The sequence below is a fragment of the Sminthopsis crassicaudata genome, chromosome 4, assembly GCF_048593235.1.
Source record: "Sminthopsis crassicaudata isolate SCR6 chromosome 4, ASM4859323v1, whole genome shotgun sequence".
In the NCBI taxonomy this organism is placed as follows: Eukaryota; Metazoa; Chordata; class Mammalia; order Dasyuromorphia; family Dasyuridae; genus Sminthopsis; species Sminthopsis crassicaudata.
The window spans coordinates 322,286,013-322,387,030 of NC_133620.1; the positions used below are offsets into that span (position 1 = coordinate 322,286,013).

The 101,018-nt window shown below is 36.3% G+C and overlaps 3 protein-coding genes across 10 annotated transcripts; 1 reads left to right on the forward strand and 2 right to left on the reverse strand.

Moving 5' to 3' along the window:
* Positions 1 to 15,155: 15,155 nt before the first annotated feature.
* On the reverse strand, positions 15,156 to 36,815 carry POLG2 (DNA polymerase gamma 2, accessory subunit). Of its 3 annotated transcripts, XR_012481120.1 has the most exons (9): positions 36,129 to 36,815; positions 34,248 to 34,374; positions 33,663 to 33,768; positions 27,751 to 27,924; positions 22,704 to 22,844; positions 22,289 to 22,366; positions 20,989 to 21,069; positions 16,970 to 17,070; positions 15,156 to 15,358 (listed from the first exon to the last, which is right to left on the reverse strand). XR_012481120.1 is itself a non-coding variant. In XM_074260537.1 (8 exons), exons 1-8 carry the CDS (start codon positions 36,682 to 36,684, stop codon positions 15,193 to 15,195), a joined length of 1,452 nt encoding a protein of 483 aa, XP_074116638.1. In that variant the 5' UTR covers positions 36,685 to 36,815; the 3' UTR covers positions 15,156 to 15,192. The 3 variants fall into 3 exon arrangements, 2 of the variants coding, with proteins under 2 accessions (XP_074116638.1, XP_074116639.1); XM_074260537.1 differs by lacking the exon at positions 22,289 to 22,366; XM_074260538.1 differs by lacking the exons at positions 22,289 to 22,366; positions 22,704 to 22,844.
* A 3,295-nt stretch (positions 36,816 to 40,110) lies between these two features.
* On the reverse strand, positions 40,111 to 47,864 carry DDX5 (DEAD-box helicase 5). 3 transcript variants are annotated; one of them, XM_074260533.1, is made up of 14 exons: positions 47,595 to 47,864; positions 46,852 to 47,020; positions 45,467 to 45,632; positions 44,999 to 45,095; positions 44,784 to 44,917; positions 44,551 to 44,616; positions 44,093 to 44,234; positions 43,829 to 43,989; positions 43,574 to 43,746; positions 43,271 to 43,381; positions 42,733 to 42,794; positions 42,582 to 42,641; positions 41,093 to 41,317; positions 40,111 to 40,818 (listed from the first exon to the last, which is right to left on the reverse strand). In XM_074260533.1, the coding sequence occupies exons 2-14, from the start codon at positions 46,893 to 46,895 to the stop codon at positions 40,415 to 40,417; spliced, it is 1,845 nt and encodes a 614-aa protein (XP_074116634.1). In that variant the 5' UTR covers positions 46,896 to 47,020; positions 47,595 to 47,864; the 3' UTR covers positions 40,111 to 40,414. The 3 variants fall into 3 exon arrangements, with proteins under 3 accessions (XP_074116634.1, XP_074116636.1, XP_074116637.1); XM_074260535.1 differs by lacking the exon at positions 47,595 to 47,864 and adding an exon at positions 47,345 to 47,484; XM_074260536.1 differs by lacking the exon at positions 47,595 to 47,864 and adding an exon at positions 47,371 to 47,472.
* CEP95 (centrosomal protein 95) lies at positions 47,211 to 93,707 on the forward strand. Of its 4 annotated transcripts, none has more exons than XM_074260529.1 (23): positions 47,211 to 47,985; positions 49,796 to 49,924; positions 50,842 to 50,949; positions 54,370 to 54,480; positions 59,793 to 59,901; positions 64,990 to 65,105; positions 67,802 to 67,909; positions 68,597 to 68,796; positions 68,998 to 69,079; positions 69,528 to 69,557; positions 70,536 to 70,591; positions 70,802 to 70,923; positions 71,130 to 71,259; positions 72,925 to 73,048; positions 74,753 to 74,841; positions 78,952 to 79,044; positions 79,730 to 79,880; positions 80,583 to 80,752; positions 80,894 to 80,968; positions 86,507 to 86,659; positions 92,354 to 92,500; positions 92,978 to 93,049; positions 93,330 to 93,707. In XM_074260529.1, exons 1-23 carry the CDS (start codon positions 47,964 to 47,966, stop codon positions 93,504 to 93,506), a joined length of 2,574 nt encoding a protein of 857 aa, XP_074116630.1. In that variant the 5' UTR covers positions 47,211 to 47,963; the 3' UTR covers positions 93,507 to 93,707. The 4 variants fall into 4 exon arrangements, with proteins under 4 accessions (XP_074116630.1, XP_074116632.1, XP_074116631.1 ...); XM_074260530.1 differs by having other exon boundaries at positions 47,627 to 47,985; positions 71,133 to 71,259; XM_074260531.1 differs by lacking the exon at positions 78,952 to 79,044 and having other exon boundaries at positions 47,609 to 47,985.
* The last annotated feature ends 7,311 nt before the right edge of the window (positions 93,708 to 101,018 follow it).

Here is a 101,018-nt window from a genome sequence, read left to right on the forward strand (position 1 = left end):
TAAATATATTGATGGATTCAAAGCCATCACCCTCCAATATGATCTTTCCTGGGGGTCCTCTTCCTGTACCATAGAGGAGAAAAGGCGAATCTGGGATTTAGCTCAGAAATTCGGGGACAATATGGCTTCCTCCTCCCCTGCTAGGTACCAGGCAGGGGCTGTTGCTGTACCTCCATCAGACCCCTCATGGAACTATCAGGAGGGAAGCAGGGATAGAGAGAGGAGAGACCACCTACTAACCTGCCTCATTGAGGGCATGAGGAAAGGAACCAAAAAGCAAGTCAATTATGACAAGCTCAGGGGGATCACTCAAACAGCTGAGGAGAATCCCGCTCTCTTCCAAGGTCGATTGGAAGAGGCCCTGAGAAAATGCACTAATCTGGACCCCACTTCTCAGGAGGGTATCACAGTTCTTAGCATGCATGTTATTAACCAGTCTGCCCCAGATATCAGAAGGAAGCTACAAAAATTATTAGAAGTTGCTTTTGGGGTGTTCAGTAATAGGGACCAAGCAGCAGCAATGGAGAAGGTTCGCAGGGCCAGAGCCAGAAATAAAGAACAGGCTCAGCTTTTAGCGGCCACCATTTCTAGAGATCAGACCCATTCGTGCTTTATATGCAAGAGGCAGGGTCACTGGGAGAGAACATGCCCCCAGAAAAAGCCTCCAGGTCCTTGTCCTACATGCCACAAGGAAGGACACTGGAAAAGGGACTGCCCAGAAAGGGGTAGAGCCACCGCCTCAAACCTCGCCCTCCAGTCCTCTCAGGGTTCGGCGAGGCCCCACCTTTCTCCATCAGCGCAGCCGAACCCGGGGTGACTCTAGACGTGGCAGGTAAGCACATTAATTTCCTATTTGATACTGGGGCCTGTTTTTCGGTTCTATTATCCCACTCTGGTCCAACGTGCCCTCCCCCCCCCTAAAGTAATGGGGATTGAAGGGAACCTCCAGAGCTGCTTGGAAACTTTTCCCTTACCTTGCAGATATGGAGATTTGCTGTTTCCACATTCCTTTTTAATTATTCCTTCCTGTCCCACTCCTCTATTGGGTCGGGATTTAATGCAGAAGCTGGGAACCCAATTCTCTCTGCTCAAATCTCCAAGTGATATATTTGTGCTCCTTCTGAGACCGTCCCATGTTCCTTATGAAATCTGGGAGGACATAGACTCTTCCGTCTGGGATCAGGGCATTCCTGGAAGGGCGACGCATGCTACACCAGCCCTTGTTAAGCTACGGGATCCTACTGTGTTCCCACATAGACGGCAGTATCCAATTAAGCAGGAGGACAGGATCGGGTTACAGCCTTTGATTGAGAAGTTCCTTAAGTTTAAACTTCTGGTCCACTGCCTAGCTCCCTGTAATACTCCTATCCTTCCCATTAAGAAAGCAAATGGGTATCGTATGGTACAAGATTTAAGGGCAATTAATGAAGCAGTTATCCCAATCCATCCCATAGTGCCTAATCCCTATACTATACTTACCTAGATCCCAGGAAATACTCAATGGTTTACTACCCTGGACCTAAAAGATGCTTTCTTTTGTATTCCTCTGCACGAGGTCTGCCAATTTCTCTTTGCCTTTGAATGAGCAAAGCCAGGTGGACTTCCTGGCCAATTAATCTGGGTGGTCCTCCCTCAAGGTTTCAGAGACAGTCCACATCTATTCGGGCAAGCCCCAGCTAAAGATTTGAGAGATCTTGAGCTGCCCGGCAGCAGCCTTATTCAATATGTGGATGATATTTTGCTCTGTAGTCCTACTAGGGAGGAGTCTCTGGCAGCGACTGTAAAAACCTTGAATTTCTTAGCCTCAAGAGGTTACAGGGTCTCTCTACCCAAGGCCCACATTGCCACCAATCTGTCCAATATTTGAGTCACGATCTTACCCCCACCTCTCGCTCTCTAACTGAGGAGAGGAAGCAGGCTATCTTAGGTATCCCACCTCCTGTTTCTAAGAAACAGCTGAGAACCTTCCTGGGTATGAGGGGCTTCTGCAGAATCTGGATTCCAAATTTTGGGATTATTGCCAAGCCCCTTTATGGTTCTATTCAAGGTCCCGATAACCTTCCTCTCGAATGGGGACCTGAGCAGGCCAATGCTTTCAAAACCTTGAAGGCTAAGTTAACCTCTGTCCCTGCTCTCGCCCTGCCTGATTTACAGAAACCTTTCACTCTGTATGTAGATGAAAGGCACGGGCAGACTTTGGGAGTCCTTACTCAGTCTCTGGGACCAGATCCCAGGCCAGTGGCCTATTTTTCAAAGAAGCTGGACTCAGTTTCTCTAGGATGGCCTTCCTGCCTTAGAGTGGTAGCTGCGACCACCCTCTTAATAAGGGAAGCCTCTAAATTGACCTTGGGGTCGCCATTACAGGTTTTAACCCCCCACAGGGTCCAAAGCATTCTAGAATCCAAAGCCCATCAGTGGCTCTCAAGTGGGAGACTTACTAAATACCAGTCTCTCTTACTAAATACCCCTGACCTGACTCTTCGAATTTGCCACACCCTAAATCCTGCCACCCTCCTCCCTGACGTCTCTCAATCTGGAGAGATTGTCCATAATTTCGAGGACATTATAGACTGTATACTCCAGCAGAGCTGACTTGAAGGAAATTCCTCTTGAGAACCCAGATGAGGAATGGTTCACGGACGGGTCTAGCTTCCTCAAGGATGGGGAGAGAAAGGCGGGTTATGCAGTGGTATCTCTTTATAGCACCCTGGAAGCTAAGCCATTGCCTCCTGGCACCTCGGCACAGAAATCCGAACTTATAGCATTAACCAGGGCTTTAGAACTGGGGAAGGGGATGAGAGTCAATATTTACACTGATTCCAAATATGCTTTTCATGTTTTGCATGCTCATGGAGCTATTTGGAAAGAAAGGGGCTTGTTAACAGCAAGGAATTCTCCCATTAAACACTCGGGAGAAATTCTACATCTATTACAAGCTGTCCACGAACCCAAGGCGGTCTCGGTTATATTTTACAGAGGGCACCAGAAGGGAGAGTCACTTCAGGCTAAGGGAAATAGGCTGGCGGATGCAGCTGCTAAGGCGGCTGCCCTTACACCTCTATTGACACCTTTAATTCCCCAGCTACCTGAGTCTTTTACTCCTTCCTATAGCACACAGGAGAAAGCTCTGGCAGAACAAAGGGGGTACAATCTTTCTCCCTCTGGTTGGTACCAGACTCCTTCAGACCACCTCTTAGTTCCAGAGGCAAATCGGTGGAAACTGATCTCTGGTCTGCACCAGGCCACGCATCTGGGGAGGAGTGCCCTCCACTCCTTGGTTGAATGCATTTTCACTGGCCATAAGCTGGGGGAAACGATCAGGCAAGTCTGCCAGGCCTTTCCAATTTGTGCCCAGGTGAATCCTGAGGGTAGAAGCATTTCCTTGCAGGACTGAGAAAGCCCATTAAACGAAATCATACCTCGCTTTGGTTTACCTGAGAGTGATAACGGGCCTGCCTTTATTTCTCAGGTGACACAAATTGTAGCAAAGGCTCTTAAAATTACTTACCACCTTCACTCTGCCTGGAGACCCCAAGCCTTGGGGAAGGTGGAGAAAATGAACCACACCCTTAATCAAGTCCTCACTCGAGAAGATTGGATTAAAAATCTCCCTGTCGGGCTTCTTAGAATCAGAATTGCCCCCAGAAAATCTGTCAAGCTCAGTCCATTTGAGCACTTGTATAGAAGGCCTTTTCTAACAACCGACATTCCTGTCGACCCGGAACAGCATCTGGTCACTCGATTTGCTTCACAACTTGGTGCAGTTCAGAAGGCCCTTTCTGAATATGCAAACGAGCATCTCCCCAAACCCACAGATGCTCCCACTCAGGTCAATTCCCCTGTCAATCCCGAGGATATGGTTTATTTAAAGAGCTGGAAAGCCCAGGGGTCTGACCCCCTAGGCGTGAAGTGGAAAGGCCCATACAAGGTCATCTTAACTGCTCCAAATGCAGTTAAACTGGAAGGGTCCCCCAGCTGGACTCATATTTCTAAGATTAAACACGTTGCTTCTGTTTCAGATAATCCATTTTATTCCTGTGAACCCATAGAGGACCTGAAGTTTCTCTTTCACAAGACGCCGGGGAAAGACGCTGGAGAAAGAAGCTTCTCAGACTAATCTCCTTTCTTTCTCCTTATGAGGACTCTACTCTTGATACTTTCTCTCCAGCTTTCTTGGTCTTACTCTGTGGGTCCTGGGAAATGGGGTGACAACTTCCTAGTCAGACTCAGGAACTCTGTGGGGAAGGGGGTGTCCAGGACTGCTGGGTGTGCCATCACCACCCTCAGGGTGGGTCCCACATGCGGCCTACCGCATTCTTTGCAAAGGCTCCGTTCCCACAGGCCACCAGCTCCTCAGTAGATGCCACCCCTTTTGTACTAGCCAACCCCCAGGGGAACTACTCTGACCCTGCTTTCTGGCTGGGAAGGATCTCATATCTACCCATCACCACACCACAGAGAGAAAAGGCTGGCTGGATGAATGACATTCAAGAGAAAATCCTTACTCCTCCCGATTCTTCCTCTGGGTGGGGCCCCTGGTTCTTAACCCCCATCCTAACTCTACTTCTAATAATTGTCTTGTTACTCATATTTGGTCCTTGTATTTTCAGACTACTGGTGGGAGTCATTTCTTCTAGGCTTCGAGCTTCAAACTTTCAGCTGCTTCCACAGCCTGCAGACTCTGGGACTCAAGGAGACACACACCCTCTAGACTCGGCTGCTGCCATCTTCAGATCCCGTGTTTCCCTTCCTGACATGGACCCCCCCCCCCCCCAAATGAACTAGGGACATCTCTACCACCATTTCCAGCTTGAAGAAGCTACAGAAGATGAGACTTTCATCCCTTTTCCCCAAAAGAATTTGGTGGGACTTGTCTCAGGGGGGAATCTGACGAGGGAAACTGAGGCTGGAGACTCTAAAAAGAATCACTTTCCAAGTTATCCTGACCTAGAAGCCAGCCCAACCCCACCTCTGTTAAGGACCACTAATTTATCTTTCTATAGAGTTCAGCTAACACTACCCAAGTTAAGCTAAGTACCCCTACTTAACTTTCAATAGAACTGAATTAATGTTAAGTACCACCACTTAAGCTCTATACAATTTGAACTATCACTAATCAAACTTTCTATAGCCTTACTGAAGCCTATTCAAACCCAAAAGCTCTGTATTGTCTCAAATCTTATATAGGAGGGTGGGAAGAATGGGCAGGTGGGCAGAACAGACAGAACTCTAATTCCATCCAAGAGTTTTGCTCCTTTGAGATCTCTGGATGATTCATAATAAACTTTTACTTCTACTTTTACTTATAATTTAGTAAATTCTTTTACTTCACCCACGCCTTGTCTCGTCAAAAGCCTGCATATCCCCAACATTGGGACTATGTGTTTGTGAACATGTTTATTCTGGTATAAGATTTTAGAAATGTGTGTGTTTATATTGAAATATTGCTAGAAGTTTAAAACGATTGGCCATTAGATTACATTTAAGATCTGAATCCTATAAAGATATTAGACCAGAAGTTTGGGTAGAAAGTGTTGTGCCACAATTCCCTTTTATTGTCCTGCCTCAGTTTCCCTAAATTGTTCTGCCTCAGTTTCCCTGGTTGAAACCTCCCTTTTCTGCCTATTAGAACTGAAATAATTAGGGCTGCAGAGATAGGACATCTGGAGTTTTATCTTTTGGAATGTCATATCTCAGATACCTAATTGGATTGTTTATAACTCTTTAAGTTTCAGATCTCCTGTCTCTAACTGGACACTTCTTTAACTCCCAGTTTGTAAGAATTTATGGTCCTACCCCACAACTTGTCAGTACCAGATTGATGGAACCTACCTGTAGATTCCAGCTCAGAGTTTGGACTCTACCCCTCTTTGTGTACCTGAGCTTGTATATATTTCATTGAGAACTCACATTCTGGGCTGCATGCTTTGGACATCAGCCCTAAGGGCATCATGCCCCCAGCACAATCTCTCCCTTTCAGAAATCCAAATAAAATATTAAAAACTCTCTAATCTGTCTTGCCTCAGTTTCTCCAGCATTACAAAAGGAATCAGAGGGGATGAAAGTTGACCCAATAGAAATTAAACTAAAGAATCCTCAGATTATAGCCTGTGTTGAAACAGTATCCTATTTTGATGGAGAGAAGGAAAGGGCTAAAGCTGATTATTGATCAACTATTAGAGGAAGAATCAGAGCAGTTAGAATGGTTAAAAAATGAGAAGGAAATGTTTCAACAGGTAAAAGTAGGCTCAGGTTATAGTCCCAATATTGGCCCTGCCTACCCTTAACAAACTTTTCCTTTTCTTTGTAACTATACATAAAGGAACTGCCTTGAGGATTTTAATTCAGTTGTGGGCTAAAGAAAGGCAATTTGTTGCCTTCTTATCCAAAGTCCTTGATCTGCTCTCTAGCGGATGGCTTGAATTTATACAAGCAGTAGCTGCAACTGCCTTGTTGGTAGGAGAAAGTCAAAAATTGACTTTTGGGGGAACGTTGATAGCAAGCATCCCACATCAAGTTAGGAACATCCTAAACCAAAGGGTAGGTCATTGGCTGACTGATTCAAGAATTTTAAAATCTGAACATTATTGCTGGAAAAAGATGACTTGTTTTTAAGCACTGAGAACTGTAATCAAATCAGGCAGAACCTGAACATAGTTATCTAAATGTAATAAACTTCCAAAGCAAAGTTAGATCGGATTTGAGTGATATTCCTTTTGAAACAGGAGAACGATTGGTTATGCAATTGTAAATGGGAAAGACTGGTCAGTACAAGAGTCTGATCTCTGCCAAAAAAAATGGTCAGCACAGACATGCAAACTCTATGCTCTTAAGGCCCTTAAGAGTGTAAAGAAGGAATAAATTCCAAATATGCCTATGGGGTAGTCCATACTTTTGGAAAAATTTGGGAGGAATGGGGCCTCATAAATAGTAAGGGAAAAGATTTGATTCATGGTGAACTAATCAAACAAGAGTTAGAAAATTTATTATAGTGGTGGTACAAATCAAACGTCACCAAAAGGGAAGCTTGCTAGAAGTGAGGGGAAATAGACTTGCAGATGAGGAAGCAAGGTGAGCTGGGGTAAGTGACTGAGAAAACCCCATGTTAGTTTTAATACTTCAAACAAATCATCCCAAAGTAATCCCTGCTTTTAATCAAAGGGAAACAAAAGAGTTGTCTAAATTAGGGGTTACTAAAGATGAAAAAGGATAGTGGGTACTCCCAAAATGTTAAGCAAAGAGATAATGAGAGAACTGATGAGAATTCTCCATAGGAGTCGTCATTGGGGAACCCTGGCACTGTGGAATATGATTCTTAAACAGCTTGGGTGTATTGGGATTTATACAGTGGCAAAACAAATCACAGATGTGTGATATGGCAGAAGGTTAACAAAAAGATCCGAGGAAATAAATGAAGGCAGGAAGTAAAGTGGGTTGTGCTCTCTTTAAGAAACTGTATTTCCTATTGATCTGTGATCCCTTTCAGATTCCCAGCCCCTCCTGGCTGAGGCATATCTCCTCCCCAGACAAGTTGCCTTTCCAGGATGCCAGAGCCTTTGATTCAATTACAAATCCTGGTCAAAAAGCATCCCTTTGAATTCCAATAAGAGATCCGGGCTTGATCCAGCCCCCATTTTGACTTGCTTGGGCCGCCCAACCCCCACTGATTCTGATCTGCTCCGGTTGTCTCAACCCCCACTAAGATACCCAATATAATAAGCTTCCATCAACTAAAGTCTTTGCACATGGATCTTGGCAGCTCCCTTTGCTATCAGGACTTTCTGTCCACTAAGAACTGCATTCTCAGTGCAAAATTCCATTTTTCATAGATCTGCCACTATAGAAGTCAGTCTCTGGGTAAACTGATTTCTATCTAACAATAAACTTTCATTTTACAACTAATATTCGGGAATGAGTGAATTCTTTCACACCTAAAACCTGCAGCCTATTTAATGGGGAGTCTTAATAACTCTCTTATGGCCACTAACCTCTAGATCACCAGGTTTCAACACTCAAATAGCATTAGAAGGAGAGGTTCCATTCTTTGAAGAATAGGTTTTTAAGAGACTATATACTAGCAATATCTATTTGTCTTTCAGAACTTTGATTGAAAGGACTTCTTGCTCAGACTTCACCTTTTGAATTCACTATACATCCATTCAAATCAAGTAGCTGGGTATTGATAAAATCTTGGAAAGGAGAAAGGTTACTTCCTAACTGGGATGGACCATTCCAGATTCTGCTAACCGCTGAGACTACTGTAAGAACTGCTGAAAGAGGTTGGACTCATCACACTAAAGTTAAGGGACCTGTTTCTGAACCAGGAGAATTGGAGGAAGTGGAAAAATCAAACAAATAAATTGTAACACTTGGAGGAATTCCTATGGGAAACCCTCTATTGGTAAAACTAAGGAGAGAGATTTAAAACAGAAAACTCTTCTGACTTAAGGACTTTCTAGGATGAATCTCTTACTATTATTAATGTAGGATTGTAGTCAATACTTGTTGGGGATATGTGATCCTTGAGAACTAAATTCACCTGAAGCTTTGATTGATGAGACTTGCTCTTTGAGATAAAATCTCCTGGAACTGTAGCTGATATTATTTAGTTTTGAATTCAGATATGATTGTCTAACAAAATCATCAAGGCAGTAATCCACCATATGATGTGTCACTATCTACTCGGAAGAATGTGATCTTGAACTGATGTTACAGATAAAGGTTAATATTTAGGATATAATGACTTGTATTGTACTCATGATTTCTACTGATCACTTATTCTGATTGCCATAAGAGGAAAAAGCTGGGACATGATTAATAATCAAAAACTGGTTCTTCAGCCCTCAGTCCGAGAGGATTATTCCCGAGTAGCTATAAGGTATTCTTGTTACTGCATAATTGTCAACTAGAAGACAAAGGTAAGGATGTTTTATCCTATCATATATGAGCTCTCAGACTGAGGCCTGAAGAATCAGTTTTTGATTATTAATCATATTCCAGTTTTTTATTCTTATGGCAAGCTTCTTTAATCAGAGTAAATGATCAGTAGAAATCATGAGTACAATACAAATATATAAAATCTTGAAGTTTTCAATCTGAAAAATATAGTCATTATATCCTAAATAAGTAGGTAAGTGAATATTTGGTCTAGTCAATCTATCTGTTGATAGATGCATAAATCTGTATGAAATAAGGTCCTTAAAGGTTTATCCTGTAAGATGAGTCAACTCTATGCCCCTTTCCAGCTTGAAGTAGTCATGATTCCTGTGGAAGACTAAGATCCCCGTCCCTTGTCCCCAGAATTTCATCACCCCAAAAGACAGACGAAGTAGGATTATGGATTCAAGCTGAAAACCATGTACATAACTAAGGGTTGTGGAATATATTATTGTTTTCTCTTCTTGTTTGTGCAAAGTTTATTGTATTCCTTTGTTAGTCTTATTCCTTTCAGGTTACAAGTTTTTAGTTTAAAGAGAAATGTTAAATTGGAATGGTTACTTTTGAGGAAGATTAAAATATAGATGAGGAATATAAAATGATGTTAAAAGGTTTGAAGAGAAGGCAACAGAAAAGATGTGGAAACCAAATCCTTATTAAAAAGGAAGTGGGGGAGTTGTGAAAAATGCTGAAAAGTTGGGTTTCGACGGTGTTGTAAACTTTGAGGTTGTGTGGGATAGTGGGTGCCACTGACTACGAGATTTTCAGAATGTGAGAGATTAAGGAAGATTAGGATTCACAGAACAAGTGATCAAATACAGGAGTTTATTAAATAAACAAACAAGAAACTGCGGGGCTAGGAAGGCACAGGTGGATTCAACCATCAGAAAATCTTGTGGTTTTGAGAAAACCTCAAACTTAAAATAATAGTGATCCAGTCCAAACTAGTTGGAGTCAATGACAGGACTTGACCAAATGACTACCGCATCTGCTAAATAGGCTAATTGAATATTAAATACCACCACCCAGAGGAAGAGTTTTCTGCCATTTTGGAACATGGAATGTTTTATACATATTAAGGGGAAACATGTAGTAGGTGTTATCAGAAAAAGTGTAACTGTAACCTGGATAAAACAGACCAATCTGCTTGCTGAAGGGAGGGACTATGCCCCACCAGCAAGTATAAAGGTTCCCCCATTTCTATACTCAGTGCTCCCTCTTTCCCAAGAGCAGTGGGAACCTGCTTCTGGCCAGAAACATTGATGATTCCTTAAAAGATTCTTCTTTAATAAATTTCCCTTGATATCTGATTTTCAGTGTCAAGAGTGTTATTTCTAACACACGTGTAGCCTATATGTGTGCCTTTCCACTATTGCATTCTGAGTTTGAGTCCATTTCTGTAACGTGCTATTGTCTCATTATCTCATTAGCACTTAGTAAGAACCTAACACATTTCTCATGTTTGCTGTATGTAAATGTGTCCTGTTTGTAGAGCAAATGCTTTGTAATTATTACTTGCCTATTTACTATCTTAGTAAATGCCTACTAGTTGATCATTAATGGGAAGCACACCAGTGAGGGTTCCTAAATTATAGCTTTATGAAGACACAAATTACGGGCCCTCCAAGAACTGAGAGTCATGGCTACATTCTGAAGACTCAACTCTCAAAGTGACTGCAAGATTGGAAAGTAACCCTGAGTGGGTGCAATGTATATCAAGCATTTGACAAACTTAAAGGCACTGCATACATGCCAATTATCATTACTAGTACTGTCTGTGAATCCATTATTAAACCCAGTTCAAAAATCTGAGGGAACAAAGCAGAGTCACATAGTTTAGTTCTCTTCTTGAGCACTACTTAGCCTGAAGGCTACCTTTGTTCCTTAGGGGATCAAAGAGAATTGTTTTTCCCAAGCCTGAATTCCACAGGTGTAAGCTGGTGTTCTTGGACCTGACATACATCACCGTGGCATTTCTACACAGGAAAAAGGAAGGAACTTATGATCTGTGTAGTGATGGCATCAACAATATTAGCACACAACCCACTGTCTGAGAAGAAAGAGTTCTGTATCCATAGCAATGAATAACCAGGAAGTGAGTGGGATGTGTGTGTGTGTATGTGTGTGTGTAAGATTATGAGAGAGAGGAGGAAAAGGAGGAGAAAAAAGAAAAAGTGGAAGAGAAGGAAAAGAGAGAGAAAGAGAGGAAAGAGCAGGAGAAAAAAAACAGAGAGAACATCATTAACCAATAATAGGATTTTTCCTTCCCTGCATTTGGTTCTTCTCAAACATATTTATAACAAATGAACTATTATGTTTGGCCCCTCTCCAGTTGAGTCTCCAGAGTCACAGGTAGAGGAAGAGAGATGGAGGTCACTAGCCAGATGGAAAACACAAATTGATAAACTCTCTCTATTGATAGCATAGGAAGGAAGGTGAGTTTTTTTTTTTCTTTCTTCCTCTTTAAGTCATATTGTACAGATGCCAGAAGGGGAGCTTAAAACTCTTAGAAAGGAATGAGGACAGCGAAATATAATTGCTAATTCCTATGTTTTATAGTATTTCACAAAAAAACCAAGTGTGTATTTGTTTGTATGTGTATACACACATTGTTTTATTTGACCCTCTCAATAATCCTATAAGCCAAGCAAGATTGGTATTATTACCTCCATTTGGCAGATGAAGAAACAGACTTAGAAAGGTAAAATTATTCAACCCCAGGTAATGACCCTGGGACTAGAATCCAAGTCTAACGCCTAGTTCAGTACTCTTTCCATTTAATGCTCTTCAACAAGCATTTGTTAAGCACTTGCTTCATGTCAGCTGCTATACTAAGTTACTACATCATAGGAGGAATATTTTTTTCTCTGAATACGTAACTAGATTAATGGAAGTCAGAGGTCAGATTGAAGTATTCAAGGTCTTCCTCATCAAGAACATAGAATGGGCATCTTGCCAATGAAGCCAAGGGAATGAGCTTAGAGCAACTCTATGCCAATAGTTGATTGACCCATCACATGCTGTGCCTTTACTAACACCTTATTCCCTTCAGGAAATGATAGTACAGACAAATCTAACTGCTGTCCACTGGTCTATGACTTTTTCTTTTTTTTTGGAGACCCTTAACTTTCCCACTTCTTTCCATGGCCTAGTTATCCATGTGTCAGGAGCAGTTAGCTACCCAGTCCTATTCCTATTCTCAGATTGTCATGCTTCAGGAGGAAAAAATGAAGCAAGAATCAAGAGAAAAATATTCACCACCACTACAATAATGTAAATAAAAATGACATAAAAATGCTTCCTAACTCATTAATTGCAATCCAATCTTGGCTCCAGGGAAAAGAAGAGATACATTTCCCTTCTCTCCCTAGAGGGGTGGGGCACTAATTAGTACAGAATGTTGCATGTACAGTCAGACATAGTCAAGTTTTTCTTAGCTACTGGAGAAAATTCAAGGTGAAAAAGGGAAGGGAACTGTATTGGGAAGATATTTTTAAAAGGCATAAATAAAATTAACTGAGGGAGGAGAAGCTATGAGCCTTGTTAATTATAAAGATGATAAGACTAACACAATTCTCACTCCCAAAGATCTTCAATACCTGATACATATAAAACAATGGGATACTACATAGTAGCTGGCTCTATTCTCTCAAGAATATCAATGACAATCAATGTGGTAAGGGGCTAGGCAGTGTAGTCACAAGTTTTCCTGACTCCAGGCTCATGAGACACTTTACTCACTGAACCACTTAAGCTGTCCTTGTGAAATTTATAGTATTAACATTTCATTCACTGAATGTTCTAGACATTTTAAATTCCATATGTTCAAAACTGAACACATATCTTTTCCCCAAAACCCTCTCCTTTCCTAGACTTCCTTATTTTGGTCAAAGTTACCATCATCCTTCTTCAGCATTTACAAGATACCGGGGGCACTAATATAAGTTCTAAATAAGAAAACAAAAGAAAGTCAAAAAGCAATCTCCCAGATTTGTGACTTCCCCAATGTCCCCTCTGTCTCATGTTTTTTCATCACTCCAGTCTGACTCCACAGTTGCCCAAGTAATTTTCCTTAAGCATAATTCTGATCATGTGATTCTTTTCACTAAATCCAGTGGCTTCCTATTGCTTCAATTTCTGATTTTGCTGCATATGTGTGTATATGTAACAAGGGCCTCAAATCCATTTGTTTTTCATTGGCCATACTCTATTCCTGTGTGAGGGGCAGAGATGTGAAGAGTTTAGTGGAGATGGAGAACATTGCCCTGGATTCCAGCTTCTAAAGAAGTTCTAAAGAACTTTCAATTTCTAAGTATCTAGAGATAGATACAGAAAAGAAAAAGAAAAATGGATAAATGGATGAATGAAGATATAACTACTACATACACCTAACTAGATATATACCTCTGTATGTACTAGGTACATATACACAGACACAAGTATAAGTTTATACATATGTCTGCACAAGAGTCTCCCTTTTTCTTTTTCATTAGACTAAGTTCCCTGTGAGAAGGGATTGTTTCTTTCTGTACTTGCGTCCCCAGAGTCGAGGGTCTGGTAAGAGCTTAATAAATTCTTGCTGACTAACTGATACTGAGCAAGTCATCCAAACACTCTGAGATGAATGGGGATAATAGTATTTGCCCTATCTCTTTCATAGGGTTGCTGGGAAGACAGATCGTTTTAACCCCACTGTGGTATAATTAGTATGCCTAGACCACTGACACCAATGGCCCTGGTCCACAGCTTGGAATAGGACACATATGACTCAGATTAGGGGAGCAGACAGATTCTGATACATCTCAAGTAAGAACAAGGTTTCACCAAGTAAGGAACAATCAGCAACTGATGAGAGCCATCTGCTGGTTCTTGAAGTAACTGCTAGTAAGTAAATGGGCAGAAGAAGCTCTACTTGATTGAACTAACAGGTAGCATTGTACTACTGATAGAGCGCTGGGTCTTCATCTTCCTGAGTTCAGATCTGGCCTCAGATACTTACTAGCTGTGTAACTCTGGGAAAGTCACTGTCCTGTTTGCCTCAGGTTCCTCATCTGTAAGACAGAAATGGTAAACCACTACACTTTCTTTGCCTAAAAAATCCCCAGAGGTCATAGAGTCAGACAAACTGAAACAATTCAGTCTCCCTTGGCCAGTTGCTTGGCTAGGCCCCAAGTGTGGCTCTGAAGAGCACATTTTAGAATCATAACATATAAATGTAATATGGGCTGCAGAGCATGCACCAAAATCTCTGTCCGCTGCATGAGTGACAGCATTCTGATGATCGTCCAGCCATTTGGTGGCACAGCATTGAAGGGACTGACCTTGCCTTGACCACCAGAAATAGAAATACTTTGTTGCTGAGGCAGGTAGTTCAAACCCTAGCTTGGGGGTTCCTAGTCTGGAGTCCATCTGATGGATTGCCCATTTAACCTGGATAGTTCTCTGGTAGAGGATATTCTCAATCCTTAGGGATCACAAACTGATTATAGTTAGTATAGAAGGGGTGCCTATTGAGGTAAGATCCTTTGTTGAAAGGAATGGAGAAAGGCCTGGTGAAAAAGGACTCTGTAACTTCTCTCTTGTGAAATGACTTGATTTGAAAGTATTCTTTTGTTTCAATTTTCTCTCTACTCCAGTCCTTTTACATGTGTACTAATGAAAAGATATTCTGTCCCAAAAGAATCCCCATCCCCATCCCAAGACAATGCAGATAAGTCCCTGTTCCCTCTCTTGAATCACAATAAACTATTCTTTCTCAAGGTTAGTTCAAATAACTAGTGAGGCAAATAACCACCCCTTGTGTTTTTGATATTATTTGTTCTAATTAATCAGGACTTATGAAAAGAGCATTATTTGGACTACAAAGAAATCCTCTCAACCCACTTTCTGGAAAGAAAATAGTTCCTTTCCTTAACCAACTTTTTTTTAATTTGAAATCTTTAAAAAAGATATTCATATATATCTATAGAATTAGGTTGCTAGAAATTAGGTCTTTCAAATAATACTTAGCATTTCAACATTTCAGATGCCATTTCATGTATTAAGCATGACTTAGTATGCTATATATTTTGATAACATGGGTAGTTTAGCAAGTTAGAATCATACAAAACTGGAGCTAAGGGTTACAAAAAATGAACCAAGTAAAGCATTTTCATCACAGATAAAGTTCTATTTTAAAAATGAAACAGGACACATATCTGAAATAAAGAGATATCCAATTCAAATGACAAAAAATATTTATTAAACTACTAATATCTATACATTTTTGGCAGCTGTAATATACATGATTAAAAAGTCCTTTACTTTAGATATATGCATCAATTCTTTCATTGTGGTGTCTCTACTTCTCAGATGTATTAATCCATTCTCCAAAGTGGTTTCAGTTATCAAAAGAGTAAAGAGTATACTCATTTCATCATATCTGTGAAAAAGGTAAAATCAAAGTACAAGCATAAATATTATATTGTTAGTCCAATTAGTTCAGATTCTCCCAGAGTCTGAGGAAACTGAGGAACAAAAATAGTAGAGTTTGGAAACTGGTCCAAAGAATAATATATTCTCAGAAATTATTTAAAATAATTGGGAAGGGGAAGTAGATAAAGGATGCTATGAGATTAGTTCAAAAAGAGGCTCTTTTAATTCTTTGATAAACTCCCTTGGATGAAGTCCAGAGAGACAAGCTATATTCTGATTGAGAGTAAACATCACATAATAAAGTTCCAATGTTTTATAAGTCTTTAATAATCTTAGCACTTAGTAGCTGAAATTTAATTTATAGGCTTATATACAACTTCATTTTAATTTAATTTTCACAATGCCATCCCATCCTCCGCACCCCCCTCCCCTTGAAGCTACATTTTCAGATATCCTCCCCATTCTGATGAGGAAACAAATTCAGAAAATAATTTCCATGTGGTCTCACACACAATGTTAGATACAGTTCTTGAACTTATTTTTATCCTGATTCTAAGATCTATGCTTTCCTTACTATATTATGCTACTAAACTGACTTTTGTCTGTCCATATCCTAGAAAACTGTGATTATATAAAATTAGAAGCAAAGCAAATATGCTTATAGGAGTCACCATGACCACAGAATTTTAGGACTAGAAAAGACCTAGAGCTCCAACTCATTCTATAGAAGAAGAAAAATGTAAAAAAAAATTTTCCACACTCCCGTTTATAAGTTATATGTTCCTATAAGCTACCAGAGGAAGCCAGCCTTTAAAAGACCAATATACAAAGATCTCCATTATGCAGGTGAATGGAAATGATGTGGTAAGATGATATAGGAACAAACTAAATCAAGATTGAACTATAGTTCTCTCCACCTGAGATCTGGTAGGCATAATGAAACTGATCAACTAAGAATGAACTTCCTAAATGTTAATTCAGTAACTCAATTTCCAATTAAAAATCTGTTGCCCACACAAAAGAGAAATTAATAATATTACTTCACATATATTGTGTAGACACTTAACATTTTGGGCCTAGACCTGCAATTGCATTGGAGTAGGGGATTTTCAATGAGGGGAAACTATGTCTACTAGCTGCAGATCTGAAACTTTTAGATAACTGAATCTTGGTTACCTGGAGACACAGAGATTAGGTGACTTCTTTAGTGTCTAATCACTAAGTGTCACAGGTAAGACTGAAATTTATAGGTAGGCCTCCCTGAGTCTTAAATCAGTTTACTATCCACTATACCAAACAACATTTACATCTGTAAAATGAGGGTGCTAGAGTAGATAACCTCTAAAGTCCTTTTCAGTTCCAACAATTTACGAATCTAAGAATTTCATTCTAGGAAGAACTGAATATCACTAAATAATTGAGGTTACTCTAGAACAACATACTTGTTTCATCCTTTTCATGTACCATTTTGTATTAGAATTATGTGTATCTATGAGTCATTATCTTCCTACTAGAATGGGAGCTCCTGAACCTCTAATCGTGTTCAGTATATAAGAGATGCTCAACAAATTTATTTAATTACAAATTAATCTTAATTAATGAGAACTTTTTTCCTTACTTTGAATAAAGCTGTTCCATCGAGGACTGCATGGTTTCCAAATACCCAGGCCATACAGAAATTCCACATTCTAGTAATTCATTAAACAGTCCTTGACAAACCTAGGAGCAAAAATCACCAAGTCTTGAAACATTATAAAATATGAGTAAGTGCTTGAACAGTTTCTCATTATGAATAACTGTATAAACAATTTTTCATTAATTTCAAAACAAAAGGCATTAAACTCTTATCAACCAGTTTTCAACTAAAAGAGACATAAAACAAAGAAAAATAATAAACTTAACAAGAAGGAAAAAAAACTTTTCACCCATAACAAAAGTAACAAGAAGCTACATAAGTATCTAACTTTATCTTCATTACCAAAGTTTTTTTTTAATTTACATTACCCACATTACCCACATACCCATGCCAGGTATGAACAAAATCGCGTTAACCCTGCTACGATTCTTTTTTCTACCAAAAAGCAAACAAAAAAAACCTCCTTTACATCAGATATATTAACTGTCCTTGTGATTTTGAAAGGAAATATTCAACTATTTTAAAACTAGCTTAGGTATGGTCCTTATGCATAAACATGTTCACAGGCTCTTGGTTGAGCCCCAAGGGAACTAATTTTAAGGCTTTTAGTATACTACCTGAGAAGTGCACTGAGATTATTTTGGGCTGAAATTATTTTCCAAAGTGCCTTATCACCTCTATCAAAGTGTTACCTACTGAATAATAGGTATCATGTGTTCATTACTGTTAAATAACAATTCAGATTTTTAAGTGCTTTAAAAGGTTTACAAAGGGCTTTTCTTACAAACTGCATGTATTATACACATTTTACATGTTCTATTAGCATCAAGATATTCAGATCTAAGCACCTGCCTTTCTCCAATGTGATTTTATATTATAATGCTCCATGCATTCTATTAGTCAAATTGGCCAATCTCTTCACAACAGACAACATTGCATTTCCTGTTTCTGTACAAGCTAAGTAATCTCCTCAACTGTTTCACAGAATACCTAGCTACCTTCAAAGCTCAGCTCAGATTCTCCTAATACAACAGGATTTACCTGATCTGCATCCAGTTATAAACATTATTATCCCTCTTTACTTTTTTGGTATTCATTAGTATATACTCTCTTTATAAAGTATATATTCTCTACTTGTGTATTATTTTCTATCCTTTAGGAAAATGTAATATACTTGATGGGAAGGGCTATTGCTTTTTTCCCTATCCACAATGCCTTAAATAAATGCTTATTTTTTTTAATTAAAGCTTTTAATTTTCAAAACATATACATGGATAATTTTTCAACATTAACCCTGTCTTTACCCACTCTCTCCCCTAGTTGTCAAATAGTCCAATATATGTTAGAAGAATATTAGAAATTATTAGAAGAATATTATAAGAATGTTAAAAATGTTAAATACAACACATGTATACAATTACCTTGTTGCACAAGAAAAATCAAATCAAACAAGAAAAAAAATAAAATGCAAGCACAAACAACAACAACAAAAGAGTGAAAATGCTTAGTTTGTGGTTCACACTCAGCTCCCATAGTCCTCTCTCTGGGTATAGATGGCTCTCTTCATCACAGGATCATTGGAATTGGCATCAATCATCTCATTGTTGGAAAGAGTCACGTTCATCAGAATTGATCATCGTATAATATTGCTGTTGCTATGTACAATGATCTCCTGGTTCTGGTCATTTCACTTAGTGTAGTGTCCCGGACTAGCTCTCTGTTTTTGTCTCCGTCTTCTGTGTCTCCTCTGTGTCTATGTCTGAGCTGGAGCTCAAGCACATACTCACTCGAGTCTGCTTATTTCAAGTCCTCTCAGCCCTTAAATATCTTAGTATGAATACATCACTATAGCATACTGAGCATGTGCCAATTGTACAACCATTACATCACACTAAATACTAAGTATATTCAAACTAGAGAACCATTATCTCATCAATCACACTGAGTAAGTACCCTGCTTTAAGTATTCTTGCTTCAGTAGAACACAGGTGGTCAGGTTCTCCTTGACTTCTCAGGAAAAGGTATGAACACCAAGATAAATGAGGAGCCAAAGCAGAAAGTCAGCAGGTTTCCTTTGGGCTAAAGGGTCTTATACCTTACCCAGAGTTCCCCTACTATCTTCGGCCCTCTACAACTTAGCATCAGTTTATGTAAGTCTCTCCAGGCCTCTCTGAAATCATCCTGCTGATCATATCTTATAGAACAATAATGTTCCATCACAATCATATATCATAACTTATTCAGTCATTCTCCAACTGATGGGTATCCACTCAGTTTCCAGTTTCTTGTCATTATAAAAAGGGCTGCCACAAACATTTTTAATGCCTAATTTTTGAATGAACAAAATTAATGTTGAGAACCAAACTTTAAACATTACTTTCACATACAACTGATGACATGCATATTTTTGTGAACAATGAAATGATGTCCTAACTGGATTCCTGCCCACAGAGCTAGCCAAAGTTAATTTTTCTTAAGTAAAAACCTGACCATGTCATTCCCTTAATACAGTAGTACTCTCTTTTTGCTGTTATGAGCTGTTTCACAGGAATTTGACTCTTCGTGACTTTATTTGGGGTTTTCTTGGCAAAGATACTGAAGTGGTTTGCCATTTCTTTCCCCACTCATTTTATAGTTAATGAAATTGAGGCAAACAGGGTCATAAAAGTAATAAATGTCAGAGGCCCATACTGAACTCAGGTCCCCCCTGACTCTAGGATCAGTGCTTTATCCATTGCTCCCACACAGCTGCCCATACTGTCTCTCTGGGATAAAATATTAACTCCTTCAGCTCCTAAAGCCTTTCACAATTTTGCCCAATCTATCTTTCCAGCCTCATCATACATTATTTCCCCCTTTTTCTTTTATTGCATCATTGACTCTTCATGACTCTATTTGAGAAATTTATTGGCAAGGATACCAGAATGATTTGCCATTTCCTTCTCTAGCTTATTATACAAATGAAGAACTAAGGCAAACAGGGTCTTGCCCAGGTCACAGTGTGAGGCCATATTTGAATTAAGTGCACTGAGCTTATTTTGGGCTGAACTTTTTTTTCAAAGTGTATTTGAATAATTTTTAAATCACATTAAAGTGATTTACACATTATTAGCAGACTTTTCCTAAGGATCACTTGAAGATATCCTTTTGAGAATGAGATCAATTGCTATGTGTCTGCAACGAGAGTTTATGATCTTCAAATTCCATTTCAACTCTAAAATTCAACAAACCAGAACATGAGCCTAATTACAGGCTGATCTCTGATTGCTCTGAATTGTATCTGTTGGTTGAGATTATGGTTGGAAATGCTAACCTTCATACCACTTTCTTAGTGAATGCCATAATTAGGAGGAGGAACAGTCTTCTCTTTATTCTTTAAAAAGATTAAAATTATGATTTACCCTACATGCAAAGCTGGAATGAGACCACCTTGACTCTTAAACCAGAGTTGAGCCAGAGAGACAGGAAATCAAAATTAAAAGAGATTTGGCACATCTGCTTTACTCTGAAGGTGATGAAAAGGAAAAATAATTCAAACCTAAGTGTGTATGTATGTGTGCATGTGTTCATGCATACACACATTCACAAACACAAACACCACTTTGGTTAATAAAGGATAATTAATTCTTGCAAGCATCCAGAAACTTATCATGATTGGGGGAAAGGAGAGTGAGGGAAAAGTTTGGAATAAAATTTAAGGTACCTGAGATCTGGGACTTTCATTTTTGTCTTTCTCCAAGAATCCAAAAGGATGCTTGATAGAATAGACATTTAATAATTCTTGCTGAGTGAAAGTAATTTATTTATCTTCATGAAAATAGCCTGTTCCAATAATACCAGCATTTACTAGTTCACTGAAAATTTGTGCTGAATAAAAAAATGTAAGCTTCATTAAAGTAAATAAATATAAATTAAAGCTAAATCATATAGAAGTAGTAGTAGTTGTTGAAAGTATGGGTATAATTATAACCATGAAATTAAACTGTATGTTAATAACAAACCTGTCTCAATTCCATTGCTGGACCTCTTCCCATATCCAAAGCCACCTTGATTGGAGCTAAGCAAGGGTGAAGTTTAAGTACCTAATACAATTATGAAAAAAAAAGAAAAAACTGATTGTATACATTGGTCAAATAAATATAGTTTAAGAAATACTAATAAATATTTAATAGTTAAAGACCCTTTAATCAAAAATGGAAACTAGTTTAAAATTGCAACATAATCAAATACTGTGGATTAAAAAAGCGTAACTTACAACTGTCAAAAATATTTCCATTTCAGACCAAGATGTGATATGTGACACAAGATAAAAGAATTAACTGTTTAATTAGAAATAATTCTACACAGATATTTTAAAAACAATTCTTCCATTAAGACCACCAAGCTCAGACACTTAAGAGAAATGAAGAGCAGCTAGGACTTTCTCTGCTTCTACTTTGATATGGGACTTTGGAAGCCCAGAGGAGAGAAGGTGGTACTTCTTCCCCTCTTCCTTTTTTTTTTTTTTTAATTTTTAGGCTGGGGTTAAGTGACTTGCCCAGGGTCACACAGCTAGGAAGTGTTAAGTGTCTGAGACCAGATTTGAACTCCCGTCCTCCTGAATTCAAGGCTGGTGCTCTATCCACTGCGCCACCTAGCTGCCCCCGATATGGGACTTTGGGCAAGCTGCTTCATTTTTCTCAGGATCTCAATTTCTTTATATGTGAAATCAATGGTCCTACTTTCTGCTAAAGTTCTAAGAGCTAGAAGGAAATAAGGATTAACTGTTAAGAAGTATAATGATTCATTATTTGAATTATTCATTTTTATCCAAGTAGTCTACATTAGAAAAAGATCACTAAACTATGGCAGAAAATATACCTATATAAATATCAACATTTTTACATAAAATCTGCATATATAAGTCCTTTAGGCAATAAAAACATAGCCTGAATGTATACTTTATTCTTAATGCAGAAAAAAAAAAGGTTCATATCAGCATATATTTGAACAGAGAAATACTGTCAGGCCCTTGATAAAAATTTTTATCCTTATTCTCATTGCCTAAAGCAGGTTGAGGTAGTTTCTCCAGCTTCATGCTTCCTCTAGTTCATTAGTTTTTATTTTCTTGATTAAAACTTTATTTTTCAAAACATGTATGGATAATTCTTTGACATTAACCCTTGCAAAACCTTGTGTTCCAATTCCCACACATACACACACACACACACACACACACACACCTTTCCCATCTCCTCCCCTAAATGGCAAGTAGTCCAATATATGTTAAACATTCACCATAGTTTTTAACTTCTGTCCTACCTTTGCCTGGCCATTGTGTCAGAAATTAGAGAAATTGCCATCACCAACTGGTCCTGTTCTCATGCTAGGGGATTGACTCTGTAATCAATTAATAATAGGGTCTAAGAGAACCTTTCTTCTGAAAATATCCAGGAATCTATACAGCTGCTGCAACTGCTAATTAACCTCCAGGTTAAACAAGTCACACTATATGATCAACCAGTTAAGTACTATCAGTACTAGCACAGAAAGTTAACTTTATGTTCTGAACAAATCATGAAAAATATTGAAATTCTTTGGCACCAAAAGAAATATAATTAAAAAAATAAACTTTTTCATGTGAAAAATTGCTGCCACAAACTTAAAAAAAATTGTATATAATTTTTGTTTCCTCAGTGCCTATGAATATCCATCCTTCCCATGTCTCTCAAAGTACCTTTCTCTGAAGATCCTTCTTTCCTATAAAGGATTTATCTGTTAGCTGAAGAGAATCATAGAGATAAGCTAACACTCCTTGGTCCAGATCTCCACTCACAGAAAGTACTTGAGGAACAACATTTTTCCTTCCATCTCGGCCCTTCAGAGATAAAAAAAAATAAATATTTGTCAGAAAAGCTGAAAAATGTCTCTCACTTTAAATTCCTTTGTTTAGTACCACTATGATACTATTAAATGATTAGGTTCTTTTATTAGCAAATAATTTAGGTTTATTTGAGAGAAAAAAGTCACCTAAAATATTGTTTCTTGTTGTAAATTAGCAATTTTGCCATAATATGCCTTGTTTTCCTCATTTCTTTCCTTACATCATCAAAATCATTAGGCAGTTTCACAAGTTCATTATTCTGAAAAGCATCTTCCTATAGTCCAAGGACAAATTCTTCATTCATACAAATGTATAAATCACATTTTCATATTATTTTTGTTAACATGATATTGTAAATTCATTACAATTATTCAAAATATAAAAAGCAATGTTAGTATCATATTTCAGTTATATGGTATTCTATTAAACAGAACACTTAAAACTTCCATAGATCAACACTACATTATAACAATTCATCATTTTCAAAATAATGCCTTCTTGAAGGTACTGCAAGATTTTGTGCTTTCTTCTGAATCAAAGAAAAAATAGTTAAGTACAGCTTTAGTGTTGAGTATTACACAGCATTCCAATTCTTTGAAACCTATCAATCTGCTTGGAATATGATATATGTGATAACTGCATTAAGGAGAACATTAGATTACCCCACTACAATAGAAAATTTACTATACCTTGTTATTTTTACTGCACACCCTGTTGATTCCTGTTTTCAATATTTTCTACAAGTTATCCTTCCAGAAACATACTTAGATGTTAATCGAAAATAACTGTTAAATGATGTCTTTATAATATTTTGGGTGTTACTCTTCCAAGTAATCCTGACATAACTAGATTAAAGCAGATACAAAGTAATCAAATTGGGACAAATTTTCTGAAAAGCTTACTAATGATTTATAATTGTAGTTAATATTTCTGTAGCATATCTCAAATTGTGAGACAACAGTATTGAACAGTAATTTCAAAAAAGAACATAGTTGACAGTAAGGAAGCTTTTACTGGAACAGTGAAAAGTATCTTGCCACGGTGTGTGGGTGTGTGTGTGTGTGTGTGTGAGAGAGAGAGAGATATAGAAGGGGGAACAGAATTTAATAACTCAAAAGAGACCAATTGATAACAACTCACTTTTTAATCTTTAAGATTCACAAAATAGAAAGATAATTTTTATTTCAAAATAAAATTGTAATATTTTTGTGTCAATTGATATCCCTGGTCCTTCTAGAGATGCAAAGACAGGATATATCCCTAACCACAATAATTAAAAATCTAATACTTAATTATGCAGCACTGACATGATAGTTATGAAATCCAAAAATGAAAATGGATCAAGGAAGTTTTGTGGGGTAGGAGACAGTGAGATATGATTAGCTTTTTTTTTTTTTTAACCTAGTCTACTTATTTTTAAATTATCCATTGAATATTCTCTAGTATATAGTCTTCAGTGTTTTCCTTTTTCCCTAAGAGCGAATTTTTTAACATCTCAAAGATAAAAAAAAATGGGCAGCAAATCAAAAATGTTACACTTTTGCTCTTCAAAGTAGTATCAGATTTTTCTTCTGCAGCAAGAGAATTTTATAAATATGTTTTATACATATTGGATTTAACAAATATTTTAACATGTTTAACATATATTGAATTGCTTGCCATCTAGGGGAAAGAGTGGGGGGGGGGAGGAGAAAATCTGAAACACAAGGCTATTCAAGGGTCAATATTGTCAAATTATCTGTGCATGTTTTGAAAATAAAAAGCTTTAAAATTTTACAAAAAGTAATATCAGAATAGGGGATAGGAATAAACAAAATAAGATCTACCCATAGTTATCATTATACAATAACCCAAGTGATATAACTGCCTTAAATTGACTCAATTTGTTTCTTCTATTTTATTATTCCAATTCTTCTTGTTTTAAAATCTTTAAAAGCATAAAGACCACTGTTTTTGTATCCTCAAGGCCAAACCTAGGGTCAAGCAAACAGGATGTATTTAATAAATGGTTGTTGAATAAAGGAAGACTTCTACAAAGTATAGTTACTCAAATCAAAATACTGTTTAATTCTAAATCTATTTTAAAAATAAATTTAATTATTACAAAGTACAGAAGGGGAACTAAACTGGAACAACCAAGGCTTGATGCTAGGTACAGAGTATAGACTTACGAGACTTCTTCCTTGTCATTCCTTGGCTGATCCTGATTTCTCATGGCCCCCTTTTAAAGGTCCATAGTTGCCTTCAGCCTGGCCTCTTTCTCAATAGCTTCCATTAGGTCACCTGGCCTGGGGCCCCAATCCCATGAAGGACACCTGGCATCAGCCTGACAAAAACACTCTGGGGATTATCAGATCAGGAAGAAAGACAGTACTTATTCTGTCCCTGTCCTAATAAAACTCTTTGGGGGCAGGGCCTATACCATATTTGTTCCTTGGATTTCCTAGTACCCAGCCTTGAGTCTTGGATAATAAAGCACCCAAAAGTTATCACTGATTATGATACTTGAGCTATTTCCTATTCAAAGTCATGCTCTGAACAAGACCCTGAACTACCCATAAAGTCAATTTTCCATAAATCATCCACAAACATTTCTTAAGCATCTAGACACACTGAAATGTCTACCAGCAAAGGCCTTATTTGAAGTGTTTTGTCTGAAATGAAGTATAAAAGAAACTAGGGAATGGAGAAGTGCCACTGATGTGGAAGTGCATCCCAGACATGGCGGAATAGCTCGGGAACCAGGAAGTCTGTTAGGTATGCAAAAATCCAAGTATAATATCTAAGTATGTGTAAAAAATCTGGGAGAGGACTTATGATATATTTGAATAGGGAGAGCTCAGACTAAGACTTATAAAACTTAATAGTCTTTAGAGTTATTTTAGGACAGAGAGGATAATGACTTTGTCCAGAGGTACACAGCTAATGTGTCAGAGGCACAACTATAACTGAGGTCTCTTCCTGACTGATACCAGCTCTCTATCCACCAGACCAAACTAATTCATAAAATATGCATAAAATAAATACAAGATAGCTTTGTTAGGGAAACACTAAGGCATAGCGAGTAGGAATCAGGAAAGATTGCAGGAGGTAAGATTTGAATTAAAGTTCAAAGGAAGCTAGGGACTACAGAAGTAGAAGTGAATTAACAATACATTACAGATAGGGGTGAATGGCCTCTGTGAAAGCAGAGAGATTGGAGATGGAGTGTTGTATAGAACAGACTGGAGTCAAGATATAAAGTGATTCCAAAAGTCTGTATTTGCTAACAGGGACCAAGTCAAACTAGCACTTTGGCAGTTATGTGGAAAATGGATTGAAATGAGAGAGATTAGGAGGGCTCTTTCAATAGTCCAAATGAAAAGTGATGAGGCTTGAACTAAACCAATGGCTGTGCGTATGGAGAGTAAGGAACAGATTAAAGAGCAACTGGAGAACTAGAACAGATAAGATTTGGTAACTGATTAGGGAGAGAGTGAGGAGATCTGGGTGACAGGAAGTGTGGTGGTGCCCTCCCCCCTCCAAAAAAAATCAAAATAACCCACTAAGAAAGATGGATTTGAGGGAGGAAACAGACAATGAGTTCTGTTTTGGACATATTAAGTTTGAGCTTCTTATAAGACACTAAGAAATGTCCAATAGATCTAGTTAGTGATGCAAGATTAGAGTTCAAAAAAGATGCTAGAAAATTCTAGTTCTACTAATCCCTGTACTTCAGAACCACCTTCTGCCTAGCCAGAAACTCCTTATCCCAAATTCTTCCCATCTTCACATCTCAATACAACTTAGCCCTAGCCTTTCCATTAGCTTCCCAATTTTTCTTTATGGCTAAACTCCTTTTCACTCTAAATCTCTTTTACATTCCATTTTCTGGGGTTTATAAAATCTATGTTCTTCCTGAAGAACTCACTTCTTGGCACCCATTCTGAAATTGGCTGTTCTTCCTTTCCCTGGAACACAGGACCAAGAGGAAGAAGTACTATACTCCTTGCTCAACGCCACTTTCAGACCTTCCCTCTACTATCACTCAACAACTTCTTTTAAAAGTTCGCTCTATGTGGATGCCCATCAATTGGAGAATGGCTGAATAAATTGTGGTATATGAGGAATATTATTGTTCTGTAAGAAATGACCAACAGGATGATTTCAGAAAGGCCTGGAGAGACTTACATGAACTGATGCTGAGTGAAATGAGCAGGATCATTATACACTTCAACAATACTTTATGATGATCAATTCTGATGGACATGGCCATCTTCAACAATGAGATGAACCCAAATCAGTTCCAAAGGAGCAGTAATGAACTGAACCAGCTACACCCAGCAAAATGAACCACTACATAGAATTCCCAATACCCCTATTTTTGTCTGCCTGAATTTTTGATTTCTTTCACAAACTAATTGAACACTATTTCAAAGTCCAATTCTTTTTGTACAGCAAAATAACTGTGTGGACATGTATACATGTATTGTATTTAATTTATACTTTAACATATGTAACATGTATTGGACAACCTGATGAGAGGGTGGGGTAAAAGAGGGGAAATACTGGAATAAAAGGCTTGGCAATGGTCAAATGCTGTAAAAATGCATATATCGTGTAAAAAAAAAAAAAAAAAAGCTATAATAAAAAAAAAAAGAAAGAAAGAAAAAAAAAAAAGTTCCCACTCCGTCCCGACCAGAAATCTTTGGGTACTCTGGCTCCTTTCCAGTAAAGTCAATGTCTGAGTTCCAGTCTTTTACTATCCCTAGAAAACTTCCTTCTATAAAGTAGGTACTTTTTTCTCCATTTGACTACCTGTTTGTCCCAAAGTGCATGTAAGTCATCATAATTTAGGACCCTTCCCACTCAAGTTATTATTGAAAAGATGTATAGTTCAAGACAAAGCAAATCATCCTACATGTAATTTAGATTTGTCTTCAGAATGCAACTGCAAAAGTTCATGGTCTCCAAGATTCCAGAGTGTTTCTATTGGCTCTTTTCCCCAGGGAAAACTGTAGAACAGCTTGCTTCCTTTACGTCCCTCTTCATTTTGACAGTCACCGCTGCTGAAATTGGATGGATTTACTGCAAACTAAAAAAGAAAAGTTCAGATGTTCATGTTTTGCTATTTTACCAAGTTTAAAGTTAACTTCATCTCCAATTTTAGAAATAAGAATTTAGAATAACTCTGGGAAGATGTAGAATAGCTTTTTTTAAAAGAGATTAGCTTCCCACCATCACACTAACAAAAAACAAAAAAAAAAGGATGAAATTCAGAAAATTCACCAATGCAGGAAGGACCCACTATAAAGTAATTTTTACAGAAAGTCACCAAAAATCAACTCATTAACTGTTATGGGCCAGAACTTGAAGCAAGGTGCTAAGTGGAATTGAGGAGACAATGGTTAAATCTAGTTTAGCATTGATTTAATCCTACAACAAATAATGATTTCCTAGTGATGTAATGATTGGTGTATACTCAGTGTATAGCATATAAGCTCTCTCAGGGCCAGAAAGGACAAGTGCACTAGAAGCTCTTGGAGGTTGAGGCAGATTCATCTTCCATCTTTATTGTGGTTGGAGGTTCAAACACAAACCCTTGGAAATCAGGGAGATTCAGAAGCCAGAGAAGGCAGGCAGGAGCTCAAGCTCTCGGAACCAAGGAGAGAAATAGGCCTCCAGAAAAACTAGCTGAGCCCCAAGTGAAGAACATAATAATTGGACCCCAAGTGAAGAACATAATAATTGGAAAGAGACAGTAAAGGATTTGGCCTTTAACACCTGGCTGCATTTGGTGTGATTACTAAACTGAAATGAAGGCTGCCTCCAGAGACTCCAAGAAAACCTCAACAGAGAAAATTACATTTTAGAGAAGATTATTATAATTAACCCATCGTTTTAAGCACTCCTAAAATCTCTATATTAGAATAGAGTAGCCCAACAACCCTTGTGAAAACTATAATTTTAGTCACCCAACTTTTAGTGTTAAAAGTTAGTACTGTCAGACAAAACCCTCTACACCAAAAATTGATAACCCATGAATTAGGTCAGGCAAGACCATAGAATAAAAATGGTAGCTGTATAGGAGAAGGGATAAATGTGAAAGATAAGAGGAAAGAGACCATAAAAATTAAAAATTTTAAAAGTAATTAATACAGCACAGGAAGAAACAAACAGCAGAAGGCAGAGAGAGTAAAGAACTAGCTTTGAAGCAGTATCACACCCCATCAAGGCAAATTCCCAGGACTAGCATAGACATTGAGGGAAGGGGTGGGAGGAGAGAGGGAAGAGAGAGAAACAGAACAATTGGGCAAGGATGGTTGGAACCAGATGAGTAGCACTGAGAAAAGGAAAGAATAACTGGCTCTACTATCTTCCACTCTTTTTATTGCCACTTCCAATAACTAGCACAGTGCTTTGCACACATCCAGTGTGTTTAATAAATACATTCATTCACTCACTCAGCGTTGCTCTCTGGCAATATCCCAAATAACCACCCCCTTTTCCTGAAGATAACTGACTCTGTTCTAATCCTGGTGGTCTGAGACAGCAAAGAACAAGTACAGTAAGCCACAATTTTTGGCAGGGATACCAAAAAAGTCAGCAGACAAGCCAATGCTGACTGAAGAGCAATAAAAAGCTTATATTCAAAGAAAAATTTCAAACTCAACTGGTAACACTTTCACAACAAAAGTAACCAAGTGGAAAATCTGCTGGATAAAATGGAGCTAACACAAATTCAGCAAGAGCTTTTGAAACAATAATAAATCTCAAGAACCTCCATCATGGCGCCTTCCCTCTGTAAACAATCTTGTATCTATTCTGATAGAACAGCAAACTGCTTTGAGAGCAGTTCTTTTGTCTCTGTATCCCTAAAGCCCTAACAGAGCATTCACTACATGACAGGTGTTTAAAAATGATTTTTGACAATATGACAAGCAAAGAATTCAGTGAAAATATTGGAGAAGGTTTCTTTTGCAATATGCCAGCAACTCAATTTTGCTTGGCAATTCCCAAAGAGGAAATTCCCTATACTAGTGTTAGTTTTCACCAAGTAACAGTCCTGAAGCAGCATGTGATGTCCTTGGTGGAAAAACAAAACAAAACAAAAACAAAACAAAACGAGGGCTTTAAGAGTCCGTTTCAAATCTTGCTTCATCTTTTAGTATCCCTAGCAACTGTTAAAATATCAAAGAAATAAGGACAGAAAATAAAGAGTTCTTAAGGAAATGTAACAAATCAGCAAATGTAACCACAGATTACAGAATTTTGAATTAAAGTAGTAGAATTCAGTGACTGATTCTCTGAAAAAGATGACAGACCTAAAATGTAAAAATGCAGAGGTAACCTAAGGGAACAGAGGTAAACTAAGGGAAACAAAAGTACAAGAACACTTCTAAGTCCAACAAAGCAAAAATACTGAATTTGAAGGTAAGATATGAAGAAAAAAAACTAGAAATCATAGATCTTTCAAAAAACAATATATACCTAAATACCATTATCTAAGAAGTTATATAGAAATTGCCCTTTCAAAGAATAATGAAAAAAAAATTGTTTTTACACACTTAGAGCTAGATAAGGACACAAATATGAAGTGTGTAAAGATATTTCTATAGTTTGATTTCCTTTAAAAAATTTGCACTATTCCTTCTCAAATGGAGAAAACAAGAGGGTAAAATAGGGATCTGAGCTATATAACTAATCAAGAAAAGAAAGAAGTAGAGAAAAAGCTTTCAATTTTCCCCTTGTTTTGGGGGTGATAAATTCAGGACAGTGGTAAGCAGAATACAAAGGAAGCAGCATTAGTTGCATACAACTAATAGAAAAGGAAAACCAGGTAACTGCATGAAGTGATGTCATAGAGGTGAAAAGGATAAGATATAAATCTGTTACAAATTGTAGTGAAGTGAGCTTTCCTTATCAACAGACTAGACACTTCAAAAGGACCTTAAATAACCTGCCTTGAACATCTGCCTTCTTCGAATGACCTTTCTCCAACTACTGATACTCTACATTAGGATTCATTTCACAATATATAGCTTATTTATACCTCCTCATGTTCTTCCTAACCCAGTGATTCTGAACCCCTGTTGCTGATCTTTGTTACAAACTTCATCTGTTTCCTATCTTATCTCCCTCCTATATCCCACTCTAAACCTGCTCCATCCATTCAACTGTGTCCTCTGGAAAACAAACTTGCTTTCAGCTTAATTAGCCTTTTCCTTTCTCATTCCTAGGCACTGAGACCTGACTCCCACCTTGTGAGAATGAATACTTGGCCAGCCTTTTCTGTTACTGGTTGTACTTTCACTCATATCCCCTTTTCATCAGTCACAGTAGGGAAGGTACTATACTCCTTTGTTCATTGCCACTTCTAAATTTTTTCACTAATACTCAGCAACTTCTCTGAGCTTCAAGTTAAATTTGCCACCCAATATAGATCCTGGTGACCATTATCTATTAGTCCTTATTACTCTCCTTCCTTTCTCAATGAATTCATTGCCTGGCTCAGTCTCTCTCCATTCAAAATCATGCTTTTTTACTAGGGCATGTCATCATAAATATTGATACTAAAATACACTTAACTTCCAAATTCTTCAATCTACTTAATTCATATGACCCTCCATTTCACCTCATTCAAACACAAAGATATTCATCTCGATCTTTTCATAACCCAAAAGTATCCTATTTCCATGTTCATGAACTCTAAAATTCCCTTATTTGATTATGATCTTTTAGGAATCCCATGGTTTTAGCACCCCCCTTATCCTTGTTTGTCAATCTCATAAAAACATCCACTTCACTATCCCAGGATATTACTCCTGTATTGGCTACACTCTCTTACCTTCTCCCCCCCCCCCCATCTTGACCACTTGGTAAACCAGTTCAACACTACTATTACTTACACTCAAGTTCCTTATGCTTCCCGACTCCCATCCTATTATATTGACAAACCTCAAATTCTGGATTACTCTTAGTATTTACTCTTCTGGCTTCTATTCATGTTTTACAAAGAACTGGAAGAAATCAATAAACCATGCTAATTGATTCACTAAAAATTTGTGTTACATTTAACTAGGCTCTAATTGCCAAAAGACAATCCTTTTATATCTCTCCTAATCGATCACTGACTATAGCTGTTTTTTAAAACCTTTTCATCCCTCCTCAAACCTCTCATGGTCTCATCTTCATTATCTCACTGGAAAAAAAAAAAAATTCAAGAAGGAATTTTCTTATCTCCCATCAATCAGATGCATTCCCCTACTTCTTTTCACTCATCTCACATTAGGATGTGGCCCTTCTCCTTGCCAAAACTAACTCCTCTATATGCTCAAGTGATCTATTTCCATCCTGTTTTATCCAAGAGATTGCCTCCTTTATCATCCCCACTCTTATTTAATCTCTCCCAGTTCTGGGCTTCCCTGCTCTGCCTATAAACATGCCAACAACTCCTCTTTCTCAAAAAACCTTTGCTGATTCATCTATAACCATTATTGTTCCATGTCTCTCCTCCCTTTTTCAGATACATTTTATGTCAGTTTACAATAAGTGCTTCCACTGCCTTTCTCCTCAATCTATGGCTTCCAATTTTGTCCTTCGACTAAACTACTCTTTCCAAAGGAACTAATGAGCTCTTGGTTAAAAAACCTCATGTATCCTGAAATTTCTGCAAACAGGAAGTTTACAAACTTTAAATTTTAACTCCTATATGTAAGAATGAAACCATTGAAAGCTTCTAGTGATCATTAAGTAGTATTGCTAAATAAAAAATCTTTTACACAGAATTCCTTATTATATGATGTAAGTTGTAATTGTTTTTACATGCATTAGCTGATATGAAATTACTATAGTTTAAGATAATTAACATTTGAAACAGGTTTTAAAGGCAACAATTCTAAAACTTTTCAATTAATTTTTTTGCATAGATTATTACTGGAAATATTAAACCTTGAATTTAACATGTTATACAAATAAACTAACTAAGCAATATCTAAATAAGTTCATTTCATGGATATGCCAAAATAAGTTTTTTTATACATAAATACATGAAAGTTATCTGTGATTGAGGATTTGAATCTATATCTCTGTTGAACATAAGCCCATTTCTCTCTATTATGCTATACTGCCTCCACTTAAACTTTTTTAATTTTTTTTAATTCAGTATCCTCCAAAACACTTTTCTCCTACCATCTCACATCTATCAAATTAGCTAAGATGACAAAATAGGAAAATGCTGGATGAAGGGGATGTGGGAAAAACTGGGATATTAACATACTGTTGGCAGAACTGTGAACTGATCCAACCATTCTGAAGAACAATTTGGTATTATGTCTAAAGGATTATTCAAACTACTCAGATCCATTGATTCAACAATACCATTGTTAGATCAATATCCCAAAGAGATTTAAAAAGAGAGAGAGAAAGGGTTCCTATTTGTGCAAAAATATTTATAGTAGCTCTTTTTATGGTAGCTAAGAATTGGAAATTGAGGGGATGCCCATCAATTTCAGGAATGGCTAGACAAGTTGGGGTATAATCACAATGGAATATTATTATGCTATAAGAAATGGTAAGCAGGAGACAGCTAGATGGTGCAGTAGATCGGCCCTGAAGTCAGGAGGATCCAAGTTCAAATCTGACCTCAAGACACTTAAATTTACTAGCTGAGTGACCTTATAATAGATTGTAGTCACTGAACCCCAATTACCTCCCTCACAAACAAAAAAAAAAATGATAAGCAGGATAATTTCAGAAAAGCATGAAAAGACTTTCACAAACTGATACAAAGTGAAGTAAATATAATTGGGGAAAAAATAAGTTAAATAATACCTTTCTCCACCACAAAAGTCGATGTCGTAACCAGAAATCAAGCCACTGGCCTGCAGTTCTTGCAGCAGTAAACCACACCAGGGAAGAAATGGTCTTTTCACCTATTCTTTAAAAACCAGAAAGCCAGGAATGCCTTTAAAATCAGGAAATAAAGCCAATTGTTTGTTTTCAAAGTCCCAAATCAAAAACAATGGTTCAGAAACATTTAGGTGCCAGCCTATTTTCCCAGCTTTAATTTAACTCTTGGCTCCAAATAATCTGTGCTCTTAAAATACATCCATTGTTTTGCTTCCCAAGCAATTCAACAAAGCAGCTTTTCACCCCTCCTAATCACTAACAGTGGAGATCCTGCTAATCTTTTGCCACCCATTTCAAATGCTTCCTTCTTCTATGAAGTCTTCCCTGTATATTTCCCCATTTCTCAATTCTCGATAGTTTATCTAAATATTTGTAACATCCAACTTTGTATTAGAGCCTTTTGCCCATGTCTTTTTTCCCTTTCAGTAAGCTATTTGAGGGCTAAGAGGGACAGAATCTTTATTTATCTTTGCATACCCATTAATAAATGCTTGCCTGAATTGATACCTTTTAATGGAATCACATGTCTGTCCATTATCACTAACATCTTGAAAACATACTCCAATCTGAGCAAGACCATATGGCAGCCTCTTGTTTACCAGATCCAAGCAATTAACATAGTGTTTCAAAGTACCTGTCAAAATATAAGCAATTTATCTTTCAAAATTTACATTCCGTAGCTTGACCTGTCTTATAAATTTACATTATCTTCTGATTTTAAGACAACATAAATGGTAGCAATGATGCCAAAGCATCATTAAAAAATAATTAATTTTGGTTCAGTATTTCTTGTAATTAAGTCTCTATTTAACAATTACTAAAACATTTTAAATCAATAGTTTTGGAAGATTCCCCTTAAAGTTGATGATTCAATTCAGAATTTTCACTTCTCTAATCACTTTAAAATCTATTGATTTAAAATGACTGTCAACTAATCTGATATTAATATTAAAGATATCCTATTTGGTTGAGAATATTTTGGTGCTTCCATCAAAAAAATTTAGTCTTTATAGATTTTTATACTAAGCATTATAAATCTTACTGAGTTCATAGTTAAAAAAAAAATTTAGATAGGACTAGAATTGATTACCAAGTGTTTTACACACAATATCTCATTTTAATCTCCTCAGTACTTTTGGAAGTAAGTATAGGTAGCACCATTTTACAGAAGAGGAACCTGAGGCTCAGTGAAGTTGTGACATGCCTATGGTGACAATTTGAAATCTACCAAGCTTCCAGACCTCCAAATGAAATGAGTCTGAAATGTTTGCTCCATCTTTGCAATCTTACATTACTACAAATGCTATCACGTGCAAAAGAAAAACTACACTTGGTTCTTGTTTATTATTTTACTCCACAGAAACCTGGAAATGATATGGCTTGGATTTTTAATTTAAAAAAAAAAACGTTTTTATTTAGAAGTATGATTCAAATTACTTACTCCTTCTCACCTGGTTACACTCCTTTGGCACTTCTCACTTTCCCACCACGCCCCTGAAAGCTTTTTATTGGGAAAAGCTCATCAGCCAGCAAGATCTCGTCATATTTCCCACCTTAACACAATTCTCGATTTTTCTACTGGACGTTGGAATCATGAACTTCCATTTAAGGAGCTCAGCTCGGGAGATCTCATTTCTCACCTAGCTGCACCAAAATAGTGCAGTAGTCCCAAAGTAGAACTTCGACTTTTTTTTACCAGGACCCCTGCGGTGAACATCTTCCCTGCTTTCTCCTCCCTCAAACCACAGCCACCCCACCTCCTTTCAGCTTCCTTTTGTTTTGTTTTCCTTCGTTAACTGGAGGGCAAGAACTGTCTTTTTCTTTACTGTATCCCCAGCCCTTGGCAGAATGCCTGGCAAACAGCAGGTGCTTAATAATTGCTTACTCACTGAAATCAACAAAACCATTTTTCTTTAGTAAAAGCGGATACTTCTTTGCCTCCGTTGGAAATAACCATTAGTATTTCACACAAAAAAGAGGTGACAGTCAAAGCACTGACTTTTTTTTTTCCCCTTTATCTCTTGAGTTGAACCTGTTGAAGCTCATTACACAGCAATCATTCCTCAGTGGCACGACTCTCTAGGAAGGGGGAAATGAAGGCTTTGTAAAAATAAAAGATATCAGTTTAGTTGACATTCTTGTACCGTAAAATATTCAGCGGCCAGTTTCCTGCGAACTTTATAGTTAAATGCCAGCATACTACTCTGGGAAGTAAAAAATTTAAAAAAAAACCCTGAAAGCTCAAAATTATCGCCCCCCCCAAATCGGAATTTTCTTTTTCTTCTTATGCCCCCCCAAAATCCTGTAACTTAAAATTAAAAAAAAAATAATTATAAGTCCCGGATAGACTCCTTCGGGCATTCTGAAAGCATGAAATGCCAGGCGTACCGTGATAGAGGTTCTCCCGTAGCGTCCCAGAAGTTTTTAACATGCTCTCCAGAGCGGCGACCAGCTGCTCCTTACTTAGTGCTACGTCTTGCATGACTGCCCGGAGCGCGTCAACAGGGGCCAGGCAGAAGCCTCGGCCCCTAAGGCTGCCAGGCCACGGCTCGTGGTGTGGGGTGTCCAGAGGGAAGATATGCTCCCTAAACGTCGCCAAAGAGGACCACCACTGCGAAGCCAGGTTCCTCCTGAGTCCCACGCCAAGGGGGCCGAAGTCGGGGTGGTGGCCGCTCCGGAGGGACTCCCTCCCGAACGGCAGCTGGGTCCCCACTAAGAAATGTCTCCTCTGACAGAGGTCTAAAAGGGCCTCACTCCACTCAGCACCGCGCCCGGAGGCAGGGGAATGGTCATCGCCCCCCTCGGGAGGCTTCACGTAGGTCCTCTGCTGTCGTCTCCTCTTCCTCTGCCGCGCCCACCCACCCGCTTCTAAGGGAGCCCAAATCCTGGGCTGTGAGCAATCCCAAGTCCTGCGAGCCATCCCAGCCACGGTAGCCGAAGCCATTTCACTTTGGAAGCCTCAGCTCAATAAACCGCCACAACCATTCGGGAGAAAGGTGCGCAGGCGCACCGGAAGTTAGGAGAGCCAAAGACCTGCATCCCTAAGTCTCAACTTAAGAGACCAAGTCACATATCCTCGCGACAAGCACCTTTTACTTCCCGGCCGCCTCGCCCGAAATAGCGCGATGTTTGCTTTCCAAGCCACGATTGTTTAGGGGGGTGAGCTCCACCCTTGCTATTTCCAAGCTTTGGCTGCTCCGCCCGCAGCCCTGCTTGCAGACGTTAAGTCCTCCAACACTTAATACTCCTCCCCTCCACGCAATATGTTCTTAGAGGTTACATTCTCGAGCAGCTGCTCCCTCCTCTTCCTGCCCTGCGGTTGTTGCCCACTTCCGCTACTCCTACCTCAGCTTTGCCCTCCGACACTATGTTCCGGCAGAGTCGGAAATGGCTTTGGTTAAGAAATTTTTAAACCAAAAAAATGTAAACTAGATTACTACATAAAATATATATTATTTCAAATATCAAATACGTGAAAACAGATACAGGTGTAGTCATTCTTTAAAGCATTTAAAAAGCCAAGGACTGCCAGATTATAGCCATCGCAAAGACCTTATTGGATAATATGAACTCTTCTAGGGGGGCTAATTTGCAGTTCGGGGAAGCTATTTACTAGCAACGTCTCCCAGATAATTTTAAGAAGCTGCATCAGATTAATACAAAATATATATATATATAATTTATATATATATATATATATATAGCAAAAAAATTTTTAAACCTAAAATCCCCTAGCCCTCCAGACATGGAGATCTCAACTTAAAGGCATTAGTTTGAGCTTGCTGTTCTTGCAGTAGCATGGCTGTTCTAAAATTTTGCTATCATATTTATCAAGCCGTTTTCGTTTCACATAAAGCTTTATGTACAATACTGTACAAAAGCCGGTCTTTTATGCTCCAATAATTTACAATTACAGGAAAACGGGCATGCTACTGACATTGAGACAAAAGCACTACCTATGTCAATTGGCAAGATAAGACTCCTTGCTAGGGTGACACTGAAAATAGTAAACATGTGAAATTTACAATTTTCGGGTTCCGATTAAAGTTGAGGATGAGAGCTGTACTAGTTAGGGAAGCTTTTTTAGAAGAAAATGGGGACTTTTAGTTAGGAGGTACAGCAACCGTAAGGGAACATGAAGTTAGGATTAGCACTGTACTTAAGTCTAAAACTCAAATAAGCAGAGGAGAAAATTCAGAGAAAAAAGGGGGAAGACTACAATTACAGATCCTGAAAACCAAGCAAATTTACGGGAAAGTTGAGTCTAGAAGACAATGGAATAGGATGTAAGTTAGTTCAGTGTAGGATGAGGGAAGCAGGAAAATGATAGCAAGGTAGTCAAAAAAAACTGCATTCATACATGCAAGGTTCCTGTTGAGGAAAAACATTTACAAAGTAACAAGTTCACAACAAAACGGCAGATATTAAATCCTACAGGAATATTTTTAAATAACCACTTTTGTCTTAAGAAATCAGAAAAAGCCAATAATGGAGCACTCGGCATTTTCAGGACTTACTCTATTGAAGTCTTAAATCTAGAATTAGTAGGGCCCAGGAAGGTTCTATATATAATATAGGTAGCTTTTGATCCAAAGACTACTCAATTATATACCAAGGACTAGGATTTGAATAGGGCTAAAAATGAAGATAATTTGACTAAAAACAAAAACAAAAAACTGAGGCTGTCCCCAGGATTATGGAAAGATGATCTTGTTAAAAACTAGTTCAAAAAATCATTTAAGAATCCTTTAGTCAGCTAATCTTTACTTAGACCCATTTCCTTATGATAAAAAGTTTGCTTTTTCTGTTGGACCACACTTCATGTTAGTTTGGGGTTAACAGCTACTTCCCTTTATTGATTCTATATTTATCCCCACTAAGTGACACAAATCTCAATTTGTTTTTAATAGCCAGTATGTCCACCTTCAAGACTTTTATTAAAAAAAAAAAAAAAAAAAAAAATCCCTTCAAAATGTTTAGGTATCTCTTAGGCACATGTAGATTTACAAAGACCCACCACCCACATATTCATTAAGACACCTGTAACCAGAGGACTCAACCTTAAAAAAGGTCTCATAAAAATACAAAATTGTCTCTGGAGGAAATAAATGCATTTATTCCTTTATATTTAAGCACTTCACAAGTAGAAAGCACAAAGTTTCATTAGTCTGTGGGAAGTAACAGATTAAATATTTGATAGAAATGTTGTGAGAGGTAGCTCTGAAACAATGGGAAACTAGAAAGTTAAAAGTAATTGGTAATAAAAATCTTATTCAAGTTACTGATGGATTTCTTGAGCTTACAATATAAACAAACCTCTATTGAATTTAGGCCAAGATAGAAAATAGTGTCTGTTCCCAGAAATACAGAAATTTATAATTTATAATCTGCACCCTAACATTTTACTAATACCATCTATGCCTAATATATTTCCCACTACACTCCTGATTGAGTCTTTCAAAGGGAAATTCTTTTGCTTCATGCAAGCTTTAAAAATTGACTTCAACCCTCAAATCAGCAATTAACACATTCCAGAATGTCAATGATTCACTGATAACTGCTACTCTAGTTGGATCTGTACTTCAAATATACCTGGCATTAAAAAAAAATTACAAACAAAAAAAAAAACCCTCTCTATGGTGAGGTTACTGGAAATAAAAACGCAGCCCTTAAATGGGAATTCTGCTTGTTAAAAAGTGACAGTAAAAAGCCAAATTTACCCTTTCTGAAAAAAAGAATATGGTTCTTGACAACCATTTTACAAGGTTAGGCCCAGTGAAATTTACATTTAGCTATAGGTAACACTTAGGCCAAACATTTAGTCCAAAGAACAAGTACTACTTGTTCCAAAAAGCACATATCTGCAATTTTTATTTTACATGCTACAAGGCATCACATGCATTAGCACAAGGAAAATAATTTTAACCCTAATCTCACTTTTGCATCAAAAGATTTGGGATTTAGCTGTGAGCTTAGAATTTGCTTCATCTTTGGGGAGAAGAGGGGGATGGGAACAATAGTACCAATAATAAATATTGGGTTTTGTGAGGCAAGTGCTTATATTAACTTGAAAGCACTCTACAAATATGTCCGTTAATCACCTAATAATGAAGCTTTCTCCACTACTCATTTTCATTTCTTTCAAAATAAGTGAGCCTTAACAGGGGAAAGGAAGGAGAATGAAGGTTTAGAGGGTAAGGAGGATTGTAAACCTGATGTATGCATAATTAATCCCAACAACCAATATTGTCGATTGAAATGCAAGACCAGTTTAGGCTTTTTACTAGCATTTGATACAGAAAAGCATCTAGACATTTTCCATTTAACTTAAGTTGTACAACTGTAAAGTAAACAATTTCCATTTCAAAAATCAGTCTTCAAATATCTTTATTGGAAGGCCATGCATTGCCTTCATTTACTGTATTTCAAATCACTGTACATTTACTTTAGTGAAAACACTGCCTGCATTTTCTAGTACAAAAAAAAACCTAAAAATTGTTTCAGGAATGTAGAGAAATATCCAACTTAAATAGCGAAAAAGTGCACCATAATTACTGCTGCACTGCAGTCATTTCTGCATCTCCCATGTTTCTTAAATAACTATCTTGTCTGATAACACACAATATAAAGAGCAATTATGAAAAACTGAGACATTTACATATACTTCTAAAGTCTTATTGAGAATATCCTGTTGGCATTGGATAACCTATCATAGGTGCAGCTGCAGTAGCAGGATATGCATATGCCTGTTGGTTCATGCCATTGTGCATATTTGGGACATTATTTCCATATTGCTGTGTACTGTCATAACCATTCTGGTAAGTCCCTGTTGGATTACCAGTCCTAAAACTAGTCTGTATACCAGCAGACACAAAATTACTTCCAAAGCTCCCATTGGTGTAACTTGCAGCACTGTAGACACCATTCTGAGTTTTTGCCCCAAAATCTCTCTTAAGCAGACTAGAATAGCCTCTGTCATAATTTTCCCTGTCCCTAAAGGTATTAAATCCACCCCTTTTGCCCGCAGAGTATCTGTCACGTCGATCATCCTTCATGCCTCCTCTACCCCTGGAACGACCTGTGTGGGAGGGGAAAAAAAAAAAAAAGACAAAACATTAACAAAACTAGTCTGTTGGCACTTGATGTTGCAAATCAACAGGAAGCAAAAACAAGTAATTCAGTTTATCTTTAGACTTAAATAATGACACCCTCTTCCTACCCCATGCCCATCTGTCCCTTATTCCTCAAAAGTCTCTAGCATTTATTACTTATAGGCAACGATACAAGAAAGATAGTTTTGAGACAAAATTCCTATGTACAATAATGATTATAATCCAGACAAATGAACATACCTGAACCTCTGTCTTCAATTAACTGAAGCAATTTGGGATTGATTGCTTGATTAGCTTCCCGAAGCACAGAGATGAGGTCGCTTACTTGTTTTATGTTATTAGGTGTAAAGAAAGTATAAGCTGTGCCTGTTTTGGTACTACGGGCAGTTCGTCCAATTCGGTGGATATAATCCTCTGAAGAGTTAGGGTAGTCATAATTGATGACAAATTTCACATCTTCCACATCTGTAAAGTGTTGCAGTGTGGCAAAAAAGCAACATAGGAAGTTTTGCACACCACAACAGCCAGACCAAAAATAAAAAGTTAGACAATTGTATTCCCAAGAAGGTATGGGCTGAAAAGAATATTGTTAAAATGTTATCCACTTCTGCAGGAATACCAGTGACGTAAAAAAAATTTAAATGCACACTCCATCTCTATTAAATCTTGCCACCCACCCAGTGATAACCTACCACAAGGAATGTGCATTCATATTCACTAGTTCATTCCCAACTCAGCAAGTCCCCTTACAGATCATCAAGTGACATCTGAATGCTTCTGCGCAGTAGGGCCACTAAAGTTCACAGCAACCTCTTCATGTGTTCATTTGAGGACCTTTAAGCAAAAATGTACACGGTCCTTCGTATTACACACTCATCAGAAGTTCAAAATTCGGGCCTCACTGCTTGTCTTGCCAAGACCTTACAACCGCAGCTGCAAGAAAAACATACCTGTCCCCCAAAAGCCATCAAGTTTTTATGCACTGTGTCTCGTCTAGGCAAGCGCTTCCAAGAAGCCAGGATTCACTTGAGAATGTGTCTCTCTCTGGCAGGTCTCGACATGACGACTACTGTGTAGGTGAGGGAGGAACTTTCAAAGCACTGCTTTCCTTTCCCACTGACTAAGTGTGAGAAGTTGTTCCTTCTCTAGATTCTCATGTGCCAGTACTCACCAATTTGTACAAGGCTAGTACCTTTTAAAGCTGCTCTCTCCTTTTCAAAGGAACAAAAATTTCATTGAACATTGAAGTTTGGAAATATTTCTTCAACATTTCAGCAAAGTCACTGAAACTCAAAGACCCACAGATCACAGTAAACAGTTTGTACAAAACAGCGCTGTACCATGGCAATCATGCAAAGCATGGGACAGAAGAAATACCACGGCAGAGTGAACTGTGAATAACTTCCATTTTTTCCCCCTGAGAGAACAGTTTATGGTGTAGTAGTTAAGGTGGTATGTTCTGCCTTTTGAAGATTACTGGCACACAATGCTTTCAGCTTTTCACCTCTCTATTCGACTGGAAGCAGCCAGCCGATCACTAGTCCTCCATCCCCCTCGAGTCCTCCGATTGTCATGCCTAGGCCTTGCCACAAAGACTGCACCTTTATGTGAAAAAAAACTTAGAAAAATGCAGAGGTTAAAGAAAGCAATAAACTTTCTTTAAAAAAAAAAAATGGTTGTTGTTGTTTTTTGTTTCTGGAGAACCAAGCCATGAAGTGTTTCTACTAACCTAGCCCTCTAGATGCAACATCTGTGGCAATCAGGATAGGAGCTTTTCCATGTTTGAATTCTATCAAGAGAATTGAACAAATCTGAGTCACTGAACAAAATTGACAACAGGTTAAAGTTTTTAAAAACCATAATAGCTTATATATGCATACCATTTAGAACCCAGTCTCGCTCCTGTTGACTCTTGTCACCATGGATACCCATTGCAGGCCACCTAATTTAAAAACAATGGCAAAATATTGATGAATTCAGTCCCACTCAAATTTATCAATTGACTATAACATGTATACATGAGCAAAAAAGAAATGCATAACTTCTAATATTTGACTTCAAGATTATTACATAGTAATGAGTGATAAAAAAAGACCAGGTATTTCAATGTACTATTTATCCCCAAAATATCTCAAATAAATCATGATGGTTATTTGCCACCAATTCCCAAAGCAATTAAATGTGTTCCTTTTGTGATTCAAACACTTAGGTTTTTTTTTTGTTTTGTTTTGTTTGGGGGTGGGGGGTGTATGTGAGTGAGAATTAGTTAAGATGTTTAAATTACTGCCTATTAAATTTCTAACCCTCAAGAATGATCTTTCCTGCCTCCCCCTTCCCCAGTCTTCCAGTACCAGTACTAACACACAAACACTTAGGATAGGGGGAAAAAAAAAAATACTTCACATTACCAACACATACCCATCTCTCCTCATTTTTCTGGTAAGTTCATCACATCTTCTTTTGGTTTCCACAAAAACAATAGTTTTATTTTCCTTTTCGCTCATGATCTCCTCCATCAATCGAATAAGTCTAGAGAGAGAAAAATTGTACAAAAACAGTTTTACATTTTAGCTGGTAAATCAACTTTTTGCCACTTGTCATTTTGTATTTGCACAAAAAACTTAAATAGAGGAAGTATTGGATTACCCAATGTTAAGGACCCATTTTTTTTTTCCTGAGTTAGTAATATCTGGCTCAAAATAAGACTTTATGAAAACTTACTTCTCATCCTTTTCTACATCATGACAAACATCCACAATCTGAAGAATATTGTGATTTGCACTCAGTTCCAGAGCACCAATGTTGATGTGAATGTAATCTTTCAAAAAGTCTTCAGCAAGTTGCCTCACTTCTTTTGGCCAAGTTGCACTCCACATTAGGGTTTGTCTGTCAGGCTAAAAAAATATGGGGTTTGTGAATCAAAAAAATTTCACAATTTGAATGTAATTTGTATTTGAACAGACTTAAGCAACTTACTCTTATCTGATCAACAATCTTCCGAATTTGAGGCTCAAAGCCCATATCAAGCATTCTGTCTGCTTCATCAAGCACAAGATAAGTAGTTCTTCTCAAATTAGTTTTTCCACACTCTAAAAAGTCTATCAGTCTTCCAGGTGTTGCAATGCAAATTTCTACACCTGTTAAAAATAATGGAGGGTGAGAGAAAAAAAAAAAAAAATCAAAGTACAATACAATTCACATCAAAACCCTTTGTGAAAGGAAAAAGAATTGTTTACAAACCTCTTTCTAAGTCCCTTATTTGTGGTCCCTTTGGAGCACCACCATAGATGCAAGTGGATTTTAGACGACATGCTCTACTGTATTCAGCAGCTACTTGTTGTACCTGTTGGGCCAGTTCACGAGTTGGCGCCAGCACCAAACACTAAGAAGGAAGAACAGCTGTTAGCACACAGCCTGACAATAATCTAGAATTAACAATTTATTAATGTCATGAGAAAACTTTCAGCAGAAAAAAGGAAGAAAACTTAGGTATAATTAGCTACTTCTAGAAGCATCTAAAATTTGTCCCACAAACCAAGGAATCTTAATTAAACATTCCACTCATCTAAAAGCATACATAGAATTACTTTGGTTTTGCAAAACCTAAGACCATTCATGCAATTTGACCCATATGACATTTAAAATTTAGAATATCTATATAATTTTTTAGAGAAATAAATATAAAAGTGAATACTTACAATAGGCCCATCACCTCTCTCTAGGAATGGCTGATGATTTATGTGGACAATGGCAGGCAGCAAATACTAATAAGGAAAAAAAAAAAAGTTGCATTATAGTCTAAACAAAGGTAAATATTTCTAATCTGACTATACACTATTCCTATGTTTCCCCCAAAAAAAGAATATTGAAGAATATAAAAACTTTGAAATTCACGTGTTTTTGTATAGCCCTCAAAGAAAATCTTACTTACAGACAGTGTTTTCCCTGATCCAGTCTGTGCTACTCCAACCATATCCAAACCACTTAGAGCAACAGGCCATCCTTGGGCTTGGATAGCAGTAGGTTCAGTAAAATTCTGCCTTGCAATTACATCCATGACATTTGCTATAATTAAAGTAACACTAGGTTAGGGAAATTAATGAACACAAAGTGATTCCAGGAAATGTGACCCAAATGAATACTTACCAGGAAAATTTGCTTCATAGAAATTTAGAATTGGTTTTGGGCAGTTGTGACCTCGTACTGTAATTTCTTTGCTTCTTCTATATGTATCAACTTCTTGCTGCAAGGTAAAACTCTTGATGTAAACGTGTCCACAAAATTATTTCCTAAAACTCTCACATCTGGCAAATTCTTCAAATTTAAAACTTTAGTATAAACTTTTTTTAAGTGAATGATGTCCTCCCCCAAATTAAGTGCAATTCATTACCTCCTGATATAAACCAATACTTGTTCCATAAAACAAGCAAATGACTTTATTTAAACCCAGTAAGTTTTCATGAATACCTAAAGAGTAAAAGGATTCCAAGTCTGCTGCTTAAGGAAAAAAAAAATCTCTTTGCTGTTATCTATTACCATTGATCGTGTTTATACCAGTGCATAACTTTAGTCAATACTATACCAAAAAGAAATCAAAACATTTAAGTTACGTACTGCTGTGCGCCTAGCCAAATCAGGATGTTCCTGATAAAAATTCTTCTCAAATTTGGGCAGTTCCTCGAGATTCCATTTCTTTTTAATGAGTTTCTCCCCAGGGTTTCCAAATTTCTTTCCAGATAGAGGTCCTCCTCTACTTCCTCCAAACCTAGGGGCCCCAAACCTAGAAGAAAAGATTCAAAGTCTAGACCTCAAAAAAACAGGATTCAATAAATATCACCATAAGCTACTGTAGTCCTCAAGTATGGGACTAAGAATGACTTTTCCCCCCACCTAGCAGACTACTCCTTTACCAGTCAACCCCTACCCTTAGTTTTCACTAATAACAATTCATTTTTATGTTACCATGTCAATTTATTATAGTAACATCACTTCTTTCCAGGTGTCCCAATCAGAAAAATTAGAATCTGATCTGGCAAGATCTGAGACTTGTCAGGACAGATTCTGACAAAATCCCTTGTCACAGAACTGCCAAGAGCTGGCAGTAATCATCTTTTCCGTGAGTGAAAGCATTAACTAGAAGGGTGGGGGGGAAGACCCAGACTTCAAAAGAAAAGATAAACATTTCAAATTATTTAAACAGGGCTTTTCCTCACGTCTAGCCAAACGTTTCCGAGCGGAAGGCGGATAACAGGCGGGCCCCCGAGCTCTGACAGCTTGCTACAAAACAAGGGGAGGTCCCCGGGGAGCCTTATTATGCACCCCGGTGGGTGGGCTCTAGATGAAGGTAACCGCGGTTACATAAGGCCGAGGAAGGAGGGAGGGGCCGCGCCGGGTACCAGGGGAGGAGTCGCGGCCCCGGGCGGAGTCCGCCGGGCCGCGTTCCCGCTTGGGCGGCGCTTCCCCCTTTGTCTAGCATTTCACTCTGCGCCACATTTTCTCAAAGCTGCCATTTTGAGCTCCTCCGCCGGGTGGGGTAACAAAGGCGCCGCCGCCATGTCCGGGGCCGGCATTTTGTCTCGGCAGCTCCCCCACATGGGGAGACCCGGCTGCCCCCCCACCTTCCGGCCCCCGCTCGGCAGTCCAAACGACTTCAGAACCTCCCCAATCGGGGGCAATTGGGAGACCCTTCTCGAGCTCCCCAAATGCCGCAAACCATCCGCCGCCAGGCCCTACCGGCTCGGGAAAGCCGCGCTCACCCTCCGCCAGATGTCGCGCTCCCCTTTTCAGGCCTGTCCCTCCTTAAACCATTACCCAGACATGAAAACAAGTAGTATCATAATAAATCTTTACACCTCCTCATCATTGAGGAAAAGGGTCACAAGCCGCGGACCGATGGCGCCCGAGGCCTTCGGTCGCTGACAGGGCTCCAGCCCACTTCCTCTGGACCCCACCCCCACCCCACCCCTTCCCGGCCACGACTGACAAATGTCCGTACTCACCCTCGATCCCGGCCGCGGTCTCTGTCACTCGAGTATCCAGACATGGCGTCAATGGTTGCGGTTGGAGGGAAGCAACCGAGGAGAAACGGGAAGTCGCAGGGGAAGGGGGAAAGGCGGCTTCGGCGGTCGCGAGGCCGTGCGGGGGCGGTGGCTGAGACGGAGGCTGCAGCTGAAACAAGAGGAACCCAAGCCGGTGGAAATGAATGAGGAGCCAGAGGGCTCCCGGCAGCCGGTTTTATACCTGGACCGCCTCCTCCGCCGCAAAGCGCGATGGGAACCGCTCTATGACCTCATCGCCCCACCCCTTTCGGGGAGGGGGAGGGGGAAGACGCCAAGGTAACAACACCCGCAGGCGTTCCGAGCGCCGCCATGTTCTAGTCTCTGGTTACCATCCCGGCACCCCTCCCCCCCACCTAGCTCGTTATCAACTTTTAGCGGCCCACCCACGGATGTTTCCCTTTGCTTCGCTCCTTCCTTCAGGGAACGCCCTTACATTTCACCAATTCAGGAATAATCTACCCCACTCTTCGGTTTTCCTACGTTAAGGCAGGCCGTAAAGCATTGACGCCACTGCACCCTTGGCTAGACGTTTACGACTCTTAGCGCCACAGTACACTGTCAGGGAAAAGGAGGAGGCGGAGACTCCCCTTATCACGTGAGCGTAACCCCCAACCCACTAGGCCGGCAACCGCACTATTTACCCACTCACTTAGGCGGAGGGACACGAAAAATCTAGAGCTCACCGGAAGTCTCCGGCTAGCTCCCCAGGTTGACCGGTTATTCGAGGTCGGCCACCGGGTCTGTCAAACTGACCGACCGGCCTGAGAAGCCCGAAGCGGGAACAATCCCGCGGGGAGTTGGAGTTGTAGCCCCTAAACCGCTGCCTAGCCGCGTGCTGCGACAGGAAGTGCAGCCAGATGACCAATCAGCGGCGAGAAGCCGTTTTAACGTCCCTCCATCGCCTCCCCCTGTTACCTTACGGTTTCTCCTCGCCCTCCCCCCTCCCCCCTCCCGCGCCCCGCGTCGTCCTCCCCCGCCACACTCCTTTCCCTCAACGGCCCCTCTAGGACACCGTTCTCCGCGAGCCCCGCCGGAGTACAGTTCTCGCGGACATGGAGGCCCGGGAGGAGGCTGGTGAGTCTCCCGGCTGAAGCCGACAACCGTGAGGGGGGAGTGTTGTGTGCACACTGCGAATGCGCGGGTCCGTCACCCCTCCCCTTCCTTGCTGCAGGCTTGTGGAACTGACTGAGAGCTAGTAATGGTGTAAAGCGCTTTACAATTCTTAAAATATTTTGAGCCCACCTTAGTCCCCAGCCTAGCTCAAGAAGTCGTTCTGGGGAACACTGGCCGCCAGGGAGGCGTGTTCCGGGGGTGGTTTTATATGATGTCTCCATTATTTGGGCTCCCCTTTAACTAATGAGGCGATCAGCCAGCCCGAGGAGCGAGAGCTGGGATTGGGACGGGGGGGGGAGGGGGGGCGGAGAGAGGGGAAAGGGGGAGGGAAGAGGGGAAGGCTAGGTGTTGGGAACTCTCGATGGGCTTCTTAGGGCTGGCGAGGAGAGATCTTGGTTTTCTGACCCGTAACCTTTCTCCTTGGGAAATCTTGAGCACAGTGCCTATTTTTTGTGTACTTTTAGTACGAGACTATTAGTACATTTCTTCCTTTTGAGAAGGTAGATTTGTGCTGAATGTAGAAGAATGTGTTTTTTATATTTAAGGAATCTAAGCAAAACATTTTCTGTTCCGAAAGTTGTAGGTGAAAACACCATCAAGTTTGACCCCTGGCCCTCCTTTTCTTAATTCTTATTAGCCTCTTTCTCACTTGGGTCTGGGCAGCGTTGGTATGTGAGTTTTAATTTTTTACTTAGTATTTATGGTGTCGTTTACAAACACCGTAAGTTGAATCTTATTTGTATGATGAAATGTTCTTGTTGAGGTTTTTCTAGTTAAAGTCCGCAAGCATTTATTTAAAGCATGTTATATTTGAGGAACTACCCTAACTCCTGGGGGATACAAAGAAGGAATACACACCTCCTGTCTTGAAGAAATTAACAATCTAATGGGAAAGCCCTAATGCAGACAGCTACATAAAAAGGAGATATAGACAGAATAAACTGAAAAAGGTTCAATAAAAAGAAAAAAAAATGGAAACAATCGATGTAGATATAAACATCCCCCTAGAATGAACAGCGTTGTGCATTGGTTGAGTTGTCACAGGGGCAGATAGCGATTTTGTGCTTAGCAGTCTATTTTGCTAATGTCCTAGATTGTAGCTACGGAAAGGCAAAAGAATGATAGAGCATTGTTTTTCTGTATTAATTATAAACATTAAGTACCTTTTCTGAGCTTCTGTGGAAACAAAGACAAAAATGAAATAAACTCTTCCCTTAAGGAATTTATGGGGAGAAACAACATGTGCATAACTATATACAAAGTACTAAAAGCTTCTTGGGAACAGTAAGGACCTTTTATGTGGAAGATGGTGTTTGTGGAGAAGTTAATGGAATAGTATCTTATGTTGATATTAGAAGGATGAAAAGTCTTTTAACATTCAAAATCTCATCATCTCAAAGTTCCTGGTGTTCCATTATTTTTATATCATGAGCTATAATTCAAAGTTATATTGAAGTAACATTTGAACTCCCTTGCATAGTGTTAAAAATAATACTAATTACTTTTTGTTATTTTTATTCTATTAATGTAAAAACAATATCTAAGAAATGGATGAATTTATAATTTACTTAAAATACTAATAAAACTAAGATTTAAGTCTTTTAGGAATTTATAGTAAGATGTTATAGAAAAACATAGTATGACTCCTTAAACTTATAATTATTTTTAAAGACAATTTTTAGTTTGATTCTTTACAAGTAAATAGCTCAGCACCTGATTTTTTTTTTTTAGCTTGCTAATTTTTTTCCCATCTTTTTTTTTTTTTTCCCAGAATGGGTAGCAATTGCCAATAAACTTCTTTTGAAATGTCACATTTGCCTGAGGATAGAGTCTCTTTCAGAATGTGATGCAAATGTATTTATTACTCTTTATCATTCAATCTTGGGAGAAGTAGTGCCAGGTAAGAATACCAAGACATGGGGACAGTTTTTTTTTTTGTTTTTTGTTTTTTTCCTGTATTTTATTTCTATACTTTGTCTCTTTTCCATATTTTGCTTTCACTGTTGTTGTCTTTTTTGAAGTTACAAAAGAAAATGCTATCTTTTTTAACTGAAACATTAACATTCTTTCTGTAGTGCATTAGTGACAAACAGAGCTTTTCCATTTCTAAATACATGTATAATTCTATGATATAAAATCTGTATTCCATGATGAAAAGGTTAATTGTTTTGGCCACATAGCAAAAAACAGGACTCAATGGAAAAGACTCATTTGGGGAAAGATTGAAGGCAAAAGGAAAAGGGGATGATAGCATCGAATAGAATGGATATAGTTAGTGTCATGGAAAACAATGAATATGAACAGACTTTGAGAGAGAGATGATAGAAAGGACTGACATACTATAGTTAACAGGATCATAAAGAATTGGACACAACGAAATAATGTTCTAAGCCATTTTGCATGCATTTAATAACTGCCTAATTGTAGCTCTTCTAAATAGATATATTTAAAGTGGCACTGAGATTATACGAGATTGAATTAGTATTTAAAAGTTTGAATTTGATTTGAGTGTTTAGAAGAAAAGAAGCATAAGGATATTGGAATTTTTCCACCCTTTTAAGTCTAATCATCTTTCACAATTTGAGTTTTCTGTGTCAGTGTGCTCTTCCCAGTATTTCTAGTCATTTTACAGACTTAGAATTTTTAGAATTATTGCCTATGTGTTAGCATCAATGAGAGATTCTATGGTCCTCTTCTGCCTTTCTGCTTTCACACCTCCAGATCAGACCCCTTGATCAACCTAAACTTGAATTAGTCAACATTCTCTAAATTTGGTATTTTACAGTTATAAAACAGCTCTTTTCCCTCCCTTCACAGACCTAATAACTATCCCTAAGAACCAAGAAGATCATGCACACAATGTACAAGCAATTATTGATTCACTGGCTTTGGATTACTTGCAGGTCAGCTTGTCCCACATCACAGGTTAGTAATGTGAATCACCTCAAACTGAATTCAAACAATTATGTTTTTCCTAAAGGGATTACCTTGTTTCTTTGGGCCCTAGGCATCATTATTTAATTGAGTAGATAAAAATTATCTAAATGCTAACTTACTCAATTTATAGTCACATATATAAATATATAGGGTTCCCTGAGTTATAGCCCCTTGTACTTAAAGAATTACCTTCAAGAATTGAGACCTGAAGTCAACAAAGAGCTATCAATTGATTGTCTACTGTGATGGGTACTAGGTGCTAATTAGATGACAGAGTGAGTTACTGGCAAAGTGCTTGCATATATTTTCCATCTATGATCCTGAGAACCATCCTGTAAATAATGATCTTAAGTATCATGGTTTTAATTATACAGATGAAGATAAGATTAGAAAATAGGAGTAATTATTTGCCCATTATCATAGTAAAATATGATAGATAAATTTGAACCTAAGTCTCTTCTAACTCTATATTTAATATTTTTGCCACATAATCTCCCAGGCTGGTTTCCTTTTTGATAAAAATGAAGGAATGAGACTAATAAATTACTCTATTCATTTATTTTCTTTCATTTTGTTTATATTCATTCAAATGTTAAGCTCCTGGTACTTTAAGCACTTCCTTGTTAGGAATCAGAGTAAATTAAAAAGAAATAACTTCCTGCCCTTTTGGATCTTACAGACATAGGAGGAGATAAGACACTAAGGCAAATAACTATATTATTATGAATACATATATGCATACACACATACATTTATACATATATAACACTACATAAATGCATTTAGGAAATTCAAAGTAAAGGTTTTATAAGTCTTAAAGGGTAATGTTTCTTAAGGGAGTTTGAAGAAGAAAGTAGGAATACTTCATAGAAGTGACATTCAATTGTAGAAATTCTACTAGAAAAGAGAAAAAGAAGGAATTAGAAGATATTGTGAGCCAAGCCAAAAAGATTGGAAAGTTTGTGGTGTGTCCAAGAGCAAAAAGTAGGTCTAATCCATTTGGTTTTCCAATAGGGGAGTTATAGGAGATAAGCCTGGAAAGGCAGATGATGAACAAGAATGCCAAACAGATTGTGGTCAAACTTTTGAATATTTTAGTATGACATGGTTTTAAGGTTGCAGTTCTTTTAGGTATAGTTAGAACTGGCTTCTGCATCCTTCAGATGAGGAAATTGGGACCAGAATTAAAGGGAACTGAATTCAGACAGAAATTATAGTTCACAGTATGGAATGCTGGACAACTAAATTCTTCTTCACCCTGGAAAACCACAGACATCTTAACTTACAGTTGTATACCTTGATAGGCAATGAAAACCATACAATTTCTGTTTTATTGAATGTTCACTTTTTTTACTCATTTGTTTAAGCTTTGATCTCAGGAGTTCTTTGAGCATTAAATTTTTGTGTAAATGTGTAAATAAGTCATTATCTGATGTTCTTTACTACCAAAAAAGCTTTCTATGTAACCTATTTGAATGGTACTAAATACAGCTTTATTATTCATTTTAATTATTAGTAGATAAGTGAATTCTCTCAAAACCAAAACTTCAAATATTGTTTCTCTTCATGTTTTGTACTACTGACAATACTGAGGCAGCAAAGTGAAGAGGATCTTTACACATAAGTGATGTATTTTTCTTAAGATCTTAAGTGCATTGCATTGCCAATGCTGTAAAGCAGTGGTCCTCAAACTTTTTTTTTTTTTTGAGGCTGGGGTTAAGTGACTTGCCCAGGGCCACACAACTAGGAAGTGTTAAGTGTCTGAGACCAGATTTGAACTCGGGTCCTCCTGAATTCAAGGCTGGTGCTCTATCCACTGTGCCACCTAGCTGCCCCCTCAAACTTTTTAAATAGGGAGCCAGTTCACTGTCCCTCAGACTAATGGAGGGCTGGACTATAGTAAAAACAAAAACTCACACTCTGTCTCCGACCCTCAGCCCATTTGCCATAACCCGGTGGGCCGCATCTGGCCTGTAGGCCCCAGTTGAAAACCCCTGCTGTAAAGTCTGTGAGGACCAATTTTGATTAAGAGAATTCTCCAGTTTCTTTGCATGTTTCTGCTCACCTGATTAGCAAAAAGTGGACTATTAAACAGTAATTGGAGAAATAAGCATATGAAATTCTTATCTTTCATATCCAATAATATTTATATAGTAAATATTTATATGGTATTTTATATCCATTAACTCATATAATCCGGGGCAGGTGGGTGGCACAGTGAATAGAGTACCAGCCTTGAAGTCAGGAAGATCTGAGTTCAAACCTGGCCTTCCTGGCTGTATGATACTTAGCAAGTCACTTAACCCCAGTTGCCTGTTAACACCAGGCTCTAGCTCAACAAATATTTCCTGAACAAAGATATAGTAACTGCATTCAGGTAGGGACTTATACATTCAAGTAGATTATCTTCCTCTATTAAAAATTAGTTGAAATGTTTATGAAAATATTATTAGAGGGTGTAATATTACAGCCTATTGTTTAAAAATAAGATGAATCTTGACTAAATGAGCATAAATGTATTGAGAAAAAGATGAATATGAAGAAAACAGAAGCTTGAGAAAACTTCTCTAAACTGGCTGCAGAGTGAAATAAGCAGAGTCAGAAAAGTTATGTACATAATTACAACTGTAATTCAGGGATTCTCAAACTATGGCCCACAGGCCAGATGTGGCCTTCAAGGACATTTATTCGGCCTGCCAGGTTATGGCAGATGGGCTGAGGGGTGGAGACAGAGGGTGAGTTTTTGTTTTTATTATAGTCCGGCCTTCCAACAGTCTGAGGGACAGTGAACTGGCCCCCTATTTAAAAAGTTTGAGGACCACTGGTATAAATGGAAAAGAAAAAAAAAAAACAGCAACATAAATTGAAAAAAAATTCTGAGTAGTTATAATGACAAGAAATATGAATGCACTTTTCTCTTTGCTAACATGGGGGGGTGAAGGATATGAAACACTGGTTATAATGTTAGACATGGTTAATATAATAGTTTTTACTGCACTGCATTTTATCTTCTTTGTTATAAAGGATAGCTCTCTTGAGAGCTATCTGAGAAAAGTGGGAATAGTGTACTGAGATATAAAATGATTAAAAATAAATATTTAAAACAAAATGCTAATAAATGTTTATCAGGAAGCATTTATATAGCACTTGATATTTACCAAATATTTTTAATCACTGGGATTACAGAGAAAGGCAAAAAACCCTTTCTATTCTTAAAGAGCTAAATGATGACATGATAGAGCATTTAAAAGTTTTTTTCTTCTATATAATAATATTCCAGTGTCCAGGTTTCTACTAGATTAATTTAGGATCCCCTATTTTTGAATCTTTTTATCCAGGTATGTCCATTTGAAAAATGTGTATTTTACATTAATGAAGATATTTTAAAATATTCTATTTTGTATTTAGGAGAAAATGTTGTTAGAGGAAATAAGGAGTCTATTAAAAATCTCTTAGAAATATTTGATGGATTGTTGGAGTACCTTACAGAATATAGTGAGGCATCCTCTCAGGAAAAAGGTGAGTTTTTAAATTGAAAGTTTGGTTTTATTTTGAACTCATTGTTTGCTGTGGGTAGAATAAGAGGTTTGAACTTAGTGATCTATAATGTTCTATGATTTTCTAACTAGATCATACTATTATGAATTTGTCCTGAATACTTGGAACACCATTAGCCTATCCTTATAATATTTGACAATCTTAATCCTGTTATCTAAAGGTTTCTTAAATGACTTCTCAAAACTAACAAAATATATAATAGTTTTTGGTCATTTTATTAAGCAGGTTTCATTTACTGCTTGTGATCCTTTAGTATTTTAGTTTAAAATTGCTCTACAAAATTTCTTTCAAGTGGATTTCCTATACCTTTTCTGTCAGTGACTAATATTGGCTTGAAACTAGTTCAGGGTGATGCCTGAAACTCACTTCCTGTTTCAGTCATATTCGCCAACCAGGTTTCGAGGGGTGGTTAAATCTCTATAGCAAGAATAAAATAAACTCCCATAAGTCATCAGAATTTCTATAACCTACCAACAAAATCCCTCAGGAAGAGATAGAAAAATTCTATAACTTATAAATTACTTAGGAGTGTAATTGTTAAGATATACAAAGGAACAATACAGATATAACTACCAAAAAAACTTTCTTACAGAAATGAAAGTTCTAGATAATTGCAGAAATATTAATTAATTATGGGTAGGCTAAGCTGGGGGCGGGGAACTAAGTGGCATAATAAGTAGAGTATTGGGCCAAACAAAAATCAGGAAAACTCATCTTCCTGAGTTCACATCAGACTCTTACTAGCTTTGTTGACCCTACCCAAATCATTTAATTTTGTTTATCTCAGTTCCTCATCTGTAAAATGAGTTGGAGAAGGAAATGATAAACTACTTTACTATCTTTGCGAAGAAAATCCACCAGATGTAGGGGTAGGACACAACTAAAATGACTGAATAATAAAAATAACAATACTATCTAAATTAATCTGCTTTTATATAGGGCCTTTTGAATTAGACATGAAGGATTACTTTATAGTGCTTTTTAAAAGAATGAGAAAAATTTATCTGGAGCAACAAAAGGTAAAGAATTTCAAGAGAATCAATTTAAAAAATTTGGGGAAAGGAGGTCTAGTAGTATCAGTTTTTTTTCCCGCTGACGCAATTGGGGTTAAGGGACTTGCCCAGGGTCACACAGCTAGGAAGTGTTAAGTGTCTAAGGCACATTTAAACTCAGGTCTTCCTGACTTCAGGGTTGGTGCTCTATCCACTGTGCTACCTACCTAGCTGCCCCCAGATCTTAAATTATAGCATAAAACAATAATCATCAAAACGATTTTATACTGTTAAGAAATGTTAGGCATTGGAAAAATTAGATATACAATATATAGAAACACATAAGCACAATAGCCTTTTATTTGAAAAACCCAAAGATGTTAGCCATTAGGGTAAGAATTCATTATTCAATGAAATCTATTAAGAAAAGCAGAAAGCAGTCTGACAGAAAATCAAGTATAGACTAACTTCTCACAATATATTCTAGGATAAGCTCCAAATGAGTCCATGATTTAGACATAAAGGGTGACATCATAATCAAATTAGAGGAACAAGGAAGATATTATCTCTATATCATCTATAGAAGAGTTTATGACTAAACAAGAAAGAGTCACAGGAGGTAAAATGAAAAATTTTTAATTGCATAAATTTTTAAAATTGTACTGATAATGTAGCTAAAATTCCTAGCTTTATTCAAATTTACATGATTGAGTCATTCCCTAATTAACAAGTGGTCAAAAATTTTGAACAGGCAATTTTCAGAGGAAGAAATCCAAGCTATCAGTTGCCATATGAATACATACATTTCAAATAAATAGAGAAATACTAATTAAAAACAACTCTGAAATTTTACTCACATCCAGAGTTTATAGGAAAATGATCTACATGGGAAAGACTGTGGGAAAAGTTACATTTAATGCATGGTTAGTGGATTGTGAACTGGTCCAGGCCAAAGGAAGGATTTATTTTGCTTGACTTTTATGTGTATATAACAGTTTTTGTCCTTAAAGGGTAAAGAGTGTGGTAAGGGGGAGAAGAGGTAGATTTTCATTGATTGAATTTTTTTTTTAAGTTGATCAAAAAGACAAAGTCTCTGATAGATTCCATAGACTTAAAAATTTTTTTTCCAGAGTTAAAAGCTTTTATTGTCTAATAAATGTGAAGGAAATTCATATAGATATGCAGCTAGGCATAGAGTATTTGGTACTCCAAATTTAAAAAAAAAAATTACACAAGTAAAATTGTGGTACAGAAACTTGATGAAGGAAAACTACCTTCTATTCTGTTGACTCCAATTCCACAAATGATAGAACTATATGCAGCTAGAAATGATACAAAGTCAACTTCACTTGGATGAAGATTTAGTCATGTAAACTAGTGGATATTGACAGAATAGATACTAATATGGATGAAGAGCTTTAGAATGACTGAATATTATTTCACTGACTGAACATTATAAATAAACATATATTGGTTTTCCTTATCACATTGCTTTGTTATAAAATTAACCTTGTATTTCATATTTAATATGTACTTTAGATACAAAATGCTTAACTTGCTTAATAGGTATTTACAGGAAACGGTTATTTAAATTTCTTGCTTTCATATATATATATATATATATATATATATATATATATATATATATATATATATATATATATATATATATATATATATATATGAATTACCCTCAAAAAAGCGTCATTACCCTTTTTTAAGGGTAATGTTTTATTTACTTTGTGTCTTGAACTCTCATCTGACTTATCATTGATATACCAAGCCAGAGATGAGTACTTTCAATAGCAAAAACATTCTATTAAAGTATGATACAAGAGGAAAAACTAATTGGATTTAGATCAGTTACACATACATATATGAATTCAAGGAGATATAATTGTGAAGACGCTGACAGATCTAAGATATAATTGTGAAGATGCTGAAGGATCTATTTTATAAGATAGCTAAAGGAGAAGATACCAAAAAAAAAAAAAAGCCCACACTTTTTAATAATTAAAAGAAGGGGGGACCAAGAGAAGATGAGATTGAAATACAAGTATTCTTATCTATGTATGAATTGAAGAAGCTCTGTTTGATGTGAGCAAATACAGTTATGCAGGAATTCAAGAATTGATCCCATTTTTGCCATCTTAAAATTGATGGAAAATATCAAAAATATAAGATTCCTCTTTATTATTGATTATGAATTGGAATTGTTAAATTTAATCACTGTTTCTTGGAGTTTGCAACCTAGAAATTTTTTTCCTGGAGGCTATCTATGTATTGTTTCAGTTTGGATTTCATTTTCTATGTTCAGAAATTCTCTTCCCATTATTTCCTGCAATAAGGTGTTGAGGTATTTTTTGCCCTGTTGTAGTCTTCTGCAAAACCTATAATCATTAGATTGTTTCTACTCATCATCTCTTTGAAATAGTATGTTTTGCTTACAAAGTGAGCATATTTTCAAGTTAATGATTTTTGCTCCTCCTAAATTACCCTTCATATTTGCATTCTCAATATATTATTCCCTCTTTCATTTATATGGTGAGGATTGCCATTGCAGATTCTAGTTTTTCTCTTCTGCTAATTATTTTTGCTATGCAGTCAATAAATTCTGCTCTCATAATTTTCATTTCTCTTTTAAATCGGTCAGGAACAGTGTTAATGGTTCCATACGTCTGTGTCTCATCAAGTGTTAGCTCATTTTCTTTTGTCTTGAAGTATTTGCTCATAGATGACTGAACTCATTTACTAAATCTGGAGGTCGTATCACTTTATTGATTTCCTTTTTGATAACTTTAAGTGTGAGTTTTTTCCTTTCTGAAATCTTTAGTACTGATTCAATTTTTTTCTTCTTTTCCCTATCCCTCAACTTTCCGACTTCCCTCTGGTTGTTTACTTTGGGACTGGATCTCAAAGTATCTCCATCTTCTTCCATGCTGAGCAATTCACAATTTGATGAGATCTCTGCCTCACCTAACTTGTGTATGATCAGAACTGGCCCCAAAGGGGTTTTGTACTTAATAGAGTGTTGCAGAGCTCTGTCATCATCTCTTCTTCCCTCTCACCTCTCCCCTTGCCCCCTCCCTAAGGTGTTCTGGCTTATTGTACTATCCTGCTCCCTCTGTTACTTCTTTAGACTGACTCTTTAGGGGTTTTCAGCTCTAATGGTACAGGATTGTCTGCCCCCATAATTGGCTCTGCTGGTGTCACAGTGTTGCTTCCCTGCTTTTGGCTCTATTGGTGCTGCAGAACTATCTGCCCCAGCACCTTGTAGCTCAGGACTTTGTAGCACTGGTGCTTCAGGGTCTTGGCGCCTGGCTAGCTATCAGTTGCAATTAGGAGAAATTCCTACTGTTTGGAGCCATGAAGGTCTCCACAATCCTGAAAATAGGGGAAGGGAGTGCATTGGAATGTAGAGGTAGGTTTTATTATATGTCATGTCTTTGGGTCTGCCAGGGAATTTTAACCCACATAGAAAAGGAAAAATCTTATAAAACAAGGGACTTAGGCTTATAAGAGAGAAGTTAAATTCTCTAACACCTTACTAATAAAAAGCTAGCTTAATTAAATTTAATTCATAACTGGCCTTAGCTAGAAACAAGTCTGATTATGTTGATTAAACATAATTTCCAATTTACATTTCTCTCAGGATTATAAATCAGAGCTTTAATGTTTCATATAAATCCTCTTGAACTCAAAAATTAAAGGGGAAGAGTTTTTATGTTTTCTCTTGGTTTTTGTAACATTCTACAATACTAAATTATCAGAAAACAATTTTACTTTTCTTCCATATTTTGTAAGATATTCTTTATCGATTGTCATCAGGTTAAATACAAAATAAAATAGAAACTTCTATCCCTGAAGGAAAGCTTGAGAGTTAACTTGAAGTGTGATAGAATAACAGAAGCTTCAGCCTTGACTCATCTTGTCTCTGTCCTATTTACCATCCTATTCCAGTGCCATTTTATGATAGGTGCCAGAGTACTACCAACTATGATAGGTCCTACCAGTCTGGAAACACTTTAAATCTAGCAAAAGAAATGGATATATCTGTTTTAATATTATCTAGGGACAATTTACAAAGGGTCTCATCAGAGGGTTAGCCACAGGAAAGTTTATTTTCTGGTCATAACAATTCATTAAGCCATGGGAGGAATTGTTATGTATATCTCTACAGGGAATATGTATAGGTATAATAAACACTTTAATACTTTATATATTTCTATGGTTTAGCAAATCTGATATTTACATGGATTTCTTAAAATGTATTTTAAATAGTTGAAATTGACCGAGTAGCTAAAGAATCAGTTCAAGCTATATTTTCAAGAGAATTGGAAGAAAAAATTGGAGAATCCAAACCAGCGCAGGCCATGACATCATTTGGAAGGTAGGCTTTGTTTTTGTTGACTTATAACAAGTTTCACTTTTCCTTTTACTTGGTATAGCTGTTTATGATAATATTCCAGAATGACAGTAATTAACTCAAACAGGTTACATTATTTACCATGCTTCAAAATTTTGTAAAATCTTTTATAAGTGGGTGGTAGAGCCAAGATGGCAGAGTGAAGAGAGGGCCTCACCAAGCCTTCCCCAAACCACTCCAAATTCCTTTAAATAATAACTCTAAATACATTTTAGAGTGTCAAAACATATACAAAAAAACCAGAGTAAAATATTATCCCAGCCGAAGACAACTTAGGAGATCAGCAAGAAAGGTTTGTAGTATCAGAATGGGAGTCTAGCTCGCAGTCCTGAGCAGGGTCTGCCAATGCTATCCCAGCCCCAGTGCTTGCAAGAATGGGCATTGGGCCTCTGTGTCATTACTGGCAGTTTCTAGTCCTCTTAGTACAGAGATACCAAAAATGACTTGGAAGGCCAGCAGAAAAGGTCTATCAGTAAGGTGGGAAACCAGCAAACCAGGAGTGGCCTTGGATAATGGTGGTAGTGGCAGCTTCTGGAGGCCTCAGCTCATAGGAGTTTTCTTTTACTAGTACCGAGGAAGGACTCTGTTGCTTTAGCACTAGATTTTTAAAAAAATTATTATTATAGCTTTTTATTTACAAGATATATTCATGGGTAATTTTTCAGCATTGACCCTTGCAAAACCTTCTGTTCCAATTTTTCCCCTCCTTCCCCTCACCCCCTTTCTCAGATGGTAGGTAGACCAATACATGTAAAATATATTAATGTATATGTTAAATACAATATATGTATACATATACATACAGTTATTTTGCTGCACAAGAAAAGTCGGACTTAGAAATCTAAGATAAAATTAATGTGAGAAGGATATCAAAAATGCAAGTGGACAAAAACAGAGAGTGGAAATGCTATGTTGTGATTCACACTCATTTCCCGGAGTTCTTTCACTGGGTGTAGCTGATTCTCTTCATTACTAAACAATTGGAACTGATTTGGTTCATCTCATTGTTGAAGAAGGCCACTTCCATCAGAATTGATCATCATAGAGTATTGTTGTTGAAGTATATAATGATATCCTGGTCCTGCTCATTTCACTCAGCATCAGTTCATGTAAATCTCTTCAGGCCTCTCTGAAATTATCCTGCTGGTCATTTCTTATAGAACAATAATATTCCATAACATTCATATACCACAGTTTATTCAGCCATTCTCCAATTGATGGGCATCCATTCAATTTCCAGTTTCTAGCCTCTACAAAAAGGGCTGCCACAAATATTTTTGCACATACAGATTCCTTTCCCTTCTTTAGTATCTCTTTGAGATGTAAGCCCAGTAGTAGCACTGCTGGATCAAAGGGTATGCATAATTTGATAACTTTTTGGACATAATTCCAAATTGCTCTCCAGAATGTCTGGATATATTCACAATTTCACCAACAATGTATCAGTGTCCCAGTTTTCCCATATCCCCTCCACATTCAGCATTATTTTTTCCTGTCATCCTAGCCAATCTAAGAGGTGTGTAGTAGTATCTCAGAGTTGTCTTAATTTGCATTTCTCTGATTAATAATGGCTTAGAGCATCTTTTCATTTGACTAGAAATTGTTTCAATTTCTGTATCTGAAAATTGTCTGTTCATATCCTTTGACCATTTATCAATCAGAGAATGGCTTGGTTTCTTATAAATGAGAGTCAATTCTCTTATGTATTTTGGATATGAGGCCTTTATCAGAACCTTTGACTATAAAAATGTTTTCCCAGTTTATTGCATCCCTTCTAATCTTGTCTGCATTAGTTTTATTTGTACAAAAGTTTTTTAATTTAATATAATCAAAATTTTCTATTTTGTGATCAATAATGATCTCTGGTTCTTTGGTCACAAATTCCTTCCTCCTCCACAGGCCTGAGAGGTAAACTATCTTATGTTCTTCTAATTTATTTATAATCTTATTCTTTATGCCTAGATCATGAACCCATTTTGACCACCTTATATTGGTGTACGGTGTTAAGTGTGGGTCAATGAGCACACTAGATCTTATAGCTACAGAGGGGCAGAGACACAGTTCTAAGGCTTGTGGATAGGTTCCCAGAAGGATCTCTGAAAACAGTTGCACAAAACCCCAGAAGCTTGAGGGGGAGGGGAGAAAGGTGTTCCCCTCAACTCTGGAAATAGATCCCTACTTTAACAGAATTAAAAACCAAGTAATAGGCTAGGACAATAAGGAGACCATAGAAAATATTTTGTCCATAGAAAATTACTATGCTGACAAGGAATATCAAAACATACACTCAGAAGATAACAAAGTCAAAGTTCCTACATCCAAAGCCTCCAATAAAAAATAGGAATTGGGCTTGGCCCATGGAAGATCTCAAAGGGGAATTTTGAAAATTAAGAGATTAAGGAAAAATTGGGAAGACAATTGAGAGTGGTGCAAAAAGAAATAAGATTTATCTATTTACATTCCTTCATGCGAGTACTAGTAACTCATTAAAACTTTCTCACTATTATGGCAGTTACAGAGGACACAGGTGTGAGTTGAATATGAAGGGATAATATCTAAAAACATAAGTGAGAAAGGAATGTACTGGGAGAATGAGAAAGGGAATGGTGAAATGGTGAAAATTATCTGCCATAAAAAAGGCAAGATGTAGTGAATAGAACACCAGCCCTGAAGTCAGGAGGACCCAAGTTCAAATCTGGTCTTAGATATTCCCTGGCGGTGTGACCCTGGGCAAGTCATTTAACCCTAATTGCCTCAGCCCTTCCCCCCCCTCCAAAAAAAAAAAAAAAAAAGACAAGGAAGAGCTAGAGGAGGATAAGGAAAGTGAGTGGAGATGAAATGTACACACTTAATTTAGGCATAGGAATCTATCTTACCCTGCAGGAAACTAGGAGGGGAAGGGATTATGGGAAGAGGGAAGGGTGATAAAAGAGGGGACATATTGAGAGAAGGAATGGTGAGTAGCAAAACACTTGAGGAGGGACAGGATGAAAAGAGAGAAAAGAAATGGGAAATACAGTTAGCAATAGTAATTATAAAAAGAATTTTGAAGAAAGTTTCTCTGCTGAGGTCTCATTTCTCAAACAGGGAATTGAGCCAGATTTATTTTAAAAAAATAAGCCATTATCCAATTGATAAATGATTACAAGACATGATCTATACCCAAGGGCTTTGAAATCATGCATATCCTTTTTACCTAACAATACCACTACAAGGAATAATTCTGAAAGAGGTTTAAAAAAAAAAGGGAAAAGGGCCTATGACCTATAAGTACAAAAATATTTTATAGTAACTCTTTCTCAGAGCAAAGAATTGGAAACTTGAGCAAATGCCCATCAATTGGGGAATGGCTAAATAAATTCTGATATGTTATTATCATGGAATATTTTTTTCTTTCTTTTCTTTTTTTTATTTTAATAGTTTTTATTTACCAGATATATGCATGGGTAATTTTACAACATTGACAATTGCCAAACCTTTTGTTCTAATTTTCCCCCTCCTTCCCCTCCCAGATGGCAGGTTGACCAATACATGTTAATGTTAAAGTATAAATTAAATATAATATATGTATACATGTCCAAACAGTTGTTTTGCTGTACAAAAAGAATCGGACTTTGAAATAGTGTACAATTAGCCTGTGAAAGAAATCCAAAATGCAGGCAGACTAAATTAGAGGGATTGGGAATTCTATGTAGTGGTTCATAGTCATCTCCTATAGTTCTTTTGTTGCATGTAGCTGGTTCAGTTCATTACTGCTCTATTGGAACTGATTTGGTTCATCTCATTGTTAAAAATAGCCACATCCATCATAATTGATCATCATATAGTATTGTTATTGAAGTATACAACGATCTCCGGTCCTACTCATTTTACTCAGCATCAGTTCATGTATGTCTCTCCAAACCTTTCTGAAATTATCCTGTTGGTCATTTCTTACAGAACAATATGGAATATTATTTTTCTATGAGAAGAAATGGTAAGCAGGATGCTCTCAGAAAAACCTGGAAAGGATCCTTGAATTCAAAGTGAAATATATGGTGTATAAAGTAGTAGCAGTGTTGTAAGATGATCTGCTGTAAATGATTTTGCTATTCTTAGCAATGCAGAGATCTATGATTATCTTGAAAGACATGATGAAAAATGCTATCCATACCCAGAGAAAGAAATGATTGTATCTGAGTACAGATTGAAATATATTGGAAAAAAAATTCTGGAGGGTTTTTTGGGGGGGAGAAATTTTCTTTCACAACATGACTTTTATGGAAATGTTTTGCATAATTTCACGTGTGCCTTCTCAAAGAGGGCTGGAGATGGGGAGGAAGGAAAAAAATCTGGAACTCAAAAGTTTTAAAAAGAAGTGTAAATAAAATTGTTTTACATCTAGGTAAACAAATAAATTAAAATTTTTAAAACTCTTTTATAAGTGACTTAAAATCTTCCCAAGCAATTTTTTGACCTCTGACTTACATATTAGTTTTCTAAAATAATGATTTTTTGTGATATCTTCTGGTTCCCAAATACTTCACAGTTCATCATGTTTTCGAAAGATTTCTGATTTTTAGACATAAATATTTTGGGGAAATTATTAAAGGTTATCACTATAAAGTAAAATCCAAATTGTCAACTTTTTAAGTGCACTACATTGAGCAAGCCATTTTACTGCTTTGGTCTTCAATTTACATCTCCATAAAATGAGAAGATTGGATCAAATGATCCTTAAGCTTCCTTCCTATTAAAATTCAGTTCAGCAAATGTTTTATTAACTGCAAGACAGTTTGAAAATTCTTATATGGGCATACTTATTCTATTGCCTTTGTTTGAAAATTGTTGCCAGCTGGTGAGCCAGAGAGTAAAGGTGGCAAAGAAATCTTTATTAAACAGAACAAAATAAGCAAAAGAGTGAAGTACAAAATTGCAAAGATTGGAGGCCACCAGTGCTATTATTGTAATATTTTATATAATAGAGGAACCCTAACTTGGGGGGGAAAAATCCTCTTCTGGGTTTTGACACAGGCAATGACTTAAATGTGACTGATCAAGAATCTTTTTCAGGTCTTCCCAATCTTCTGAGTTTTTTGTTCCATTTTGGGAAGTAGATGGATCAGAGTCCACTGGTGAATTGATTAGACTTGGGGATACAGCTCATACATTTTCTTTAAGGAAAGTTGGTGAGTAGTTGACATTTTAAATGATAATCACATTGTAAGACTACAGCCTATTTATAAAGGGGTAAGAGATACTTTGGATTTAAATTTAAAGACTTAAATCACTTATTCATAGGAATGAAATTACAGTTGACTTTTTTCATTTAATTGGTAAACAGAATTGTTAACTAATATAATTTAGTACCTTCTATACAGAGTAAAAAGGAAAATAATGAATTAGTGGGAAGAGAAATAGACTTGGAAAAACTGGGTTAACTTCTAGCATTTCTTTGTGATTTTAGGCAAGTCACTAGAATCAAAGCATTTATAAAAAAGTACTTTGAAAAATACTAAGTTATTTTTATTCTTAATAATACAAATGTCATTTCATTTCCCATCTCCTGAATGGTTTTAAATAAATCAACTTCCAAAAATGTTTTCTGCACAAAATTTCCTAAAATGAACATGTTTAATCAATCAACAAGTATTTTAAGTGTCTACTGTAAGCCAACCACTATGAAGCTTCAAGGACAAAAAATTAAAATAATCCCTACCTTCTAGGAATATATGTTCTGTAGGGTAAGTTAGCATGTACACCTACTAGGCAAAATAACCACATAGAATGATTTTGTGTGGGAAATTCTAAGTTATACATAGTTGAAAAACACAGGGTAGAGTTGAATATTTAATCTCCAAAGAGAAAGATTTCAAAGAAGTTACTCTATATTTAAGAGTTAACTCTATTCATAGTGGATGTAGCATTGTTCTGGATTAATTTACCAATTGTCTGATCACAAGTAATTGATTTTATTTCTCTGAACTTGTTTCTTCTTCTGTAATATCTATATAGTACCTATATCTCACTGAATTTTTGAGGAATCAGATGAGATAATATAGCTTTTAAATTGGCTTGTTGCATTATCACTACCTAGAGTAAATTCAGGATTGTTAAGGGCCAGTGGAATACTGGCTCTGGTAAATTCTAAAAAGATGGAAAAGATTTGAATTGAGGTCCAGCTGCAAACCATATCTCTTGTCTTCTTGAGGATTCACTTAACTAAAGTAGAAAATCATCAACAGGAGAGTAGCCATTAGGTATAAATTGCTTTGGCCACAGTAGCCTGACTATTGAGGTATAAAGGATTAGAAACTTCATTAGGCTTTAGAGTGTTCACACTGATGAAATCATGTATCTTAAAAAGATGTTGAAATATAAATAGATTGGTTATTATGGTTGGAATTTCTATATATCTATCTGATAATGTATTTCTATGAAAGAAGTAATAATAACAAATTGTTCAGTAACTAAGGAAGTAGGACAAAAATTTAAATGTAAATAAACGAAATCTTACCATGAAAGATTCTGGCAAGTTTACCAAATTTTCTTATTTGGGGAAAAGAGGTGGCTTAGCCATTCATATTTATTGATTATCCATACTCTTATGTAACAAAATAAAAGCTGTGGGGACAGATAATAGAAAACCAGTACTATAATTTAATTTTAATCCCAGCTCCAACATTAGCTGGATGACCTCAGGCCAGGCACCTCACCTTTACCTTCCTAAACTTCTATTTAAGAAAATGAGGAGATAGTGCTAATATCTTAAGATCATAAACTTCAGGGAGCTTCAAAGGTCATCTGATCTAGCCCCTTTATTTGTACTAGTGACTTGTCAAAGTTACGTGGGCACTAAGTAACAGGACAGGGCTTCAAATTTGAATCTTTCCACTATGTCGTCATGCTTTTCAGTCTATCCAGTGACACCTAGATTAGCTTCTGTTTTGTTTCCTCTCTTCCTTGGAGATTTAGAGCAAATTAGAGATGGGAAAGTATGGATTAGAATGTTGGTTCTTGGTGTCTAGTATTACCCCCTCCCAGATATAAATTCCCCTAATTTCAAGTTACTGAAAATAAAAAGTTACTTTTGTTTTGAGGAGGTAGTGCAAATACACACATACCTGGAAATTACTTAATCCTGACAAACAATTATAATACATAAAAAATTCAGAGAATTCCAAAGTATATGTGGCTCCCTAAAAAAGGTGGTGATGGTTTTTTTAAGGTGGAGTTTTAGAGTAAGAGCTTTATATGAGTTGTTATATACAAAAGCATAATTATGAATGCATTTCATTTAGAGAATGGGTTTAAGGGGCATTTAGTGGAAATTAAGAGTTTATTGGAAAGTGATAAGATGTAGGTATGGAAAAGGAAGAGAGTCTTATAGGTTGACATGTTATGATTTAGTATAACAGATAACCTTATATTAGCTCATGTCTTGATAGCTGTTTGAAAATTCAGGTAATTTCATTGTCCAGATTAATAGAAATAGAATTTTTAGACTTCAATAACTATTGAAGATTAACAATATTTTTTTTTTTTGTGGCTAGGGACAGAAATCTAATAACAATTTCTACAAGCCCATAATGTCTTGTTAAAACAAGCTGTAATGAAGTTAATGAGATATAAAAATCATTCAGGTGATTAGTTTTCTTTGTGTAAAACTTTTTAGATGTTATTATTCCTAGCTTTTTGAGCTATGTCTGATGATCAAAGCCAACATTTCAAACTTAACCATGTAATTAATCATACTGAAGTTGTCAAGCTGACAGACAACCTTCTGAAAATGTGCTTCCTTCAGGATTTTTTCTCTTGGTTTCTAGTTTGATGATGACAATCTTTTAAGAATTGTAAACTTATAATTTGGAATTAATTATTTTAGGAGTTGAAGAATCACAGAATGAAAGAGATTCAACCTTCCAAGGACCCGAGGCTGAGGAAGATTTTGTGAAATCTACCTCATGTTATTCTAATTACATAGCAGATAGTAGTAAGTACCATATCAAGTCCTTAACTTCAAACTGTGATAACTGGTTGTCTAGTACACATATCAAGTCCTTAACTTCAAATTGTGATAACTGGTTGTCTTCCTAACTCAGGATCATGTGTTTGAAAAGCAATACAGAATTGTTCTAAGAGTGTATCATAATATTTTCTCTTAGTTCACATATTCAATACTTATAAATACTTGCTCTTAATTTTGTCACATATTCAATACTTCTTATAAATACTGCTCTTAATTTTGGTACTAATTTCAGAATTTCCTTATATAGGTTGCATGATATGAGATTATGCATTATATAGAATCCTTTAAGGCAAACTTTTTGCCTAAGACATTTTTATTTTCTAATTTGATGTTATTTCAAATGGTAGTTTTCAAATGGCTATTAAATTTCAGTAAAAGCATTCCTATTTACTAACTAATCAGTGTTCTGTGTTATATTGATGTGTCATATATATATAGTTGTGTTGAAATCACTTTTTTTGCAAAAACAGGTTTACATAGAATATACATATATATATATATATATATATATATATATATATATATATATATATATATATATATATACATACACACACACATTATTCTCTCCTTCCTTCATCAATTGAAAGTAGAATGTTAATGTTTTATTCAGGTAATTGATATAGAACCATTCTCAATATTTTTCTTAAGAATTAGCTGCATCTGCGTCTACAGAAATGTCTTCCAAGAGTCTGACTCCAAATGCTAAAAAATTGGGTGAGCCCATTCGTTCAGCTATTCCTTTGCAGCCACCATATCAACCTCTTGAGCCTCCGGCACCTTTCCCTATGGGAAAAGAATACCGTCATTCCTCAGCTATAAATGTTGATGAAAAGCATGAAAGACCTACAGTAAGTGGAAAAGTTGCTTTTTCTTTTTAATTGGGTAAAATGGTGAATGATTAAGATAGTCTATTGTGATTTGAACTTTCATGGATTATTTTTTTTTTCTATTCGTAAAGAAAGTTATAAGATGAACACATGAATTAGAAGATATATTTATTCTTGAATTTGAAATGTTGATCTTGGTCTTAATTTCTTTTTGGTCTTTAGTTTACAGAATTGTTTGATCAATTTTCAGAAAGGATTCAGAGTCCTACCTCAGATCTGCTTCACGAGCCCTACCTCAAATTTGGTAAGAACCAGAATGCTTCTACATTCCTTTTTCATTAGAAATTGATTATGGAAAAACTGATTTTTTTTTATTTTTTTATTTAATCTGTACAACACTGAAGAATATTTGAGAGGAAAAAATCACTTGCACAAGAAGGATAAAGGAAGACTTTAATGGAAAATATTGTAACTAAGATAAATCTTGAAGGAAAAGAAGTAATTCACTAAGTAGAAATGTGGAAGAAGTAATTCCTAGGCATGGAAGAGAGATACATACCATACACTAGATTATGGACGCAGAAGATGGCAGAACAAAAACTAGGAAATGACTAGTAGTTCATTTTAGCTGGAACATAGAATGGTTAAAAGAGAACAGAGTTGCAATAGATCTGGAAGAGAGTAGATTGGAGGTAGATTGTTGTGGAGGGCCTCATGTTATAAAGCTAAGAATTTTGCATATTATTCTACAGGCCATGAGGATCCACCAAAAGATCCTGTTGGTAAGTATTTCAAAACTATCTTTTTCATTTGAAGACTTTCTTGCTTAAAAGAATGGCCATAATGATTTTGGCAGTTATTGGGAGAATAGAAAAATAAAGATTAACAACAAAGGTTTTGAACAGATTTGAGAGATTATAAAGGTAGGACTTGGCCACTATTTAGAAGATGGAAGGAGAAAATAGTTATCAAAAATGACACTAAAGTTTTGAATATTAGTACTAGAATGCTGTTAATGTCATTATTAGATAGAGGGATGTGAGAAAGGTGAGATATATTTTAGGGGAAGATGAATTTAATTTAGAGTATACTGAAACATTGAGTTGCTGATAAGACTTCCAGAATGGATACCTAGCAAGCACCTGGAAATTTGGGAGTATTGTTCTGGAATATTTCAGTCCTAATGATAAAAAGATCTGAGAATCACCTATATAAAGGTGATAATTAAAAGCATAAAAACAATATTACAAATCAAAAGCATTGAGGAAGAAGGAGGAAGCCTCAAGAATAGAGCTATACAAGTTTCAACATTTAAAAAAAAATTTTGCATCTTCAAAAAATATTTTTCCTTATTTAGTTTCTTTCCAAAGCAGTTATAGGCCAAAGATGTGAAATTTTTTTACCCCCCCTGAGGCTGGAGTTAAGTGACTTGCCCAGGGTCATATAGCTAGGAAGTGTTAATTGTCTGAGATCAGATTTGAACTTGGATCCTCCTGAATTCAAGGTTGGTGCTCTATCCACTGCGCCACCTAGCTGCCCCCTAGATGTGAAATTTGAAGTTAGCTATTTTAGTGTCTGATAACTAAAAGGGGACAAAAATGTAATTCTGATCAATATGTTTGCATATTAGTTTTCAATATCAAAGACCTGTGAATATAAGGCTTGTTGAATCAGAAAGTCTCATTAAATAAAACACTATTCCTTTGATTTTGCAATTGAGCATCATAAATCTTATACAGTATTTATCATTTTACATCTAGTTGGAGATACGCTATCATCAGAAACAAGTACACAAGATCAGAACTACAGCATGAAGGTAACTGAATGTTTGGAAATGTAATTTCTATAAATTTTGCTAAACTGCTTTTTTTTTTCCCTTCAAGTTCTCATAGTATTGGAGAATGAAGAGACTTTACCTCTCCATAAAGAGGTTATCCACTACAAAATAATACCTTGAAGTTCTTAAGAGTAGTATCTGTGTCTGCAATTTTTCAAATTAACTTCTGTTAATTTCTGCTTCTGTTAGTGCCTCAATAGCATTGATGATAAACTTTCCCCAACTTCTCACCTGTCTGAAGAAATTAAGCTGTCAATGTCCCAGTCTCACTTATACGATCCTAGGATACAAGGACTTTTTAAAGGAAAAAGGTAATATATTTTCTGAAGATTTCAGTATTCTATTTATACACTTATTAAAGGAGGGGCCTGTGAATTTAAAGAATCAGGGAAATATTAATTGAATTAAGCCTTATAAACCTTATGTGATTTTTTTTTAAACCTGATATAGCCTGTTGAAATGCTGTAGATGTTTTACTTAAGTGACATCACTTATCCATTTTGATTATATTTTATAGCAGAACAGAAAACTGTGATCTACTCACTGATGAGCTACCTCTAAACCAGAGACCAAGTCATAGATTGACTGAGCAAGAATTGCAGTTAATGTCTGAGAAACTCTCTCACCAACTAGAAGAACTAGATTTAGTAAGTTGATGTTTTCCCCCCTCAAAGGACAGGCTGCCACTTACATAAGCATTACATTTTATGAAGACTTTAGTAGGCCAGACTTTAAACACAAATTTTGTCGTAATTATTAATCAGGAAAGTGCTCTTTATGAACTAAACTGTTAAAAAGAATATGACATACCTAAAAATTACTTATCTGTACTCTCATGTAGCAGATTAAACTTAAAAAAAAAAATTCTCTATATAGATAACAAATGACAGTGAACAATTAAATCAAAGCCATAGTATTCTCAAGTAGACCCATCTGATTGCCTTCTCAGTTCCCTGAACTGAGAACAGTTGTACTAGAACAACACATAGAGTGCTAATTCATACATTTGTACAATAGGATAACTTGTTAGCTTGATTTTGATGTAAGATGTTAAATTCTTTACTAATTGCCCTAATTTAAGGTAACTTAAAAATTAAACTTACATAAGCTTTTTTGACCAGTTATTTCTCAATCTGTTTTACTGGATTATCATCCATGTTACGCCCCATAACTTTAATATACCCCAAATCTCTGTCCTAGGTCCTTTTCTGTTCTTCTGTGTTTGTCTCATTGGTGACCTTGTCTTCATCTCTGACTTTCTGGATTTGTGTATCTACTCCTGGTTTCTCTAAAGATTTCCAGTCTTGCACCACCATTTACCTATTGGTTATTTCAAACTGTGATCCCTTAGGCATCTTAAATAAAACTTGTTTAAAACAGGATTTGCCTACAAATCTCCGTAATCTTCCCTGTTTTTTTGTAAAGGGTATTACCTTACTTGCAGTCACCCAGATTCTAAGCCTTGGTGTCATTCTTAATCCCTTATAGCCAATTATTTAGCAAATCTTAGAGTTCCTATCTCCAGTGTTGTTTTGGATATTTTTTTTCTTAGTTTCCTCTCCACCCACACCCTAGCTTGAACCCTCATCCTCTCTTACCTGGACCATAGCCTCCTAATTAGTATTCTAGCCTCAAGGCCTTCTACTCTCCAGTTCATCATCCTCACAGCCACCAATTTTCCTAAAGCATGAATCTAACCCTGTCATCTCTCTACTTAAGGAATTCTGATATCCCTGTTACTTCTAGGATCAAATCTCTTTGGCATTTAAAGCTCTTCAAATCCTAGCCCAATCCTGTCTTTTCAGCCTCAAGTACAAAATACTTTCTCTCTGGCCAAATTAGTTTTCTTATGTTTCTCATATACATTACATGCATTTTACTGTTTCTTATTCCTTTGCTTCCCTTTTCCTGTGTCTGGAATGCACTTCCTTTGCATTGCTTTCATGGTTGCTTTCATGACTCAATCAAGCCTCATCTTCTGGGTAAGGGTTTTCCCTCTGGCAGCCAGGGCCTTCCACATTCCTACCTTATATTTGTGTATTTTGTACATATTGACATATATGCATTTTGTCTTCCCTTATTAAAATATAAGCTCATTGAGGGCAGACTTTCACTTTTATCTTTGTATCCTTAGAAACACATAATAAATGTCATTGATTGGACCTGTGAATATTTTATATTTGTTTTTAATTCCTAAATAGCCATGTTATTTATTAAAACTTTTACAACGATTTGCTTCTCTTTATTCCAGCTTTTTTCTATTTTATTTTGATGTGATAAATTTAAAATACTAAAAAAGAATTTCTCATTAGATGTTAAGAAATGCCCTCAGTTCAAAAACTAAAGGCAAAGAAGATATTAAAGATGATGAGGAGGAGGATGTATCTTTTCTGTGCAGTAACACTATCAACGAACAGCTAAAGAAGTCTTACCCAGGTAAACGTCTTAACCAGATAAGTTCTGGAATGACAGTATTGTCCAATCTCCTACAATCTTCATCAAATTTAAAATGGTTCTGTCCTGTTTCCATCTGATTTCTTCAGTACATCTTCTACTAGTTCTATTCTTGTTTCATATGAAAGTAGGATGCCAGTTTTATAGAAAATCTAGTTGCTTGTTCTAGATTTTAGACCCCCAGTATACAGTCTAAGAAACTAAGAAAGGTAAGTGATGGCTACATACTTAAGAACAACCTTCTTTCCTCCTCTTAGTGATTATCTGCCTTTCACTTTCAAAAGTTGGTTCAACAAAGGATATATGTGTTCAGAAATATGTATAGCAGCTCTCTGGACAAAGAATTGAAAATTGAGGGGATACCCATCAATTGGGGAAAGGCTGAATAAATTCGTTTGGGGGGGTCTGTTTTCTTTTATAATATGACTTAATGGAAATCGTTTTGCATAACTTCACATGTGCTTTCTTAATGGAGGGTGGGAGTGAGAAGGAGATAATCTGACTTTAAAAGTTTTAAAAACAAATGTAAAAATTACATTTAACGGGGAGAAAATAAAAATATTAAATACCAAAAGTTGGTTCAACTTAGTCTTCAGGAAACCTTCCTGTATTAACATTCTCATCACTCCTTTATACCATATTTTTCAACTATATAGATATATATACTTGCATCCCATTTTCAGAAATTTCACTAAAAATAAATAATAAGAGATTGGATTTTTTCCCCATAGGCACCTGTACTTAGGAATTACATTCTCTGCTTAAGGAGAGACATAAAATATACATGTACACACACACACACACACACACACACACACACACACACACACACACACACACACACACACATATATATATATATAAATAGATATGTAGATAGGTACATATGAGACCATAGATGTTGTAAAAGCAAACATTGTACAAAAGTACACACTGATAATTTATGAAATAGCAATGAATCTTTAAACAGACATATGTTATATGTAAGATATAACTACATTGTATTATAAATAATCACTAATATATACATTAAATATTTGACAATTTCTTTTTTTCTTTGACTTTTGAGGATCATTTGTGAGTTTTTAAGGGTCTTTTAAAGTTGTGTTCACGGGAAGTATAAACTTAAATCTTTTCTTTCTATTTACATGCATCATGCATAAAAATTCTTGTAACCCATTCCCACTATATTTAGATTTCTAGGGTTTCTTTTTTTAAAGTTTGCTATTCTACACTTTCACCACAGGATGGCATACAAAAACAGATAGATAAATGCACAAATAAGCAGAAATAAAGGCTTTGAAAAGCAGCCTATAGGAAACTGACATAAAGGAATGAAAAAAGTGTTATTTTGCAAGTGTTCAGACCCTTCTAGGAGTATGCTTTTCCTCCCTAATCAGATAAGAAACCCTTTTTTCTTTTGCCTCCTGCACTGAGGTCAAGGTTCATCACAAAGGAGCTATGTAAACAGATTTAAACTGAGTTCATAAAAGATTAGGGTCCAATGTATTGATCCATTTTTTCCTCCTTGAATCAAAAGGCTTGGCATCCTAATGACATTTCTGGTAAAAAGAGTTATTGTACATATCTATGTTATCACAATCCTTGGTCATAATAGAGAACCTTATATATCCCACTTCCTCTATTGAAGAAAATGTTAAGATCATATTTCTTTGTCATTTACAGGGCTATCTACGAAAGATAGACAGTTCCAAGTGGAGAAATTACGAAGACAAAAACAGAATGAATTAGATCTGCGACGATTTCGAGCAAAGGTAAGTGATGGCCGTACACTTAAGAAGAATTATGATTGGTACTCTTTACTTTATATTTTTTGCACCTGACTTCTTTATATTCAAAGATAGGCAATTTAGTCATTATTTATTGAATGCCTACAGTGTGTACAGCACTGTATGCAATTTTTAAAAAAAGTACTCAACACAATCTTACATTCATGAAACTTAATCTTTTGAGCAGTTAGCATTTATACACATGAAAAAATTAGAGAATAATATGTGACATAATTGATTACAAATGTGTAATACCCATACAGTCTACAGTGGGAGATCAGAAAAGAGATCATTGTGGACTAAAATGTCAAGAAAGCTTCCTGAATGAAGTGCAGTTTAAATTGGGTCTTCAATTTCTGTTTCAGTTCACCACACATTGATTAAATGTCCTTGTTCAGCATACAGTTAAGCCCTATGTGAGATAAAAAGTTAAGAAAAGCTTGGTCTTATAGTCTTAACAAAGAATGAATAAGGCCATTTTGGAGTGAGGAAAATTATTGTATTATGACAGAAATTGGATATGAACAAAACTGACATATAGAACTAAGAATAAACATGGTTTTGGGGGGGTAATTTTTCAAAAATAAAGTATCCTACTGCATCTGAATATGACACATATAAGTAAATGATGTACAAATGAACAGTTTGGATCCAATGCATTTGTATTTGGAAGTAAATTTAAATAGGTTTGTGGAGGCATGGAGAGGATATTGTCTTGGGTCTTTGATGTGATAGGAAGGTTAAATGATGCTGTAGTATCAAAAGATATTGAAGAGCAATGTGACATGAAAGCGTTCAGAAGAATTAGTATTCTGGCCTTGTATGTAACATAATGTTCTTTGCTTTAATAAAAACAAGTTGGATAGGTATGGTAGGGTACTCTGTTAGTAGTAATTTGTTTGGGAGATGATTACAATATCTGGACTAGGTTAATAGAAGAAAAGGGGAAAAGAAAGCCATTGATAGGATTGACTCATTCCTTCTTTTTACATCATCCAGAGATGATTTCAAAGTTTCTAGGAAACTGGGAACTTGGAAGAGAGCAACAAGTTAGGAATGATGAGTTTTTGTTTTGAACAAAGTATTAAAATAGGGAATACTTTGAGGCTACAGATACTTTAAGGGACTACAGTGAAAATAAAAAAGGGTAGACATGGATTTGGAAGTCAGCAGAATAATAGATATGATATAAATAAATCCTAGAGGAAGAGGAAAAAAAAGAACTGAACTTTGGCTATGCCTCCAGATAGGAAGTAGGAAGAAAAAGAAGAACCACTGAAGGAAAGCAGAAAAGGAGAAAGAGATAATGTATAATAAAAATTAATTTATGAATGGGGTGCCAGTTTATATGGTTGGGGGAAAATCTTGGAAGCTGACCATTTGAGAGATGTCATTCTATAGAAAGGTTAGTCTCCTAAATTGAAAATAGTTAGCTAGTTTCATCAGCAGAGAGGGGAAAAATAAAAATAAATGTTGTGAAACTAAATTTGACTAGATTTGTACATGGATTAGATATATGGGGTGAGAGAGAGTGATTTGAAGATTTTAAGGTTGTAGGTCTGTTAGCTGGCAGGCTGATAGCACCAGTAAAAGAAATAGAAAAGTTAGGATGAAGAGATATGGCTGGGGGAAGGGAGCAGGAATAATGAGTTGTTTTGAATGTGTTGAAATTAGAGGTATTCAGTAGACTTTTGATGATATTGAGTGAACTGGAGCTCAAGGAAGAGATAGGTCTAGGAATCTTTTACATAGAAAATTGAACCTGATAGAGTGAGTAGTATTGTCAAATGCCTGCTAAGAAGTCAAAAAAGATAAAAATTTAAACAGGCCATGCACCTAGCTATACCATATCTGAAACTATATTACAAAGTGGTAATAATAAGCTAAATAATCAGGGAGAGGTAAATAAACAGGCTAAGAAATAGAACAATAGATTTGTGGGATAGAATAGGTGCAAAGTATATTATAGTAAATGACCTTTGTAATTTAGTGTTTGATAAATAAAACAAGAACTATTGGCACAGACTAGAAAACAGTATGATAGAAACTAAGTATCTCATACTATAGTATCAAGATAAGGCCAAATTAAATATATGGATGATACTATAAGCAAATTAAGAAAACATATACTAAATCTATGAAAGATAATATATATTTACATTTATGAATATGGGAAGAATTAGGACCAAACAGGATATATAGAGAGCATTACAAAATGTAAAATGGATAATTTTGATTTTCAAAAAATAAAGTTGTTACAAAAGCAAGCAATGCAACCAAAGTTAGAAGGAAAACAGAAAACTGGAGGGAGTAGTAAATTTTACAACAAGTGTCTTTGATAAAGTTCTCACTTCTCAAATATATAGAGAACTGAGTCAAATTTATAGTACAATTGATGAAAGGTCAAAAGATATGAACAAGCAAAAGAAATCAAAGCTATCTATAGTCATGTGAAAAAATATATTTTCTATTGTTTTATTAAATTCTGAATTCTAAATGTTGTATTAAATTACTATTAGATAAAAGCAAATTGAAACAACTCTGAAGTACCATATGCTTTATACCTATTAGACTGGTTAATTGACAGAAAAGGAAAATGATAAATGTTAAAGGCGATGTTGGAAAACTGCTATTGTATTGATTTATGCAGTTATGAACTGATTGAACCATTTTGGAGAGCAATTTGAAACTATATTCAAAGGGCTATCAAACTTTACATACTTTTGATCTGACAAGCACTACTAGTTTTGTATGTCAGAAAGATCCACCTCCACCTCCCCCCCATAAAAAAAAATTTTGTGGTGGCTAAGAATTGGAAATTGAAATTTAGGTGTAGTATATGGTTGTAATGGAATATTATTGTTCTATGAAAAGTGATAAACAAAATGACTTCCAAAAAATCTGTGAAGGACTTAATAAACTTAATACAAAGTGAATTAAGCACAATCAGGAAAACATTGTATATAGTAATAGCAAAATTATGCAGTGAACAACTGTGAATAATTTAGCTGTTCTCAGCAATATAGTGATTTAAGACAATCCCAAAGGATCATGATGAAAAATGCTATCTACCTATCAGAATTTTTCTCTGATATTTCAGTTTTGAAGAAAAGGTCATTCCCGTTTCTTTGTATTTTTTCAGACTGTTACCTTTTCCTAGCTTCTTCTGTGCTCCTTTCACTTGTTAAATTCCTTGCCATCACTCAAAATGTACTTTAAATGTTATTTCCTCTGTGAAGCTTCCTCTGATTATCTTTCTTCCAACATTTCTCTCACATACACATTCCCTTCCCCTCTCAACTCCAGAATCAGTAATCACTTTTGTTTCATATTTTTCTAATAGAAGTAGAAAAATATTTGAATCAATTACACAGAGTTGAAATTAAATTTAGATTGTCTAAGGAGAGAATAGAAGAAAGCCTAGAAGTACACTCATGGTTGAGGAACAGAGGATAGGTTAAGGAGCTCAAAGGGAAGACTAAGGAATGATCAGAGAATTAAGAGCCACTGTATTCTTCTGTCATGGATGAAAGTGAAGAATTGGAAATTGGGGGGAATGCTCATCAACTTGGGGAATGGCTGAACAATTTGTGGTATATAAATATAATGGAATGCTATTGTAAAAAATGATGAGCAAGGTGCTTTCAGAATAACTTGGAAAGACTTACATCAGTGGTCCTAAAACTTTTAAAATAGGGGGCCAGTTCACTGTCCCTCAGACTGTTGGAGGGCCGGACTATAGTAAAAACAAAAGCTCACACTCTGTCCCCGCCCCTAAGCCAATTTGCCATAACCCAGCAGGCCGCATAAACGTCCTCAGCCGTAGTTTGAGAACCCCTGATTTATATGAACTGAGCCTAAGGAGAAAATTGTACACAATGACAATCATGGATAAAAAAGTATCAATAAAGTTAATAGTGTAAAATACTACAAAAGGGTCAGATAGAATATCAAGCTTGTCTTTTGGAGGGATGTAGATATATTTAGAATATAGAGAGCTGGTTGCTTAAGAGTAATCTGTATTGAATACACCCTTGTTTTTTTATTAGTTTTACTATTATGTCTTCTATCTTTGGGACTTTGCTTTTTCTATAGGTATTAGCTGATACATTTGAAAAGCAGTTGCATAGAAGTGAAATTCAAGAAGGAAGTGAACTTCCGATACCAAATGAAGACCAGGAAGTAATAGTAAGCTAAGATTTTCAGTTGGGATAAAGGCATTTGAATATAACGTGTACCTACTTTGGGCCAAATGGTATCCTACAAGTGGAAAAAGCACTAGAGTTAAGAGTCCTAGAAGACCTGAGTTTAGGTCCTGTTTTATTTATGGTTGTGCATTTCACAGGATCATGGTAGGAAAAGTAATATGTAAGTCTGGGAATGAGTTAACACTGACAGGAACAAAGGACTTTGAAAAGAGAAGAAAAAACACTTCCAAGAGTGGCTTATTTATTAGCTCTTTAGGGAAAAGATTTTCTTCTAAATCATCTTACCTGCCTGAAACACTAAGACACATATCTACAAGATTGGTACAATTCTTTTTGAACCTTATCAGTTAAAAGACTTTATTCTTCCCAAGGGTCAGTGGAAGGGTCTAATACTAATGGCTGTGTGTTCATGAGCAAGGCCTGTAAAATGGGACTAAAGATTATTTGCATTATATTATCATGGGGAAAGTATTTCATAAATATTAAAGTTTTATATAAGTTTCATTATTTTCATTATATATTTCAAAACTAATATTGGTTATCTGAGGGACCCCATTTTAAAAGACCTGATTGATAGTGTTAGTTATTATGAGAAAAGAGAACCATTGTTTTATTATTTACTTTAAGGTTACCCTCTCCATAACTATTTTCTATTTGCTTCTAAGGAACAAGAATACAAAGAAAATATCCAGAAAAGACCTCCAAAAACTTATCAGCCTGTGAAAGTTTATTCTAAAAAAACCATACCTTGGAATCTCAAACACAGTCAGTGGGTTCCAAGAAGGAACATCGCAAAGGCAAAGAAAGGAGTTCCATGTAAGGACCATAAAATTGTATATTTGCTGGAAAAGGGAATCATTTGAAAGTGTACAGAAAACCTCACAAGTTCAAGTGAAATCTGCATACCAGTTAACTGAAGATTTTTTTCCCCTTTTATTATTTACATCTTGTGGAAGGGAATATTCTTAAATGAAAGACAAGAGCAGGAATCCTGATAAACTAAGACCAAATTGAAAGACTAATCACACTTTTTCACCACTATGAATTTGGGCTCAAGGCACGTTTGTTTCCTCTAGATCACCTCATCTTGGGTTCCAGAAAACTAGTGAAGCAAAAAGGAAATCCCCAAGCAATCTTCTTGTTTCCATGTTCAGGATTTTATTGGGAGCTTGTGCTTTTGCTTCCAATTACAAGGAATACTATGCTTTCCACAGGGATAGCTAGAATGCTCTTTTTCAAAGAGTTAAGGTCTTGATTTTATTTGCTACATTAATAAAGTAGACTTAACAAATCCTTAATTAGATCTCTTGCTTGCTTTGTGTAACTCCAAAAAAGATGAGCTGAAAACAGTCTCTACCGCATCTATCAGCTGTCATTAAATATCACATGTTAAGCAGCTACTAGAAAAATATGTGCCTTAACCCACAAGACATAGGGATAGAAGTAGGGATAAGAGTAGTTAGAAAATTTTATCACTTTGCCAACTTTATCCTCATTGCATTCATTTTCATATTTCAGTGAAAATAAAGGATGACAATCTTTTGCCCTTGCTTCTGGAAGAGTTTCCATACCTTCACATTTCTGGGCAAACACTTGGGAAAATGTGGAAACAACAGCTCTTTCAAACTGAACAGCTGAGGAAGTTGGCATCTGGAGTGGAACAATCAAAGAAGAAGTTTCAATTTAAAGTGAGTTTCTGACATAAAGGTTTTTTCTTTTTAAACTAAAAAGCCAAGTAGTACAGGCAATAATTCTACTGAAGAGAACATAAACTGGGGTTCTTGAGTTTCAGCATTAAAATCCATTTATTTCTACCATTTAATATCCAGGTTGAAGAAGCACTAAGAAGACATGATCTCCTTGCTGAAATTGTTAAGAAAGAACATGAACATAATAAGAGACTGGTAAGTTAGGGGAAAATATTCACTTACAAAACTATAAAAGAATGCATGATCTGCTATACATAGTACATATCTATTGTCATATGATTTGTAGAACCATTAAAGAACAAATGGGATTATCTTCCTATTCCTCATCTTCATCCCCTTATGCCACCCTCTAGCCACCTTTCCTGGTAAAAGAGAGAGAGACTTGGCTTATATAAAGAACAGACTAACATGATTTTTAAGTCCTGTCCATATATAGAATGAGTTAGTCAGTTTGGAGTAGATGCGGCAATTAGATGGCACAATGAGCAAGAATGCTGAATTTGAATCTTTCCTTAAACACTCTGGCTGGGTAATCCTGGGCAAGTCATTTAACCTGCCCTATTTATACTACAAGTCCCTCAGTTGTAATATGGGGATAATAATCCTCTAGGGTTGTTGTGAGGATCCTAAGGGAATTAAAGGGAAATAACAGTTCTAGGCACAGATTATTTCCAGGACATTGATAGATGATAAATGTAATTTGTGGCCATTGTTGAAAAATCATGTCAACCAGATGAGGTGCCAAAAACCAGGAGATAAACAGAATTGTCCCTATTTGCAAAAAAGAAAGAAAATAGTGGTTACTCAAAATTACAAATTATAATAAGCCTAGCAAAAATGTAGTTTAGTATTAAACAGGGGATTTATAAGCATTACAAAGGAATATGATAATTCACTGAGTCGTATTCACTAAAAAATTTACAGTAAATTAAAACATTTTCTTTAAAAAATAGTTAATTTTTCCCCAGTTATATCCAAAGAAATTTTTTTTCCCAGATTCTTCCTCTTTTCCCAGCCCCAGCCTCCATTAAGAAAGCATGTGCAATCATGCTGTGAAACAAAAACAGATCTCCCTCCCTTAAAAAAAAAACCTTCAAGAAGTAGTTTTTAAAAAGCAAAATAAAAGATTAGAGTATACTTCAATCTGGATTCAGAAACAATCAGTTCCTTCTCTGGCTTTGGATAAGACTTTTCATCATAAATCCTTCATAGTCATGGATCACTTCATTGCTGAGAACAGCAAACTCATTCACAGCTGATCATCGCAGAACATTACTATTACTTTGTACAAAATACCTTTCACTTTACTTGAGTTCATGGAGGACTTTTCTAGGTTTTTCTGAGAATATCTGCTGTTCATTTCCCATAGAACAATAATATTCCATGACAACCTATTCTGCTACTCCTCAAATGATGGGCATACTCCCAGTTTCCATCTCCTTACCCTGAGAAAAGAACTGCCATAAATATTCCTGTACACATAGGTCCTTTTTTTCCCCCTAAATCTCTTTTGGGATTCATGCCTAGTAGTGGTATTGTTAGGTCAAAGAATATGCATGATTTTATAGCTCTTTGGTCATGCTTCATTTCATAATTTTCCAATTGGGGAATGACTTATTTTTATAAATTTGACTCAGTTTCCTATATGTTTGAGAAATGAGGCCTTATCAAAGCAACTTGATTCAAAATTCTTTTTATAATTTCTATTGCTAATTGTATTTCTTTCCCCCCCCTTTTATTCTATTTTCTCTCTCCTTTCACCCTATCCCTCCTCAAAAATGAGTTGCTACTGACTACTCCCTTCCCTAGTATGCTCCCATCTCCCTTCCTCTTCTTATATTCCCTTCCCCTTCTACTTTCCTGTAGGGTAAGATGGATTGCCCATGTTGAGTGTACATGTTGTTTCCTCTTTGAGCCAGTTCTGATGACAATTAAGTTTCATTTACTCTCTCTGTCCTCTTCTACTGTAAAAGCTTTTTCTTCTTTTATGGCAGATAATTTTCACCATTCTACCTCTCCCTTTCCCATTCTCCTAGTACATTCCTCTCTCATCCCTTATTTTCCTTCATATTCAACTCACACCTGTGTCTTCTGTCTATACTCCCTCTAACTGCCATAATAATAAAAAAGTTCTAATGAGTTACTAGTATCATCCTTTCCTCATGGAGGAATGTAAACAGATAAAGCTTATTGTTTCCTTTTGCATCACTCTCAATTATCTTTCCAATTTTTCTTCTATTTCTCTTTTTGAAATCTTTTTTGAGCTCTTCCATGGCCTGAGACCAATTCTTATCTTTCTTGGAAGCTGTGGGTGTAGGATTTTCCTTGTCACCATAATAACTTTCTATAATCAGCATCTTTTTCTGTGGTCTACTCATTTTCCTAGCCTATTACTTGGCTTTTAATTCTTTGTTAAGAAGTTCCCAGGGTTGAGGGTGCACTATCCCGAGCTTCAGGGGGTTTGTGCAGCTGTTTTCAGAGATCATATTAGGAACCTGACCACAAGCCCTAGAACTGTTAGTTCTGACCCTCTATAGCTGTAAGATCTAGTATGCTAAAGCAACAGAATCCTTCCTCTGTGCTAGTAAAGAGTCTTCTCGTGAGGCCTCCAGTAGCTGCCATAGCCAAGACTGCCCACTTCTGGTTTTCTGGTTTCCCAAGACTCTCTCACCTATCTACCTCTAACCTCGCCCCCCCCACCCTTTCCCCCCAACAGTCCCCTTCCTGCTGACCTTCCAAGTCGTCTTTGGTGTCTCTAGGCTAAGAGATCTAGAAGCCACCAGGACTGACACTATAAGGACCCTAGATCACTTTCGGCTTTCTGACCCTGGAGGTGGGGCTGGGGCCAGGGCAGCACTGACGCAACCTGCCCCCAGGCCAGCACACTAGACTTCCATCCTGGTGACCCAGATCTTTCCTGCTAACTCTCAGTTGTCTGTGGCTAGGCATCTTTCTGTGTGTTCTGACACTATAAAATTTGTTTAGAGGCATTATTTAAAAGATTTTGGAGCAATTTGGGGGAGGGCACAGTGAATTCCTGCCTTTCTCTATCATCTTGGCTCTGTCTCCCTTCTCTCTCTCTCTCTCTCTCTCTCTCTCTCTCTCTCTCTCTCTCTCTCTCTCTCTCTCTCTCTCTCTCTCTCTCTTTAAATGAGGTTTGATAAGTTGAGCTAAAATTGGAATGTATCCTAATTTCAGAAAAGAATTGGATAAAATTGTAAGAAACAATCTCATGGTAAGGTGTAATGATCCAAAAATAGGAAATCATAGATACCTCATGCTCATCAGATGAAACGTTGACACTTAATCAGTGTTTACATTTTTAAAAAGCACATAAATATATCAGCACAACCATTACTAGGATGGTAAAGATTCTAGAAACCATTCCATGCGAACACAAGTAAAAGGCATTTGAGTTGTTGTTTTGTGTTAAGAAGTTAAGGCTCAAAAATTACAAAACACTTGCCACAAAAATATAGTCAGATTTAAATAATTGGAAAAATATTGAGTGCTCTTGGATAGGCGGAGCGAATATAATAAAGATGACAGTACTCCCTAAACTAATCTATTTATTTAGTGCTATACCAATCAGACTCCCAAGAAACTATTTTAATGACCTAGAAAAAATAACAAAATTCATATGGAAGAACAAAAGGTCAAGAATTTCAAGGGAAATAATGAAAAAAAAAAATCAAATGAAGGTGGCCTAGCTATACCTGATCTACAACTATATTATAAAGCAGCAGTCACCAAAACCATTTGGTATTGGCTAAGAAATAGACTAGTTGATCAGTGGAATAGGTTAGGTTCACAGGACAAGATAGTGAATAAAAATAGCAATCTAGTGTTTGACAAACCCAAAGATCCCAACTTTAGGGATAAGAATTCATTATATGACAAAAACTGCTGGGAAAACTGGAAATTAGTATGGCAGAAACTAGGCATGGACCCACACTTAACACCACATACTAAGATAAGATCAAAATGGGTCCATGATTTAGGCATAAAGAACGAAATCATAAATTGGAGGAACATGGGATAGTTTACCTCTCAGACTTGTGGAGGAGGAAGGAATTTGTGACCAAAGGAGAACTAGAGGTCATTATTGATCACAAAATAGAAAATTTTGATTACATCAAATTAAAAAGCTTTTATACAAACAAAACTAATGCAAACAAGATTAGAAGGAAAGTAACAAATTGGGAAAACATTTTTACAGTTCAAGGTTCTGATAAAGGCTTCATCTCCAAAATATACAAAGAATTTACTCTAATTTATAAGAAATCAAGCCATTCTCCAGTTGATAAATGGTCAAAGGATATGAACAATTTTCAGATGATGAAATTGAAACTATTTCCACTCATATGAAAGAGTGTTCCAAATCACTATTGTTCAGAGAAATGCAAATTAAGACAACTCTGAGAATACCACTACACACCTGTCATATTGGCTAAGATGACAGGAACAAATAATGATGAATGTTGGAGGGGATGTGGGAAAACTGGGACACTGATGCATTGTTGGTGGAATTGTGAGAGAGCAATTCTGGAGAGCAATCTGGAATTATGCCCAAAAAGTTATCAAACTGTACATACCCTTTGATCCAGCAGTGCTACTACTGGGCTTATATCCCAAGGAAATACTAAAGAAGGGAAAGGGACCTGTATGTTCCAAAATGTTTGTGGCAGTCATTTTTGTAGTGGCTAGATGAATGGATGCCCATCAATTGGAGAATGGTTGGGTAAATTATGGTATATGAATGTTATGGAATATTATTGCTCTGTAAGAAATGACCAGCAGGATGAATACAGAGAGGCTTGGAGAGATTTACATCAACTGATGCTGAGTGAAATGAGCAGAACTAGGAGACCATTATACACTTCAACAACAATACTGTATGAGGATGTATTCTGATGGAAGTGGATATCTTCAACATAGAGAGGAGCTAATCCAATTCCAATTGATCAATGATGGACAGAATCAGCTACACCCAGAGAAGAAATACTGGGAAATGAGTGTAAACTATTAGCATTTTTTGTTTTTCTCCCCAGGTTATTTTTACCTTCTGAATCCAATTCTTTCTTTGCAACAACAACAACAACAACAAAATTCGGTTCTGCACATATATATTGTACCTAGGATATACTATAACATATTTAATATGTATGGGAATGCCTGCCATCTAGGGAGGGGGTGAAGGGAAGGAGGGGAAAATTCAGAACAGAAGGGAGTATAAGGAATAATGTTGTAAAAAAATTACCTATGCATATGTACTGTCAAAATATGTTATAATTATAAAATTAATTTTAAAAATTAAAAAAAAAAAAAGTTAAGGCTCAGTGAGGGCTTCCTCTTAACATTTGAAGAACAGTCATGAAGTAAATTTAAGTTGTACTATTCCAGAGGGCAGGAGTTACAAGTAAATGGGTTTAAATTTTGTATATAGAAGAATTTAAACAGTAGACCAAAAACAGTGGTCATGGATGAAATCTTTTCATTGAGAACAATGATTTCTGCATGAGGTGAAAATTGGAAGGAATTTTGGAAAGCATCTAGTCAAACTCTAAGCTTTAGTGAAATAGCGTCTCAAATCATTATCAGGTAAAAATTAACATATAGATATGGTATAGAGTAGGAGCAAGATAGCAAGTGAGAGACATTTGGAAATTTTGGAAACTTCTTCAAAAAGTAACCCTTTGAAACATCTTTTTTTTTTTTTTTTTTTTTCCTTAGCAAGATTTTAAGGAACGCATGTGTAGGCAGAAGGCAACTCAGATGAAGATAAAAGAGAGACGACAGCAAATCATTAGAGCCAAAAAATATTATGAGGACTATAGAGTTCAGTTACATGCAAAAATGATGCGAGCACGGACACGTGAAGAAATGGTAAATAAATGTTACTTTAATGCCTTCTTTCTCCCCACCTTCACCCCCTTGCCCCCACCTCAGTTTCCAATATGCCATGATGGTAGTTGAAGGAAGGCTCTTGTTTGACTCTTTTTATCTTTTGAAAAGTATTTGTGCCCACTGATTTGTGTGATTATGTGTGTGTATGTGTGTGTTTTTTTATATATGTTATTTGTGCCCACTGGTGTGTATATATGTTATATAGACACATAGATATTGATGTATATATGTACATAGAAAATCCAAGTATGTCATTGGTATCCTCAACTCCTTATTTGATAACCTAGAAGTTTATGGTATGCATCGAGAAGCAAGAGTACTCTAAAACTTCATGAAGATCAGAATGTTTCATTGTCCAGCTCTACTCAGACACCTACCTCTCTAAATTGTTTTTTCTTCTGAAGTGTTAATCTTAAAATTCCCAAGTTACCAGTGTTACTTTACAACTTTTTTGGAGTGTAAATAACCGTGTATTTTATAGGTAGGTTAAAAGGCAAAAGACCACAAAAAGAGAGAGTTGAGATTTCACTTTAACTTTATTAATTTATTTATTAATTAAAATGAGATAATTAAATGGAAATTTAATAAATTGATTAATTTAGAAATAGTTCATTATATCTGTCCAAGGATTTCACTGCTTGTTGTAATAGCAAGAGCTACTTTTGGATTCTAGGACCTTTAGCTGTCAAATGAGCTGGGCTAGCAGTGTGATATAGTTAAAAAAAAAAAAAACCACTTGGATTTAAAGGTAGAGGATCTGGGTTAAAATCTCAGTCTTATTTAATACTTAGGTGATAATAGAGATTTAAGTCATATTACCTTTCTGGATTCCTCTCTCCTCATCTGTAAAGTTGAGAAAATTAGAACAATTGATCTAAGATTACTTCTAGCTCTAAAGCCCTAAATGTTTAGTAGAGTATCCTCTTGTCAGCTACATAATGAAAAGAGAAAATCACTTGTATTCTAAAGACAGGTACACTATATTTTATAAAGTTCTTGTAATATTATAGAATCCTAATAGTTGTAGACAACAATTTTAATTGTAAGAGACAGTATAGTAGTTTTCTTTTTCTTTTATAACAGCTTTTTATTTTTCAAAATATATACAAAGATAGTTTTCAACATTTACCCTCACAAAACCTTGTGTTCAAATTTTTCTCCTTCCCTTCCCACCTACCCCCTTAACAGCAAGTAATGCAATATAGGTTAAATATGTGCAGTTCTTCTCAACATATTTCTACTTTTATCTTCTTGCACAAAAAAAAAAAAAAAAAAAAAAAAAAAACATAAGCAAGCAAACAGCAAAAAAGGTGAAAATACTATGTGATCCATATTCTGTTCCCATAGTTCTCTCTCTGGATACGGATGGCTCTTTCCATCATAAGTTTATTAGAATTGGCCTGAATCGCCAAGTCTATCACTCTTAATCATCACACAATAATGTTATTGCTGTGTAAAATGTCCTCTTGGTTCTACCCACTTCAATTACTATCAGTTCATGTAAGTCTTTCCAGGCTTTTTTGAATTAAATCATCCTGCTGATCATTTCTTATAGAACGTTAATTAATATTACATTACACTCATATACCATAACTTATTCAGCCATTCTCCAAGTAATGGGCATGCACCCAGCTTCTAGCTCCTTGCCAGTACAAAAAGGGCTGCTACAAACCATTTTGCACATGTGGCTCCCTTTCCCTCCTTTAAGATCTCTTTGGGATATAATCTCAGTAGAAACACTGCTGAGTCAAAGGTTATACACAGTTTCATAGGCCTTTGGGCATAGTTCCATAGTGCTCTCCAGAATGTTTGGATCAACTGGATCAGTTGGTGTAATGCACCAACAATGTATTAGTATTCCAGTTTTCCCACATCCCCTCCAACATGTTTCATTATCTTGTCATTTTAGCCAATCTGAGAGGTGTGAAGTGATACTTCAGTTATCTTAATTTGCATTTCTCTAATCAATAGTAATTTAGAGCATTTTTTCATGTGAATAGAAATGGCTTTAATTTCTTCCTCTGAAAATTGTTGGTTCATATGCTCTAATAATTTATCATCTGGAGAATGGCTTGTATTCTTGCAAATTTGAATCAGTTCTCTATATATTTTAGAAATGAGCTTAGTCCTTTTTTAGTGGCAAGAAACTGGAAACTGAATAGATGCCCCTCAGTTGGAGAATGGCTAAATAAGTTATGATACATGAATGTGATGGAATATTATTGTTCTATAAGAAACAGCAGGATGACTTCAGAGAGGCCTGGGAAAACTTATATGAACTGATGCTAAATGAAATGAGCAGGACTGGGAGATCATTATCTATGGCAATAAGATTATACGATGATCAATTCTGATAGACTTGGCTATTTTCCCAGTGAGATGATTTAGACTAGTTTCAATGATTTTGTAATGATCTACACCTAGTGAGAGGACTATGGGAACTGAGGGTGGATCACAACATAGTATTTTCACTCTTTGTGTTGTTTGCTTGCATTTTATTTTCTTTCTCATTTTTTTTTCCTTTTTGATTTGATTTTTCTTGTGCAGCAAGATAACAATATAAATAAATATGCATATATTGGATTTAACATAAATTTTTACCATGTTTAACATAAAGGCCTCATGTTCTTTTTTATCAGAACCCTTGGATGTAAAAAAAAAATTCCCCATTTTTTGCTTCTCTCCTAATCTTGGCTGCATTGGTTTTGTTTGTACCAAAAAAAAAAAAAAAAAAAAAAAAATCAATGTAATCAAAACTATACATTTTGTGTTTCATAATATTCTCTAGTTTTTCTTTGGCCATAAATTCCTTTCTTCTTCACAGATCTGAGAGGTAGATTATCCCTTGTTCTCCTAATTTGCTTATAGTATCATCCTTTATGTCTAAATCATGAAACCATTTTGACTTTAAGTTGATGTGTAGGGTGTTAGATATTGGTCAGTGCCTAGTTTTTGTCATAGTACTTTTAAATTTTCCCCAGCAGTTTTTGTCAAATAGTGAGTTCTTATCCCAGAAACTGGAGTCTTTGGGTTTGTCAAACACTAAATTACTATAGTCATTGACTATTGTGTTTTGTGAATTTTTCTTAAACAGTACCAAATGGTTTTGATGATCATATCATGGTAGTTTTCAAATATAACAATAGTGAATAGAGCAGTGGTCTTGGAGTCAGGAAGCACATGAATTCTACCTCAAATAATTCTAGCTGAACATTTAACTCACTTATAAAATGTGAATAATAGTCCCTCCTTCACAGAGTTGTTTTGAGAATTCAGTAATATGTGAAGGGCTTTGTAAATGTTCAAGTTCTATGTGAATGTTAGCCATGTCTTCTTTTTATCTAAATTGGCACTCAAGTTTTGTCTAATTCTCTAAGTATAGTAAGCTCTATAAGTGGCTTAGTGATCTTTATCTTTTTGAAATTCAGTAATTTTCTATATGTCTTTTAAAAATATAAATATAAAAAAGTTTCCCACTGTATTCCTATTTTCTTCCCTCTTCCAGAAAGCTATTTATTCCACATTAACAAACAATATTTTTTTAAGACTTAAAAAAAAAAGAAAATCAGCATAACTAAGCACTACATTAGAAAAGTCTAAAAAAAAGTTCAATGTTTATAATCCTTCTACTTCTACAAAGGAATGAGTTGAGATATCTTATAGCTCTTCTTTTAAGCCATTCTTGCTTGTTGTTTATAATATTGCAATACTCCAGATTTTTTCATTCATGTGATTGTTCTTTCTTGTTTACATTATTGTAGTTATTGTGTATTTTGCTTTCTTGATTCTGCTCACTTCCTCATGAATCTTTCCATGTTTCTATATTTATCACATTCATCATTGCTTATAGCCAGTGAGATTAATTCATGTGCCACAATTTGATTGGGAATCTACTTTGTAATTCTTAGCTATTATGAAAAGTACTGCATGGAAGCTGGTGAAAAGTTTTTACATCCAAGATTTTTGATAAAGGTCTTATTTCTAAAATATATAGAGAGAATTGACTCAAATTTATGAGAATGCAAGCCATTCCTCATTGATCAAAGGTCAAAGGATATGAACAGACAATTTTCAGATGAAGAAATTAAAACAATTTTTAACTATATGAAAAAATGCTCTAAATCACTATAGATCAGAGAAATGGAAATTAAGACAACTTTGAGGTACCATTTCATACCTCTCAGATTGGTCACGACAGGAAAAGATAATGATAAATGTTGAAAGGGATGTGGGAAAATTGAAACACTAATACATTGTTAGTAGAATTGTGAATTGATCCAGCCAATCTGGAGAACAGTTTGGAACTATGTCCAAAAGGCTATCAAACTGTGCATACCTTTTAGTCCAGCAGTGTTTCTATTGGGTCTGTAGCCCAAAGAGATCATAAAAAAGGGGAAAGATCCCACATGTACAAAAACATTTGTAGCAGCCTTTTTTTGTAGTAAGTAGCAAGGAATTGGAAACTGAGTGGATGCCCATCACTTAGGGAGTGGCTGAATTAAGTTTGGGTATATAAATATTATAGAATATTATTGTTCTGTAAGAAATGATCAGCGGGATGATTTTAGGCCTGGAGAGACTTAGATGAACTGATGCTAAGTGAAATGATTAGAATCCAGAGCACATTGTATACTGCACAAGATTATGTGATGGTCAGCTGACTTGGCTCTTTTCAATAGTAAGCTGATTCAAGCCAATTCCCAGTCGACTTGTGATGGAGAGAGCTGAATGTAGACGGAATATGGATTACAGCATCATATTTTCATCTTTGTTGTTGTTTGTTTGCTTGATTTTGTTTGTTTGCTTACCTTTTGATCTGATTTTTCTTGTGCAGCATGAGCTATGTTTATTAACTTATATTGGATTGCTTGTAGTCTATGGGGAAAGGGTTAGGAAGGGAGAGAGAAAAAATTGAAATACAAGATTTTACAAAGATGAATGTTAAACGTTCTTAGCATGTTTTTGGAAAAATAAAAAGCTATTTTTAAATAATGGAGAGTACTTTTTATCTTTACATGGAATTTGTGGTTTTCATAACCTCTCAGCCAGCTAAAGTTATTCTTAAGTAGAAAGAGACTGATTTTTGGTTAATATATAAAAATCATTTTTCTCAGTGCCAAATGGGAGATGAATGAGTATGTGTACAATTATTTGTTAAATAACCTATATCTTTATCTTTAACTTAGCCAATATTCCCAAGTAATATACAAGATCTTTCCTGCAAGAATGGCTATTTGTGAAAGACAGTTACAGTGAGAAGTGTGCAATAGAGTACTTTTTAAAATAATCAAAGTCAAGTGGCTTGATGACTGAGAAAAATTGGAATTCAAATCCTGACTCAGCAATATAATAATTACATTGAATACAAGTCACTTAATATATCTTTTTAAAAGGAATAGTAATAGTATTTCTTCACAGGGTTGTTGTATAAATCAAATGAGGAAAGCATATATAAACTGTTACTATGAATGATAGCTATTGTGATTATTTTCAAAATAAATTCTTTTCTTTTGGGGAGTGCAATTTAATCATTTTATTAACAAGACCAATAGATTATTAAAAAGAATGGTTATTTGGCCATCTCTTTTAAATCAAACACTTTTACAAGGGGAAAGGGGAAAAGATGGAAAAATGAATGTTAAGTCCTTTTTTTAATATAATTATCTTTGACAGATATTTAAGAACCTCTTCAGAGAAGGTTTAGAAATTCAAAAGCTAAGATTACAAGAACTGAGAAATTATGCTAAAGATAAGCGGGAAGAACAAAAGAAACTGCATGAGAATGAACTGCAATCATTGGAAAACTATTATAAGGATCAGGTACTATCACTATTAAGTACTTTGCAAATAACAATATACTAAATCTTTCTACATGTCAGAAATTAGCTTGAGCCTAAGAATGACTATAAGCTCTTAGGTTCCATATGATATATATATATATTTTTTTTTTCTTTTTTCTTTTTTTTTTTTTTTTTTTTTTTTTTTTTTTGCTGAGGCAATTGGGGTTAAATGACTTGCCCAGGGTCACAAAGATAAGTAGTGTTAAGTGCGTCTGAGGTAAGATTTGAACTCAGGTCCTTCCTGACTTCAGAGCTGGTAGTCTATCCACTGTGCCACCTAGCTGCCCTGCCATATGATTTTGAAAAGTATTCAAACATCAAAATTTTACAAGAACATTCTTGTACTTGACCACAACCTGAAACACACCATGCTTAATTCTTTGCCCTAGTTCCTTTTAAAATAGCAACTAATGAATCTCAAATGAATAATTAAGGGTTGTTTCTTCCTTCTAACCAGTTTGAAATGCTAGCAGAAGCTGTATCACAGGAACGACAAGAAATCAAAATGAGAGAGAAAGCTCAAACAAAGGTAATTTGCGATAAATTATATATACTTTCTTGCAAAGTGAAAAATGAGGCCATTATCCATGCCAAAGGGGAATGGAGGAAATATTCCAAATTCACATCCCCACAACTTGTTTAAGATCTACTTTTTAACCTTATACCCCCATTGCTCTTACTGTTAAGTAAATAAGCAAATCATCTGGGCTTCTTCACATTCTTTTTTCTCCTTGTCAGTTTATTCCAGAAAGTTTGGATAAAAGCAGACCTAATCAAAAGACTGATTAAGAATTTGAATTCTCTTTCAGACATTACATAAGATGAAAAGGGAATTGAGATCCAAGATGGAGCAAGAAATTCAGCAATTACAGGCCATGATAATTAAAAATGATGATGATCTCTTCTTTCGGGAAGTGGAAGCTGAACGCCTTAAAGCTCGCCTTCAGATGGCTTCATTTCAGTACAGTAAGGGTCATTTCCTTTAAAATGAAAGAGCCAACTATAGAATAGGTTTCTATTTTACTTGAAAAAATTGTGTGTGTTTCCCAGAGCATGATGAATGATGAGAATGATTGAAACAAAGATTACAAATTTGTACGTAATCAATTTTTAAAGAACTTTCAACACTGAATGTAACTCTTTTTATATTCTAGGCACTTCTAATAAAAAATATTTTTTTAATGTTACTTAAGTCTCGTTCCTTCTAATATGTAACAGTTTTTATATTAAAAAAAAAAAGCAACTTCACAAATTTCTATGAAACTATCAAAGTTTTACTTAAACATCTATTCTTAGCTCTAGGAGATAATCACTCAGGAAGCAGGATGATTTAATAGAGAGCTATCCTTGGAATTAAGAAGATCTGGAATCAAATCCTCCAGGGCCACATAAGTGAAAGTGACTCTAGGAAGTCACTTAGCATATTAACACTAAATTTATAAATTACAGAGAAGATAATTTACATTGGCAGAGGCCAGATCCTCTGCATTCATAATAGGTCCTATTGCTATTGCTATCAGACATGGTCCCACCTCCTAAAATTCTCATTGAGAATAAAGAGGAAAAATAATATCAAAGACTACGTGGAGCCCACATAGGGATTAAGTGGCTTGTCCAGAGTTACATAGTAAATGTCAAATGTCTGAGACTGAATTTGAACTTAGGTCCTCCTATCTCCTATCACCTAGCTGCCCCTTAGAATAGAGATTCTAATACAAGGTTTTGTGAAAGTGAATGCTGAAAATTCTTTGCATATATTTGGAAAAAGTACTATTAAAATTTTTTTTTAAATTGATGTGTGGACCTTTAGTCCACACACCCTCTCATTCAGGGCACCTTGTGACCTTGGATGGGAAAAAAAACACATCTTTGTTTTCATTAAACTCTGTTAAATTTAGCATTTCAAATATTTTAAAATATTTTAGGGATAGGGAGGGGCTACATGATACAAAACAAAAAGGACCTTTGAGATCTTAATGGTCATACCACTAGTTAAGGGATAGAGCTAGGATTTCAACTAATAATTCAGCACTTCTATGAAAGAGGTCTTGTAGAATGCATACAATTTGGAGGGAAGCATATTCCAAATAATATAGTAGAGTCAGCTCAAGTAGTATATTGCTAATATAAAATTTTTAATTTACACTTAGAATTCAGGAGTAAGGGAGGTGATAGTATTGTAATTCTACCCTAGTCACACCATCTTAATATTATGGGCACCACATTTTAGGAAGAACATTGATGTTAGAAAGTGCTTAGAGGAGAATGAAGGTGGGATTGTATATAGGAAGCTATGTAAAACATTTTCACTTCAGCTGGGATTATATGGAGGAGGGGGGAGAAAATACACTTATCTGTATCTGTCCATCTCTATCTGAACATAGCATTTTTCATCATTAATCCTTTGGAATTTTTGTAGATCACTGTATTCTCAGAGTTGCTAAGTCTTTAATAATTGACTAGCATTGCAATATTGCCTTTATTGTAAATGTTCCAGTTCTGCCTACTTCATTTTGTATTAGTTCATGTTTTCTCCTCATAATAGAATTGTCACATTCATATGCCATAGATTATTCAGCCATCCCCAATTAATGGGTATCCTCTGAGTTTCCAATTTTTTGCTACTATAAATATTTTATTACATATAGGTCTTTTTCTTGGATTTACATGGCAGATCTAGTTGTTAGTAATATTGCTGGATCAAAGGGTATTTAGCTTTATAATTCTTTGGGCACAGTTCCAAATTATTCTTCAAAAGGGTGAAACTAATTTACAGCTCCACCAAGAATTCATTAGTGTCCAAATTTTTCCACATTCCCTCCAGCATTTGTCATTTTCCTTGTCTGTCTCATTACCCAATCTGATGGGTGTGCTTTGGAGTTGTTTCAATTTTTGTATTATGTCTCTCTATTAGTGATTTAGAACAGTTTTTATGATTACTGGTAGTTTTGATTTCTTCTGAAGACTATATTCATATTATTTGTCCATTTATCAGTTGGGGAATACTCATAATTTTTATAAATTTGGCTCAATTAAGGGGCCAAGTTATGACGTTTTAAAAGTCAAATAGGATTTAATATTTGATCCTGGAAATAATAGGCAAAACTGGGCTTCTTGAGCGGAGTTGGCAGGGGACAAAGGAGGAGAATAAATTGATTAAAGCTGCAGTTTAGGATAAATTACTTTAGCAGTTGAATGGAGGCTGGACTGGAAAGGAGAGAGACTTGAGGGAGTCTAACCAGAAAGTTGATATCGTAGTCCAAGCTTAAGTTGATGAGAGTCTATATATACCAAGAAAACTTCAGTTTGAGTAGCACAAGGATATATGAAGTTAGAAAGGATCAGACAACATCAGATTAGACATGTGTGTGAGGAGCCATGCATGACATTGAGGTTTGGAAGGCAAAGAAGATATGAGAAAAAACCATTTTATAATATCTAAAAGACAATTGGTGTCATGAGACTGATCAGTTAAAGAGACTGCAGATATTTAACTTGTATAAGAGATGATTATCTACAAGTATTTAAAAAGTCATTATATGGAAGAACCTGTTGGACTCCAATGGCCAAGATCAGAAGCAGTGAGTGGAAGTCGCAAAGAGGAAATGGACTTCTAAGGTCCGTTCCCAGTCTGAGGTTATGTGACTTGTAAATGGTCTTTGAAAGCTTTTTATAAAGGTTTACACTGCCACCCACTCAATATTCTACTTTCTGCAGCTTCCTCTGAAGGGTCCAAAAGCAGCAGGGACTTTAGAGGGTGGCTCAGGTATGGGTGAAGTTGAAGAGCCCCTGGTATCTGATCCTGCAGTTTTACTGGAATCTCCATGCAACCCTATGCTTCTGGAGTCACACCTTTAACTTCCTTCTGAAAAGGGCATTTTTGTCCTCTGCCCATCTAGAAGGGCAGCGAGCTCTCTCATTACACTCCTAATTTCCTTAATATTTATTCCCACTATGAACAATATTTTACCTGAGCTGCAGCTGTTGCAATCTTCAACTCCAGTTTCACCATATGATTGTGTGGTGAGACTCAGTGCTACTCTGCAAAGTCATCCAGCTAGACTGCACCCAGGAAGCAGATCCCGTAGTTGGGGGCACAAGCTCAGGTTAGGGGGTGGCAAGCCTTAAATGAGGGCATGGGGAGTGTTAAACTCTACCAAATGCATTTTCTTGTGGAACTTCCTCCTCTGCTTTGCAGGCTCCTATCAGGAAACTAGATGTACACAAACTTCCTTTTTACAAGGCCAATGTTCCCAGACAGTGGTGTTTGGTTGTCCAGCTCTCCAGGACAACATTTGGGGTTTTCATGGCAAAGATACTGGAATGGTTGGCCATCTCCTTCTCATCTGACAGATGCGGACACAGCTGAGGCAAACAGGGTTAGGTGATGTGCCCAGCAGCACCTACCTGGCTGGTAAGTTCTGATTCCAGGTGGCCTCTCCAACCCTCCCAGTGAAGACTCCCTGAGAGCCTGTGCCCATCAGCCATGCAAGGCTGCCCCAGGAGCTGCTGCCCACTCTTGAGAGGGAGTACCCTCCTGGAGACAATGGTGAGAAGTCTGGGGTTTGGAGCCCAACCTCGTTTCCTGACTCTGCTATTACAGGAATTGGGATCTCCAAGCCAGATCATAGATAAGGTTCTGGCTGGGGTCCCCCAAAAAGTGCCTGCCTACCACAGGAGAATCCTTCTGCACATTGGCTGCCCCTCAACTTTCATTGCATGCATCCTAAAAGCTTGGTTTCTGCCAAATAATGCTGGCAGTTTGCTTTCCATTTTATATCCATAGTCCATGATGTAGGGCAGATTATAGTGCAGGACACGGTGGTAACTGGTTTCTTCAGAAATCCAAGGCTGAGGGGCCCATGGCACTTAGTGGCTGGCTGGGACTTTTTATGCTTTTAGATTACCAGGAAGTTGAGGGTCAAGTCCAGTTTGATTTGCTTTTAGGAAAAGCTAATTTCTAAGAACTGTTTGTGAAATATGGCTAAATAGAGTGGGCAAGTTAAATTAGAATTCCAGCAGTTCAGTTCAAAGGGACTGTTCCAAGTAGGGAGAAACAAGTAGGGTGGATAGCCAGATAGGATAAAAAACAATCTGAGATCATTTAGATGTAATAAATTTATAATCGAAGAAAAATCTACCAGACCCTAAACTTGGATCTTTTCTTGCATCCTTTTTCCTTAGTTTCCCCTCCCATTATATGTAAAAACAATTTTAACATTTCCCCCACAAAAAAATTTCGAGTTTCATTTCTCTCCCTCCTACCCCTTACTCCTCATTGAGAAGGTACGCAATTTGACATGTTATACATATGCAGATATGACATGTTTTTTAAGGCAATTAAGAATTTTTACCTGGGGGCAGCTAGGTGGTGCAGTGGATAGAGCACCAGCTTTGAATTCAGGAAGATCCGAGTTCAAATTAGATCTCAGACACAATACTTCCTAGCTGTGTGACCCTGGACAAGTCACTTAACCCCAGCCTCAGGAAAAAAAAAAAGAATGACCACAAGAATTTTTACCTCAGGCATTTCAAGATGATCATCTTAATAATAAAGAAGGAAGATGCAGCTAAGTGAAAGTTCACAGGTACTACTTGAAAAGGCAAAAGAGTGGGCAGAATGGCTTTTTTCCCCCAATGTCCCCAAAGTACCCCTCCAATATATTTCATGGAGCATTTATTTGGTTATCATATATTGCAATATTGAAACAATAGTGAAGTATATGCAAAAAAGACTATCATGAAAATAATTTCATCTTGCACACTAACATCAATTACTGGGAACAAAGTAGTACAGAAATTCTATGAAGGTAATAAGGCTGTCTAAATAAAATTAATATACACTGACACAAAGTAATTTCTTTTTTTGCATACATAATCCTATGTTTATTTAACAGACTATTATATCTGGTATCGGAGCTCTCCTCATTTTATGGAGGAGAAATCTATTTTTTTTTAATTTTATAATTATAAAAAATTTTTATGATAGTATATATGCATAAGTAATTTTTAAAAATAACATTATCCCTTGTATTCATTTTTCCAAATTTCCCCCTCCCTCCCTCTACTCCCTCCCCTAGATGACAGGCAATCCCATACATTTTACATGAGTTACAGTATAACCTAAATATATGTGTGTGTAAATCCAATTTTCCTGTTACACGTTAAGTATTAGATTCCGATGGTATAAGTAACCTGGGTAGACAGACAGTAGTGCTAACAATTTACATTCATTTCCCAGTGTTCCTTCTCTGGGTGTAGTTGTTTCTGTCCATCATTGATCAACTGGAAGTGAGTTGGATCTTCTTTATGTTGAAGATTTCCACTTCCATCAGAATACATCTTCATACAGCATTGTTGTTGAAGTGTACAGCGATCTTCTGGTTCTGTTCATTTCACTCAGCATCAGCTCAGATACATTGTAATTTCAACTCAAAGATGGGAAAAGAGGTTCATGAGAAACAAATCATAGTCTCATGATTGGTTCTCTATACATACATATAATCTCAAATATGCTTTTGAGGCAGAGTAATCATTCTCTTCTCTCTAATCCATCCATTAACTCATTCTGAATAGCAACTGTCTGAATAATCTGTACTTAAATCTCACTTTCTTAAGCAAGGACCTATCGCATCACATTTCATCAAAGATTCCCTTTTCATCTCATATCACCAAGACATCTTCCTGCATTTTCTTTTACTTGTTTCCAAGGAGGCCCCTTTTCCTTGCCGAGACCAATTTCTCCACATTTTCTTCTGATCTTGTCTCATTTTCTCCAGGAGATTGCTACCATCATTCCCTCTACCACTTTCTTTTTTTTTTTTTTTTTTTTTTTTTTTTAATTAATTTTTTTTTTTTAATTTTTTATTTTATTTTATAATTATAACATTTTTTGACAGTACATATGCATGGGTAATTTTTTACAACATTATCCCTTGCACTTACTTCTATTCAGATTTTTTCCCTTCCTCCCCCAACCCCCTCCCCCTGATGGCAAGCAGTCTTATATATGTTAAATATATTACAGTATAATTTAGATACAATATATGTGTGTAGAACCGAATTTTTTGTTGCACAGGAAGAATTGGATTCAGAAGGTAAAAATAACAGTTTACATTCATTTCCCAGTCCTTTTCTGGATGTAGCTGGTTCTGTCCATCATTAATCAATTGGAATTGGATTAGCTCTTCTCTATGTTGAAGAAATCCACTTCCATCATCATACATCCTCGTACAGTATCATTGTTGAAGTGTATAATGATCTTCTGGTTCTGCTCGTTTCACTCAGCATCAGTTGATGTAAGTCTCTCCAAGCCTCTCTGTATTTCTCCTGTTGGTCATTTCTTATAGAACAGTAATATTCCATAACATTCATATACCATAGTTTACCCAACCATTCTCCAATTGATGGACATCCATTCATCTTCCAGCTTCTAGCCACTATGAAAAGGGCTGCCACAAACATTTTGGCACATACAGGACCCTTTCCCTTCTCTAGTAGTTCCTTGGGGTATAAGCCCAGTAGTAGTATGGCTGGGTCAAAGGGTATGCACATTTTGATAACTTTTTGGGCATAATTCCAGATTGCTCTCCAGAATGGTTGGATTCTTTCACAACTCCACCAACAATGCATCAGTGTCCCAGTTTTCCCACAGCCCCTCCAACATTCATCGTTATTTGTTCCTGTCATTTTAGCCAATCTGACAGGTGTGTAATGATACCTCAGAGTTGTCTTAATTTGCATTTCTCTGATCAATAGTGATTTGGAACACTCTTTCATATGAGTGGAAATAGTTTTAATTTCATCATCTGAAAATTGTCTGTTCATATCCTTTGACCATTTATCAATTGGAGAATGGCTTGATTTCTTATAAATTAAAGTCAATTCTCTGTATATTTTGGAGATGAGGCCTTTATCAGAACCTTTAACTGTAAAAATTTTTTCCCAATTTGTTACTTCCCTTCTAATCTTGTTTGCATTAGTTTTGTTTGTGCAGAAACTTTTTAATTTGGTGTAATCAAAATGTTCTATTTTGTGATCAATAATGGTCTCTAGTTCTCCCTTGGACACAAACTCCTTCCTCCTCCACAAGTCTGAGAGGTAAACCATCCCATGTTCCTCCAATTTATTTATGATTTCGTTCTTTATGCCTAAATCTTGGACCCATTTTGATCTAATCTTAGTATGTGGTGTTAAATATGGGTCCATGCCTAGTTTCTGCCATACTAATTTCCAGTTTTCCCAGCAGTTTTTGTCAAATAATGAATTCTTATCCCAAAATTGGGGATCTTTGGGTTTGTCAAAGATTAGATTGCTATTTTTATTCACTATCTTGTCCTGTGAACCTAACCTATGCCACTGATCAACTAGTCTATTTCTTAGCCAATACCAAATGGTTTTGGTGACTGTTGCTTTATAATATAGCTTTAAATCAGGTACACTTAGACCACCTTCCTCTGACTTTTTTTTCATTAGTTCCCTTGCAATTCTCGACCTTT

Excerpts from the sequence above, each read along its gene's own strand:
- POLG2 (XM_074260537.1), bottom strand. The coding sequence starts at position 36,684 with ATGGCTTCGGCTACCGTGGCTGGGATGGCTCGCAGGACTTGGGATTGC. Across the intron at positions 34,375-36,128 it reads ACGGGAGAACCTCTATCACG|GTACTTTGAAACACTATGTT; the intron begins GTACGCCTGGCA and ends ATATTTTGACAG. Across the intron at positions 21,070-22,703 it reads AGAAGGATCTTCAGAGAAAG|GTACTTAAACTTCACCCTTG; the intron begins GTACTTTGAGAG and ends TAATTGTATTAG.
- DDX5 (XM_074260533.1), bottom strand. The coding sequence starts at position 46,895 with ATGTCTGGATACTCGAGTGACAGAGACCGCGGCCGGGATCGAGG. Across the intron at positions 45,633-46,851 it reads GACCGCGGCCGGGATCGAGG|GTTTGGGGCCCCTAGGTTTG; the intron begins GTGAGTACGGAC and ends CTTTTCTTCTAG. Across the intron at positions 44,235-44,550 it reads AGAGAGGTGATGGGCCTATT|TGTTTGGTGCTGGCGCCAAC; the intron begins GTAAGTATTCAC and ends CTTCCTTCTTAG.
- CEP95 (XM_074260529.1), top strand. The coding sequence starts at position 47,964 with ATGGAGGCCCGGGAGGAGGCTG. Across the intron at positions 65,106-67,801 it reads ATTTTCTTTAAGGAAAGTTG|GAGTTGAAGAATCACAGAAT; the intron begins GTGAGTAGTTGA and ends TAATTATTTTAG. Across the intron at positions 69,558-70,535 it reads TCCACCAAAAGATCCTGTTG|TTGGAGATACGCTATCATCA; the intron begins GTAAGTATTTCA and ends TTTTACATCTAG.